The 143792-nt window shown below is 45.9% G+C and overlaps 1 protein-coding gene and 1 long non-coding RNA gene across 8 annotated transcripts; one reads left to right on the top strand and one right to left on the bottom strand.

Moving 5' to 3' along the window:
- Positions 1-83947: 83947 nt before the first annotated feature.
- SMCO4 (single-pass membrane protein with coiled-coil domains 4) lies at positions 83948-143369 on the top strand. 7 transcript variants are annotated; one of them, XM_041730437.1, is made up of 3 exons: positions 83948-84019; positions 121606-121678; positions 142585-143369. In XM_041730437.1, exons 1-3 carry the CDS (start codon positions 83963-83965, stop codon positions 142977-142979), a joined length of 525 nt encoding a protein of 174 aa, XP_041586371.1. In that variant the 5' UTR covers positions 83948-83962; the 3' UTR covers positions 142980-143369. The 7 variants fall into 7 exon arrangements, 1 of the variants encoding a protein (XP_041586371.1); XR_005983942.1 differs by lacking the exon at positions 83948-84019 and adding an exon at positions 93139-93268; XR_005983945.1 differs by lacking the exon at positions 83948-84019 and adding an exon at positions 93498-93518.
- On the bottom strand, positions 100015-107110 carry LOC121476425. Its single transcript, XR_005983946.1, has 3 exons — positions 106991-107110; positions 103556-103695; positions 100015-100497 (listed from the first exon to the last, which is right to left on the bottom strand). It is a non-coding gene; the product is annotated as an uncharacterized LOC121476425 (long non-coding RNA).
- Positions 143370-143792: the final 423 nt, after the last annotated feature.

Raw genomic sequence — 143792 nt, 5'->3', positions numbered from 1 at the left:
AACTTCTTGCAAGATACATCTACAAAGGCAAAAGAAACAAAAGCAAAAAATGAACTATTGGGACTTCATCAAGATAAGAAGCTTTTGCACAGCAAAGGATACAGTCAACAAAACTAAAAGACAACCTACAGAATGGGAGAAGATATTTGCAAATGACGTATCAGATAAAGGGCCAGTTTCCAAGATCTATAAAGAACATATTCAACTCAACAGCAAAGAAACAAACAATCCAATCATGAAATGGGCAAAAGACATGAAGAGAAATCTCACAGAGGAAGACATAGACATGGCCAACATGCACATGAGAAAATGCTCTGCATCACTGGCCATCAGGGAAATACAAATCAAAACCACAATGAGATACCACCTCACACCAGTGAGAATGGGGAAAATTAACAAGGCAGGAAGACACCTAGAATTCTTGAGAGAGCTGTTTATACTTGCCAGCCTCACTTTCTATTCCCTCTATTTTCTCCTGAATCCTCTCCAATCAGATTTTCCTCCATAAAATGTTCTTGTCAAGGTCATCACCAGTTGGTGAGGCAGTGGTTGGTCCTCTATCTTTATCTTTCTTGCAACATGTGACATACTGACCGTTCCTTTCTTTCTCAGAATTCTTCACTGGCCTTCTAGTAAACCACTTTCTTGGGTTTTCTCCTATTTCACTGGTCACTGACCTTAATTGGCCACTGTCACCTTTGCCTGTTTCCCCTTGCCCTCTTGACCTCCAAATTTTGGAGCAACCCAGTGTTCACATCTCAGACCTCTTATCTGTCTATATTCATTCCTCAGGTGATCTCTTCTGGTCTCAGGACCAAATACTGTCTGTATGCTTAGACCTCTCTCTGAATTCCAGATTTCTAGTCCAACTGCCTACCTGATGTCTAATAGACATCTCAAACTTGATGAATTGAAAGTCCTTCATTTCTCTGACTTAATTTCATCCAATCTCTCCTTCTACAGGTTTTCCATCCCAATAAATATTATACTTTTGAGCCAAAAACCTGAGACATGCTCGACTCCTTTATTTCCCTTACATCTCATATCTGTTAGGAAAGCCTCATGGCCCTACCTCCAAAATATCTAAAATTCAACCACCTTCAACCACCTCCACCGTCCCCTCCATCATCATATTTCAGCTGGATTATTATAATTACAACCTAAGTCTTCGAGCTTATGCCCTTGCTCACTTCCACCCAGCAGCTGGAGAGAATCTTTGCAAGCTTATATCATTGACCCATCACTGCTCTGCTCAAATTCTAATTCTGATTCTGCCTGTTTCATCGATAGTAAAACCCCAATGGCCTTACCATGGCTGACAAGGCCCTGAGTGGTCTCAGAGCTCTGTCCTATCGGTTTTTAGGTCTTTACTCCTCCCCCACTCTGCTCCAGTCTCACTGGCCTCCTCACTGTCCTGCCTTTGCTCTTACTGTTTGCTCTGTCTGGAATCATCTTTTGCAGATATCTCTACTGCAAAAGATGATTCTCTACTTCCTTCAAGTCTTTGTTCAGTGTCTCCATGTCAGAGAGACCTTTATAATCACCCTGTGAGGAGCAGTACATTCCATTGACTATTGCCCATATTATTATTATTTTTTTTTTGGTCATGCTTTACTTTTCTTTACCATTATCACCACCATCACCACCACCACCACCACCACACACACACACACACACACACACACACACAACAAAACACACATAATTTATTTATTTGTCATTTGTCTCCCATAAGTATAATGTATGCTCCTTGAAGGCAGGCATTTTGCCTGTTTTTTTTTTTGCTATACTCCTAATTCCTAACCTAATGCTTGACACATATAAGGGCTCAATACATATCTGTTGAACAGATGAATAAATATTCATCTTCTGGTGGAATAATCTCCATAGGGTAGATTTCTGGGAGTGAGATTACTGACTCAAAGCGTATGAATATTAAAGACACATTTGACACATTCGACCAATTTATATTCCCATCAACAGAGGACCTGACAGTGCCATTGACTCAATGACCATTAAAAAGGGATTTGTCAATACTTTTAATCTTTTATAATCTCATAGGGAAAATATTTTCTTTTCACTTGTATTTTGGGATTATTTGCATCTTTTAGGCATAGATTTATTGACTATATATACATGCATTGTTTGTCTGAAATCATAGATTGTTCTTTTTCTACATTTCTATTATGAGTATTTTCCTTACTGATTTGTTTTTGTGTGTGTGTGTGTTAAATCTCTTTGGAATTACCAACATTTTTTCCAGGTTTTTGTTTGTCTTTCATCTTTATTTTAGATGTTTTTGACAAAAAGAAGTTAACAATATATTATGCAGTCAAATTTATTCATTTTCCCTGGTGGTTTTTTATTTCTCCAATAAGAATAAAGTTATGTGATGAATATTTGAATATTGAACTTGCTCAGGCTTTCTTGTCGATGTTTACTAAGGACACTCTTTTCTTGTAGATAAATTTCTTGCCAAAGTATTATGAATCCAGGTAGAAGGAGGTGGTATAGCACTACCTGGCCCATTAAACATACAGTTCCAGGTCTGGGGAGTAGGAATTCTGTACCAAGGCAAAGTGCCATGAAACCAATTCCCTGGGGAGTTCATGGAAGTGTGAGCTGACACAGCTGTTCAATATCTATGCATAAAGCCTCTGCCAGAGAGAACTTTGTGCAGCTCCCGGAAGCTGTGCACTCATTGTTTTGCTCCAAGGAGATACATGCAAATGAACATTAAGTACACAGTTCTGGAGAATGGGAATGATTTACCTTGACAGGTTTCCCAGATTTCAGGAGCATCAGCTGATGTATATCTCACTACATAGTGGTGCTATACTTATGCACTGGACAGGTGTCTTCCCATCCACCCTCACCCCATGTGCATTAGGCACTAAAGAGGTCACCAGGAGCCAGAACAACATTTTCTAGTCCCAATATAAATTATGAGTTAACTCAAACTAATGTGAGTGGAGATAGAGCTTCCCATCCATTGTACCATGGATGTGTTACTGTGTACAGAGATATTTCTTCCTCCCTGGTCCTCGGGGCTGCCAATATGGGGCCTAGGTGGCCTGAATTCCCAAACCTTACTCCCTGTAGGTCCTGTCCATGTGCTGGCCTCATGGACATCCTCTGGGCACTTGTTCCAAATGCAGCAATTTGAGCCTCACCTCAGAATCTGCATTTTCACAAGCTGCCCTGATGATTGCCCATTGCTCAAGATAATTGATCTGGGCTTGAACAATCCCATCCTTGAATAATTTCATGCAATGTATAACTACTATCATTATCTGCTCCTCCATCATGAAAACATTTGGAGAGCACTGACTATTATAATCAGAGCTGGAGAGAATTTCAGCTAATGGTGCTGTTGCTGCTGTTGCTTTCTGGAAAAGTATGGACAATACTTAGCACTTGATTTTGTTGGCTTTGTCCTCATCTCTCATTGTTCACATATAATATAAGGCTTGTTCCTTTCCAACGAGACTATAGGACTATTTCATCTTATGACATCCCTCCAATATTTTAGTCCCATAAAGCAGGGTTATTGCAAACTTTGCACTGAAATCACTGGGTGGGTGGAGATGTCTTGTTACAATGCAGATTCTTATTCAGTAGCTCAGAGATTCTGCACTTTGAGCAAGCTTCCAGGTGATGCTGATACTGCTGGTCCATGAACCACACTTTGAGTAGCAAGGTTATAGAATATTCATTTGACCCCCATATCAAGCGTATGAGGTAGATGGGCCAGATGTGATCCTCATTGTTAAGGTATTTGAGAAGCATGGAGCTGAAGTACCATGTCTAGGATCCCATAGCTATTAAGTGATGGAGTTGGATCCCCTGTGATGTTTGCTTTTGTGACTTTTCCTTTACACATTAAGGAGCTGGCCCTATAACCAATTGCTAGAGCAGTCTAGGGGCTATGACTAATATTTTCTCTTTTCTTTATTAATGGCCATGACAGGCACTATACTTCAGACTGGTATCATAGTGTCTTAGCCTCTTTGGGCTGTTATAACAAAATACCATAGACAGAGTGGCCTATACACAACAGAAACTTATTTCTCACAGTTCTAGAGGCTGGGAAGTCCAGACAAAGGTACCAGCAGTTTTGGTGACTGGTAAGGGCCTTCTTCCTGGTTCATAGATAGTTGCCTTCTTGCTGTATCCCCACATGGTGGAAGGGGCCTAGGAGCTCTCTGGGATCTTTTGTTGTAAGAGGCACTAATCCCATTGATGGGGGCTCCACCCTTATGACCTAATCACCTTCCAAAGGCCAAATTCCAAATACAATCCCCTTGGGAATTAGAATTTTAATGTATAAATTTTGGGGAAGACACATTCAATATATAGCTATCATGAATAAGAGTTTTGTCCTAGATGGCATTTTGACATTGTCTCAGTGGACACAACATAAATTTCACCAAAGATACTTATAACTTAAAAAAAAATTTTTTTAAAAGAGAGTACAAGCACTCATGAGCTGGGGGGAAGGGTAAAGGGAGAGAAAGAATCCTGAGCAGGCTCTGCACTCAGCACAGAGCTCTATGTAGGACTTAATCTCATGACCCTGAGATCATGACCCAAGCCAAAATAAAAAATCAAGAGTCAGGCACTCAACCAACTGAGCCATCCTGGCACCCCAAAGATACTTATAACTTCAGATCCATTGCTTCTCAATCCTGGCTTACTTGCCATACTTTAAAAACATAGATTTGTAGGCTTCACCATAAAGATAGTGAATCTAAGTCTTTGGAGGTGGGAGCCCAGGCATCTGCATTTTCAAAATCACCACAGGTAATTATAATGGCTGATCAAGATTTAAAAAATAAAAACAAAAACAAAAACAAACCCATTGTTTTAAGGCACCTGAGTCTCTCAGTTGGTTAAGTAACTGCCTTTGGCTCAGGTCATGATACCAGGGTACTGGGATCAAGCCCTGTGTCGGGCTCCCTGCTCAGCAGCAAGTTTGCCTCTCCCTCTCCTCCCTGCTTGTGCTGTTTCTATCTCTGTCTCTGTCTCTCTCTCAAATAAATAAATAAATGAATCTTAAAAACCATTGCTTTATCTTTTCATCCTTTCCCAGTAAATTCTTGTACAGTTGCCCCTGCCTCTCTTATCCACAGGGGATATGTTTCAAGTCCCCTAGCAGGTACCTAAAGCCACAGATAGTACTGAACCCTGTATATGCTATGTTTTTTCCTATACATACATACCTCTGAGAAAGTTTAATATATAAATTGGGCACAGAAAGAGGTTAATGACAGTAAGTAATCGAAACAAAATGATTATACTATGCTGTAATAAAAGATGTGGTCTCTCTCTCAATGTATCGTGCTATATAGTACTCAACCTTCTCATGATGATGTTCAGTGATAACAAGCCTATAGGGCGAGATGAAGTGAAGTGAATGGCAAGGCACTGGTATGTAGTGTTAGGCCAATGTTGACTTCCTGAGGATAGGTCAGAAGGAGGGTCACCTAGTTTCAGACTGCGGTTGACTACACATAGCTGAAACCCTGGAAGGTGAAACAATGAATGGGGGGATGACTGTCATGGAATAGTTAACGCTTAGTTGGGATTTACTCTGTCTGGCCATTACTCAAAGTGTGAATGGGGGACCAGCCATACTGGCTTTGCCAGGGAGCTTGCTAGAAAAAGTCAGAATCTTAGGCTCCAACCCACATTCACTGAATCAGAATTTGCATTTTAAAAAGATCCTGGGTGATTCCTAGGCACGTGGAGCTGGGGAAGTCCTGCTTTGCATGCACAATCTCCTTGTATTTTATCTTACAACACAGTGTGGAGTTGTTTTTCCAACGTATGGGCATTGGGGTCTAAGGAGGGTAAGGAGCTTGCCTAAAGTCACATAGCTAGTATGAATTCAAACTAGGTCCCATCTGACTCCAGAACCTGGGCTCTTAACAGATACACTAGTGAGTTTCACAGTTTTATGCTCCAAAGATTTTCCTAGGACACTTATTAAAAATATTGATCCCTATACTTCCTTCTCAGAGATTCTGATCCAGCTCATCTAGGGTAGGGCCCAAACATCAGCATTTAAATCCACCCAGCCTAGGACTTCGAGGCACCTGGTTACAGAGAACACAATTTGCAAAGCACTGCACTTTACTTTCTGAATATGCTTTTGGGTCGAGAACTACCTTGTATTCCCAAAGCACTTCAAAATCAGGGCTTGGCTGATGATAATAAACATATTTCCCACCTAGATGGACCCAGATTCCCTGGAAGCCTCTGGAACCCATGCCAAGCTTTGGGAGAGAGCGTGGAGGAGTCCCACTGCAGCCGAACAGAGGTACCAAGGCAGGGGTTTGCTTGGATACCAGACAGAATCCCAGGGAAGATCTGGGATCTATTTAAGAACAAAACCAAAAGCTTGTGATTTTTCACAATCTACAAAATTGAATGCAGGCAGGGACGTTGGTTACCTTTTTAAATTTTTATTATGGTTTCATGTATAATTTAGATCCCTGGATGACGGTAACTCCTGCTAATAAATTGTGTACACTCTGAACACAATAAAAATCAGCCAGCACAGCAGAATCAGTCTGCTCAACTGCCGAACCCTTGGGGCATGGTTAAAGAACGACGGACAAGAACTAGCCACAAAGATGCAGAAGCTCTCTCCCCTCCAATTTTAACAGAATATAGTTTCTAACATACATTTTTTTGGACACAACACTCTTCTTCCAAAGAGCTCAGAGTGTAACACACATTCGCATTCCCTTCCTTTGATGATTGCCTCAAAAGTGAGCACAGGCATTGACATGAACAGAACTAAGGGGTAGAACTGGCTGGGACTTGGGAAAGCTGGCTGGTTTAAAGTTCACAAACATGCAGGCTTGGAGGTCAGAAGCCATTAGGGTCCATCAGGGAACTGTGAACTATTAATTTTGTGTTTTGCTTGGATCAGAGCTGTCCTTTCCTTCTCTCCTCTTTAGTTCTCCAGACACTGATCACCCTGGGGAAACTGAGGCAGCATGGTACACCAGTAAATGGTTCTAGAACACTTCCCATGCCTATAGCCTTAGAGGATCTTTTTTAGAACCCTGAATGCCTTTTTAAAAAAGGTAACTTATATTAGAAGCTTTCTAACTCACTTTAAAGGACTTTTGATAGAGATGGTACAGTTAGACAAGGCTTGCCAATAATGACTGGTCTGTGATAAATAATGATTTACGATGAACAACAGTTAGGATTGTTAAATTACCTTTGTCTTCCCATTATCTGAAGCAATATAAAGCTAAACTCCACTATGAAGAGGAAAAAGGCAAATAATTGGCCCAAGAAGGCGATCAAATCAAGCAAAGGAACACAGGATCCAATTCTCCTTTTAGACATTGAGAAAAAATGTGGAGTGAATTCAGTTCAGCACTCTCCATGTACTTTTATTTAGTGTTCACCTCACTAGTGTGGGACTTTTCCCTCCTGGGAGGCACCCAGCACCCTCTTGCACCCCACTACTTAGGTTTACCTCTCAAGGCAGGGTGTCAGAATTCAAAATTCTCTCTACTATCGAAATTACCATTCAATTCCCTTGGTTGAGAAACTTAAGAGCATTAGCTGAGGAATCCATGGATAAACTAATTCAAACTAAAGTACAAGAGACTAGTGAATATATTAACCCTTTCTAGGAAAATTTGCATTTCAAACTTCCCAAATACAATGCTTCCAGCTACACAAACACTGCCATAGTAGTGGAATATGAGGCAATGTGGCTCGCCAGCAGGGTGCCTTTTTGGTAGGGGGACTTTTCTAGATTATTCTCAGTCCCTTCTAAACACCTAGTGTTTATTATGCCCTCTAGTATTTGTTAACACCTAGCTTGAAAGCCAATTCCAGCAGCCCAGAAGCCAATGGCTTCTGCATAACACAGGGCCATTTGCAGCAAGATATTGTGAATTCCAAGTGTCTGTGCCTGTATGGCCAAGAAAAAACTAGTAATTATAATGCCCCGCATATTATCAGGCTCCATGATGATGAAATCATGAACTTTCTCATGGATTAACATAGCTAATACTCAAAAAGTCTATGATGGACAGGGCAGGTTTGTTATCTCCCATTTTAAGGATGTGGAAACAGATGTGGAGACATTGAGTGACTTATCTGAGGTCACACAGCTGGTTCACCTTCCCATACCTTTCCCAGTGCTTTTTTTTTTCTGAGTACTGCTCCTCCTTCGGCCTCTAGCTCTGCCTGGACTGTGGGTGCTCGGAGTTTGGGGCAGGCAGGGCAAAAAATGGCTAGATGGTGGGGATGATGTCACCAGTCAAAGCCCCATCTGACCCCAGCTAGGACCAGGCCAGCATTTTGCTGCAGGGCATCCCCTAAGCCGGCCTGTGTGAGGGGGGCGGGACTGTTTTCCACAATAGTATTCTGCACCTGTGTGCACATTGATTTCTTTCTCAAAGGTTCCATCTGCCTTCCATCTAATTATATTACTAATCTTCAACCCAGTCCTTTGAGGACTTTTATCCTTGTTCTATAGAGGTGCAGGTTTCCAGGGTGACCAGAAATCCATAGATTGAAGCCTTTCTCCGGCTTTCTTGTGAAGGTCCTTATCAGTGAAAACTTATTTTTTGTTATCTTTACTTTCTGGATGCTGTGTCTCCCATAACTTTTCTTTTTTACTTCTACTTGCAGTTTATCTGTGAAGAACAATCCCTGAGAAGAAGCTGCTTTGTGCAAAAGAGGATGCAAAATAAATTACAGGCACCACGTCCTCGATGACAGTTCAAACAAACAACAGGACCAATGTCACCACATGCAAGTGCTCTGCTGTTGGAATCAGCAGCTCTGGGATAGTCTCGGTTTGTCAATCAGTAACTATGTGGTCCTAAGGCCTGTAATTAATTGCTCCCATCTGAGTCTCAGTTATTTCATCTGTGAGTTGGTGAAATAACTGCCACATTCGTTTGTGAGGATTTAATGAGACAATTTTGCCAGGCAGGGCTTCTCAGACTTCATGTCATAGGAATCACCTGTGGGAAATGTAGGTTGAAATGTAGATTCTAAGTCTGAGGTTTTGGGCCTGAGTATCTGATTTCTGCCAAATTCCCAAGTGATGGGAATTGAGTACCACTGTCTAAAGAAATTTTGGAACAGCGCGCGGTGACAACTCCTCGATTCATCTTTCTTGATATTGAAGACCCTCCAAAAAGTTCTGTTTAGATGGAACATGTATTGTTTTTTTCCTTTACAGAAGTAATGGGTGGTATTTGTGGACACAAGGCTGACTCACATCTCTTTTCTTGGCTGACAGTCAGACTGATTTGCAGTGCCACGGGCTAAAGATTTGAAAATATCCCAGCATCCTACTGCACAGGCAGCTAAATTAAACTCAATACCCAGGACCTGCGTGATTAGAATAGTGAACTGTTCCAATCCACCTCGAAGATCTGTTGGTGGGGGAGTATAGAAGGAGCTGGAGGAAGCCAAATTTGGGAAGCAGAAACTGTATGGCAAAAAAGAAAAATCCCACCAACTGTTTATATATCAGATAAATTGTTGTTTGGGGTGGTGAGGAATTTGCTGCTTTTTGCCTTGAAGTATGATGGATTTTTGACCCAATGAAAAACTTTCTCTTTTCTCATTTGCAGAAAGTGGGCAAAGTCTTGTTACAGTCATTACCATGTCCCTCTGTATTCCTGTATCCAAACTCTCCATCCCTCCCCAGGGACTGGACCACCTTGGGAAAGGTTGTAGACCAACCATACTGCTAACCCAAGACTTTGTTGTCTTCAGAATGATGAATTAAAATTACACAGTGCTTTCTGATTTCAAAAGCACTTTCACCTATGTTATCTTTTTTGATTTGTATGACTACCCTTTAAGCGAAATAGTATTATCTCCATTTTCAGTTTGGAGAATTTATATGACGTGTCATACTGAAAGTGGAAGAGCTGGAAGGCAAAACCATCTTCTGACCACTTATTTATTGGTCTTTCCACAAAAATATATCTGTCCTTGTTCTAGAATAAGACCAGTGCCCTGCTGGTCACTTACTGCCCTATACCCCAGTGAGATTGGTATCACTACATCATTTTCCAGGCACTAAATAAAATATACCAACATTAAGTGATTTATTCGAAATCATGCCACTTGTAAGTATCATGGCTAGGATTTGAACCTCTACCTGCCACTGCCAAAGCCCTAATGTGTTCCATCCTTCTAGTAGTTCTAAACCCTGGCCAAGAGTCTGATTGCCTGGGCTGGAGTAAGGGCAAGATATGACAGTGGTATGTTTCAGAAGCATCCCAGATAATCCTAATCTGTAGCAAAGTTTGAGAGTCACTGCCCCTTATGACTGTAACTTTCCAGAATGCTTACAATATGGTAATTGAACTTGAAAGTTCTTGGGGAAGGCATGTAGACACATATGTGTCCATACATTGACATACACCTCTTCCCACTCCTCCACCTAAATTACAAGGGATGAAGACTTCGATTCCACAGTGAACACTTTTTGGAATAGGAAATCCAGTCACTTGAACTCAGGAGTCATGCCTTATCTGAGAACTTGTGCCTGAGGGCCTACTTAAATGTGACTGGGCAGAGGGAGGGAATGTGAGAGGGCTAGGAAGTTGAGTCCGAGAGGAGACACAAAGACAAACTTGGACATCTTTGCAGTTTTACCTGAAGTCAGTGTGCCCCAGGAAGCAGCCAAGTCTTGGCAAGCAGCAGTGATCACTTAGACTAGAATCAGACCTTAATCAACCCAGCTTGCTGTAGCTCCTAAACATTTAGAGGTTTTAAATGCAGTACTTTTGGGACCTCTTCAAGATAGTTCAAGGTAGACAATGTTTGTTGATTTCCTCTGTGTCATTAGTTCATTCAATAACTAGGCAGAGGCTCACTCTGATGTGGCGACTCCTTGGTTAATGTCTTAAAGCCACAGAGACCTTCTTCTGGATCCCAAATCTTAAGGGGATTGGTTGGGTAATTTCACCTAAACAGGAATAACACATCATAGCACATTGCCCCCTTTTGCCATTATTATAATATAACTCACCTAACTGGAGCAAAAATGTTGGATCTTGACATTCCACCCAACAAGTCATAAACTAGGACTTCATCAGGCCAAAGAGAGGGTCAAGTGGGAAGTGTTTGAAGTCTGGGTATTAGCTAGGGTATTAGGTGGGAGGTGAGCCAAAAACCTACAAGAGTGGGATATCAGTGGGCAGAGACCATCAGAAGTCAGACGTTCCCAAAGTCCAGGCATGGGCCAAGGAATGAATGGGTAACTCTGGTTAGAAATGGGCTACAAGTAAAAAGGCTGGGGAACCACAGGAGACCAAGGGGCTCCCAGCTGCTAGGGTCAGAGACAGGCTAGAGTTCTCAGAGGTGAGGAATCTTTGCAGCTGTCTTGGCAGAAGGGATGTCAGCATTTGGGTGGGCGACTGCCCAGAGATAGGATCTCAGAGGTGAGAAGGGAATGCACTGCTTAGGACAGAAGAAAGTGCATGCTAAAGATGGTTAGGAAGCTGTTTCTACTTATTGAAGCAGAATGAATTCTTCCATCTACATTAACCTTACTGCTGCATTTATATTTGTGTGTGTGTGTGTGTGTGTGTGTGCGTGTGTATTCTTTTAAATGTATATGTATTTTAGCATGCTACCTCCCCAGCAGGTGTTGAAGCTTCCAGGGCAAGGGACTACAAGCTTGCTCACATAGATTTGGCACTCAGTAGGTGTTCGCTTTACCTGATTTCTAATCCAGTATTCTTGACTGTCCTTCCCTGGAGGTTTCCACATGGATGCTCAAACCCATAGGAATGACATTGCTAAAAATTATTCGGGTTCTTTTGTTCACCATGGTCTCTGACACAAGGGTCACACTGGCATGCAAATCCATGGCATAATGTTAGAGACCTTGTGTATATGTTCTGCCCAAATATCCTAACAAAATAGTATTGAGAACTGGTACAAGCTTGGCCATGTGCTTATGGTGCTAACCTGAGTTAATGTACTCAAATATGTTACCATCAGCCCAGCTGATTAAGCAAAACCATCCCCAAGGATACAGCCCTTTTCATCTCAGTGATTGTAAATGGCTCTCTGATAGCTCCTGGTATTCTGCTTCTAGGTTTCTTATTTGGATACCCCCCCCTCCTCGCCAACCCCAGCCTGACAGTCTTCTAATGAGATATGGCATTTCTTTTTTCTGATTCCCACACACTGGTAGAGCGAAAGCAATGCTGTTGGCTGCTCTGTCTTACAAGTTTTGTGAAAAAAAAGGAAAAAAGAGAGGAAGAATTGAAGAAAGAAAAGAGAAGGAAGTGCATAGAGAGAGAAGAAAGAAAAAAAGATATATGGAAAGAAGGATGAAGGAAAGTAAGAAGGACAAATAATGTGAATCTTCTGGACAATTTGCATTTTGCCTTGTTCAGAAAGGTGTTTGAATCCTTCAGAGTTTCTCTTTCAAGCCAGTTCCCTGTCAGAACTTGAATCAGGAGCGTCTGAGTGGTTCCGTAGGCTAAGCATCTTCCTTAGGCTCAGCTTATGATCTTGGGGTCCTGGGATCCAGCCCCGTGTCAGGCTCTCTGCTCAGTGGGGGGCCTGCTTCTTCCTCTCCCTCTGTCTACTGCTCCCCTTGCCTGTGTACTCCCTTTCTGTCAAATAAACTCTTTTGAAAAATAAAAGAACTTCAAACACCTTCTCTGCCTACATACAAGCTATAGGAAACTTAAATGATACACAGATACCTCTCTTGAGGTTTCTATTTAAGTTCTCTGTGGTGTGTATGTTCCTCAGTAGGGCTATGGAGACCACTTCAGAGTTTGAAACCAAAGATGAACTCTGTAATTTTTTTCTCAGACATAGCCCCTGCTCATGGTTTTGCTTTACTGTGTGATGGCTTAGTTGGACAGCTAAGAGGACAGTAATTCAGTTATTCATTTTCAGTTCATTGATTCAGGGGGCAAAGGGAAGAAGATGATTAACTTTTTTGATGTCTTTTGTTTTTTAAGATTTTATTTATTTAACAAAGGAAGAGAGCACAAGCGGGGGGCGGGGGGGCGGTGGCGGTGGGAGAGGGAGAAGCAGGCTCCCTCGTGAGCAGGAAGCCCGACCTGGGGCTTGATCCCAGAACCCTGAGATCGTGACCCAGGCTAAAGGCAGACACTTAAACAACTGAGCCACCCAGGCACCCCAACTTCCTTATGTCTTGATTGCTTTGTACATTTTGAAGACAGAAAAAAAAAAATCCTTTCCTCCTCCTACATAGCTTCCCAGATGCCAGTTCTTTTCTTTCCTCTCCTCAGCTTTTGCTGATCAGCCTTTGTTTCCAATTTGCTGCCCTCTTCTATTCTGGACTGTGCCTACTCTTAACCACATATGAGAAGGGCTTCTTTTTGAGGAAGAAGAGAAGCAAAATTTCCAACAGTGGAATCTGCAGTTGTCAGGACTTTAGCATGTGTGTTTTTGTGTGTGTATGGTGGAAGGGAGGAGTGTTGGGGGAAGATGTGATGATAGACAATGAGGAAGAGGCAGTGTTTGGATATTCCCAGTGATTATTTTTCCCTGATTATTTTAATTCTGCTTCCCTCCATCCAGAGTGGCCCTCCAACCTTCCCTACCTGCTCTTCCATGCTCCCGTCCCTCCCTCAAGGATAAAGATGAGCTTGGCAGAGGATACAAATGCCATGTTATCTGGAAAACTCTTCAGTGAATGTGGAGACAACAGGAGGTGGTGTAGTAAGCAATCCAGAGAGGAAAAGAAGGTGCATTTTTTTTTTTTTTAGGATTTTTATTATTTATTCATGAGAGACACAGAGAGAGGCAGAGACACAGGCAGAGGGAGAAGCAGGCTCCATGCAGGGAGCCCAACACAGGACTTGATACTAGGACCCCGGGATCACATCCTGAGCCAAAGGCAGACACATAACCGCTGAGCCACCCAGACATCCCAAGGGTGCATTATAATGGAATTAGATGTGTAGGCTTTAGACACTCCTGTATTGAACCCCAGTATTGCACATGGTAGCCAGGTAGTCACTTAGCTTTGCTCATTTCAGCTTTCACATCTATAAACAAGAATAAATTAGATTATTTAGAGCATTTAGAATGCTATACATTTAGTAAAATCTCAATAAATGTCAATATTATTAGCATGAAATACCTGGAGTGCAAGAGCTTTGAAGGAGCAGTTTTCATTTAAAGATACACAAGCAATGACTTAGCAGCAACATGAAGAACACTAGTCTCAATGCCCCCCAGTCTTGGGCCAATTGTGAACACAAATGTGGGGCATGGGCAAATGCACTACCTCCATGCGAGAGGACTTCAGGGCGGTCTAGGGAGAGGCAGGTGAACAATTAGTTGTTAAGGTTTCCCTTTTTAAAAAAATCATGCCAGCAGAGTGGGGGTGGGGGGTGGGGTGGGGTGGGGTGGGTGGAGGGGGCACTTAGGTGGTTCAGTGGGTTAAGTGTCTGCCTTCAGCTCAGGTCATGATCCTGAGGTCCTGGTCCTGGAATTGAGAGCCCTGTGTGGGCTCCCTGCTCAGAGGGGAGTCTGCTTCCCCCTCTCCCACTGCCCCTCTCCTCTATGCTTCTCTCTCTCTCTCTCTCTCTCTCTCTCGATCTCTCTCAAATAAATAAATAAAATCTTTTAAAAAATCGTGCTTCATATCTTAGCTTCAACTGGGTGGCCCTCAAAGTCCTTTAAAATCTATTTAGAAGAAAAAACCCCACATGACATAAAATCTAAACTATATAAGAGGATTTAAGGACAGTGAGAAACCAGTCCTCCCCAATACCTCCCCTGCCCACTGTTTCCCAATTCCTTTCCCCAGAGACAACCACTACAACCACTTTCTTATATATTCACATGCATTCTAAATGTTCTAGTCTGTGAGACCCCTTTTCAGAATATCCCATTCTCCTTTAAGCCTGCTTGAAAAACAAACTCACATCTTCTCTTTTATACCTTTTTTTTTTTTTTTTTTTTGAGAACTTCCCTAGTGTCATAGCTGGTCCATTATGACCCAGCCTGCTGCTCACAAATACAGTGCACTGTGCTTTAGGGAGTGTCCAACATGAGAAGGTAAAGTTGGGAGGAAGGTACTGGAGCTGCAAGCAGGGCCTGGGCTGCAGAGTGCGCCAGAATGGCCTGCCCATCTGCTCTCCCATGGGGGACATTTGCTTCCAGCTCTCTGATCTGTTCCCTCCCTATGGCCCAGACCTCAGCGAATAAGGTCATGCTAAGTTCTGCCAATACTGTGTGGTGAGCAGAAGAGAGGGAGAAGAGCATGCACGCTCAGGAGCGGATGGGCAGAGAAATGCAGGGGTGTTTCCTTCTGTTTAAGAGCCTGGAAAAGAGCTCTGTAGGGCCAGGAGAAGGAAAGGCTCAACTGGAAAGTGAAAGGGAATGAAGAGCAGAGTGTCGCTCACGTTGGTGAGAGCAAAGCTTAAAACATAAACGCTTTTGCTTCTGTTGCTCCAAAACTACCTAATCTGATATTCTTGCCAAAGACAACTTCACTTTTTCTGCCACTTCACATGACACTATCCTCATTCAATGATATGACATTTCCCCACTATTGATGTAGTAGAGAAGCCCTCACAGGGCTGCTCAGCCCATTTTTACAGCATGGTCTGATTTCACTGATAGTATAAGGTTGACTCATGACAGACAAGTTGGAGAGCCCCAGAAGAGATAAATGAATAGTCTGCTAAGCCATCCATTTAAAATGACAATAATAAAAATGTTAATAAACATCAATATTTGCACCATGGTTTGTGATTGCTTTTAACAAGCAATTCTGCTGTGATCTTTGAATGATTTCCCTTAGTAGATGACTTCCCTGTTGTCAGATTAGATCTTGACTCAATATGATTATACTTCCCCACCATGTGTGTGCTGAAGTTAAAAAGCCTTTTGGCTTATTTCCACAACTGAACTCAAGAGTCAGACTCCTTATGGATTTTTATAAGCGGTTTTCACCTCTGCATGATTTGGGGTGGAGGTTGTTGCTGATTTAAATTAAAGCCCACTTAGAGGAATGACTAATTCAGGCCCTCCAAAAACCCATTTCCGGGCCAGAATTATCTGGGTGGGATCTCTGGACAACTACTGAGTAAATTACCTAGTTTACTTTCAATTTTATTTTCTGCTTCTTAGACATTGACTTAGTAGGCCACAAAAAGTTCTTAAAAACATATTGGGTTGGGTAATCAAAAGGTTTTATTTGTTCTTTGATACCCAGTTTTCTCATCTATAAAATGGGAGTGATAATAACCCTTACTTCTCAGAATTATATATAAGATCTACATATGTGTGTGTGTGTGTATACACATACACATATCTTATTTACATAAGGTATTATATACTAATTGCCTAGCATCATAGTACCTGGTATATTAACCATCATTGTAATTACAATGCAGTGGTCCCCTGTAAGATTTTCCCAAAGTTCCTCAGTCAGATGCATGAAAACAGTAGGTTCAGTTTGGTGTTTACCTATTTTGAGATAACATAGTTTAACAGGTACCTGTACATCATGCAGGCAGCAATTAATCAGATCACGTATGCCACCAAATGATCTGCCTCCATGGGGTTTTTTTCTGTTGTTCTTTTTTGCTTATCTACTTTCACTGATGTCGATCTTTTACATTAGGGGCTTAGATGGGGGAGTGGGATGTTCTGTTTATTAAAAGGTTAACTTAAAATTAGTTATGAAGCCTCTTTTGTCCACATTTGTTGAAAATTATTTCCAACTGGATAAATTCATTTTCCCACCCTCAAACAGTTCTATGGACATAGAAATTTATCTTTCCTGGTGGTAGAGCTCTTTGTGTGCCTGGGTCATCACTCTGAATGCTGGTTTTTATCATATGGGTCTGAGAATATAAAAGCTGAAGAATATAAAAGTTCAGTAGCGCTGTTGGCAACCTTTGACTTGTGCCAGAGTTGACACCAAGACTAAATTTTCACTGGGTTTACTAGAACTATTTCTTATCCCATTTTGTAGTGTAGACCCTCAAAAAACATTTGTTAAATAAGCAGTAATTGTATGTTTTTTCCCCAACATTCTTGGCCTCTCTTACCACCTCTCTCTCCTATCTTTTCCTAAAAGTGTTTAAGACAGGTTATAAGGACTTCTAAAATATAAAGAGACATCACTCTGTAAGAGATGTTACTCAAGGATAAACCAGTCTGAAGCACCTCTTCCCTTCTCTCTGCTGTGTGGTCAACTGTGGTGGGGCCCGGTTCTGCAGCCACTGCTGATTAAATCAGGCAGCAGGGTGGGCAAAGTGTTGGCTGCACAGAGCTAATTGAATTCTCTCTTCCAGGAGAGAGATGATTCTCATTGTTAGTAGGATATATCCTTGTAGAAACGTCCCTTCTTAGTTTGTTACCTTGGGTGGATTCTGCTCTTCACAACAAAATAATCCCTGATAAAATCTGAACATCAGATTTCGTTATAAGCTTTCTATAGGATGTTCAAAGTCCAGAAATGCAGAGTAAGCTGATTTTCCTATAGTATATCAGCTACATTTTCAAATAACATGTTCAACCTCTGTGGGTACCTTTGTGAATGAAATACTTCTAAATTTTAAACAGTGGGTCCAATTCTAAACTTGAAAAAAATACAATAAATATAGAACAGAGTGGCAAAATAAGTCTCAAAACACCAGGAAAATAGTGTATTCATTATAATTTTCTTCAGATTAACAATCTGATATTCTATGGTGCATTTAATTTGAACACAAAGCCGTATTAGTCAATTTATTGTCTAAAAATGTAACTAACATAGTGTTTAAAAATAAGTTTATCTTATAATTTTAGATATTTCAGACACCCTTTGGCACCCAATGCAAACATGAAAACTTCCTTGTTACACGTTAACAAGAATGTCATGGGATAAAGCAGAATATTACCACTCAAGTAGTTATAGTCTACAAAAGAAATTTATTCTGAACATCTTCGTAAAATCTCAGTTTAACACAGTGAACAACATCTTCAACTATATCCTTACAGTAGCGCTACCACAAATTTTCCTTGTTTCTGGTAATATCTTCTAATACAGGCAGATGGTGATATCTCCAAGTGTAATTCAGGAAAAATGCTTAAGGGTACAAGAGGTAGTGGGTACCGATCTCCTTTTATTGGCCTTGCTTCAGGACAGCTTGCCTATTCCTTATTCAGTTCATCTCAAGAAATATTTATTGAGCACCTACTATGTATACTATGCTAATCGTTAGAGATGCATATGTAAATAAGGTAGAGTCCCTGCCTTCATAGAGTTTACAGTCTGCCAGGGATTAGAGACAACCAAGAGAATGCAATGGTGACAGATAAAAAGCGCCTACTAGGTGCTAGGCCTTCACATCCATTGTCTCTGTTAAGTAGATTTTTAAAAATATTTTATTTATTTATTTATTTATTTATTTATTTATTTATTGAGAGAGAGAGAGAGAGAGAGAGAGAGCAGAGTGAGAGAGCACAAGCAGGGAGGAGAGGCAGGGAAGGAGGGAGAAGCGGACTTCCTGCTGAGCAGAGAGCCTGATGTGGGGCTGAGATCATGACCTGAGCTCAAGGGAGATGTTTAACCATTTGAGCCTCCCAGGTGCCCCAGATCTTTTTTTTGAAGTTTGTTTAAGTAATCTCTACACCTATTGTAGGGCTCCAACTCATGTCCCCAAGATCAAGAGTTACATGCTCTTCCTTCTGAGCCAGCCAGGTGCCCCAAGTACATCTTATTATGCCCATTTTAGGATACTGGTGTTCAGAGAAGTTAGGTCAGGCAGGTATGGAATTTGAATTCAAGTTTGCCTGGTTTGATAAACTAGAATCCTGTGCCATCCAATATGGCAGCCATTAGTCACGTGTAGTCATTTAAATGTAAAGCAATATACACTAAAAAAAAAAAAATCTAAAATTTTGTTGTTTTGTTACACTAGGCACATTTCATTTCACATTGACAGCCACATGTGGTTGGTGGCTAATGTATTGGACAGTGTAGACTTAGGATCTTTCAATTATCACTGAAAGTTCTATTGGCCAGCACTGGTCTAGACAAAGTGAGGGATTGACTCCATGTCATCTTCAATATCCTGAGCCCAGAAGAGATTTCCAAAACCTAGGAATCACTATAATCAGCATTGTTCCTTTTCCCTGAACCATCAGAAGAGAAGCTTCTGGATGAGGACCTATCCTGGCACACTCTTCAAATGTTGCTTACCTTGCATGTAGACATTTGGAGGTGAGTTGGAGATTTTTTTCACCACAGGAATTGCGGAGAATTAAATGAGACAATAAATCACATTCCTCAGTGTGAAGCCTGGCATATAGTAGAAGCTCAAGAAATGCCAATATGATATTAAAGAGTGTGGAATGTGGAGTCACAGGGCTGGTTTGAGGTCCAATTACCACTTTCTAGCCATATGGCCTGGACAAATCAATTTCTCCAAATCCCACTCCCCTTAATTTTAATTGGAGGTAATATCTGACCTTCCTATCTCAGAGGATTGTAATGAAGACCTTGAGCTAATAGATACAAAAGCACTCTCTTAAGTAAAGCCTTTGTAAAGTGAGGTCTTATTTCTGTCCTCCTTTGTGCCCTGAAAAAATCGATTAAAAATTCCTGATCTTAACTTGTTTACCAGGGACTTACCTCTTTTTTACTGAAAATAGAGGACCAAAAAAATATAATTATGGAGGGGCAGAATTACATGAGAGTACTCAGGTTTTGCTGCAGTAGAAAGAGGAAAGAAAATTGGACAGTGTGAGCCAGAAGAAATCTTTGTGAATTCCCTAGCAGTCAGGGCCAGGGCTGTGGAGATTGCCCAGGTGCGTATGGAGTAGTTGCTCTCCTTGTATCTCATGGTAGCAAGTCTAGATTGGCTTCATTAGGAGGGCTTCGATGGACCCCACTGACCACCTATGACTGCCCATGGCTACCCACACGAGTCCTAGAGAGCAAACATGCCTCGAGGGTCTCTGTTCCCTCCTAAATAGAGCTGTCTCCTGACAGCTCCAGGCTGCAGACTGCCAGGCTTATAGGAGAAACCATCCACGTTAAATCCAGCTCTTTCCATTCAAGACGAAAAGCAATATTCATATAAAAGTAATTCAGGCTAATTATCACTTTATGAGGACTTTTAAGCCCACTTCTGAAAAAGCTTGTTAGAACAACTCCTTTTTCCCACATCTACAACTCACACTAGTAACCCCAAAGCCAGGTTCGTCCCCTGAAGTCCACTTCCTTCCACTCATGCCCCCGAGTCACCCAGATCATCACATCCATGTCACCCAGGCTTCCTCACTGCTTCCCAGCCCTGGTGTGGGTCACCTCTCACTGGGCTGTCTGCCTGTCCCCCTGAGGTACAGTCCTCCCAATAGCTTGCTGCCCCTTTGTGTGGGCATCCACAGAGGGGTACTAGTGGGCAGCATGCACAACCCCTCTACTGTCCAACTCTTTCCTACCCACAGCACCATCACCCAAGGGTCAACGAGTGGGTGTGTCAGACATTACCAAAGAGCTAGTATAACTACAGGGAATTATAATAAATAGGGCATGAAAGAAAAAGATCTTGGGGCACCTGAGTGGTTCAGTGGTTGAGCATCTGCCTTCGGCTCAGGTCATGATCCTGGGGTCCCGGGATCGAGTCCCACATCAAGCTCCTGGTCGGGAACCTGCTTCTCCCTCTGCCTGTGTCTCTGCCTCTCTCTCTGTCTCTCATGAATAAATAAATAAAATATTTTTTAAAAAGGAAATAAAGGAAGAAATCTTAAAGAAAAACTGCTAAGTGACCATCCTGAAAGGCAATGGAAAAGTATGAACGAAGTCCACTACTTCACACTGGACCGTTCAGGAGCATATCCCAATTCCCAGCTGTGATCTCTATCCCTAAGGGAAATACATTCCTCCTGGGGAGCACATTTTTCTTCAAAGCTCCCAAGTCACAAAACCATCACCTTTTGCATAATCCTGCTCTTTCCCCAAAAAATGAGTGAGAAATATCAGAAAGGGAGACAGAACATGACTCTGGGACTCTTTCCTAACTCTGGGAAATGAACTAGGGGTGGGGGAAGGGGAGGTGGGCAGGAGGTGGGGACGACTGTGTGACGGGCACTGAGGGGGGCACTTGATGGGAAGAGCACTGGGTGTTATTCTATATGTTGGCAAATTGAACACCAATAAAAAATAAATTTACAAAAAAAAAAATCCTGCTCTATCCCCTTAGAACTTTTCTGGCTCTAAGATCAGTGCCCTGACCCTTGAGAAAGTTGGAAGTCAGAAACCCCTTTGGTACACTTCACAAAGTCTGAGTTGCACAATCTGGTCTCAAATTCAACAGAATAGCTTGGGATGGACTTGAACTGCTCCCATCAAGTTCTCTTAGCCGAAATGAGGTGCACACGGGCTTCTTCAGTCTCCTGAGTGATGCTAGGTGTAGCTATTAGGACTTGCACACTATACACACACACATACACACACACCCCAATCTAACTCCATATTGGAGAAAGAGAACATTGCTAATTGCAACATGGACCACTGAAATGCTCTTGCCCCCAATGAAGATAGAATATTATATCATCATGCAGAGGTTTGTCAGTCTCTCCAAGTTCCTTTTCTTGTGCTTTCCCAGTACAGAGGAAACCAGACTCATCCAGGTGGCCATCTACCACCTGAAGGCCATCATTTGCTTACTTGGAATACCTGGCCAGATTTGGAAAATTCAAGTTTTTCAGTTTTTACTTCTGCTAGATGCTATCTAGTAGACCTTTGCTATCGGAAAGAACCACAGACTTTTAAATAGCAGCAATGTATTTTCTCACAGTTCTAGAGGCTGGGATTCAAGGAGGAATTTTTTTCCTGAGGCCTCTCTCCATGGCTTGTAGATGGCTGGCTTCTCCCTGTGTCCTCACATGCTCTTCCCTCTGTATCTGTGTCCCAATTTCTTCTTACAAGGACACCAGTCATATTGGATCTGGGCCTTCCCCAATGACTTCACTTTAACTTAATTACCTCTTTTTTTTTTTAAGATTTTATTTATTTATTCATGAAAGACACAGAAAGAGGCGGGGACATAGAGGGAGAAGCAGGATACATGCAGGGAGCCCCATGTGGGACTCGATCCTGGAACCCTGGGATCAAGCCCTGAGCTGAAGGCAGATGCTCAGCCACTGAGCCACCCGATGCCCCTTAATTACCTCTTTAAAGAACTCATCTCCAGATACATTCTGAGGTTCTGGGGGTTAGGACTTCAACATATAAATTCTGGGGTTGGGGCAGGTAGACACAGTTTTGTTCGTATTTTCTGGGTGCTTCTGAAAGCAGCAGCAGGAGGTGCTGTCATCCCTCTGTCCTAGTGACCCTAGGGGCACCGAAGGATTAGAAAGGGGGCAGAATTGCTCTGGTATCTTCACAAACAGCCAATTCATCCTACACAGCTCCGATGAATGACTAATCCTTGTTCTCACAAGCAACGAATCACTGAATGCCCATTCTCCAAGAATGCCAGAAGATTCCCCATGACCTCTAACATCAATCTAAACTTGGATAATGAGTTTTCCTCTCCCTCTTTTCTTTCTTTCTTTCTTTTTGTGTGTGTGTGTGTGTGTGTGTGTGTGTGTGTGTGTGTGTGCTGGAATAGTGCTCTGCATACTATGATTCCTTAATGGAAAGCCCTGAGTAGAGCATATGGTGACGAGGCTTTGGAATCAAGGGGACCTGAACTGGAGTGGAAGACCCACCCCTTACAAACTCTGTACCTGCGGGCCATTCACTCCGGTCGGTTCCATAAACATCTAGCAAGCACAAGACCACATGCCAGGCATTGTGCTAAATCTGAGAGATGCAAAGATGAATAAGATCAAATTCCTCTCTCCAGGAGTCTAGAAGAGGCTTACAGAAAAGTAAACAAGTAATTACTACTGAGAGTATAATAAGGGCTTTAATAGTGTTAAATGCAGGCTGCTGTAGCTAGAGTTCCGAGACACAGGGAAGGGGAGGTGGTGGAGGAGGTGGTTAATGCCTCAGCCAGTCCTAAAGGAGGAATGTAACCAGATGAAGGGAGCTAGGCAGGTGCAGGAGGATGTTCGTAGTAGAAGGGAGGTCACCACTCCTAGCATGGGGCTAGGAACACCCAGCTCCCGGGCCTGTTGCAAAAATTCTTGGTGAAGGGTATATGCGTAATGTGCCTAGCACAGTCCGTAATAGGTGCTGCCAAACGTAGTAGAGGAGGCCCTTCCCACCCTCCTGTCCCTGCTATTCTCTCTTACTCTCCTCTCTGTGGTAATTCTGAGCTGGGGATTTAGCAAGCCTCCCCATGGTCCCTGTGAGTTCAGGGTCTGGCAAAGATCCTACTTCCTCCACTATGTCAAAACTGCTCATATTCCATGCATCTCAATTCAGAGGTTGCAAGGGGGATCTGGCCACCTTCTCAACTTCTCCCCACAGCACATAAATTATAAGTAAGTCCAGAAATGCAAACAGAATCACAATGGAAAGGTTTGAGTGTGCTGGTGCATGCACCAAATTGTTCTCTGCATGATAATTTCTAACACTGTAATTAGACTCTGTAATTAAAAATCACTAATGTTTCATGACAGCCCGCAGTTGGATTTGGGACACAAAGGAAAAGGTTGGGGTGTGCTGACATGGGTAGGGACTCCACACACAGAGTTGCCTGGGCTGGGAAACAGTGTCACTCTTTAGGGCCATTCACTAATAAAAGGAGCTCTCATTTATATATGGAAATAATGAGGCAAAGGAGCAGGTTGTTTAAAAAAGAAATCAGAAATCAGAAAGCAAAAAAACCCTACTGATCACTCAGAAAGCCATAGTAATTTACCTGCCTGTTTTCCTTTTCTGAGGAGATTTTTATCTCTGGTGGCATCGTCGTAAATTATTGAGTATAGCTGAAGTCAAAATTGGTTTTCAGCATGGCCCATGTCCATTTGACCCCTGTGTAAACAAGAAGCCACACTGGATTTGTTCATACTTTGGGCTGTGTAACAGCTCCCAAGAAACCAGGATTTCTGTTTCCAATTGACCATGACTCCAGGGCTCACTGATCAGTGATGGAAGAGAATCAAAGTAGGCTCCTAGCCCCTTTGTGGTCGTGGTAGTTGGGAGGCACTCCTCCTGCTTCCAGCACGTGGGCCACCTGCTGGGGGTGACCAGGGCCTGTCCTCAGGATCCCTGACACCTGCAGCAGAGGGGACAAAAGGAAGGGAAACTTGGAAGAAATCTAGTTCCATTCTCACCCTTGTTGGCATAAAGGGATTTTTTCCTCTGGCTTCTGAGAAGGTCTTCATCCTGTGAAAGTAAATTAGGTAGAAAATTACTTTTTGACAAACTTGACTGAAGCTGTGAAAGTCATTCTGCCTAAGTTTGAAAAGTGATTGGAACTGAAGGGTTCTTTTCTTTTCTTTTTTTTTTCTTTCTTTCTTTTTCTTTCTTTTTTTAAAGATTCTCTCTTCTTTTTAAAAAGCCAATGGCCCTAGGGGAATGAATAGGAATTAGTGTAGATGATGAATACTTTTCTGGTTTGTCTGATGGTGCTGGGAAGCCCTGGTCTTCATTAGCATGCCAATATAAAGGGCCCTCTTGAATTTTCTAGCCATCCTGGATCAGTAGGTAGAATTTTCTACTCTTTCTCATTGTAAATGTGTTCAGTTTAGGGATTAACCAGGCTTTTAGGCTAGTTTTGGGGAATACAACTGTCATATTTAAGTGGTAGTGCCTATGATTGTTATCTTCTGCTGGGTAACAAAAGCCCCCCAAATTAGTGTTTTAAGACAACGATTCCTTATTTTCCAGCTGGTGGATGGACAGGGCCAGAAAGTCTGCGAAGGCCCCCCTCACCTGTCTAGGGGGTTGGTGCCTCTGTTCTCCATGTCAGCTGTGTCTCCACAGGGGGCTCATCCCTCAGGCCCTCCCCACCTCCAGAGTCCTTCTCACAGGGCTGCTGGGGTCCGAGAGTGTAAACTCAGAGTGCTAGGCCTCTCGCACCCTTAAGACTAGGCCCAGGAGTATCACAGCCACCACATGCTGTTGGTCAAAGCAAGAGACAAAGCCACCCAAGGATTTGGGGGAAATCAAAAGGAAAGGGAAACTGACCCCATGTCTTGGTGAGAGCAGTGGTTTGCACAGTTAGGGTGGGAAGGAGGCGGTGGTAGCCATCTATGGGGACATCTGCCATGATGGTAAAATGCATCCTGAACTGATGCTTAAAAACGTATTCCCAAAAATTGAAGAATGTCAGTATTACCAAGTGGACTCTGAGTAGAGCTGATGAGAAGTAAGGATGACGAGTATAGTTATTATGCCCTCCCACACCTCCTTAATGTGTGCTAGGCATGCTGTAACATGCATTGCCTCCATAGTCTAGAAAACAGCTCTGAAAGGGTGGTTTTGTTAAACCTACCTTACATATTGGGAAACGGAGGTTTGGAGACTTCGCAGCAAGGGGTCTTCGCAGCAAGTTATGCAGGATGCTGAAGGGGGGCTTGCTGCCTCTCTTTGCACCTCTGCTCCTACCGCATGTCCCAGCTCACTGCAGTGCCCTCACCCAGCTCTGCATCTGCTTCTGCCATGCCAGTCACACCCCTGTTCCCTATCTGAAGGCCTCTCATGCTGAGACTCTTTCTAAGCCTGCCTTTTGCTCAGTGACCAGATGTATTAACGGCTTTTCAGTTAAACTTATTCCATCAAATATGTTATTCTTTGAAGTTGTCAGACTTGGCTCAACCAGTTAAAATTTTTCTTAAGAAGACATTTGGTGGGGTGTCAGGGTGGCTCAGTCAGTTACGTGTCTGTCTCCTGATTTTGGCTCAGGTCGTGATCTCAGGGGCATGAGATTGAGCTCCACATCAGGCTCCTTGCTGAGTAGAGAGCCTGCTTAAGATTCTCTCTCTTCCTCTGCCCTTCCTTCCCCACCCCCTACTTGCATGCACACGTGCTCTTTCTCCCTCTCTCTCCCTCTCAAAAAAAAAAAAAAAAAAAAAAAAAAAAAAAAAAAAAAAAAAAGAAAAGAAAAGAAAAAAGAAAAAGAAAAAGAAAAAAAGAAGAAGGCACTTAACCTAGAAAAGTCAAGAGAACTTTGAAGAATTTAGAATGGAACTTGTTATGTAGTTATTAAGACTTATTATAAAGCTACATTAATTTTAAAATGTGGTATTAATGCCAGAGAAGACAATTGGAACAGAATAAGGAGCTCAGGGTGAGCACCACCCATACAAAAGAATGATTATGCCACAGGATAAAGTACAAACCACTGGATAAAGAATGGATGCTGACAAGAATGGCTGTGGACAACCAGTCACTTATATGGAAAAGCACAAAATTAGATCTTGACTTCGCATCCAACACAAAAATAAATTTCAGGTAGACTAAAGGCCTAAATGCAAACTGGTAAAAAAAAATATGTGACCATTTCTAGGACTGTAAGTTTTGAGAAGAATTTCTTAAATAAGACACTAAAGTTCAAACCTTCTTGAAGAAAATGATTAATTCAAGTGACATTAACAGTCAGCATCTGTAAGGTTAAAAATGCATATACCTATAACCCAGCAATTTGGGTTATGGGTAGATCTAGAGAAACTCATACATAGGCATGAGGAGGAATGCGAAAAGTTGTTCACTGACGCATTGGTTATGATATAAAAGATTAGAAACAGCCTAATTGTTCCTTAGTAGGGGAGTAGGAAAAATAAACTGTGGTTTATTCGTATAATGCAATAATATTTAGCAGTTGAAATGAGTAAACCAAATTTCTATGTAGCAACATGGATAAATCTCAAAATCATGGTGAGTGAAAACAAGTGCAGGAGGGTGTGTACAGAATGATCCTTTCTATGAACTTTTAAATGTAGGAAATGACATCGAACATCTCTAAAGATTTCACTTTAAGTAATCTCTATACTCAATGTGAGGCTGGAACACACAACCCAGAGACAAAGAGGCACATTCTCGGGGTGTCTGTGTGGCTCAGTTGGTAAGCGGCTGACTCTTGATTTTGGCTCAGGTCATGATCTCAGGATCCTAAGATCGAACCCTATGTCACACTCTGCACTGGGCATGGAGCCTTCTTAAGATTCCCTCTCTCTCCTTCTGCCCTTCCCCACTCTCTGCTCTCATACCCACGTGTGCACCCACTCTCTCATAAATAAATAAATAAATAAATAAATAAATAAATAAATAGAGTTGCATCCTCTACCAAATAAGCCAACAAAGCATGCTGACATTGAACATGTTTTAATATAGCTATCTACATTTGGAGAAAAGCTTCAAAACATGCAAGGAGGATACACACAATGTTCAAAATAATGGAAAAGAGAAAGGAAATGGGATTTTATATGTAGGGGGCTTCAGTTCTATTTTTATGCTTTATTTCTAAAAAAGAATCTAGATTAAAGACGGCAAAATATTAACCTGTGTTAAATATGGGTAGGGGCAACATGTGCTTTTATTAAATTGCTATATGTTTCTCTCTCTCTCTCTCTCTCTCTCTCTCTTTAGAGGGAGGGGGAAGGGACAGAAAGAGACAGGAGAGAATCTTAAATGGGCTTCATGCCCAGTGCGGAGTCTGATGTGGGGCTCAATCTCATGACCTTAATTGAGATCATGACCTGAGCTGAAATCAAGAGTCAGATATTTAACTCACTGAGCCACCCAGGTGCTCCAATTTGTTTCTTATATTTTTAAAAAGATATACTTTCAGAACCTCTAAAGAATGGTGACAAGGCTGTGAGATCCAGGTCAGTATGGGAGATATAGTTTGGAGAATGCAGATTGTCTTTGCGGTCACAGCCATCAGCCTTCCAACCCAGGACCTTTTCCTTCAGACTCAACCCTGGTCCAGCCACTCTCTCTGTTTCTCTTTACTTGCTCTTCCCATGATCTGCTCTGCTTTTGGGGACAGCTCCAAGCAGAAAATTTGTTAAGCCCCTGCTTGCCTCAATTTACTAATTCAACCTACCCAAACTCATTCCTATTTTCCTTTTAATCCTTAGACATTGGAAAGCCAGAGATGAATGATGATGATGCTGTTGAAGGAGAAGTCCAGGAGGCCTTACTCCTTGAAAATCTTTGTTTTTCAAGGTTGTCTTATCTATATTATCTCAGTGAATTTTCTTATCAAGCTTGTGGACAGAGCAGATGTTTTACAGAGCAGGTGTTTGTGATAAAGAACTCGAGTCACTGAAGAGCTAAATCACTTCGAAGGGCATTAATATGATTAGTGAGATGCCTGAAATTAGAACCTGGTCCAAAGTCCCAGTTTAAGGCTCTCTCTAAAATAATAGGTTGAGGGAACCCCGGGTGGCGCAGCGGTTTAGCGCCTGCCTTTGGCCCAGGGCGCGATCCTGGAGACCTGGAATCGAATCCCACGTGGGCTCCCGGTGCATGGAGCCTGCTTCTCCCTCTGCCTGTGTCTCTGCCTCTCTCTCTCTCTCTCTCTGTGACTATCATAAATAAATTAAAAAATTTTAAATAAAATAATAGGTCGAGTGCCATATGTGCTAATGTAATATTATAGGTCCCAAAGGGAGTAATAGGAGGGAGTCCAGGGGCACCTGGGTGGCTCAGTGGGTGAGCATCTGCCTTCGGCTCAGGACATGATCCCGGGATCCTGGATCAAGTCCCACATCAGGCTCCGGGCAAGAAGCCTACTTCTCCCTCTGCCTGTGCCTCTGCCTCTCTCTGTCTCTCATGAATAAATAAATAAAATCTTAAAAAAAAAAAAAAAAAGGAGGGAGTCCACCACAGTAGTAGGTAGAACTGTGTCCCCACCAAAAGGGGTTCAAATCCTCACCTCCAGTACCTATGAATATAATCCTATTTGGAAGTAGAGTCTTTGCAGATATAAAGGGTGGGCCCCCTATCCAATGGCTGGTGTCCTTTTAAGAAGAGAAGAGACAGAGATGCACACACAGGAAAGAAGGGCATGTGAGCACAGGCAGAGATTGGAGTGAACCAGCTATAGCTAAGGAACACCCAGGATTGCTGGAAGTAGCTGGAAGTTAGGAGAAGTGCACAAGGGATAGTTTCTCCTTCAGAGCCTTTTGAAAAATCAATGGAGAATCAATCAACTCTACTGACATTTTGATTGTGGACTTCAGGCCTCTTGAACTGTGAAAGAATAAGTTTGTGTTGTTTTAAGTCAGTTTGTGGCAATGTGTTTTGGCTGCCTCGAGGAAACAAAAATATTCACCAGGCTTGGGGTGATTCCAATGGAGGTGTTACCTTAACTGAGGACCAAAGGGTTGGGTAGAGACATGCTGGCAACGTGTTCAGCAACAAATAACAGAAAACTGGCTTAAAAAAATAAGGTTCATTTATTTTTACATAACAAAAAAATGCAGAAATAAGCAGTCCAGGGCTTGTGTAGTTGCTCAATGCCATAGACGAACCAGGCCCTTCCCATATTTCTACTCTGCCATTTCTAGCTTGTTGGCATCTGTTGTTCTCATGCTTGTTGCCTTATGATCACCAGATGGCTACTGAGCCAGTCAGTCACAGGTCTGCATTCCAGGTAAAAAGAGGAAGAAAAAGGGAGTCTTTTCCAAAAATCACCAGCAGGCTTCTTTGATTTTAATGGTCAGAACTGGCTTATATTTCATATGGTTTTCCTAACTGCAAGGAAGGGAAGTAGGTATTTATATATTTAGGTTTCAAGCCTTTACAATAGAAGGACACAAATAAGAAGTTGATCACTGGTGTCAAGTAAGCCACTCTACAATACTTCTAAAATAGGGGTACCAGGTGGCTCAGTGGTTAAATGCCTGCCTTTGGCTCAGGTCGTGATCCCGGGGTCCTGGGATCAAGTCCCACATCGGGCTCCCCGTAGGGAACCTGCTTCTTCTGCTGCCTATGTCTCTGGCTCATTCTCTGTGTCTCTCATGAATAAATAAATAGAATCTTTAAAAAAAAAAAAAACCTCTAAAGTACCATCATTTTAGATCAAGATCATCATTTTAGATCAGCATGTAACAAGAAAACCAAAATAACAGTAGTTTAAACATACAAGATTCTGAATGTAGACAATCTAAGGTTAAGGTTGATATGGAACATCTACAATCATCAAGAGAGCAGATTCCTTCTTTCTCTTCCTTCATCCTTAGTGTTAGCTTCTATTCTCATTGGGGACTCATAAGCCAAAGTGGCTGCTGAAGTCCCAGACATCACAGTGTCATTCCAGAAAGCAGGAAGGATGAAGGAGGGAGGCAAAGTAGTGCACCCTAGCCAACTGTCCTTCTTCTGAGAAGTCTTCCAATCACTATCTCCCATTATATTTCATTGAGAAGTATTGGTGGAGGTGAAAAATAATTGCTTTATTGAATAAAAACATGGCTGTCCCAGTATGTAAGACAGTTTGATATTGGGTGGATAATAAACAGCTTCTTCCACACAGGGTAAGTAAATTTCATCTCAGGTGGCAATTTTGACCTATTTGGAGTGATTTCCTGGAGGACTACATTTAAAAAAGATCCTGAGGCAGTTAATCTGGGCTCATTAGGATGGTTGATGATGAATCTTGGTCATAGTCATGAGAGCTGGGGTGTAATGACATGTATACACATGTCTTGAATTTGCTATTCCTGGATAGGTGGGGGATCAAGAAAAAAGAATACACTCTTATATCACTTACCCTTGGAGCTCCCATGCCTGCGCACAATGGCTGATGCTTACTGGTTACTGTGCAAGAACTGCCTATTGCGTGGGTTCTTCTTCCCTTAGAAAGGGTGAAAGAAGGTCATTTGCTGGTGAGAGGGGTGACTATGTAGAGATGTACCTGTTTGCTAGTGCTGCCATAATAAAATACCACACATGGTTTAATAGGAGAAATTTATTTTCTCTTGGTTCTGGAAACTTGGAGTCTGAGATCAAAGTGGCAGCAAGGTTGGTTCCTACTGAGGGCCATGAGGGAAGGATCTGTTCCAGGCTTTTCCCCATGGCCTGTGCCCAAATCCTCCTCTTCTTATAAGAACACCAGTCAGATTAGATTTAGGCCTATACTAGTGAACTTATTTTAACTTAATGACCTCTTCAAAGGCCCTATCTCCTAATATAGACACATTCTTAGGTCCTGGGGGTGAGGACTTCAACATATGAATTCTGAGGGGGGCGTTGTCCAAGAAGATGCTTTTTCCCCTCTGACTGAACCCTGTTCTGTCTGATGTCAAAGACCACTGCAATGTAGGGATATCTGTTTGGGGTGGCCACTGTGTGCATGTGTGTGTGCACGTATGCACAGGAAATGCAGCGAGTACAAACTGGGCGGGGGGGATGTGGGGGATGGTACTCACCTCACAACAATTTCCTTAGTGTTTGAAGCTATGGCTGTAGCTATACTATCCACCCTCATTATTACTTATTTATTTACTTATGTTTAAATAAACAGACCTTGCCCTACTAATCATGGGAATATTATAAGCACATGGCTTAGGCAGGAGCAGTTATAATCTATCATTCCCCTGTTTGTGTAGATTGATCCATGCATAGTCATGTAGCTCAGGCTAAGCCCTTTCCTGAAAGTTTTCAATGACGTCTGGGAGAGAGAAGTTCTCCTTTAGGATCATTAAGCTAGAAGGCTGTAAGTCCAGAGCAGCCTGTGTCATGTGCCTTGCCATGTGGAGAAATTTCACTTGCAATAAGGTGGATAAAGCCAAAATACAGAAAGGAGCAGAGACAGAGAGTCCCTAGAGCATCTGAGTCCCTGAATATGGGTATCCCTAAGACCAGCTCCATCTTTACCCTTTCATTGGCTATAGAATCCAATATATCCCCTAGCTTTGGATGGTGGAGTTGGGTAGCCATCACTGGCAATGAGAGAATCCAGATAATTCCCTAATAGATGTAATATGAACACTTTCAGCAAACTTTCTATCTAATTAGTGGGATCATGAACCACGGACCAAAAGTTTGAATTTCTAGGTTTGTTTCTCGGGAACCCTTTTAAATTTGTGGTTTCCTAATTTTTAGTGAGCCTGTTTAGAGCAATAGCTAGCTTATAGCTGTGGGCAGGTGGTTTCAGAGGAAAATATTGTACTTTTCATTGAAAAGATGTTTTGGGGAACAGAAAATAGGATGGTATCAATATTTTTTTATTGTTTTTAAGGGTGGTATCAATATTAATTCACACAGGAAAATTATTGTGTAAGGGCCATTTAAATATTTCCCTTTAAACTAACCTTATAGCTTTGAACCTTTTTTCTTTGCAGATGTGGAATTTCTTTAATGGGCTTCCAATGGTGTCCAATTCATGACTTCCTTTTTTTGCTGCCAACTCTATAATATGCAATACAATTAAAAAAGCATTTACATCTGAGTGCTGATTATTAGATATGATGGCCAAATTATATTTTAGATGAAGCATCCCATCTAAATTAGCACACTTATCTCTCTGCTCCCGAAAATATTTATAAGAAACCTTCATATTGTGACAAAATATGCAAATTCCATTCTGAGGAGGAGTGACATTGCTAATAGCAGAGAACAGTGGCCTGACAAGTCTCTTTTCTCACAGGAGCTATGTAGAAACACTTGCCATTGAAGTTTCGTTTGCCCTTTAAAGTTAATGAATTGCATGATCTAATAATAACTAACTGTACTTTCCTGCTGTCATAAAGCCCTTAAAGCATTTCACAATCAATTAGCAGCTCAGGGACATCATTATTATTGGCCATTTTGCAATATGACTGTATTCAGAGTTAATACAGAGTAGATCTTACTGCTAAGCAGTTCACAGCAAAGCTAGGTTACAAGTGAAACAGGCAGGCTTTCAAGTTTATAGGTAAAGTTTTCAAAGTCTCACCAGCTTCCTGGCCAGGTTTTTTGGTTCCTTGTTTTTATTGTTCACATATTGCCTTTCTCATTACTCACGCCCTCCCATTAAATCCAATGCTGGAGCCGAGCTCTGGTGTTTCTTCTTTTCCAAGTTGCTTTGCTGCATTGCTGCTCTTGATTAAATAAGCTAAATATGTGTACCCAACCGAAGCAAAGGCCAACACTGCATCATTATCCAGGAGATTTGGTTGGCATGGGCCAGCCAGCAAGCAGGGTGAGTTAGGTCAGAATGGATTTTAGGTTAAGGTCATGCTACACACCGTTTAAGACTGACTCACAGGCCCAATCTAAACATTAAAATGGGGTGCCTGGGTGGCTTAGTGGTTGAGCGTCTGCCTTCAGCTTAGGGCGTGATCCCAGGATCTGCGATCGAGTTCTGCATCAGGCTCCCGAGGGGGGTCTCTGGTTCTCCCTCTGCCTATGTCTCTCCTTCTCTCTCTGTGTCTCTCATGAATAAATAAATAAAATCTTTAAAAAAATAAAAATAAACATTAAAATGCCACCAGCTTTGGAGCCAGCCCCTTGAAAGGCTATTGAATCCCAATACAACTAACAATTTGCTCACAACAACAGGTTACCTGAGAGATGATGAAAGGATGCGGTACACTTTCCCTAGAATCTTCGGATGTGGACGATGCCTGGGACTTTTTGAGTTTGGCTGGTTGGTTTGAATCAAACACAGGCCAAATTTAAATAGCTCTTTATGGATCCACCTAAGAAGAGTTTTAAGGTAGCCTGAAAAACTTTCTTTTTTTTTTTTTAAGATTTTATTTATTTATTCATAGACAGACAGAGAGAGAGAGAGAGGCAGAGAGAGAAGCAGGCTCCATGCAGGGAGCCCGACATGGGATTTGATCCTGGGTCTCCAGGATCACACCCCAGGTGTGATGGCACTAAACTGCCGCGCCACCGGGGCTGCCCTTGAAAAACTTTCTATACTTTACTTCTATTATTTGGAAGCTCTCAACCTGACTAGAAACTAGAAATTGAGTATCTTGTCTTACTGGCTAGTTTAAACCAGAAAGAGCCCAGGAGCCTGAGGTGCTCTCTATGAAGTGTCCCAAGCTGGGATATACTACTCAGCTTTCTTCTCTTGGCCAATCTCTGCCTTTAAGTGATAGAAGTCATGTTTTAGCAATCAGCAACAGTGTGGTAGGCTGAGTAATGGCCCCCCCAAAGATACTATTGTCTCAGTAGTAGACTTTATGAATGTTACCTATATGGTAAAAAAAAAAAAATTGTTTTAAATTAAAACTTGCAGATAGGATTAGATTAAGAAGCCTGAGATGGGGAGATCCTGGATTATCTGCATTAAATGCAATAATTTGCATCCTTTTAAGAGGGAGACAGAGGGAGATATGACACAGATAAGGAGAAGGCAAGGTAAAGAAGAAGAAGAAGAAGAAGAAGAAGAAGAAGAAGAAGGAGGAGGAGGAGGAGGAGGAGGAGGAGGAGGAGGAGGAGGAGGAGAGAAGGCAAGGTCTTCACAGAGCCAGAGCTTACAGTGATGCAGAAGACACAGCCAAGGAATGTCAGTAGCCACTAGAAGCTGGAGAAGCAAGGAATTTGCTTCCTGAGCCTCTGGAGGGAGCATGGCCCCGCCAACACCTTGATTTTGGACATCGGGCCTCCAGAACTATGAGTGAATGAATTTCTGCTGTTTGAAACCACCCTTTTGTGGTGATTTGGGGTAGCAGTAGCAGCCCTAGGCAAATAATACAAACGGGCTGGTGAAGGAATATGAGGAGGGGACGGAGGGGATCCACAGTTGGGCCGGGATCTGACTCACTTGAGGAACGCACTGTGGTCTGAAACTGGTTCTGAAGGACAGTCTCAGGCTAAGTGTTTGGTTAATTGCTAAAGAAATTAAGGTAAGTCTGAGACTGAGAAGTTTTGGGACTCCCCAAAACTTTGATTATGCTCACACCACAGACTGTATCATCTCTTACCTCTGCTGTTGTGAGTTTGCAGAAATGTCAGATGCTAACGGTCTGTGGAGGCATGTATTTATTAGACTTTCTTTTGTCTCAGCTTTGCCTTTAAATAATGGAACTTCAATCTGAGTGTTGTTTCCTCTATTTTCCTTAAATTCATTTTTGGTGGGAGACTCTATATGGGCTGACTCCTCGCATCATACAGGTGAATCAGGAAAGCCTCTGTTGCAACCCAGCATCGTGGTGGCCCTTTTGGGCAAAAAGTCTGGCATCCTGAGGCCTTTGCCTGCTGGGAGTGGAGAGTTTCCCCCCACATCAGACCAAGAGGTGTCAGCACCTGTGAGGCAGCTAGAAGGGCTGAGTCTAGGGCTGCGTGAAGAGGAACTGCTTGGCCATCCCCAGGCTGCATGAGTTTGGATAGGAAATAACACATCTATGGCGCAGGGGCTCTCACCACTGATGAGAAGCCCCTCCTGGAAAGCATTGGTTGTGCGCTCACTCTTAGGGGCTGGAGGAAATTCAGCTGAACAGAACAAAGTGATTCTAAGGACAAAATGGCTCAATCAAGTGAAAAACGATTTCAGAACTGACATCAGCCTGACATTAGCAGCCAGGTTCTTCTTATTATCTGCTTTTGAACCTCAGTAGGAGAACTTGTCTACCTTTGATACTATAAGCGCGATGCTTCATGTTTAAAGATTAAAGCAGCTTTCTGGCTTGTTAGAAAGAAATCACATGGGAATGGGTTTCACAGCCAGAAGCCGGGCTTCCTCAAAAGGATGTCACTCTGAAGTGGGAACATCCCCCCTCCATGAATATCAATAAAGCCCATGATTAATTCTTTCCATTAGGACCCCTGTCTCCCACTACTGTTATGTATAGGATTGAAACAATATACTCTGATTACCATTGTGTCCTGTGTGCAGTTTAGACTGTAAGTGCAAAATGTGAAATGTAAGGGGTGTTGTTGTTTTTTTTTCTTACATCTTGTCACTCCAGATGAGGATATGCTTTGGAAGTAGAATTAGAAACAATGCACCAGTAATTAAAGACTGGTGTCTTCCCTGAGACTAAAACACAGCCCACGGTGCCAAGATTTTGATTGGCAGTAGGTAATTAAAAGTTGCTTTAAATGGTTACCAAACATCATCAGCTACAAAAGGGTGGGAGAGAGGAACCATTTTAATATAGGAATTTTTAAAAACCTAGACACATGTGGAATATGTGTAAAACATCTGATTAAACATTTAAAGTTAAATCTCTAGGGTGCACTGAAAGGGTTATACTCCACAGTGTCTGCTTTTTTGTTTACATAAAGCAATAATTTACTGTACACTGTATTTACCAAAAGTTACTGGATAATATGTATAAATTTTGAGGGAATAGGGGGTCTTGAGATGACTAAATGATGGTATTTTAGAAGATAAAATCCAATATGCCTGGATTTATCCTTTTTGTTGTATTTATTTAATATAATTAAAACAATTTAAAAATATTAATTGTTGATTTTACTAAATATGAATTTTACCTCAAGTAAAATTTTTAATTGTTGGTCAATTTGAGTACAATATTTTGGTGGGGAAGTGGAAGCAGCTAAGAGTGCAAAATGCTTCTCCTGCTCCCTGAGCAACATTTTTTTTTTTTTTACAAATTTTTTTTAAAATTTTTTTTATTTATTTATGATAGTCACAGAGAGAGAGAGAGAGGCAGAGACACAGGCAGAGGGAAAAGCAGGCTCCATGCAGGGAGCCCGACGTGGGATTTGATCCCGGGTCTCCAGGATCGTGCCCTGGGCCAAAGGCAGGCGCCAAACTGCTGTGCCACCCAAGGATCCCTCCAATACTTTTTAAAGGCAGGCACCAAACCGCTGCGCCACCCAGGGATCCCTCCCTGAGCAACATTTATGTGAAGGCCCATTTATTTACAAAAGCATCTCAGTTGCAATGTCACTAGGGAGTTGCCAAAATGTGGAGAAAAGCATTTTAAAGATTGAAAAAAAGTAAGTTGATTTAATATATGTATTTATGAGTTTAGAATAGTTCACATACTATGCTAGCGGGAGTCTGTTTTTGCTAGAAATACTACCCTTAATAGTCAAGCCCAAGGCCCGCTGGTTGTCCACATCCAGCCCACAGGCTGGGAAAAGGCGCTGCTGGCATTGGAGGCCACCAGGCCCTGCTCCATCCCTGCAGGAGATAGGTGGTGTTCCTATAACTGCACTTACAGGGTAGCCGACTCTGAGCTTTCTTCTTTGGTACTTTTAGAACTCACCATAGAGATGGAAGTTGACTGGCATCAAGTGAACAGGCATAGAAACTCCTGATTGGCATTGTTACTCTTCACTAAAGAGAAACACGACAGGGCCCTGTAAGATGTCAGGTTGAGAGCATTTGGCAAATCTGAGCAGCTCAAGAGAAAAATGTTGCTAAATGAGTTCACAGCCAGCCCCTTGCATCCCACCTTCTATTATAAATTGCTTTATGACTAAGGAAGAGGTGAAGATCTTTATTCCCATTGGAACAACGGAGGCTCCCTGTCAGGGCCTGATTCCATCCCGACTCTCAGATCAGCTATGGTGATGGTTCAGATTATTGTCTGAGAGGGACACGCTGTCTTTTTCAGCATTAGCAGTACCTGCTGTTGTCTCATCAAGCAACCTGCTCACCCATGGAAAAGGCTGGTGCTGCCGGTAAGTGTAATAGGAGGCAAAAGAAGCCTAAGCCATGGTCCCTACCTCAGGGAGCACTGAATCTGCTTGAGAAGACCTCACCTACACACGGTGCTTGTTTGCTGCTCAAGAAAGGAAGGAAGAAAGGAAAAAGGGGTAGTTCTGAAATAAAAACCATTGCTCACCATGTGATCCCTGTTCATTAGTTTTTACATTTAGGATTGATTTACGAGAGGTTCAGTGCTTAATTTTCTACCCAAATGAATTCTTAGCACTAAAAAAACTATTTTATTTATTTGAGAGAGAGAACACAAGGGGTAAGGGACAGAGGGAGAAGCAGGATCCCAGCTGAGCAAGGAGCCCGGTGAGGGACTCGATCCCAGGACCCTAAGCCAAAGGTGGATGCTTAACTGACTGAGCCACCCAGGTGCCCCTGAATTCTTAGCATTTTGAGAAACATTTAATACCTAGTAGTGAGGGTTCAGAACATTATACTACCAATATATATATCCAATACCTATTTTGCTTGCAACCAACCAAAGTATTTCCCATAAAAAGCTCTTCTTATAATTACATTCTCATCCTGATTGTAACAGCTGTAAAGTAATAGTCTTCCCACATCCACAAATTCTCAAATTTCTGAAGAGAGAACTGAAAAAGCTTCACCAGTTCTCTGCAGGTGCAGGAAGAAGGAGCAGAGCCCGGCAGAGATTGCCTTTAGTCACACAGCATCACGAGTGAAAGTGTGTTAACCTCGCTTTTCCCCTTTCATGTTTCTCTGACCTTGCTGAATGTGAAAGGGGCTGAGCCCCCAGCCGACCCAGGACAAAGGAGGGGTTTGACTTAACGGTTTGACTTAACAGCATTTGATTAAAATACAATTCCTTAAGAAGTTTCCTGGAAATAAATTCAAATTTACAGAAGGGTGGCAAGAATAGTACAAAGAACTCCCAAAGAGCCTTTACCCAATTCCCTAATCCCCTGACATGGTATTTGACCATATTTGCCCTGACATTCTTTCTTTCCATATATATTTGTACGTAGAGGCTTTTTTGAACCTTTGAGAGTAAGTTGCAGATAGGCTGTTTCCTTATTCCCCCATACTTGAATGTATATAAGGACATTCTCCTGTATAACTATAGTATACTCATCAAAATCAGGAAATAAACTCTGATACAGTACTTCCATCTAATTCCCAAGGCTTGTTCCAATTTCTCCAATAGCCCCAATCATGTCCTTTATAGTTGGGATCAAACCCAGGATCACATGTTGCATTTGTGGCCACATCTCATTAGTCAATGCGGTAAGGTTCCAGCGATATGCTGCTGCGCTGGCTCACTGGGAGAAAAAAGGAGCCCTGATTTGTAGTGGCTGCCAGTTTTTATGGCATCAATATTTCCATCCTGGCCAATTTCAAGTTACCAACTTCATGTCACTATCGCTGAAATGCCGAGTTGGGGAGAGGTGTACACAAATGATTCTCTAGAGGGGATCTGAGCCATTTCGGCTGGCTCTAACCCACCACTGACTTCCTCTGTCTTTCCTTGTATTTTGTGACTGTGATGGGATGTGTTTTAAGAGCACAGGCCAGTTACTCTGTCCTTCATTTGGGGTTCATCTGATACTTCCTCGTGGCTTTCATTCAGTTTATGAACTTTGTGGCGGGACTACCACAAAAGCGATGCTCTATTCTTTCCAATGCATCATGTCAATGTGGATTAGTCCCATTACTAGAGATGATAAAAAAGATACTTTCATTCTTTTAGCACGTGGTGAGAGAACATCTGACCAGGTTTCTCCACTGTAAAGATAAATAGTATTTTATACTTACTTGATAAGCAATAAGCATTTTAGGGAGAGATACTTTTTTACTTATTTATTTATTTATTTTTATTTTTTTTAAAGACAATGCTTCTTTTTTTTTTAATTTTTATTTATTTATGATAGTCACAGAGAGAGAGAGAGAGGCAGAGACATAGGCAGAGGGAGAAGCAGGCTCCATGCACCGGGAGCCCAATGTGGGATTCGATCCCGGGTCTCCAGGATCGCGCCCCGGGCCAAAGGCAGGCGCCAAACCGCTGCGCCACCCAGGGATCCCGGAGAGATACTTTTTTAAATTGAAGTACAGTTGACTGTAGGGAGATGTTTTGACACTGCCTAAATACCTCGTTCCTCCTTAAAGTTTTACTTGCTAGTTTTAGCATCCATTGATGATCCTTGCCTTAATCATTCCTGTTATGACTGCCAAATAGTGTTTCTTTAATTTTATCAATCCTTCATAATTATTGTTAGTGGTCATTCTACTTTAAGGCAGATCCTTCCATTTCCCTCAATTTCTTTATTTATATTAGCATGGACTCATGGATCTCTATTTCGTTCAGTGGGTTATAATTTGGTGCTGTCATTATTTATTTTGTTGCTGAAATACTGCATATTTGGCCATGTTGAGCCTCTTCAAGATGGTGCCTGTGTTTTGTTGACAGATCTTCATCATTCTTGAGTTAGTCTTTACTTTCTGGTACAAATTGCCCAGGTGCATCTTGTGCCTTTTCAGCCTCAGCTCTGGAACTAGCCATTTTCCAGGGAACCTTGGTTCCCTGGAGCAGAGAATGGTATTTAGTGGCCAAGAGCTAGGTATTAGATGTTCTCATTCTCCTGGAGTTTTTAATTACTTCTAGGCCTTTTCAGACACATGTAGGAGACATATATATAGACACACACACACACACACACACACACACACACACACACACACACATGCAATGTGATGGACATGAAAACGTTATCACTCAGGTCCTCCTTCAAGGAAAGACTTGTTGCTAAGAACTGTCTTGCCTAATGTTCCACCTTTCTGGGGGGTAGCCATCCCACATGTAGTGACTGATAAATGGAAGGGTGTAAAGCCTGGTGATTTTGGTGCAGTGAGGAGCTCTGACAGACCAAATGCGCTCCAGAGTGACTTGGGCTTGCTCTGCAGTTCAATGATTCCTCCCTCTGCCCAATTTGTTTCCTTCTACATGTTTTGATCCCTAATAAATGTCCTACACTCAAAACTTCATCTCAGTGTTTGCCTCCAGAGAAGCTAATCTATAGTGCCCGTGTGCATATGCACAGACATTCGCACCTATACCTATAAAGGTGTGAATTCCCACTGTCACTCCCAATGCCATCTAATCACCATGGGTTGATTCCAGTCTTCCCCTCTCCATCAGCACTAATATAGTTTCTTATTTGCTCCATTCCTCCATATGTAAGCAGTTTCCTGACCAAGAAATACGTCTTCCCACTCCCAGCCCCATCACCTGACCATTTAGTCTAATCCTTGGCCTTAGCCCTGCCGACATCAGCGGCGGTGTTAGTCGATTCCTCAGCTCCGAACAAGAGGAAGGGAATCCAATTAATTTTGCAAGATGGAGGTTATAAAACTTCATATAAGTAATATTTTTTTATTTGGTTTGAGTATAAATTTCAATAGTGTGTGATGCTTGTTTCCTTTTACTAAGGTCTATGAAATTCACATCATAGTTTCATCTTGTGTCAAATAGAGAAAGAGTTTTTAGAATCCGTATTCTGGTACATATGATAGAAGATGAATGTCCAGAGAAGGCTCTAATTGCTTTAGGATGTTGCCCTATAAAAATAGCAATTGTTTCCAGCTGAGACAGAGGTCTTTGCAGAGAACTGCCTTCCCCAGAATGTGTTAGATTTGAATAAATGGATCAGAAGTGGATCAGGGAAACAGAAAGATGGGATATAGAGTCAAGGAGTAGCTAGAGTGGGTGAGAACAAGGAAAATCAGGGTAAAGTGCGTAGCTTAATCTGGCAGAGAAAGATTCACGTAGGGGGAATGAGGAACATCAAAGCCTAGGAAGTTATCTTGTGGAGGATCCTGTCCATACTTCAGAATTTTATCATGCAGGCAATGGAGAGTTACTCTTCCTCCTTTGAGTGATAAAGATCAGTCTAGCAGCAATGGTCAAGATGTGTTGCTGGGAGAGAGAGCAGTTAGGCCCTTATTTCAGTGGTTTGCGTGTTGATGATAAAGGCACTGGTGGAGTTGGTGCATCAGTTAGGATCCAATTAGGGAGGCAGACTCACTCTGAGTATGTGGAATAAGGATTCAGACAGAGAAGATATTGTGAGAGAAGCTACTGGAAGGGGGAGTTGGAAGGTCAGAGAAAAGTCAGTAACTAGTCCTCCTGAAGCTGCTGAGTAGAAAAGTTGGAGCTTCTTGTGGAATCAGAGAGGTATGTCTGGCTTCCAGAGTGGGACCACGAAGGGAAGATGGTAGAAAAGTCTATGGAAAGTTGTCACCTCTGTGTAGCTCCTGCTTTTGTAGGTCTGCAGCCAAGCATCTGGTAGTGGGCTTGGGTTATGTTTAGGCATCTGGGCCAGTAGTTGGCAAGGAGAGCTAAAAGTCAAGTAAGGGAGAACAGGGACAACCTGGAACCCACCTGACCTCAGCCTCTGTCTGTCACCACTTCAAATCATGACCTTCAGAGAGTAATGCTAATTCACACTATCTTCCAAAACTTTCATAAATTCCTTGTGTTGCTCTTCCTTGTGTTTCCTTGTGTTTTAAGGAAAACATCCGTGAAGGAAAATGGAGAGAGAGCCAGGGCAGTAGGGACACTGAAAGAGCCATCAGACCACAGTGCAGGTCTGATCCTAGATGAAGGGGAGAGAGAAGAAAGGAAGGTTAGATAGATCAATTCAGCTCTAAGAGAGTTTTCCAAAGCTACTGGGGAGTCCTCAAGCCAAAGATGCCATCTGAGGAATGTCCCATCCCCTGGGTATGAGCCTTTCTCAGTATTCTTGCCAGGCTCAGGCATTGGTTCAGTGGTTCACAGAAATGGTGGCCAGGTGCCTACATGGTGATGGATATTAGAGAGGAGCTGTTGGCACTGGTCAATTCACTCCCTCCATTTGGAAGTGGGAGTATATCAGATATTTGGAAATCATTCTCATAGCTATCATATTCTTCTCTTCATCAACTCTTACCTGGACCATATGGGAGAATGGATTAAGTTCTGGCTTAACCAAAGGAGCACAGTATGTACTAAGCTGCCAGCAGCATCAGGGATGAGCAGAGGATTCGCGAAGTGCCTCACAAAGGCACAAAGTGGCAGGAGTTGGTGACTAGAAGGATGAAGGGGCAAAGAGTAGAATGAGGTCAAACTGTGTCTCATCTAGTCTCTGAGGTACACTCAAGAGGAAGAGAGAAGGAAGTTAGAACAAGAGCTGCTCTGGAGGACAGCTGACAAATCCAGTTCTAGACATGCTGAATCCGAGGTCCTGGAGGGAGATCCAAGTGGAACATTCTGACAAGCATCTGGGAACACTATGTAGACTCTTTGGGAGAAAGATTGGATGGCCACACAGGAGGAAGGATCAGTGGGAACCACGAGAGTAGGCAGGTTCTGAGAGACTGTAGGACAAGATGATTTAATCCAGGATCATGCCCACACTTGGGGAACTTGAAGAGGAAAGAAAGATCTCTCAGAGATAGAAGGAGCGCGAAGGACAGTGATCGCAGGGTGCCACCCACACTTCGAGGGAGGAAATAGAGTTTCAAAGAGGGAAACACCAGCAATATCAATGCTCCAGAGAGGCTAAGACATGGTCATTACATTTGGGATCACAAGGTCATTTGTACATAATGTAATTTCCAATGAGAGGTAGAGGTTGAAGGTGGGTCTCTGGACTGTACGAAAGGAGTGGCGAGGTAAAAAAAAAAAAGTGAGGGGTGCATGTGTTGGCTAGTGGAGCAATTTGCCCAGCATTGAGAGCAAGTGAAAGGTTTTCAAGCAGAGGTAGACTTGAATGAAATTATATGCCCATAAGGAGAAGCCAGTGGAAAGAGGAGAGATTTGACATTATAATCAAAAAGAATAAAATCCAGAAAGAGACTAAAAGAAGTAGAATCACGAACTCGAGAGAAGGAGTGGTTAGTGTTAGAAAAAAGTCCTGTGTATTCTTTTCACAGATACACATCCCCCTTTCCTGCACCCAGCAGAGGAAATCCTGGACCTTTCACAGAGGGCCTACATATTATCTTTAAACTGATTAGCACCACGCATTTTTTATTACTGACAATACCTCATATGCCAATCATGTATTTGCAAACTACAAGAAGCTTTTGACACAGTTTTGCTTATTAAAACTAACTACATGAAGCAATTAATAGAAATATCTTGCAACTCACTGGAGAAGAATCATCCATAGATGTCAGGATTCTGGTTTTTTAGCCCTCCATTAAATTTAAGGCACAGGGGCTTGTTAAACTGGCTCTTTATTTGGGGATTTGTGGAGTTAGCATATTCTGAATGTCTTCAGCAAGATAATTTAAGTAAGAAAGTTTGTGCCTATCTTTCTGTGCAGGTGACAACATTCCAATGAAGTATTTTACAGAGCGCAGAACACAGTCATTAATAACCCAACATCCTCAACAGTCATGCATATTTCTTTTTTACAACCAGCATCTTCTTTGGTAATGGCAGGACAGCAGTGTGAATATCCTGCCACATTGAAATTCATGAAGTACAATCCATTTTATGAAATGCACATAGAAAGACTTTCTGCTCTACTCTTTCTAAATTGCTGTCTCTATCCTTATAACTTAGGGATTTGGGAAATTCTCTCCTGGTAATAATACTTTAAAATGCATCTCCCCTGCTGTAAACCCATTATGTCGATTGAACTACATAAAAAATTCTTAAAATATAGCCTGCCTTATCTATGGAAGGATAATTATCTGTGGAGGTTGCCATGTTTAGAAGGAGCAGGGGGAAAGGACTAATGGCTTGAACGGAGGACCGTCCTGGGACTCAGCATCTTTGTAAGAGCAGCTAGGAGTACATGCTGTCAAAATACATCAGGCAAATCAAAAGATTAGAATCCCTCTTCTTTTGTAAAATGAAAGGGGAAAATGAATAAATGCATACTTGGCATTGCTCTGGTTCAGTTCCTTTCTCTAGGCTGCTCTGCCAAACCTTGTTTATTGAGACGAACTAGGGAGAAGAAATGTCTGATTTAGGGAATGTTTCCAAGGAAATGCACTTTTGGTACTTCGAAACGTAAATAGTAGCTCAGACCAGGTGTAGATATTGCCAGGTGGGTGTTTTGGAAGGGCCAGTTTTGTGACTAGAGATGACCATGATTTGTAATTAGCTTAGTGACTACATGTACAGTAAGTTGATGCTTCTAAATTGTGGTCTTTCAGCAACACCTGGGTGGCTCAGTAGCTTGAGTCTGACTCTTGGTTTTGGCTCAGGTCCTGATCTCAGGGTTGTGATATCAAGCTCTGCATCATGCTCTGCACTCAGAATGGAGTCTCCTTGAGATTGTCCTCTCCCCTTTCCCCCTCTGCCCATCCCCCCCACATGCACACGCTTTCTCTCTCTCTCTCTCTCATAAATAGATAGATAACTAAATATCTTTAAAGTGTAGTCTTTTAGCACATTTTTTACTTTTCAATCTTCAATATTCTTCTTGTGACTTTGTTTAACCCTAGTAAGTAATCTTCCAGAAATAAAGTTGAGTCATGTCCTTGTTTCATGAATCCAAATTTAGTGGGACCACAATTATGTAGGATTTATTTATATGTGTGTGTATTTGTACGTATGTTTTAAGCCATTTTTATTTTTAACCCAGGAGGGAAAAAACAAACATTCAGTGATAAGCCACAGTGTCATAGAAGTTCCAAGGGTGGTTTCAAGAGAAGTGAATTTTACCATTAAAAAAAAAGTATATATATATATATACCATGTTCCAGACACTGAATTAGGTAATTTCGTATTAGAATCCAGGATTTCTAAATCCCAGTCCAGGAACTGTTGTAGTCTGATCTAAAATAATCTTATTCTTATACTAAGAAAATATGCTTCCTTGAAAGACACAGAGAGGCTGGGGCTAGCCCTCGGGGTAGAAGAGGAATCAGGGTCACTTAGGTGGCAACCTCAGCTAGCTGAAACAAAGTAGATGACCCCAAATCAAAGCAAAAAAATTCACCCCCTTCACAACAAAGACCGCAAAAAACTCCGGAGGAGAATCAAATACTGAGCATGAAAACAGATGGCTTCAAATCAGCAAACTTAAGCTCATATACTTTTCTTATGATAGAGTTTCATGACTCCACTCAGAATCGATTTACTCTTATATTGGACACAATTTTAACTTGCTTGAATGACTGGTTTCTTAGCCAGGCAGAGATTAGAAGCAACCTGTTCCATTAGGGTGCTGCTAGTGGCAGCTGTAATTGCTCATAGAAGGGGGAGATAGTCTACTACGTCTAGCAGACGTCCAGACTCAATGCCTGCATGCAGATGATAAAGTGCTCCAATAATCCCCGAGTGTATTTCCACATTGTAGCACAGAGAAATATGCATCTGACTAGTCAAGCAAAGATTAATTTATGTCCGATAGATTCATGTTAAGGTGGGGGAAAATATCTAAAACTTCAAAATGTTTGGGAGTAGAGTTTCCACTACATTTAGGTTTTATTAATAAGGGCCACTTTATTTAAGGCAGAGCCACAAAAAATGCTCTTTTCTCTTCTTTTATTTCATTCTTTTCCTCAATCGTCTCTTCATTATTTTTATCCATCCAACAAAATTCTATGTGGCTGAGGTGTTACAATATTAAGACATCAAGGAAATACGACCATTTTAGATGGCCTGATTTCTCATTGATGTTAAATCACAGGTCTAGCAACTCTGAAGACCCAACTGAAATCTGGGGAAATGTTTCTGAAACATTGATGAAAGAGAAATGAAGGACTTCAGAGCGTCCATGAGGAACCACAACCCAAGGCAGTTCTTTTGAGAAACGTTGAAATGTAAGCAAATGAATGTTTCTTGTCATGAATGCAGTGCTTGCGCATATAAACAGGTGGCAATGTTACGATTCAAAAGAATAAGAGGGAAAGGGAATGGGGAGGAAACAGAAAAATGACAAGAAAGGACATAGATTAGAAGGATGAGGCAAGGTAAGTATTTATCAATGACCCCTTAGCTCAGGATACAGTAAATAAACTCTTCAACTACACCAAAATAGTTTAGTTTGACAACATACACAGTTCCGTTCAGCTACTTTACCAGATATTTTTTGAGCCCTACAATAGGGAAAGGCTGCTCAAGCTATGGGATCTATGAGAACTAATTAGTTCCAAAAATCTTTGGACATGCACACACATTCATTGTTTTTAGATAACATAACTCAAGTATACCATTTCCTTCTGATCACTCTCTTTTCTTTCCCTACCCAGTTGGAAACCAGAGAAATGAAGTCTTACCCAAACAGCCAAGAGCAATTAAAACAAAACTGGTTCAACAAAACTGAAATCGGCTAACCTGATCTTCTTTGCCTTCACGAGGGGCCCTTCCTACAACAGCATCATTTAATTTCCACATTTATTAAGCACTTACTCTCTTTCAGACACTAGAAAACCTGCTTTCAGGCAGTATTTTGGCATCATTTATTCATTAATTTACAAATTTATATATATATGTATGTGTATATATATATATTCTTTTTAAGCACCAGGCTAGGTGCTGGTATATGACCAATAAACTAGTTATATATATTTATAGCCCAAAAGTATACAGTCTGTAAGTCAATGTGCTACCTTCCCCAGGGTATTTGCTTTTAAATTTTCTCCATTTCCAGAATAAAAGCCTTCGAATTGGAGGAGAGGAAAAAAAAATCTATTCATCTACTTTCTTAAGTTCTGTAACGGGGGCCTGTAAATTAAACTGACGTAAGAGAAATTAACAGGAGAAAAGGTATACACATTTTATTTAAAGTTAATATTTTAATTTGTAAAAAAAGTATTTTAATTTGTATGCATGAAGAAGCTGTCATAGAAAAGATAAAGACCCAGAGAGACATTAAAGACCTGGGGGCTTATATGCCATCTTAACAAGGAGAATACATTTGAAGAGACATAACAAGACAAAGGAAAAGAACTACTGGGGGCAATAAATTGATGAGGGTGTGTGTCTAAATATAAGGTTAAATATAATGGAAGATAAGGATTTTTCTATTAAGGTCTGTGCAGACTCATCTTGATGCCCACTATCTGCCTCCAGGCATAAGAATTGCTCTCCTCCTGGTATGGGAGATAGGAGGGGGAATGCCTTCACAAAGGGAAATGTTTATCTGTGTTTAGGTGGACAGGGGGAGAGCAAATAGCTCTTTAGGTGTTTGCTGGTTCTTAATTGTCTGTAATTCAAAATACTCTTATGCTACAGTGGCATTATTTTGGGGTGGCATATTCAGATCCCCTTCGGAACTTTATTGAAGGAGTGTAGGACAGCAGTTACTAAAGAGGGGGTGGGAGGGATTTGGGGCATGGAGACTAGATCTATGTGGATACTTTCCCAGCAGGATGAGGGAGTTAGGAAGGCAGGGGCGTTGGAGGGCTTCTTCCTGGAACAAGTCACTGATCATCTGCCCAGCATACACTCCAGGTGACCCTTTTATGATGGCTTCATGTGGGCCAGTGAACGTGCCTTCTTCTTTTGGGCTTTCCTTTGGCCTCTTACTCACAGAACTCTGTGGTGTTTCGGGGCCAGGGTTGAGCACCTCCCTGTTCCCACTCCCCTTTCCATCTTCTCTGTCTCCTCCAGCCCTCCACCCAGTGGGGCTGGTTTCCTGGGTCTGCAGGCTTCTTTCTCCAAGGCTGCACACCTCCATTTAAACCTCAGTGCCTGTGGCCAAATGGCTTCATTTTGTAAACCTCAGCTGTCAAATGGGCCCTGGCCTATTTGCTGCAAATCTCGGAGAATTGTATGTATGTGAAACTTCGACATAATAATAACAACTAATGTTAATTGAACACTTGGGGAAGGCCAAGTGCTTTTTGTAACCCCTGCCCCAGTTATCTCAGTCAATTGTTAAGAACAACGGTACAGAGTAGGAGCCATTATTACCAGCCTCTTTATGGAGAGGAGGGGAAGGGAAGGAGAGGAGACAGAGATGCCGGAGGTCCATGGTGGTTTAGGTGCCAGAGCTGGGTTGGGGATGCAGTGTGCCAGTCTACAGAGCTCTGGTTTGTAAACCACTGTCCTAGGGGCAGCCAGCACAGGCTCATGGTCTCTTTCCTTGGAGTGTTCTCCAGTGACACCTCCTGGCGGCTGCCTCAGGCCTGCAACCCCCACTGGACACTAACATGATGGCACCAGCCGTCCTTGGTCAGAGTGGGGCTCGCTGTGATTAAAGCTTGGGGCTCACCATTTGCTTCAACGTGGTTGGAACTGGAGGGTATTATGCTGAGTGAAGTAAGTCAATCGGAGAAGGACAAACAGTGTATGTTCTCATTCATTTGGGGAATATAAATAATAGTGAAAGGGAATATAAGGGAAGGGAGAAGAAATGTTGGGAAATATCAGGAAGGGAGACAGAACATAAAGACTCCTAACTCGGGGAAATGAACTAGGGGTGGTGGAAGGGGAGGAGGGCGGGTGTTGGAGGGGAATGGGTGACGGGCAGAGGTGGACACTTGACGGGATGAGCACTGGGTGTTTTTCTGTATGTTGGTAAATTGAACACCAATAAAAATTAATTAAAAAAAATAAAGCTTGGGGCTCTGGCACAAGAAAGGCCACAGGAGCCATGTCCTCAGGGGTACCCCTGGCTCTGCCCCCATCGCACCCCAGCAAGAGTTGCCAGTCCTGCTGCAGGTGTAACCATCTGAAGAGGGGCCCTGGAGTCTCTTCAAAACAAAAACTCAAGGACACAGAGGCCTGGCACTCAAACACTCCTCTTCCAGTCTGACCCAACCCCATGGATTAGTCACCTTGTTGTATACACTGGGGAAACTGGTCTGGGGAGTGATTTTCAGGCTCCAGGTTTGTTATCTCTCCTGAGAGCTGCTGGCAGGTATCTGATGACACTTTCTCCATGTAGCCCAAAGAGGAGAAACCACCTGACACAAACTTCAGCTCAATATAAAGAAGACTTTTTTTTTTTTTTTTTTTAATATAGCTTGTTTCTACCTATAGAATGGGCCACTCTCAGAAGGATGAATCCTGCCTGGAAAAGTGTGCAGGGCCCCACGAGGCCTCTTGTCAAGGGCACTGGAATGTCAAGGCTAACAGTAGGAGCAACGTGGATTTTGAAATGAAACTGAGTTTGGGGACACCTGGGTGGCTCAGTGGTTGGGCATCTGCCTTCAGCTCAGGGCGTGATCCTTGGGTCCTGGGATCAAGTCCCTCAGCGGGCTCCCTCCAGGGAGCCTGCTTCTCCCTCTGCCTGTGTCAGTGCCTCTCTCTTTGTCTCTCATGAATAAATAAAATAAAAATCTTAAAAAAAAAAAAAAGAAAAGAAATCAAACTGAGTTTGGATCCCAGCAACACCACATGCTACCAGTATGTACTGGACAAGTCATTTCCTCTTGCTGAGCTTCCTCCTATATGAAGTGGAATAAGGATCCAGGAGAGGGTGAAATGTTGACAAGTATGTGCAACCCCTTGATTGGTGCCCACACTCCACAAATGGTGTTTCTTTATTCAATGGACACTCATGGGGGCCTTTTTATGTGTCAGACACTATTCCAAGTGTCCAGACACTATTGCAAGTGCTTTGCAAATATTAACTCATGGATTCCCACCACAATCTTGTGAGGTAGTGCTGTTATCGTACCTGGGTGGAATATCAGATGTGGTGATTTCCGGAGCCCTTTCCAACTCTGTGATTTGAGGCCAGGCTCCTGTGATGGCAATGCTAGTAACAGATCTAGCCAGATGGCTCTCGGTGAACAGGACTGATGCTTGACAGACTGTCTGTTTATATTAACTACTACCTTTTCTGATCCTAAGGGTATAACACTTAGGTGGTGTGCTCCTCAAGTCTCATGCAGCTTAGAGCCTCTGAAAATACCCCTAATCAAGCATTTTCTCTCATATAGACATGTCCATTAACAAATTCTTCCATTATCCTTGAAAGCATGCTCTGGCTGCCTGGAAAATTCTCTCCTGCCCACTCCCAACCTCCCTCTCCTTCTTCTCATATTTAATTGCTAGCGTGTATTTCATACTTTTCCATGCCAAGATCCATGTTAAACTATGCATGTCTGTGTGTGTGTGTTTGAGCAGGGGAGTGACAAGATCCAGTTGGTTTTCGTAAAACATTAAATATAGCCCCAGCCTGACCTCATTCAGGCCCTTGCTTATCTGCATAGCGACTTGAATGTGCCTGGGATCTCTTCTGGTCCCTGAAGAGTCCTTTCCTGCCTGTCTCTGAGCCCCTGCTGTACCTAGGTAAATAGCAGAACTGAGGTTTTCCATGACAACAATTTCTATCTATCTATCTATCTATTTATTTATTTATTTATTTATTTATTTATTTATCAATTTCCCATTATTTAAAAGAGAAAAGAAAGTGCTTTATAATGAGAGATGATAAAGACAAGATTGAGGTAACAGACAAAGCAATCAGAAGATAGAAATGAACGGTATCTAAAGACACGAAGAGGGCCATGTGACACCAGGTCAGGTGTTAGGACTGACACACGGATCTGCATGTCTCAAAAGCTAACATTCTGCATGACAGATTTTCCGTGAGTAAACACTTGAGTCCTTTTTTTTTGTTCTTACAGGTTATTCTTTCTGGCAGTGGAAACTCATAACCAGCACAGAAGGAGGGAATAAAGGAGAATCATTCTTTTACTTATTTATAGACTTACTTAATAACTGTATATTAAATTTTTATTGTGGCTAGTTTGGGGCCCCCACACTCTAGGAAGCATTTGGAAAACTATAAAAACAAACACATTGATGAAAGGTAAAGAAATGGGCCTTGCCTAAGGACCCCACAAAGTTGGTTGTTTGCTCAAGGAAAAAAACTGGAAATGTATTGGTTATACCTTTAATTAAATGGGGGTTGTTATACACAATGGTTTTTCTTTGCCAGGTGGAAAAAATAAGAACTAATTTTCACCTGTAGCAGGAAGGATTTATTTATTTATTTATTTATTTATTTATTTATTTATGTTCATATTTATTCATTTAAAAATATTTTTATTTATTTCTTCATGAGAGACACACAGAGAGAAGCAGAGACACAGGCAGAGGGAGAAGCAGGATTCCTGTGGGGAGCCCGATGTGGGACTTGATTCCGGGACCCCAGATCACACTTTGAGCTGAAGGCAGATACTCAACCTCTGAGCCACCAGGTGTCCCCAGGAGGAAAGGTCGAGGGACTGGAATGGCACCTAACTGCAGAATAATTAAGAGTCCACTTGGTGGGGCTGTTTTAGCAAAGGGCATGGCCTGGGCAAGGCTAAGAGATAGGGAGCTCGTGGCCCTCCTTCACACCATGCCCACACCTGCTCACACACTCACACACACTCAGATTACTGGAGTCCAGTCAGCACTGCTGGAACATCTGTGCTTTGGGTCCAGATTTGGCTTCCAACAGCACATTTTCAGGGCCCCCACTGGGGCAGTGGACAAGGCAGCAAGCTCAGGATGAGGAGACGTGGCTAGCAGGTCCTGCTCCACATGCTGCTTCTCTTCTTTGGACTCCAGTTTTCTCATCTATAAAATGAGCAAGTTGTCTGCATGTGAAAACTTCAGTGTGGATGAGAACCTTTCCTACTTATTATTTTTTATTATCATCATGAGAGGTGCTTGTTTAAAATCCAGTTTTCTATTCCCTTCCCTACATAAGTTTTTATTTAGTTAGTCTGAAGTGGAGCACAGGGCCCAAGATTTTGTTTATTAATGTCTGATATGAGTGATCTTAGGCTAATCCATCTGTCAGCTTGGGCTGCCGTGACAAAATATCACAGGCAGGATGGCTTAAACAAGCGAATCATCCTGTGGGGAGCCTGATGTGGGACTCTATCCCAGGACTCCCAGATCACCACCTAAGTCAAAGGCAGACGCTCAACCACTGAGCCACCCAGGTGCCCCAAGCAGTTACTCTTTTTAACTTATTCTTTTAGGTTAATGGAAAGATGCTGGAATGTGTTCTTTAAAAGCCAAACAGTAATAATGCAATAAAACTAATAATAACAAATGAAAAAAATTAAAATATCAATGATAATTCAAACAGAGTCTGAGGCACACAGGCGAACAATTATTTCTGATTGGGTTGGATCTACCTATGTGAAATCTTAAGGCTACAGAAGGCAATAATTTTAGATAGCTCTCATGTGCTTCCTTATTGAAGTTCTCAACCCCAGGCTGAATTGATTGCTTTTTTCATCTATTTATTGAATTTGAGAGCAAATATTTGTTTCTATGTCTGTTTCCTCTTCTATAACGTGGTTCATTGAGAGCAATGATCACATCTTATTTATTTCTGCATCTCCTGCACCTGCTACATGGCCCTCGAAAATTGTTTACTGAATGAATGACTAACAAGGAGATTTAAATATTATTGACTAGTAGATCTTGCTGAAATATTTTATGGCAAATTAGACCGAGACTCATTAATTCTGCCATGATTGTTCTGATGTGTCTTGCTCTTGGTGATTGTTTATACAATTTTTAAAAATTGGTTTTTAGTCTTAGACTTTTAGTCTAAGATCAAAATATCTTAGGATGGGGGTGGTGGGGTGCCTGGGAGGCTCAGTAGGTTATGTGTCCGACTCTTGATTTTGGCTTTGCCATAATCTTGGGGTCCCGAGATCCAGCTCCTCGGTGGGCTCCATGCTCAGCAGGGAGTCTGCTTCTCCCTCTCCCTCTGCCTCTGCCCCTTCCCCTGCTCGTGCTCTCTCTCTCAAATAAATAAATAAATCGTAAAAAAAAAAAAAAAAGAAAGAAAGAAAAAGAAAAGAATGGGGAGTGCCAAGCATGTTTGGGGAAAGAAAGTAGCCAGGAGAGGCTGCCTTTGTGGCCCATTTTTAGGAATGCAAAATGATTTTTAAATGAGCTCAGGTCAGACATAATCAAGAAAGTAAATATATTGAAGGAGAGTCAAATACCTGTAACACAATGCAAAGCATTTAAAAAACCATCTTGTGCTTCAGATTATATATACATTGTTGTTCCACTCACTAGTGTACATAATAGCAAATTGACTCTGATTATTAATACCAATAGTCCCATTCACTGAAAAATCAGTTTATGATAAAGAGTTATTTCGCTTCCAAGCTCCTGGGGCCATAGCCAAGCACCTGCCAGAGAGGCAGTCAGGGGGATTATTATTATTAATTATCTCTCCAATTATTCCTCTCTCCCTTAGGAGAGCAGCAGTAATATAGGCTCCATGTCTAATGAGGGCAGGAAGGATCCCTCATGCCTACCTCACCCCCTAAGGGTCCTTCTGACAGAAAGATTGTCCTGGTGGCATCAAAGGCTGCTCAGCGAGTAGCACAGGTCCTTAAGAAGTCTTCAAAGCTGCACAGAAATTTGTGCCACTGGGGGAGATGGGCAGAAGTTTTCTGCACTGGGGAAATTATTTCCCTTTACCCCAATCACTTTCTCCTTTCCTGGCCTTCCTCTTCCGCCCACATCACACCCCCTACTCCCAAAACCTTCTTTCAGCATTACCATCTTCTTGAACTAATCCTTCTATTGTGCTCCAAACCAAACTTTTTTTTGGCGGGGGGCAGGAAATATAACTTGAGGAGATGGCAAAAGGGCTGTGAGCTTCTTTAAGTTGTACAAGGCTTTTTTAAAAAATTTATTTATTCATTTGAGAGGGGGGGCAGAGAGACTCTCAAGCAGACTCCCCATCTCACAGTCAGGACCCCATCTCACAGCCCTGAGATCATGACCTGAGCCCAAATCAAGAGTCTGGTGCTTACCAACAGAGGCACCAAGGCACACTCCATTTTTCTAATTATGGTAAAATATACATAACACTTATCATTTTAAAGTGTACAATTTAAAGTTTTGGCATTTTGTACATTCACAATGTTGTGCAGCTACCACTACTGTCTAGTTCCAGAACATTTTTATCACCCCAAGAGGAAACCCTACATCCATGAAGTAGTCACACCCTATTCCCTCTTCCCCCGAGACCCTGGCCACCACTAAATCTATATGTTGCCTCAATGGATTTGTTCATTCTGAGTACTTCCCATTCAGTCTGTGGACTTGTGTGACTAGCTTCTTTCACTTAGCTAGCTTCATCCAGTTCATATCAGCATTCCCATTCTTTTTATGGCTGAATAATATTCCATTGTGTGGGTTTACCATATTTGGTTCATTAGTTAATAAATATTTGGGTGTTTTTTTTTTTTAATTTTTTATTTATTTATTTATTTATGATAGTCACAGAGAGAGAGAGAGAGGCAGAGACACAGGCAGAGGGAGAAGCAGGCTCCGTGCACCGGGAGCCCGACGTGGGATTCGATCCCGGGTCTCCAGGATCGCGCCCTGGGCCAAAGGCAGGCGCCAAACCGCTGCGCCACCCAGGGATCCCCTGGGTGTTTTTTTTTCAACCACATTTGTTTTTAAAAATTTTATGTATTTATTTGAGAGAGAGAGAGAGAGACAGAGAGCACAGTGAGGGGAGGGAGAGGGTCAAAGCAGATTCCATGCTGAGCATGGAGTCCAACGTGGGGCTCGATCACAGGATCCTGAGATCATGCATGACCTGAGCTGAAATCAAGAGTCAGAGGCCTAACCAACTGAGCACCCAGGTGCTCTTCAACCAAGCTTTTTAAGGTTAATCTGCATGCATTATTTCCATTTCTTTTTTCTAAAAAAGATTTTATTTATTTATTTGAGAGAGAGAGCAAGAGCATGAGCAGGGGGAGGGGCAGAGGGGAAGAGAAGGGGAGAGGCAGGTTCAACCCTGAGCAGGGAACCCAACGCGATGCTTGATCCCAGGACCCTGGGATCATGACCTGAGCCAAAGGCAGACACTTAACCAACTGAGCCAGCCAAGCGCCCCTCCATTTCCTTAATTTAATGGGGGACCTGGCTTCTTCTCAAGAATAACAACTACTAATGACAGCAAACTATGGTTGTAAAGAGCTTGCCTGTTCCTGGCATTGTGCACAGTAGTTTACAAGCATAAGCCTTTTAATCCTCATGGGGCAAAAGCCTGTGCATGTTGGTCTTACACCGGGCAGCCCAGCAGAGGGGCCCAGGGCTAAAATCCAGCCAGGCTATACTGCCTGCTTCCGTTTTGAGGGAGAGGGTGCGGGGCTCCCCTGTGCACAAAAGCAGCCCCGTCCACAGCACATTAGGGTAAATATAATGATTATTCCCAATCTAATTTAAGGAAAATGAGAATTAAAAATTTCCAGATTATCCATCTAATGAGGAGGAGACCAGATGAACCCTGATATGACTAGGTCCACATCCTTGGCCACCACCATATACTAGGATAACATTGGAAGGACACTTGTGGCTTCTTTTCTTCTAAGATTTTCTTTTGCCATAATCCAAAGTGAAAGATATATTTTCCACTCTACCCCAATACGTAAGGCACACGTATAACAAAACAGTTTCATGAAAGTACACTTAACCTTAGTACCTGCAAGGAACTTTTCCATTCTATCTCATTTTTTTAAAAAATGCTGGTAAAGTTCCACTAAACTGATTTCTAACAGATTGTCACCCACAGTTAAAACAAACAAACAAACAAACAAACAAAAAAACCCAAAAACCTCTGCTGAAATATGAACATCTACTTTTTTTCAGCCATTACTCAACCTTTTCATGATATTTGCCACTGTCAGATGGGACTCTACTTCTCGAAACTCAACATGTTTTTGGATTGCTCTCTCTTAGGCTTCAGAATGCCATTTTTGGCTTTCTTCCTGCATTTCAACCTAAATATCTTACCTGTGCTTTAACCATAGGGGCTCAAAGCTGAGCTTGTTGTTTCTGTCTCCCTCTCCATTATTTCAAAACTTTTTTCCCCCACTGCTTCCTATCTCAGCAAATGCTTGTTCTATCTTCCTGGTCTCTCAAGATACATAAAGAACTCATAACCAAAAGGTTCAAATACAGAAAAGGGTACGTACAAGTGGACAAGCACATGAAAAGATGTGTAACATCACCAGGTATCGGATAAATGAAGACTAATATCACCAGATCCCTTGATATACCCACAAAAAATGTCTAAAATAAAAAAGGCTGACAATGCAAGTGTTAGCGTGGATATGGAACAACATTTGTTGCTAGTGTGAATATAAAATGATACACCCACTTGGAGAAATGTTTGGCAGTTTCTTATAAAGTTAAGTTTACATATGCCACATTGTCTAGCAATTCAACCCCTAGCTATTTCCCCCAGGAGAAATAAAAACATCACATCATCAGCACAAAGACATGCCCGTTAATGTTCATAACAGTTTTCTTTGTAATAGCCCCAACTTGAAGCCAGCTCAAACATCCATCAGTAGGTGGCTAAATAAATAAAATGTGGTACATCCACACAATTGCATAGTACTCAGCACAAAGGCACAGACTACTAACAAAGACAACATCCTGTATGCATTTCAAAAATATTATGCTGAATGAAAGCCACCAGACCAAAAAAGAATGCATATTGTATGATTCTATTTATGCAAAATTCTAGAAAAAGCAAAGCTAATTTATTGGGATAGAAACCATGTAAGTGGTTACTCCCGGTTGGGGAGGGTGGGGGAGTTGTTTCCTGACTGTAGAAGGCATAAGACAACTTTCTGGATGATGGAAATACCTTGTCTTGTTTGCTGTGACATTTGGTTGTGGGTGTGTACATTTGTCAAAACGTATCCAACTATATACTTCAAATAGACACATTTTTATCTCATGAAAAGTGTATCTTTAGGGAGTCAATCTAACCAGCCAATGGGAATTTTAAAAAAGGGGGAAGGTGTTCCACCTATTTCTTTGGGTTATCTCCTACCACTAATAAATTATTCAGTTCTCCTGACTCTGACTTTAAACATTTCTCTCAAATGAGACTCTTGTCTCTCGTTCCCTATTATTCAGGTCACAGGAGCCCCCCCCCGCACCAGGGTGACAGCTTCCTGTCTTTTCCCACCCCTGCGCCTCTCAACCCCAGCCAACATTTCCCTTCATGCCATTCCTAGTCACATCCTGCCACTCTCCTGATAGAATGCTGCCATGGGCTGCTCTTTGGCTGTAGGTTGAGATAGAGATTTTTTCCACCTTCCTGCAAATATTTATTAGGAGGAGGCAGGCATTCAGCACCCTGTGCAAAGCCATTCATAAACTGGTCCCTCTCAAGGCTCATTTTTAGTCATGTTGAGTTTTTTATGGCTTTCCACCTTTATATATTCTGTACCTGCCACCTCTCTTGCCCTTCCCCTTCTCTCTTCCTATGTATTTCTGTTTCTTGGAGATTCTGCTTTTCCCCTCATATCCAGGCAGATGTAGGGATCTCAGAACCTTTTGTTCAACCCTAACACAGCACTCACTGGCTATCACTTCGTTGTGTCTGTGAAGTCTGTTCCCTTTCTAGACCATGTAAGCTTTGATGTTACAGACCATGCACAGTCACACTTGTGCTTCTAAGAGCTAACGTGATGGTGCTTAGATGTTTATTGAGTTCAAAGTACCAGGCACATATATTGCCCACATTTCTATTGATGAGAAAGCTAGCAGTGTAAATTCTCCTGCTAGAATCAATTTTTTCCTTTCCAGCCCTCCCATAATATTTTATCAATGTCTCTCTTGTAACAATTATTATTTCCCCACTAGACTGTGAGCCTTAAAAAATTTGAAATATTTTAGGCACCTAGAAATCTTCTCTTTAATTTTAAGCAACCTTGTCAAACTTTAGCATGCTTGCTCTGCTTGCATCAGATGTTTTAAAAAAAATAAGTAGGACATTTATGGGTACAGTTGAAGGCTCCCGAGCACCCCTTCCCAAAGCCATTCCCCTTCCTCCCTCTCAGGGGCAATCATTCTCTTAAATTTGGTGTTTATCATTTATTTGCATATTCTTAAACCATGGATATATGAATTCATAAATAATTCATAGTATTGTTTTACATATTTTAAAACTTTATACAAATAGTATAATACTACACACATGCTGCAAGTTGTTTTTCGTTCTGCTCAACATTATATTTTTACATTGATCCATGCTGATACATGTAACTCTAATTGAAATGGATGACTTAAAGAATACGCCTGCATAAAAGTTCAACAAGACGTAGGCCAACTCTGTGTGAACAAGAACACATTCCAAAAGTATATATGTATCTTCTGTATCAATTTTTTTCTCTCCAAACTTCACTGTGGAAGCTAGGTCAGGCACCCTCCTTAAAACCTCCTTCTCTCTCATGCTTATGTCCAGCCACATTTACCTGAGGTATCTTTTTCCCCCTCTCCCCCCATGGTTGCTTACCCCAGGCAGCGGTACCAACAGGACCACCATGAGAGGACTGCCATGATAATCTCCTAGTTGGCCTTCCTACTTACTAGCAACCTCCCACCCCGCTCTTCTTTACAGAGCTGTTGGGGCAGCTTTGCCAGAGGCATGTCTGACCACATCAGATATGACCCCGACCTTAGAACCCTTTGGAAGCCCTCATTATTCTTAGGACAAGGCTCACACTTGACCCTGCAGGCCTTACCTGGCCTGACTCTGCTCAGCTCTGGGTGCCTCACCATGTTGCCCCTGCTCCCCAGTTTCTCTGCTTTTGCCTCAGATCTCCTCCTCACCCTCCTCACACGTAACTCCTCAATCTAGGTCAGCTTCTTTTATTATTCATTCTTAAACAGCTTGCTTTTCCTCCCGAGTCTATTAATTCCTATTTGGTATTACACATTCACTAGTGGGATTGATTTGATTGATTGTCTGGCTTTCAACTAGACCCTAAGCTTCATGCAAGATTGAACCACATAGGTCTATGTTTGCTCTTCTGGGTGTCTGGACCTTTCTTACACAAAGTCCTTCAATAAATATTTGTTAAAGAGTGAAAATTGGGAAATTGATTTAAAAAACAAAAAAACAAAAAAATGAGACCTATAGGATGATGCAAGCCCAGCCTCTGTGTGTTGGGCTAGACAATCATTTACTTGGAATGAACCAGTTTCAAGGACACTGTAAACTACAGAGACATGTGCCCTGGTAGGCCAGGAAACGTATCCCTCTCCAAAGGTTGAGACTTGGCAATTCCCAATACCCTATGACAGAAGCCAGCTGGCTGCCCACACCTTTAAAAACACGGTGATGTGTTAACCCTCAAAGGTGAAGTCCAAGGGCAAGACTTGGCTGGAAGGCTGCTTGCATGACTGCAGCCTGAAGAGCCTGTTCCCCAAATGTGCACTGACGTCAGTGGGAGTTTCTTGTGCTCAGCCTGTCTGACTCAGCCTCCACAGCACAGCTCCCAGGAAGAATTTGGCCTGAGGACATTTCACCTGCTACCTCTTTGGGGATTAAAGAAGAATTCATATTTTATACCTTTTTTCTTTGTTTTTGTTTTTGGCTGTGATGTAATTTAACCTTCAGCTGCTATTAGTATTTCCTCCCATCTTACTATTTATAAACCCTTAGATAGAAACCTGAATGTGTGGGGGCACTTGGGTGGCTCAGTGTGTCAAGTGTCTGCCTTTGGCTTGGGTCATGATTCCAGGGTCCTGGGATTGAGCCCTGTGTCTGGCTTCCTGCTCAGGGGGGAGTCTGCTTCTCCCTCTCCCACTGCTCATGTTCTCAGTCTCTCGCTACTGCTCTCTCTCTCTCAAATAAATAAATAAAACCTTTTTTAAAAAAAAACTCTGAATGTAGCGGTGAGGAGAGAGGGAGGAGTGTACAATCAAGTTCTCCGTCTCTTGCCAAAGTGCCGACCTAGCACAGTTAATGGCACAAGGAGAAATGTCCTGGCACTTACGGGTAAAATAGAGCTTTCAGAATTCAAAGTGTTTCATTTCATGTCTTTTGTATTATTAAAAATGGTTTTCAATCTTTAAACTGTGTTAGCTTCTAGGATGTCAGAAGATCCTCACCAAATGACTATTCAGAGCATCATGTTATATATAATACAAGAAATATGCTCTTAATGGAAAAGATATCCTGCCAAGTGTTCACAAGACATAAAAACCCTAAGTTTCATATAAGGTTCGTTAAAATACAATATGGTAAGATACGGCAATATTGTCAGAAACATCTGTCAAAATAAACTTCTCCCTCCCTAGTGCTCTCAAAGTACCTTAGACACTCCTCAGTACAGGCCTTATCAGAAAGCATCATAACTTGAATGTCTCCTTGCGCAGACCATGAACTCCTTGAGGCCAGAGAACATTTTTTTATGTTTCTTTCTTTTTTAATTTTTAAAAAGATTTTATTTATTTATTCATGAGAGACATACAGAGAGAGGCAGAGACACAGGCAGAGAGAGAAGCAGACTCCCTGTGGGGAACCTGATGTGGGACTCGATCCCAGGACCCTGGGATCATGACCTGAGAAAAAGGCAGATACTCAAACACTGAGTCACCCAGGTGCCCCTGCGCTATTTCTGATAGTCTTAGCTTCCATCAGGGTATCTGGCACATGGTAGGTGCAAAAGGAAAATGAATTGGAATCCGAGAAGTATGCTCCAATGCTGTGTTTATATTTTCAGATTCTAGGGCCTTGGCAAATACCTAACCACCTCAAGTTCCGTTATTCTGTAAAATGGGGGCTCACACCAACTCCCAGGGCAGGTGTGAGAATGAAGTGAGGTGGGTGTCCTGCATGTAGTGGGTATTCATTCCATGAATGAATCAATGTTATCATCAAGAACTTAAGAGCTAGGATGCTGGGCTCTCCTTTTGTAGCTGTGTGACCTTGGGCAAGTCCCATAACCTCTCTGAGTCTTGGCTTCTCATTTGTAAAATGAGAATCACAGTATCTACCTATCAGATTTGGGATGAAGAACAGATTTACAGATTTCAGACTGTTGGATTTAGTGGACCCAAACCAAAGTCTAGTGACCAACACAGGGCTACCAGTCTTTTATTTTTCCAAGTAGGAATGTTCAAGAAAAGAAACTATCATCTACCCTCACCATAAAAGGAGGAGTCTTTTAAGACCAAAAAAAAAAAAAAAAAAAAAAAAAAGCAGGAAGAATTAATTTCTTCAAATGAACATATCTTTGAGGAAAAATGCTTTCTGATGTTTTGACTTTAGACTGTTGACAAGTATAGTCTTGTGCCAATATGAGCCCATGTCCAGTCTTTGGAAACTGGTAATTATACAGATTAGATGACTAGGTAAATATTAACTGCTGCTATTTCATAATATTTCTATCATCACCATAAATTAAAATACTTAACAATTCCATTAAAAAGTCTGACGAATGAACTAAATGCCTGCTAGGTTTGTAATGAATGGAGCTAAGAAAGGGACAAGGTAATGACATGAGTAACTGACCAGAGGCTCGGGGAATACGGAGATTACCAACGGGGGGAGGGCCTCCTGCGTTTCAGGCGCTCCTTCAAGTATTTTGCATGCGTGATCTCATTTGTGCTTCACAGAAACCCCATTTTTCCACATCAGGCAACTGAGGCACAGAGAGGTTATGGTCACCCGCTAGTAGGTGGGGAGGCTGGCGTTCCAACCCTGGCAGCCAGACTCCATTGCTGTGATCTTTTGCCTCCCTACACTAAAGATAAAATACATGATAAATTCCAATATAAATGAATATACTGTATAAATAGAAGAAGCGAAAGATAATGGAGAGGAAGAGCAACAGACTGTGTCATTGAACTAGATCCGGGGCAGCAAAGAGAAGCTTTAGAAGATGGGCAGATAGTCCCATAATCGCATCCAGTCTTATGTAAAAATGTCATGCTCTAGAAATGTGTCAGATACCATTTTAAGTGCAGTTGAAGAATCTGATGTGTCAGGGGCTTGGCACATCACCTTTATTTTCGGCTGGGCTCCTCCAGTTGGGTTTTCTGAAGTGTGGCTTGCCTTGGATAGTGATGGTCGGGAGGGGTGAGGCTGAGCGAGCGGGGGAGGGGCGGGGGAAGGAGAGCAGTTTGGCTCGAGTCCTGTTCCTCGCGTTTTCAATCCCTGGTACTGCCAGGGCGCCAGGGGAAGGGGCCGGAGGCCACGGCGTTCCAGCTGGAGAGGGGTGCGCGGCCAGGTGGGCTTGCCACTCGGCCCCGTGCGGAACCCGGGCCGATGAATCCATCTCCCTTCCCGGCCGAGCGGCCCCCGCTTCACTGCTCTGCTCCGGCTGGTGGCGGGGCGCCAGGAGCCAGCTCTGGAAGGCGGCCTGCGCCCAATAGAATAAACCGAGAGGTCACATTTCCCCGGAGCCTCCGTGCCAGCACCGTGGCCAGCGCTCAGCTGAGCTCGGCAGGCGGCAGGCGTGGGCTCCGCCTCCCTCCAGCCCCATGCGGCCCAGCGGGCTTCTTGGAGGCGCTCCCGCCCGCAGCCTGCCCTGGACCCTTCCCCAGCTGACCCTCCCCAGCCCCACTGAGGAGCACCCAGCCAAGGTCCCAGAGGCGGGGAAGGGGCTGCCAGCGAGAGTTGCTCTTTGGAAGACCCAAGACCTTTCTGCTGGGTTGAGGTTGAGCCTCCGCTGTTCACAGGATGCCAGAGCCCACAGGCTTTCCGTCATCTCATTATTAATCTTGTTTCTTATGAGCCCAAACAGACACTTTTAGCCTTAGCCCGGTGCTACTCCGCACAAAAATGATATCCTCTTTGGGGTTCAGATTGATGGCATTTGCTGCATTCCAGGCTCTGCTCTAAGCACTTTATGTGGATTATGTACTTCTCATGACTGCCCTTTGCAGAAAATGATGGGAAAGTGGAGGAGACAGTGATGCACCGAGGGACACACGGTGAGACTGTTTGGAGCCCAACTTAACTCCAGCCACACACCAGCACCTTATCCCATGAGGATTGTGAAAATAATTATTTAAGTGTTCGCGCCTCTGTTTTCTCCCCAGATGGATTACAAGCCACTGAAGGGAAGGGTCCATTTGATGCTAAGGTGCAGTCAGCTCAATTGCTATAATACCATAGACTGGGGGGTATAAACAGCAGACTTTTGTTTCTCCCAGTTTTGGAGGCTGGATGTTTGGGGTCAGGGTGCAGCAGGGTTGGGTTCTCGGTGAGGTCCTTCTTCTTAGTTATGTATTCACATGGCCTTCCTTGGTGGCTGCCTGCAGAGAGAGAAAGAGAAATCTCTTCTTATAATGGCACTATTCCCATCCATGAGGACTCCATCCTCATGACCTACTCACATCCCCAAATCCTCACATCCTTTTTTTTTTTTTAAAGATTTTATTTATTTATTAATGAAAGACACACAGAGAGAGGCAGAAACACAGACAGAGGGATAAGCAGGCTCCGGCAGGGAGCCTGATGTGGGACTCGATGCCAGGACCCTGGGATCATGACCTGAGCCAAAAACAGATGCTCAACCACTGAGCCACCCGGGTGCCCCAAATCCCTACATCCTAAAACTGTCACATTGAGGGTTAGGATTTCAACAGGTGAATTCGGGAAGGGATACAAATATTCAGTCCATAACACAGAGTATTCATTCACGTATTTGGGAAACATTTATTGAACACTCATTCAGTGCTGTAGACTGAGCTAAATATTTGCCTCTACAAACACACACCAAAATCACCAAGCCTGTTCTTTGGGAACTAATGGGGTTCTGAGGGTAATGCACAGGGAAGTCAATAGGCTATTACAAAATGACAAGGTTTACCTGGCATGACATATGCCACTCAGGAAGATTTTTGCTGTACTTATATTTATGCTGCTCTCTCAAAGAATGCATATTGGGATGGATATTGGAAGTTAACTTATTTTATTTATTTATCCATATATTTTATTTTAGATGCAATAAACAAGAGTGTTCTCCTCAGATAAAATACTTAAATTAGTCCAATGGTAGGTGGGGCATCATAAAAAATACATATATTTGGCCTTTGTCCTTGGTTCCTGACACAGAGATCCTAAATTCCTTTGAATTTCTTGAGTGTTAGGGATGCTAGGAATATCTTTTGACATAAAGAGGTGACTCTGGGTGGGCCCCCAGATAGCTTCAGAATGGTGGCATGTGTCCAGAAAGACCAAACCTTGATTAGTAAGCCTGTAACTTTCAGCCTCTCCCCCCCTCAACCTCTGGGGAGCTAGGAGCAGCAGAGATTGCGTGGATCATGCCAACATGATGACACTTCCATAAGCCCTCTAAATGACAGGGTTTGGAGAGCTTCCAGGTTGGTGAACACATTGAGGTTCTGGGAGATGTCCAAGTAAAGTTCAGAAGCCCCATGCACTGTCCCCCACTTCCTTACCCTGTGCATCTCTTGCATTTGGCTGTTCCAGAACTGTATCCTTCATGAAAATCTGATAATAGTAAGTAATATGTGCTCCAGAGTTCTGTGAGCCAGTCTAGCAAATTATTGAACCTGAGGAGGGGGTGATGGAACTTGGGATTTATAGCCAGGTGGTCAGAGGTAAGGTGCCCTGGGACTGGTGGCTGATGTCTAGAGTGAGGGCAGTCTTGTGGAACAGAGCAGTTTAAATTGTGGGATCTGACACTAACGCCAGGTGGTTAGTGTCAGAATTGAACTGAACTGTGGGGCACGCAGGTAGTATCCAGAGAATCAGAGAACTGATGGTTGGCGTTGGAAGCAGCCAGCGGCATTCTTGAGAGAGCAGCATAAATCACCCATCCTCAAACATGGACATCAGAAGATACAAATATCTTGTGTCAAAAGTCTATAGCTGACTCAAAAAGCACAATTTCATTTTTATGAATTATATGAAGACAAAATAAAAGTGTTTAAAAATTTCCTATGAAGTTCTTGTCCCAATTAGTATTATTACTTAAATATAATTTTTTTTTAGTTAACACAAAGTGTGATATTGGCTTCTGGAGAAGAATTCAGTGATTTATCACTTACGTACAACACCCAGCGCTCATCATGACAAATGTGCTCCTTAATCCCCATCACCAACTAGCCCATCCCCCACCCACCTCCCTCATCAGCCCTCAGTTTGTTCTCTGTCATTAAGAGTCACTTATGACTTGTTTCTCTTTCTCCTCTTTTTCTTTTCCCCATTCCCATATGTTCACCTGCTTTTTTTTTCTTAAATTCCACATATGAGTGAGATTATATGGTTTTTGTCTTTCTCTGACTGACTTATTTCGCTTAGCATAATACCCTCTAGCTCCATCCACGTTGCTGCAAATGGCAAGACTTCCTTCTTTTTGATGGCTGAGTAATATTCCATTATATATATGTGGTATATAAACATACACAAATATATATATGTGGTTTACAAATATATAAATATATATTATGTATATGATATATATGTGACATATACATGTTATATATATATATACACACACACAGACACATACATCACATCTTTACATCTTCTTTATTCATCAGCTGATGGACCCTTGGGCTCTCTCCATAGTTTGGCTATTGTTGATCAAGCTGCTGTAAACAACGGGGTGCAACCCCTTCAAATCTGTATTTTTGTATCATTTGGGTAAATACCTAGTACTGCAATTGCTGGTTTGTAAGGTAGGTCTATTTTTAACTTTTTGAGGGACCTCCATACTGTTCTTCAGAGTGGCTACACCCATGTGTATTCCCACCAATAATGCAAGAGGGTTCCACTTTCTCTGCATCCTCACCAACACCTATTGTTTCTTGTGTTGTTAATTTTAGCCATTCTTATTCCTGTCTCAACTATTGCAAAGGCCTCCTAGTTACTTCCCCTGCTTCTGTTCCTGTCCTGTTCTAATCTAACCCCTAACCCCACCCCCGACACCCTCACCAGCAGCCAGAGGAAAAATGCTGAGAGCCCACTGATGACTTGCAATTGTCCTTAGGTTAAAACCCATATTTCTTACCACGGGCTGCAGTGACCTGCGTGATTTATCTTCTATCTTTCCAGACTCATGTGATGACAATGACGATTGATTCACTGCTAGCATTTACTGAGCATCCACTAACACTCCACATGCTTTCTCTCTCACTCTTAGGACATCCCTAGCTCTTTCCATCTCGAACTTTTCCAGTATCCACACTCTGTTCCTTTCCCTTCCAATTACTCCAGAGCCCTTTCCCACTATGGACCTTTGCATTTGCTGTATCCTTGGCTCAGGATGCTGTTGCCTCAGCTCTTCTCATGGCTGACCTGTGTTCCTTCATCAAGTGTCAATGCAAACATTGCCTCTTTGGAGAGGCTATCCTTGACCACTCCATCCAGGTAGCTCCCTGCAATGATGACATTCTTTCCTGCTGATGAATCCTTGCTGATGAGGACTTACTGGAGCCTGTCAGGGCCATGTTTATTCTTTTCTTACCATCTATTTTCCCATCTAGAATGTTCTGTAAGCTCCTTGGTAGCGGTTTGCTAACCACTGCCTTGCTCAACTGCTCTATCACCAGTGTCTAGTCTGTGCACAGAACAGAGGAGGTGCTCAATATATATTTAGTGAATGAGTTGATGAATTTATCTTAAGAATATTAAGAAAATACTTAAAAACGTCCCTACACATTTCTTTGTAAGTAGTGACCACTTAACCGTGACAATATTTATAGATTGAACAGGCCAGCTTTTCATATGGTCACTAAAGGTGTGTACATTTGTCAGCTGAGTGATCACATGAAAAGCAAGCCAGGTGAGGCTTGAGGAAACATCTAAGTGTTTCAGATAGAGCTGGGTGATGGGGAGCATACTGCCATTCAGTTAAGAGCAAAGAGCTGCAGAGGAAGGAGTGACCGGCTCTGGGCTGTCAGAGAAACTGCAGGTGCACACTCTTTGGATGAGGAGTGGTTTAGTGTCACCTGGAAGTTGGTAGATGGGGTGACTGTGGAGGGGTGACAACTGTGGGAGATAGTGTTGAAGGCCAAACCACAAAGGATGAAGAAAGGTGCTGAATGCCATGCCAAAGAGGACAGGCTTTATGCAGTAGCTGGTCACAGAACCCAGGAAATCAGAGTGATTCGATTAATGCCCCACAGAAGGCAGGACACAGACTGAAGAAAGCAGAGACTGCAGGCAAGACATGAGGCTCTCCCTCCCCTATGGTGGTCCAGTCAAAATGGAGAGGAGGCTGTACAGTGATTTCATGCTCAACACGTTTGCTCAGTAAATATCAGATGTTCTGATATGCACATTGAAATACACCACACACTAGGTAAGCTGGTTCAAGGGAATTCAGGTGTTAGGTTAGAGAGGTAGATGCTTTCTTAAACCCCGGTGATTGCTAATGTAGACATCCACATTGCATGTCCTTAAATGAAGGACTGTAGATACAATGTGTAGCAAGTCAGAGGACTAAGGGCTGGAAGGGCCTGCAGGGTAGACCTGTGTCCTTAATCTTCACTCTCACCGTATGGTCTTGATCTTTTAACCGGGGGCTTCTTCACACCCCTGACAATGCCACACACTCAGCCACCTCAAGTTCTTGCTCTCAGTTCTCTGCTTCTCTCTTCTATTCCTGCCAGGTGAGATCCTACTCATTCTCTTTGGACAAGGGACAGTCAGGTCTGATGCCTTCCATAACTTCGTTCAGGTAAAATCAATTGCTCAGCTCTATGCTTCTGGATCATTTACATCGAGGCCAGTCATGTAAATATATATGGGGGCATGGTTGTGTGGGGATTAACAGGGCAGGCTCTAAAGTCAGGCTGCCTGGTTTGCTTTTGACAAGCCATGTAAATTGCCACACTGCTCTAAGCTACAGTGTTCTGTGGAATGAAGATAGGAACCGTATCTCTAGAGGTGCCTGGGTGGTGCAGTGGATTAAGCATCTGCCTTCAGCTCAGGTCATGATCTCAGGGTCCTGGGATGAAGCCCCACATTGAGCCCCACATTGGACTCCCTGCTTGGCAGGGAGACTGCTCTCCCTCTCCCTCTGTCCCTCCCCAGAGCTTGTGCTCTCTCTTGCTCACTTTTTCTCTCTCAAATAAATAAAATCTTAGAAAAAAAAAAAGAATGGTATCTCTAATAACAGTATCCATCTCATCGGGGTTTTAGGAGGATCTGATGGGTTAATACATATGAAATGCAAGAACAGTCAATCCCTGGCTCATGGTAAGGAGTTAAGCTATTTTCCTGCTTGACTGTGGGTTTCTGGGAGTAAGGAGTGTAGGTCGTATTCATCTCTGTAACCCCAGAGCCTGGCACAGTGCCTGGCCTCCAGTCGTCCTCGGGGAGTGCTGCTGAATGAATGGAATCCACAAACGAGGAAACTGAGGCACAGAGCAGTTAAGGAACATATCCGTGGCCTCACTAGGACATGTACCCTGAGCCTCATGAGCCCCAGGCCAGTTGCCCTTGTGTTGGACATTGAATTGGCCACTCCTGAACGTAGAATAAGTTATTCTGTCTATGTGCCTTTAGCAAGGAAGACTCAGTGCATTTAAATTCGCTTTTCAGGTTGCCTTTTATGACATCTTTGAGAGTGACATTCACAGTTACAGAACATAAAAAAGAAAAAAAAACGAATATAAGTGTAAACTTAGGAAATTACTGTGATTTAGGGAATGATAGGTGTTATTTTCTCACAAGTTTTATATAATGTGAGTGCGTGCTATGGAATAATCTGAACAAAAGTTGTAAATAAACCTGAAGAGTGCTTATTTTTAAGATCAGGCACGATGGCAGTGTGTGCATTCCCTTTCAGACCTTCGCAAAATGTGTGGTATTCAAACAAGTTAAATGTGAGATATTTCCTCACAATATTTACTGGCCGAAGACACTGTGAAACAGAGGTATACTCATGTTTTGGGGCCCTGATTTAGAATGGCATTCCTTAAGTGTGTGTACTAGGGAGGGGGGGAGGGCAAGGAAGGGTCTAGTTTCCGGCCCCCAGAACTAAGACCTCTTGTGCTCCACCTGCCCCAGCTCTGGGCCTGTTTCTGATTTGAGGGGAGAATTTGAAGATCCCAAATCCACCACGAGATAGTTCTGCTGTCAGCCCTACTTTGATCTGGGATCCCTTTTCAGTTAAGGAAACAAAACTATTGCTTTTCCTTTCTGTGTGGGGCTTTTATGTGCTTCATCTCACTTAATCCTTGTAAGAATTTCACATGTGATATAAGAGATGCCCAGAGAGATTCAATGACTTGACTTTTTTTTTTTTTAGGATTTTATTTATTTATTCATGAGAGACACACAAGAGAGGCAGAGACACAGGCAGAGGGAGAATCAAGCTCCATACAGGGAGCCTGATGTGGGACTCCATCCCGGGACTCCAGGATCATGCCCTGAGCTGAAGACAGACGCTTAACCACTGAGCCACCCAGGCATTCCTCAATAACTTGACTTAATCAGGATTCAAAACTTGGTGAAAACAACCCAAATGCCCATCAATGGGCAAATGGATAAACAGAAATGCAGGATATCTGTACAATGGAGTATTACTCAGCCACTAAAAGGAATGAAGTGCTGGTGCATGTTATGTATTAGGATTCAGGATTCTGTATCAGGATTCTCCAGAAAAACAGGACCAATAGAAGATATATACATATATACCTCATATAGTAATGTTATCTATTAATAGATATAAATATACTATATATTAACACATGTCATACATTAATATTACATCATATATAATAAGGAATTATACCATGTGATTATGGAGGCTGACAAGTCCCAAGACCTGCAGTCCCCAAGACCTCAGGAGAGCTGACAATGTAGGCTCCAGTCTAAATCTGAGTCCAAAGGAAGGAGAGGATTGATGCCCCAGCTAGAAAACAGTCAGGCAGGGAGAGAGAACAAATGCTCTTTTGCTCAGCATTTTCTTTCTACTCAGCCCTTCAGTGCATTGAGTGAGGCCCACCCACAGGGGGCCTTGGGGGTGGCGGGGAGAGCCATCTCCTTTTCTCAGTCTATCCACTCAAATGTTCATCTCAACCAGGAACACCCCTACAAACGCACCCAGAATGTTTATCCAAATACCTAGGCACCCTATGGCTCAGTTAAGCTGACACAGAAAATTAACCATCACATGCTATATAACATGGATATGCCTCAAAAACATCATGCTAAAATGAAAGAAGGCGGGCAGCCCGGGTGGCTCAGCGGTTTAGCATCACCTTCGGCTGAGGGCGTGATCCTGGAGACCTGGGATCGAGTCCCACATCAGGCTCCCTGCATGGAGCCTGCTTCTCCCTCTGCCTGTGTCTCTGTCTCTCTCTGTCTCTCTCTGTCTCTCTCTCTCTGTGTCTCTCATGAATAAATAAAATCTTAAAAAAAATAAAAAATAAAATGAAAGAAGGCAAATGCAGGTTACAGGTTGTACAATTCCATTTACATGAAACACCCAGAACAGGCAACCCTGGAAATAGACAGTGATTATGGTTGCCACGGGCTGGTGGGGAGTGGGGAATGGGGAGCTTAATGGGTATGGGGTTTCCATTTGGGGTGATGAATGTGAAAATGGGGTGAAAATGGTCTGGAACCAGGTGGTAGTGACGGTCGCACAGCACTGTGAATGGACTTAATGCTGCTGAATTGCACACTTGAAATTGGTTAAAATGGTACGTTTTATGTGGTGGTTTTTTTTTTGCCACAAAAATAATAATTTTTAAAGCCCTGGTGCCTCTGTCTTTGAAGACCTTGTTCTCACACAGCTCGATGTGCCTCTGCCTCATTCCTGGTTCTCAGGCCCTACCTTGCAGCTGGGTCTCCCAGGAAGAAACCGCTCAGCCCATCAGTCTCTCTGCTGCAGGGGTGCTGGGTTTTCCAGGCCACCCCTCACTTCTAATCCCTTCCCACAAGTGCTGGACCTGGGCTCTGCCCTCCAGTAGGCACCTATGCCGTCACTCATTCCAACTTCCCTCCTGCTTGTGGCTCTTGGCTGATTGCTCCTTCACCTCTCTGAGGCTCCACCTGGTCCCAGCTCCTTGTCTAAGGCTCATCTTCAGCCTGTCGCTGTGGGGGCTGCAGTTCCACGGGCTGCTGCCCTGCCAGCCTGGGCCCGACCGCACCGGAGAATGGGTCAGGCTGACCTGCGTCGAGGGCTTTCAGTGTCCTCCCCAATCACCATCCGTCCTCTCCTCCTGGAGACTCTTCCTTCCTCCTCTGCTCTCCTATTCTCGACTCCTTGTCCTGCTTTCCTGACTCCCTGGACCTGTCAACACATTCCTAAAGTGACAATTGCAGTGTCCTCTGCAGAAATTGAGTGAAGGCTACTCGTTCTGGCCCTCTTTGCCCTTCTCCAGCTGGGCCTGTGTTCCCAGAAAACATGTGGGTGTTCCCCCACCTACCTAATTAATCTTCCCAACCGGCAGGTACATCTAGGAAAGTTGGTGCAACAGGGAAAGAGCCACATAATCGAAACAGAAGAACTGAAGCGCTAGGCATTTTGAACACAAAAGGAAAGAAGAAACCATCACAAGCTCAAAGGAACATGGCTGGGGACCCTCGGGGCCTTACAGCAGCACTGCAATCCCATGATGCTGGCAGCGAGGCCTTCCATCCATGTCCACCCCAAGGCCTCTGTCTTGTCCCGCAGGTGCTAATTCCATTGCACCCCATCTTCCTGCCAGGGCGAACCACATCTCAGCACCTCGGTGGCCTTCAGACCCCCAGAGACAGGGGACACAGCCTGCTCATTCTCTGAAGAAGTGACTTCACTTTCATTTGCTATGAGTTTCCCAAAGTCCCTGCCTGAAAGGGATAAAGTCATTAGACATGTAAGGAGGGAAAAGAGTCCTTTTCCTCTTCTCACTACTGGGGAGGGGGGGCAGGCTGTGTCTAGAAGAGATGGTGTAGCAGGAAAGGGCCTGACTGAGGCCTGGCTTGCCTGTGCAAGTCGGGGAGGCTAGGAGGACTCGGGGACCCCCCAGACTTCCAGGGGGGCAGAGGGATGAGAAGTATAGGAGTGGGGAGACAGGTGTAGGGCTTGGAAAGAAAAACAATCTCATGCTGATGGAGAGAATGAAGCAGTTTCCTCCTACTGGGTCCTGCAGTCCCTGCCCTCAGGGGGGTTTTGCCTCCTAGGGGAGGCAGGGGAGGCGAGGCATAGACTCCAGGCCAGGGGACACCTGTGTGCTCTCAAAAAGCAGTAAGTCTGAAACAAGGATTCCGAGGAAGGCAGGAGCACTAGCACGTTTTGGAGAAGGGTCAGCTTGATCCAAATCTCTAGCAATGAGTGGGAACTGGGACATTCTGGGGAGAACATTCTAGGTGCAGGCCCCTGTGACACAGTCAGGAGGCAGTGAGTAGAGGAGCCCGGCCAAATAGAGTCTGAAAAGGCCAAGGAGAAAAGGTTGGAAAGAAAAGTGCAGGCCTGCCCAGCGGGACTTCGGGTGATCAGGAAGAGATGGTGATGCTCTCCCTAAAATGAAATGAGATACTTGAGGCGAAGCCCTAACCCAGCCCTGTCTGCACCTCCAAAAATGTCAGTTCTGGTTTTTCCCTTCTGGGCTGAGCCGCCTGTGCCTTCTCCTGCAGGCTATGGCAGCTATAGGGGTTGGTGAGCAGGAAAGGAAATTTTTTTGTATATTTTTTTTATTGGAGTTCGATTTGCCAACATATAGTATAACCCCCAGTGCTCATCCCGTCCAGTGGCCCCCTCAGTGCCCGTCACCCAGTCACCCCATCCCCCTGCCCACCTCCCTTTCCACCACCCCTTGTTCTTTAAAATCCTGGCAGAGGGAGTGAGGAAGGTGGGAGAGGGGCTTGAGGAAAGTGAACCCAAGCCTGTTCTGACCGAGGTCTGGCAAAGACCACAAGCTCTAAAGGGATGTACTGAGGTCCCAGTGCTGGGAAAGTTCCTGGAATGGGAAGCTTTGCAGTGATCCCCCTCACGCCCTGCCCAAGGCAATAAGATCATGCCTGAAGTCTTTTCCGGAAAGCTCTCTAGAGCTCTCAAGCAGTGGGGGCTGCCAGGCCCTTGTCCCTCAAGCAGAAGCAGAATGTGTGAGATAGAAAGGGAGAAACTCTACCCTCCCTTATCAATCATCTTTGCCAGCCATTTTTCACTCCAGCTAAAATTTAAGAGGTATTTTAAAATGCATCCAGGCACAATAAAACCTTGTTTGAAGTTTAAAATATAGCTTGTCAGATGAGTATTTAGTGGTTTGTTTTAATATGCATAAGTGCAAACCAGAGTTTAATGTGTAGGCTAAAGTACACATTAGCAATTTCATAAGTGATCTAAATTGCAGTGTACATGAGCAACTTGGTGGGGAGGGAGGGGCGGGGGAGAGAGGGAATCAAACTATCATAACACCCTGGGATCTCTTTTCTATTTTCTTTATTCCCCGAAGTAGGACCTTGAATTCCCAGGTGAATTTATAATGGAGTTTCCTCTTAAGTATTTATTACTTTATGTTATGTTTTATTGAGATGGAACTCACATGACATAAAATTAACCCTCTTACACATATAATTCAATGGCATTTAGCACTCGCAGTGCTGTGCTGTATAATGTCACCTCCATGTACTTCCAACACCGACCTATCACCCCCAAGGAAACCCTGCATCCATCAGGAAACCCTGATGCATCCATCAGGCAGTCATGCTCCCCATTAAGCAATCATTCCTGATTTCCCCTCCCTCTAGCCCCTGGCCACGACTAATCAGCTTTCCATCTCTATGGATTTACCTATTCTGGATCTCTCTCTTTCTCCTCATTTAAAAAATATATTTATTTATTTTGCTTTTGTTTCTTTCCTATGACACAGAGGAGCTTGTGTGTTTCTCTGGGCCACCAGCAACGAACGCCTGTTGCTTTGGAAGAATTCAGAGCTTGCAATGCTGGGAGCCATTATGTCAATTGTAGAAAGGAGGGGAACTGCAGGATAGATCCTAGCTTTCTAGGATCAATATAGGTAAGGCTTGGAGACCAGCCTACTAGGTTTTTTCCTAAGGGGGCTATTAAACTTCTTGTATCACCCACCCCTTGGCAGTCTGATGAAGCTCTTGGGTCTTCTCTCAGAACAATGATCTGAATAAAATAAAACATACAGGATTACAAAGGAAACCAATTATATTGAGATGCAGTTATAAAATACTGAAGTATTTGGTGGTCAAATATATGCTTCTTTATTAACACATCCAGTAACATCTAGCTGTGGCTTTAATAACATACTTTTAAAATAGTGAGAGGTGTAAATTATATTTTGAAATATCTGTAACACTATAATATGATATGAAAATATCTGATTTCTACTGGTGGCAAAGTCATAGATACTGCTAATAATACCATAACTTGTTGCTTATGATCATAACTAAAGGGAACATGAATGTAAGTTTGTGAAGACAAAGATATAATTTAAACTCATCTAAGGTCACCCACAGATCTTAGTTAAGGACCCTTGCTCCGGGATCGATGGATGGTTTCTAATCAGTTTTCAGCCAGGGAATCCCTCTGAGAATCTAACAAAAACTGTCTGCAGATCTTCTCATTTAAAAAAAAAAAAGCATTTACCTACAGATAACAAAAATTATAAAAAAAAAAAAAAAAAAAAAAAAAAAAGATAACAAAAATTATATCGTGTCTGTGGGCCCCTTTGTGCCCATCCATGGACCATTTCCAAGCCAGCAGACCTCAGGTTAAAGACTCCAGGTCTAGATGTACCAACCGCCAAGGGCATTGTGTCATTTAACAATTTTTTTTTTTTTTTTGGCTGTAAATAACAAACTAACTCTGGAACCAGGCAGTTTTCGAGAGTCTTTGTGGGAGAAGCTTCTGGACAGTCTTATCTGTATCACACACCTGGGATGAGTAAGCTCCATCCACGGCCAGGCTTTCAACTCTCTGATCATCATTCCGTGTTCTGTTCATGTCAGAGTGGCCTCACCTGGGTCAGGTGCCCTTCTCTTCACTAAAGGAAGCTAGGCACCTGGATGAAATATGTCAGCAGACTGTATCTAATGAGGAAGAATAATTGTCAGAAGGAATCCGAGGCACTATTACCCAAAAAATTGGTTTTCAAAGAAAAAGAAAAGAAAAAATAATGGTGTGGACATGAGGCAGGCAAAAGAGAGAGTTTACTTTACATTCCATGAAAAGAAGTGGTAAGTACTGAGATTGTTTTAAAGATTTTATTTATTTACTTGAGAGAGAGCAAGCCAGCATGAGTGGAGGGAGGAGCAGAAGGAGAAGGAGAAACAGGCTCCCCTCTGAGCAAGGAGCTCCATGCAGGGCTCCATCCCAGGACCATGAGACCAGAACCTGAGCCCAAGGCAGATGCTTAATCAACTGAGCCACCTAGGTGCCCTCACTTTTTTTTTTTTAATTTAATTTTAATTTAATGTTCTGGGAACATTCTGATGTTTCTGAAATCGTAACAGGGCTCTTAATACGTGTATATGCTGAAAGCAGCCCTCTCCTCCTCCCCACTCTCAGGAAGTATATCAGTGTTGCATCCTACCATGGAGGAGTCTTGGAACTGAGGAAGAGTGGCCTTACAGAGTGAAAGCCGTTCAAGGTGACTCCTTGAAGGATTAGGAAGCACATTCGCACCTGTGCACTGTATGCTAGCTTCTTTTAATCTTTTCTAACGCACACTTTACCTAATTTGGCTGTTATTTCACATCAGATGTTTGTCGCACTCCTGAATGCAGGGATAAAATTCAATTCCATTGAATGGATGTTCACTGAACAGTAGCTACTAGCCAAGTTCTCTTCCAGGCACTGTGAGTATTACAGTAGGAGAATACCACAGAGCCATCTGCTCTCTAAGAGCTTACAGCTTGGAAGTAGAGACTGCACACACAGAGGATCAGGGTAAAATACTCGCCGGCACTGCTAACCTAAGTGATATTCTCTTGGAATGCTGCAAAGGGGAGTCAGGAGTTCAGAGAACAGAGGGTGGGCTAAGGAGAGGAGAACCTGGGGTGTCCCTGCCCTGTGCCTGTGTGGAAACAGGGCTTCCAGGGCCCCTCTCTGGAAGGAACGAGGCGCTGAGAAGCTGCACACCTCATCATGGTCATTATCTAAGAGATATAAAAACTGTGGGTAAGGAGGGCCATGGACCTGATGGGCTTCTCACTGGGCCAATACCCATTCATCTCTCAAGTCTCTGCTTCACGGTCACTTCCAGAAAGATCTTCCCAGAACTCTGAATTTAAACTTCGGTCGCTCTATTAAACTCTCTGAGAGTACCTTGTTCTTCTCCTTCAAAACACTTAGCATGATTTGTAATAATGTTTATTTTTCTCTCCACTGGTCTGTGAGCTTCTCTCGGGAGGGAAAGGACTGTGTCTTTTTGCTTGCCTCCGTATCCACAAAGTTCAATATATTGCCGGCACATACAAGGTGCTCAGTAAATGTGTGTGGAGTGATTGAAAAGTTAAGTGCTGGCCAGAAACCATACCAGCGCTTTCTGATAATGATGAAGCTCAACTGGGAACAAGGACACAGTTTTTAAGAAACACCTTTTGATGTTAGAAATGTGCCAGACCGAAAGGGACAGCTGGTAGGCAAGTCATTGATGAGGATCTTGAGATTACAGATCTGAGAGTTAAGAAGCACCGCTTTTTGGTTTGGAATTTAAAACCCGAAACGGACTATTTACAACCTATGGAATGAAGGGGGAGTGCCCATTCTCCCCTCGTGGACTGTCCTGCCCTTAACAGGCCTCTGGGAGGGAGAGGGGGTGTGGAGTTAGTGGTCTTATTTTCCCAATCAAAAACCAAACTCAGAACAAAACTAAAAATATATATATATATATATATATATATATATATATATATATATAGAGAGAGAGAGAGAGAGAGAGAGAGAGAGAGAGAGAGAGGGAGAGAGAGAAAGCAAGCTTAAAGGAGTTAGAGGTTAGAGAAGCACGAAGACAAGCAAGTTAATGAAGCTCTTATTTCTCCTGAAATAGAAACTTAACATTTGCCAGCAGGGAGAAAGTCATGAAGAAACTAAATTGACAGAATCCAGTGGTGTTCCTGGCCTAGTGGTGTTCTTGCCAGGGCTGCCGCAGCGGGCTTGCAGGAGGGACGCCTTCCCATCCTTCAGCTGAGGACTTAAATTTCACGGGACCAGAGGCAGGGAGCGTGAAGCTCTTGGTTGAACTTTTCGTCCGTACTCCGGTGCCTCTGTACACGTGAAGGCAGAGATCTTGAGGCTTTTCCTTCTATGGGACTTTACAGCTTTCTGGAAGTGGGCAAGGATACCTTTCCAATAGAACTGAAGAAGTATGATTTTGTTCAAAGTCTTTGATTTAAAAAAATATATTTAAAATTACTACCGGTAAGAAAAAGACACGTTTATTGTAATACTTGATACTTATGCAGTGGTTCTCTCGGAGGAATTCAAATTCTAGCTAATTGGATGGAACGGGTAGTCTCGCTTCTGGTGGAAATGCAGATGTCTGGGGCTTAATGCTATACGACTCCTCAAGTATATGAGGTTTGGTATTTTTCCCTTTTGGATTTGGGAATATGAATTTCACCCCTTGCCTAGTTCTAAAAAAGTCTTTCCATAAGGTCAGGCTTCTGGGAATTCATATCAGATTGAAGTTCAACTGACACCTAGAGGGGTTCATTGTTTGACCTCTGGGTTCAGCTAGGCCTTACTTAAATGTTTGAGGTCTGTTTTCCCCGTAGTTAACGAGTACTAAAACCATCTCTCTTCTTAGCATTAAGTAGCTTTCCTTTGGTAGAACAGACTCGCCCTGCCACAAGCACGAATGCATTTGCATGCGAGTGTAAGGACACACACACACATACACACACACACTCGTAACTGACCAGACCTCCAACTCAGGGCTTCGTTCCCAGCGAGACATTTCCAGAGCCACAGTCACAGATGAAGTCCTGGGAGTGAAACCTCCTTAGCCCCACGTCCTAACCAGTGGAGCTGTATGGCTGCCCAGTAGACTTGAGAAAGGGAAACAGAGGCAGGGTGTGCATGACTAAACCAATAGCCATAAGTACAGGATGAGTGACAGGCCACTGAGTCTGCTGAGACCCTGTAGGGCTTACCCAGGTGCCTGAGATCGAAAAGCGGTCATTTCTGAGATTTTCAAGTTGCATGGACCAGTACTGTTACGAAAACAGTTAGGGGTTGTGGGGGTGGGCAACTAAGGTTGCCAACTTTTGATTTTGGCAAAAAAAAATCTTGCTCTTATGACTCTCGTGTTGCCCCTGAATGGCCAAAACCTCTCCATAGGCCTGCTGCCCTCCGTGGATGAGACTGAAATTCCACTGGAGACCACTCAGCAGGCTGAAGGAGGAGGTTTAGGAAGCTCTGCTGCTGACCTCTACTCCTGGCAGCTGCAGCCAGACTGCGAACCCAATTTCAGTTCTGAGAGCTCCTACTTCTGTAGACGCACAGAGGCACTGAGACTTCACCATCGGGGACCTCCCCCTCCTGCTGCACTGCTTCTGTGATTTATCCCTGGTGCAGCACAGCACCGCACATCGCTGATGCACAAGGTAGTGTTTCCCGATTTAGCCTCGAGTGTGGGTCCTTGTCCCCTTCACAGGGTCACATGGGGCCCCAGTGCAGCATGTCTTCCAGAAAACCTATCCTCTCCATGTTCTCTGTCTTTACTTTTTTCCCAGCATCCCAGGAGAGCAAAGAATGAGGCACAAGTGCTCATCAATCAACTCTGCTTGGGCCCTGTTTGCTTATGTCCCGTGGCCAAAGCAGGTCCTATGACCTAGCCTAGGGTCAGCGTGGGAGAGAGGGCAGCACAAGGCCACGGATACCTGGGTGTGATTCGTTAGAGGTCATTCGTGCAACGATGTGTGAAGTTCCCTTCTTAAACACGCGTTGTGAGATACAGAACTTTAACTTATAAATTATGAAGCTTTCACAAAGATACAATATAGACTTTATTACCAGTATAAGGAAGCATTTGGAGTCACATTAAGGGACTGAATCCTACATCAAATGGCTCTGCTTGCCTCATAAAATTATTCATTAATTTTTAGCAGTGGCCTTGGGAAGTTATGTACATAATATTTAGAGGAAAGTGGCATTTACAATTATAATGAATTCAAGCAAGCCACACAGTAATACCGCTGCCCCAGATTGGAACTTGAGGCTTCCGAATTTCATATTTAATGGCATGCACGTCCCCCCATCGCTCTGCCCTCCAACGTGTGGTGGTCCGTATGCGCCTGTCTCATCTACCAGAACTCAAACTCCTCTGAAGGCTGCCGTCTCACCTCACCCATGTTCATCTTCCTCCATCTTCCAGCACCTACACCACTGACACTCAGTTGATGCTCCCTAAATGCTTGTTAAATTAATTATTCACTAGTCGCCTTTTATTAAACACCTATATGTTCCAGGGACTTTTCTCAGAGACAAGGTCACCAATTCTCTGTCAGAGCCACAGATGAGTGTTATTCTCTACAGTTTACCCCTTTGGGGACTGACTGGGGCGTGCAAGGCCCAAGGTGTGTGGGCTGGCATTCCAGCCCAGTCCCATCCGAGGTCAGGACACTTTCCTCACTGCTACTTTAAGTGAGCAGCAGGAAACAGATGGCCAAAAGTGAAAAGGTGGCATCCATGTGCGGAGAGAGAGGCAAAGGGGAGAGGAAGAGGTAATAGATCCGGGGGGGAGCGGGGGGTCTGCACTCACACTGTTCAGTGCCTTTGCAATAAAATAAACACTTGTTAATTAAGAGATTGGCCACCACAAGGCTGGTTGAAAACCCTGCAGGAGAGCCAGCTCTACAGCTCTTAAAAAGATCAACAGTAGTGAATTCTTGGTGGTGGGCAGAGGAGGGGCTGGGGAGGCCTGCTGCCAGGGCCCGCCCTCTTGGGCAGGTGACAGTTCCGCAGGTACAGGGCATTACGGCTGTCCTCAGGTGAAAGGTGGCCATTTTTTTGCCCATGGTTTTTGTTACCTCCTAGATCAGCAATACTAAAAACAGCGACCGTTTAGATAGGACAGTATCCGAGGCAGGTGTGTGTGTCTGCGGCGGGGCAGCTGTGCAAAGTGCTTTACGCACCGCGCATGATCTCATCTGCTCCTGAGCAACGCGTTTGACGGAGATTCGATCATTGATTCACAGCCAGGGAGGTTCGCTTTCCGGAGATTTCCCAGCTTTTAAGCGGTCGATCCAAAACCGAATTCTATTCGACTGAAAGCCCCGCACGCTGAGCTGTGGCTTTGCGCGGCTTCGGGGCAGGTGGGAGGTGGGAGGCGGCGAGTCCCACGCACCCAGGCTAAGCCGCGCACGTGTCCGTGTAGTTCACAAATCCAGGTCCGGGACGGAGACGCGGCCGCCTGGGGTCTGGAGGCCTCCGGGGCGCGGGCTGCACAGCTCCGTGCCGCCGCCTTGCTCCGCCGCTCCCGCCCCGGGTGTCGACCGCGCATTCGCGTATCCCAGGCAGGGCGCGGGGCCCGGGCGACGGCGTCGGGGAGCGGGAGGCGTGTCCGCGGGGGGCGGGGGGTGCCGCGGCGGCCGAGCGGCTGGGCGGTCGCGGCGGGCTCCCCGGAGGCGGCGGCCTGCGGAGGCGGCTGGGAGGCGGGCGCGGGGCGGGGGCGGGGGCGGCCGGGGGCCGGGGCGGGGGCGGGGGCGGGGGCGGGGGCGGCCGGGGCCGGGCGGGGGCGGGGGCGGGGGCGGGGGCGGCCGGCCGGTTAGGGTTAGGGCGCGAGGATTCGGCTTCCCGGCGGCAGAGGGCGCCTGGCGCTGCGGTCCGGCGCGTCGGAGCCGCCCGCGCGGGCGCCGAGAGGAGAGGCGAGGAGAGGCGAGGCGAGGCGGGGAGCGGAGCGCGGGCGGCGGCGGCCACTGCCACGTACTCCCGGCGGCGGCGGCGGGAGGTGAGCGCGGGCGGGCGGGGGCGGGGGCGCGGGCGCCGGGACCGGGCGGGGCGGGGCGGGGCGGGGGCGCGGGCTTCGGGACAGCCGGTTCCCGGTTCCCGCCACGCCGGCCCCGCTCGCTCCGCCGCGCCGCGCTGCCGGCCGAGGCCCGGGCGCCGAGCGGGTCCCGAGCGCAACTCGTGCGGGCGGGGCGGGGCGGGGCGGCCGGGGGCGCTCGGGACGGGAATCCCCGCCGCTGCGGGGCCCGGGCGCGGCCGGAAAAGTTGGGGCCGACGGCTCGCCCGCGCGGGCCGGGCGGGAAGTGCGGGTGCGGGGCGGCCCCGGGGCGCGGCGAGGGGTCCCGGCCGGGGGGCGGCGCGGAGCCGCGGAGGGGGTGCGCCCCGGCCTGGGGCTGCGGGGGGAGGGGAGGGGACGGGGAGGGGGAGGGGCCCTCCGGGGCCAGCCCGGGGCGGGCGGTGGGGCGGAGCGATGGGCCGTGCGCGCTGCCCACCCCCGCCCGCGTGGGGCAGACCCCGGGACCCGGTGGGGCTCGGCGAGTCGGGGCCTCGGCGCCTGCGGGGCGGAGGGGAGCTCCCGCCCGCGCTCCCCCGCCGCGGGGTCAGGCGCCCCCCCCCCCCCGTCGGGTTGGTCTCCCGCACCGCAGTGCTTCGGGCCTGGGGAAGTTGAGGGGCTCCCCGAGGGGCTGGATACTTAGGGGCTCCAGGGTGAGCGGCGTTGGGCTGCCGCGGGGCCCCCTGACCTCCTCCCCTCCCCCACCCCCTCTGCGGACGAACGTCGGGCTCCCGGGGCTGGGGCTGGGCTCCCCGGGCTGGGGCTGGGGCTCCCGGGGCTGGGGCTGGGGCTCCCCGGCTGGGGCTGGGCTCCCGGGCTGGGGCTGGGGCTCCCCGGGCTGGGGCTGGGGCTCCCGGGGCTGGGGCTGGGGCTCCCCGGCTGGGGCTGGGGCTCCCGGGGCTGGGGCTGGGCTCCCGGGGCTGGGGCTGGGCTCCCCGGGCTGGGGCTGGGGCTCCCGGGGCTGGGGCTGGGCTCCCCGGCTGGGCCCCCCCGGCTGGGCTCGCAGGTGGGCTCGCGGGGTCCTGGGTATCCCGGAGCGGGTAAGACGCGGCCCTGTGTTCCCGGCTCAGGCTGGTTATTTCAGAAACAAGTGGTTCTGGGGATGCTGGATGCCTTATTAGAATAGCCTGTGCGGTGCCCCTTGACGACAGCGATGACTCATGTTCTCATGTTGGCTTTTTTTTTTTTCTTTTCTTTTTTCAAATAAACTTTGTATTCAGGGCACAAGTATGCCAGGTCGTTTCCGACATCGATGAAGCTGGGGACTCACACAGTGGGTCTCTTGAACCCTAGTTCTAGTCCTGGGTATATTAGCAAGGAGTATGACCTTGGGTGGGCCCTCTCTGGACCTCAGCTTCCTTTTCTCTGAAATGGGGTATAGAAACAGCTAGACAGTCTGGTGGAGGCGGGAGTCAGCTTCTGAGGGAGACTAGATCCTTGTGAGCCTAGATCAGTCACATGAGGTCAACATCAGTCGATTATAAAGAAATTAGGACAGCCTTACAACAGGTAAGATGCAAGAAAGATCGCAAAAAGCAAAACAAAACCTATCATTAAGTAGTTGGTGCTAGATTTATAGTATGAGTCTTGTTATGCGGTCAATGTGTATGTGGCTGTTTAGTTGTCTTTCATACAAAGTTAACTGTGCTTTAAAGAAATTACATGTATCCTTCCTGCGGACCTGAATTTTTTTCTTTCATTTCAACCTTCAAGCCGTGAGTGGATGCTCAGTTGGGTTGGTCTTGGTGTAGCCTTACTCAAAGAATATCCCCAGGACCTGTCATTGCCATTATACTAAAGGTTTCCTCTGGCTGACTGATACTGAGATCTTGTATCACCACTTTGTCATCTTTTTTCATTGTGGTTCCAGAAGTCCTGAGCTGATTCCTGTTGAATCTGGCGCTTCTGAACTTCCCTGGTCTCTTTTCAAGTGAGCATAATTCACAGGCAAACTTCCTTAGATGCAGCACATTAAAAATAACTTGAAGTCATAATGTGGCCACCCCACCTTGAGGTCTGTTGCGCAGACCTCAGGCCCCCTTGGGATAGCCTCTCACTAGAACTTCTGGGTCTCTGCAGGCTCTCCTGTTTGGATGCCCAGGGTCACCGCAGAGGTGAAATGACATGACCGGGCCAGACAGCACATAATGATTAAGCCATGATGCTGGAAGGAGAGGGTGGTTTTTTTTTTTTTTTTTTGTATTTTATCATAACTTGACTGCTCCTATCCTTTTGTTCTCTTCCATTAGCTTTCAAAATCCATATTGGGTTTGACCGCATCATTTTCAGTAATCCTTTTTTTGTCAGTTTCTTGGAAGCTGTAGTAAGTGGTTATCTCTGACTTTGAAGTGGTTAAACAAGGAGAGGCCCAGCTAATTAGATCGGATCTTTAAAATATATGTATAGTGCATATATATGTGTGCTTGTCTGTGTGTGTAAATTTCACTTTCACTGAAGGCTATTAAATTAGTGAAAATTACGATGCTAATAGTAGTTACTATTTGAGTCCCTACCACTTATCAGACACAGAAAACTCAGCAAGTGTTACAGCTGGCTTGCGTAAGTTACTGATGATCTTTAAACCAAATAGCCCTTTTGTAATAGTGGAAAAGGAATTCTTTGTTATCCTACAGGGTTGTGCCGGTAAAGGAGATAGTGTTTGCAAAAAGCAATGTGTAAACGGTAAGGGACCCTCTAGCCCATGATAATATTTAATGTAAGCACTTGGGGACCCTGGAAGCTTGAACCCATGAGTCTTGGTATCTGGTAGGCCTTGGTGTCAGGATCAATGCCTTATATATTAAATGAGATACACGGCGGGTGCCCGGTGGAGGTTGGCATTTACCCCTCTCTCTCCCCTTGCCCACAGGCACACAGGATAATGGGATTGGTTAAATCTTCCAGTGAGAATTGTCCTCAAGGGAAAAAGGCTTTTCTGGTACGTTTTTGTACTTAGGAATAATTCTAACAGCTTTTGCCTTCCTGCCCCAATGCCCAGTGCACATGGTGAATATTCCAAGCCCTGCCACCACCTAAAAGGAGGAAGAGCAAATCCAGAAGCTGGAAAGGATGGTCTTTGATGGAAAGTTGAAGATGGGTGAGGCTAGCTAGCCTCACCCTTTGCCCATTTCATGCCATCTCCTTTTTATTCATTTTGGCAGGGAGGAAGATCCTGATTTTGGGGGGCATTTCTTTTTTTTTTTAATATAAATTTATTTTTTATTGGTGTTCAATTTGTCAACATATAGAATAAGCATTTCTAGGTGGAAGGAGGCATTGGAAGTGCTACAGTGTAAGGTGGGAGGGCAGGGCTGGTTAAGGGCTGGGCAGGAGATGGAAGAGTTGGATCTGACAAGCCAGAAAGTTTGGTGTGGGGAAATCTCTGTCAGGTGTAGGATGTGGCCAAGCATGGGCATCATGTCCATTACCTCATCCTAAAAGACTCTCTTGTGGGGCTTTGAAGTTCTTGAGCTCCAGGCTGATTTTGACTGGTTGTGGTGGCATCTTAAATGAGTTTCCATAGTAAGTTGTATGCTGGAAAGGAAATTAAATTCCAAGAGGGTGTTTGTTGTGACTGATGCCAGAATTTCTCTGAGAATTTTATTAAGATTCAGTCAGCCTATAAAAGTACTTCTTACTTCTCTGAGGATATTAATTAAGAAAGAACTTCCAAAAAAAAAAAAAAGAAGTGTCGCCTTTGTTAGCTTTTGAAATGTAATCTTCCTAATCTTTGGAACAAATGAAGTCCAAAAAATCATACGGCGATGTATTTTTAAAACATTTCCTCCCCAAAGTAATGTTTTCCTTCTTTTCCCCCTGTTGCTTCCCTTGCATTATTTTGATAAGGAGTTAATTTGGGTTTCTTTCACATTTCTGTAAGCCTCATTTTTATATTGATGACCTTTCGAGTCTAGATCTCTAATGCGCCTTCTTTGCCCCTGAGTTCATGGGTAGCCATTCATTCTGAAGAGATGGGGAAGCAGACTCCAGTCTCCCAAGCCAGGTGGGGGACAGGTGGAGTCCTCAGCATCATGGTTCTCGGGGAGCAAGGCTGTCCACAACTTGGATGTAATCCTCCCAGCAGCTCTGGAGGTTGGTCATGCTATCCTCGACGCACAGATGAGGACATGGGCATAGGAACATGTGTGTGTGCCCCCGCATAACCAGCGAGATGTCAGACTGAGTGTCTGCTGTGACCTGTATGATTCCAGTACCCTTGCAGGTAGAGGCCTTGCACGCTCCTCCAGGGTCAGACTCTGTCCTGTAGGCTGGGGTTTTCACTAAGGCAGAGGGGGTTGGGTCTGTGTCTTAGACTGGGCTGTGTGACATAGGAAGTTGGGACTGGGGAAACGAGTCCGCTAGAGTGCCTGGCACTGTTGGAGGGTGATAAGGGCTTGGACGTTATGACAGTGGCAGTGGTGATGGTGAACAGGGACATGTCGGGATGGATCGTGCTTTGTTCCTTTGGATGTGGGAGCTGAGAGCCGGAGGCACCAAATCCAACCTGTTCTTGTGTCTTCTCACTCCTCCTATTGCCACTCTGATGCCCATGCTACTCTCAGAAGACTGAAGGCAGCCTCAGCAGAAACCCAGATCACCCCTTTGGTCTTTTGAGGACTTGAGAAAGGCGCCCAAGTAAAACCTGAAGGCGCCTTCCCCTCTCTTTGCCTGTCACCTGGCCTTACCATTTCTACTTTTCCAGAAGCATCTCAGACGATAGAATTCAAGTTCCTCTAACACTGTTCAGGGAAATGCACATGTGAGCATTCAAAGCAAGTGAAAAGTATCAAAGGGAAAGGCCCTCAAAGAAGGGAACCTCCTCAGGGTGGAGTCTGTACCCCACTGTTTGCTGGTAGACTCAGTGGGCCCACCGGGGGGCATAGTCTCCAGTTCTGGCTCTTCCCGAGAGGTGACCTGCCTCTAGGTCGGGGTGACTTGTGGTGCCCAAGCATGGGATGGGGTGGGGAGCTGGCCAGGAGATGGGAGTGGTGGTGGGTGAGTTCACAGAGGCAGCTGGCCCTGGGAGGAGATGGCACTCCCCCAAAGTGGGGGTGTGTGTGTAGACTCAGCGGGGGGCCACACCAAACTCAGGCAAACCAGAGTCAGAGCAAGGGGAGATGGTCCTGGTGGCTAGGGCCATGTGTTCCCATCATAGGGTGCATGCACCGCTGCTGCCTCAGAACTGTGCTGGTCTCATGCCCTGTCCCATGATAAACTTGCTTGGGGTTCTGGCTTCCATCTTCCCGAATGGGTAATCCCCATGCACTTTATTTATTTATTTAAAATGTTTAAAAACAAATTTTTTTTTCTGGAGTTCGATTTGCCCTTTAGATGGTTTCCTCTCGCTCACCTGAGCCTGCTGATCAGGTTCTGCCTTTGTTTGGGCTTCATCCTCATCGCCAGGGGGTCAGGGGGCCAGGGGTTACCTTTATTGGGCTGTCGGCTTCCTGGCGTCCGCAGTCACAGCCGTCTTAGAGAAGTCACTGCAGGAGACTCAGCTCCCCTGCTTTCTGCTTGATGCTCACCCCTCTCCCTCCAGGACAGAACCTCTTTTACTTGCCCTCAGGGCACCTTTCGGTCGCGGCCTGGCAGTGGGAGGTTGGAGTGCCAGGCGAGCCTGTCTGCTGCGCCGACGGGGTACCTGTTTAGTGGGACGGCGTTTCTGCCTGGGGATGTTAGCTGTCACGCCTGCTTCGTGAACCTGGTGCCCTAAGCGAGGCCCCTTTGTCGGTTTTCTTTTGGCTTCGCGTTTAGCTGTGCCCGTGTGTTTGGGGTGTGTGTTTGTTTTAATTATTACCGGGAAGCAAAAAAAAAGACATTTATCAAATATTTGAATCTACAGAAATGCGACTGCTGGCAAGCAGAAAGAATAAATATATATTTAGCCAGGCTACCATTGATTTAGCTCCTCTTTTCCCACATTTTTGCTGTTCTGTTGGCAGGACCATCTGATTTGTGTACTGGTTCCATTTGGATTTCAGCAGTGAGTGTGAAAAGATGCTTGGGCTGGTTGCCTAAGTGGAGGGACTCCAGGGAGTGGGCCTGGGGTTTTGGGGTTGCTGGTCTTGCCCTTGCTGTGCTCCCAGGAGCCTGGCATGGTGCCTTCGTGGGGAGGGTGGAGTCTGACCGGCCACTTCTTTGGGCTCCCTGGGAGCAGCTCTGCTGGCCTCTCCTCTGCTGTTGGAAGAAGGAAATCCTCTCAAATTTTGGTTTTCTCATCTTTTCTCATCCTACAGGGGTGATGGGGAGGAAAGTGTTAGAACAGTGAGTTCTGGAGGCCAGTAGGTGCAGGGTGGGTTCAGCTGATGGGCAGCTTCCACAGAGCTTTTACAAAAGTTTTTCTTACCGTCTCTGCCCCCAACATTTCCCTTTTTCCCTGTTGCTCCCAATCCAGTCTGTCCTCGGTGGCTTAGAAACTGAACTTGAGGGCTCCTGGATGGCTCATTCAGCCCAGGGTGCGATCCTGGAGTCCTGGGATCAAGTGCCACATTGGGCCTCCTTGGGGAGTCTGCTTCTCCCTCTGCCTGTGTCTCTGCCTCTCTCTCTCTCTCTCTCTCTGTGTGTCTCTCATGAATAAATAAATAAAATCTTTAAAAAAAAAACAAAACAAAACCTGAACTTGAACCCTATCAGTCACTCTTGGATAGACCTTGGAGTGTGACGTCAAAATTGGCACAGGGGGTGGGGTGGGGCAGTTTCACTCCAGAACAAAAGCCTGTTGTTGTTCGCATCATCATTTTATCAGTTCAGTTGCTTTTCTCTGGAATAGTATAGGTAATACATGAGTATATGATGCTCCCGCACCCCACCCTCCATTCAAGCAGCGGAAAATAGAAGATCCTCCCCTACCTGCTGCCTCTCTGCTGGGGGCTCAGAAGGAACCAGTGCAAGCAGTTTGTTGCCTATCCTGCAGCTTTCCATCAGCCCATATAGAACATGGATATACATAGTTTTGTTCCTTCTGTAAGCATAAACTGAGTCCGCCCTCTATACTGGTTCACTATTTTGCCTTTTCACCTGCTATGTCTTATAGATCTTTTCATGCATGTAGTTCTCCTCTCTTAATTTGTCTCTTACTTCTTTACAAAATATTTTATGGAATAGATATATCATAATTTACGAGTTTGCCCGCTTTTCATAGATGTGTAAACCAACTCCTTGGTTTTGCTGTTATATCTTCATGCATACATATTGTTATGCACACATGCATGTGGTTCTCTGGGAGTGGGATTGGTGTATCAGGGGTCCTCCACATTTATTTTTTTACTTATTTATTTACTAGAGAGAGAGAGAGGGCACATGAGCCGGGAGGGGCAGAGGGAGAGAGTAAGACAAAGAATCTTCAGCAGGCTTCACTCCAAGCGCAGAGCCTGACTGGGGCTCCATCTCGCAACCAGAGATCATGACCTGTGCCGAAATCAAGGTGGTTAGGGCACCTAGGTGGCTAATTTGGTTGAATGTCTGCCTTCAGCTCGGGTGATGGTCTCAGGGTCCTGGGATCGAGCCCCACATCAGGCTCCCTGCTCAGCGGGGAGTCTGCTTGTCCCTCTCCCTCTGCCTGCCACTCCCCACCACTTGTGGGGAGCCTGTGCTCCCACAAGCACCACTTGTGCTCTCTTTTGCTCTCTGTCTCTCAAATAAATAAAGTCTAAAAAAAAAGTCAGATGCTTAACTGACTGAGCCACCCAGGCGCCCCAGGTCCTACACATTTAAACTGTTACAGGGGTATCCCCCACCATGTGCTCTCAAGGACTGCACTGGTTTGAATTTTACCAGTGGTGTGTGAGGCTGCCCATTTCTCCATGGGCTAGCATTCTTCTGAGGGAAAGAAGTGAATAATGCTAGTAGGCGTTTCACTGATTATTGGTGAGGCTGTGCGCCTCATCATTTGGTGCCTGGATCTCAGTGGCCAAGTTCTTAGTAACCTTGGAGGGTGAGGGAGCCAAGCTCTCAAGGACCAGCACTCTGAGCAGGGTGGTGTGAGTGTCCTGCCACCAGGGGTGTCAGCATGGCCCTGGAAGCATACGCTTGTGGTTTCACACTCTCCCTGCTTTTCCCAGAGGCTTGGCACTGTCCTAGAACACTTGGATTTTGATGTAAGCTGCCAGAGTATTTCTGTGAACCTCTTCCTAAGGAGGCAAGTCTGTGTAAGCAGCACCTGGAGACCCATCTGTCCTTATTGTCAAGGCAGGGATTCGAGGCTGGAGACCTCAACTGGAAGAACATTTAAAGATTGCATGCTGGAAAATCAGACGTTCTTGTTTCTGGAGTAGCGTCTGTGAATATGGTGCAGCAAGATTCTATGTGGAGCAGGTCTTTTCTTCTAGCAGTGTAGTGGTTTCCCTCTCTCCTGGCTTGTGGGACTATGATGATTTGCCTCTTAGCAGGGTGCTTTGAGGCAGAGCCATGGTTTCTTAGAAGATGTTCCAGGGGCCTGACCTTGTAGAGGAGGTGTCTCGAGGCTTCCACGATTGGGCTCACTTGGGCCATCCCTGCAGGCTGAACCCTCCGGTGGGCTTTGGGGAGCTCTGGATTACTGGCCAACAGTGTTCTTTACCTGCCATTCAGAGAGGCCCAGAGATGAGGAGTGATAGAGGAGTCAGCCTGGGGTGGTGCAGAAGTTCTTAGGATCAGGCCAAGCTGGGTTCCAGCTTCCACTTAGCATTTATGGCTGTGTGACTTAAGCGAAGTTCGGTTTTCTCCTTGGGCCTCAGTTTCCTCATTTGTAAACCAGGAATAATATTAGTACCTACCTCAAAGGGTTGTTGTGAGGATATAGAGAGTTATGTTTGTAAAGCTCTCAGCATATAACCTAATAAGTGCTCAGTGAGTAATTATGTTGTGTATCCTTTTTCCTTGATAAATGTTTATAGTTCCATGAATGTGCATTACATTTGCTAATATCAAAATGCGAAGAGTGTAGTGATTACAAGGAGAGGCATCAGGGGATCAGCAAGTGACTAGAGCCAGCTTGAGATCCATTAGGGTTGTGGGAATAAGGAAGGGGTGAGAGTAGGAGGGTTGGCTGGGAACCTTCTGGGGCAGGAGAGCAGGTGTGATGTTCTCTGCTTACACCAGAGCTCCTGCTGTGAAACCCCAAAGCCCCAATGCAGAGGCCTTTTTCTTTTTATTTCTTTTTTTTGGTGGTGGGGGGGCGGGTAGACTGAGTGTTGGGAGATCCTTAGTACAGCTTTCCCCATTGGTTTGTGAGGAGGCTGAGTGAGGGCCCAAAAGGTGAAGTGCCTTCCCTATGCCAAACTGCTGGCTGTTTCAGACTGGAGGTGGGGTCCAGGTCTCCTCCTCTGTGGGGTTGAGGCTCTTAATTTGTCCACTTCCCCCACTGCCACATGCTGCCTGTTCCCAGATGGGGGAAGAGAGAGCTTCAGGGTGTTAGGTGCTTTGTGCAGGGCTACCGCTGGCTCCTCCTGAGGCCCTCATGAGATGAGTTCGCTAAGTACAGAGAGAGAAAGTCAAGCAGGGTCCAAGGTGAGACAGGGCTGGGACTCAGACTCAGGTCTGCCTGGCTCCAAAGCTCAGGCTTTGACCTTCTCTACCCGGTTACATTGCTAATGGTGTCAACCCCCGGTTGATGTCTGTGCTGGTTTGTACCCCTGATCACTTATAGTTAGTTGCGCTGTTCAGGGAGTGATGTCCACACGTGTGTGTGCATGCGTCTGTGTGTGATGCCAGGTTCATTTGAAGTCTCTAGGTGGTTGGTTCACGCAAATAGGTGGTCTGAGACCTGCAGGTTGAGCATGGAGAAGGCTGTACCTAAGGCCTCCAAAGTCCAGAGGGGGAAAAGGATAGTTCACTCTTGAGAGCCAAACTTAGCATGTGAGCTTGTTATCTGTAGGCCTGGGAGGAATAGAGCCGCCCCGTAGGGATGTGGATGGGACCTGGGCAGAACGCATGGCTTGCAGAGTGCAGGATCCAGACAAGGTGACGAGGATCTTAAATAGTGCGTGTGAAAGTTAACTCTGCAAATGAGATGTGGCCTGTGGTGTGAGAGATTTCCTAGCAGAGTATGGTAGGTGCCAAATGTGCTGCCCTAAATATAGGGCAGCGGGACAGAGACTTCATCTCGACTCCACAGACCTGAGAAGTAGCACAAGTGACGCAAGGGCTTGCCTGTCCCTTAGAGAGCAGGTAGGCATGGTGGCGGCTGCTGCTGCTTCTCCTGCTGCTGCTGCTTCTTCTTCTTCTTCTTCTTCAAGATTTTATTTATTTATGAGAGACAGATTGAGAGAGAGGCAGAGACACAGGCAGAGGGATAAGCAGGCTCCCCATGGGGAGCCCGATGTGGAACTCGATCCCAGGACCCTGGGATCACAACCTGAGCTGAAGGCAGACAAACGCTCAACCACTGAGCCATCTGGTGCCCATAAGCATGCCTTCTAATCCGCCTTTCAGTTTTGCAGAGGAGGACACCGAGACCCAGGGTCCCGGTCCTCGCTGAGGGACACGTGAGCTTGGGGCCCACCCTTCCAGCCCCTCCATCCACACGTGCAGGTAGTGATCGCTGCCTGTGGGTTAGCTTGACACTTGGCGCGTGGAGGAGCTCAATATTATTTATCGAATGAACAAACAAGGTCCCCGTTCCATTCTGATCCTGGCTCCTCTGTCTCTGAGCAAAGTTGGATCATCTGTCCCTCAGTTTTGCCCTCTGTAGGATGAGTACAGCATCCCTGCTTCTCTTTCTTAGCTTTCTCATCCCTGCTTCTCTTCATTGAGTCAGAATTCATCCAGAAGTATTTATTGGGTGGGTGCCCACTGAGTGCTGGATATGCTTCTGTGTGCTAGGCGTCTTGCACTGAACAAAAGAAACTAAAATCCTGTTCTTCTGGGGCTTATTTTCCACTAAGTGGGGACAGATTATAGATGGTTACAATTCATGGTTCGTGTAGGAGTTTTCTGGGGCTGCTGTGACAAAGCACCACAACCTGGATGGCTTACAGTTCTGGAGGCTCTGAGGGGCGATCCTAGCTTCTGGTGGTTGCAGGCAGGCCTTGGTGTTATGGCAGCATAGCTCTGCTCTCTGCCTCTGTCCCCGTGTGGCCTCCCTGAGTCTGTGTCTTTACCAGTCATTGCGTGAGGACCTGCTGTACTCCGCTGTGTCCTTGTCTGAGCTATTACTTCTGCAAAGACCCATTTCCAATTGAGGTCATGTTCTGAGGTTCCCAGTGGATGTGGATGGGGTGAGGGCACTGTTGAGCCCTGAACAGTATGAGAGGTGGTGATCACTGCTGAAAAGTGGGACATACCGAGCACAAAGGATGGGGGGTGAGGTGTTGATCAGGCGGGCCTTGGGGAGAGGGTGTGTTTGAACTTCCATGTGGAGAAGTGGGGGATGGGGAGGGCCGTGATGCGGAGGGCGCAGAGGCCTGCGACGGTGTGTGCACCTGCTGGGATGGTATGAGGCCCGTGTGGCCTGAGTCCTGTGCACACGCGTGTGTGAGATCAGGCGAGTGTGTGGGCTGGGTGGTAACATGAGGGCATCCTGGATCGCCCTGCAGTTCTTTGCCAGTCTTTGTGAGGGCCTTGGCCTTTTGCGGTCTTGGGCTGTGAGCACGAACTGAAGCAGGATGGGCACTGACCAGCTCATCTAGGGACATTTCCAGGCTCAAGAGGGCCATCACGGAACCGTGTGTGCCTGGCCTCCTCCCCCTCCTCCCACCTCCCTCCTCCTCCCACCTCCCTCCTCCCCCTCTTCTTCTTCTTCTTCATTTATTAATTCATGAGAGACACACACACACAGAGGCAGAGACACAGGCAGAGGGAGCAGCAGGCTCCTCACAGGGAGCCCCATGTGGGACTCGATCCCGGAACCCTAGCCCAGGATCACATCCTGGGCCGAAGGCAGACGCTCAACCACTGAGCCACCCAGGAGTCCCTCTCTGGTTTCTTCTTTAAGTGTTGGTGTTCTGCTGACCCTTGATCCACTGCCCTTTCCTGTCCTCTGTCCTTCTAGATGTCTTTGACCCGCCCACTTCCCCACATGGAAACCACAGGCACATAGAAGAGAAAGTAGCCAGGCAGGGCTGAGGGGTAGCAGGGAGTGCCCGGAGACGCCGGGCATGTGTGTGTCCGCCCCGCTCGGAGCCGCCCGTGCTCCGCAAGCCCGAGGCCTGCCTGGTGAACGCCAGGCCCATGTGGAGGTAGCGCCCTGGCAGATTTAGAAAATGCTGAGGTCAGTGTGTGAGCTCAGTGTGCTTAGCTCCCGGATCCTTCTGTGGATAAAGTCACTACGCTGTGAAAAGCGTCGAGTCAGCTCCCCTGGGCAGCAGGCCGCACTTGGCCTTGAAAACGCAGGGCCAGGCGGCCTGCCCCCGAGGTACCTGTGGAGAGCGCGGTGAGCTCGTACGTACGTCCGCGCAGTCCTCGCCCTGCGGCTGGCCGGCTCTCCTGCCGCTCGGGAGCTCTGGACCGGGCCTCCAAAGGTTAACCCGCCGTTCTTGTTTGCCGTGAGAACATGAGGCCTGCCCTCTGAATATCACTGAAGAGGAACCCCTGGCGGTGGCCTGGCTTCAACACGTTTGGCCTGAGGGCCTGAGGCCTGTGCCGGTTCGGTTTGTGGGGTGGCTGGGGGAATCATACTCTGGATTCTTGGCATCAGAGCTGAAGGGAAATCTCCTTATCTGGCTGACATTTAATTTCCTCTTTGGGCCTCGGAAGGAAAGGGCCTGGCAGGGTTGTGATGAGGGCTCCAGAGAAGTGGGCCGTGGGTGGGCCTGATTTCAGGGCCTCTTCCCGGCCTCTACCTGCTAGGGTAGCTAGGAGGCCTCCGGCGGAGGCACCCCTCTGGGAAAGCACCACTTGAGAAGATAATTCTGTGTGAGCAGAGATGGAAATCGAATTCCCCAGGGCCGGGAGCAGCTGCTCTTCTGTAGGATTCCAGGAGCCGCCATTGGGCATCACTCACAGATTTCCCCCATCACCCCCCAGGGCCCTCCCCCAAACAAAATGTACACCCATACACAATGAAAGTTGGGAGAACTGTTCTTGGCTAGAAAATGAGCATAAATGTATTTTGTGAGATTGTAATTCTTCCCCCAGAATTATTTCTGGGGGTGCTTGCTTCCCCTAGCACGTCAAAAGGACTTCCTGAAAAAAAAAAAAAAAAAAAAAAAAAAAAAGGACTTCCTGAGAGGAGCTGCCTTTGAAATCGTGTGGCCTTCTCTGCCAGACACTATGGGAAGGTTTGACTCAGGTAGCACCCCCAGGAAGTCTGGAGTCTGGCTTGTGAGAAGCAGAAGCCTTGCCTAAGAGTGGGAGCCAGACAGGCTGTTCCCATGAAACCGCTTCCTTGTCCTGTGCCCTGGGGAAGAGTGGGGGTGGTGGGGCTTTACCTCTGTGCTGACAGGCCCCAAGCACGCAGTAAATAAATACTTGTTGGTGGGCAGGATCTGCTGGCTGCAGGCCCTGACCTCTTTTGCTGGACTGGGAGCAGGCTTGCGGCCCTCAGAGCTCAGTCTGCTGGGCCTGGGCTCCTTGCTTTGGCCTTGGGAACATCACTTGCTTCCTTGGGCCTTACTGGCCTCATCTTTGACCTGGGAGTTGGTTGGAATGGTGGGGATGAGTGTCTCCCTTCTCAGCTCTCGTCCCCTGATGCCGTCCTGCCTCCACCCTGCCCTTGCCCTGGGATGCAGAGGTCCTGGGGTGATTTGTCTGCACCATCTCCCCTCGGGGGCCAGCAGGAACATGAACTCATTGTCCCTCAGAGCCTGACACATGCAGAGCTTCCACAGGGCAACCGCATGGCCTTTGGCCTGCTTGGTCAGACCCCTGGAGTGATTACTTTCTGGGTGAACTTTGATGGGGAAAAGAACAGGTGGCAGGGGATTGGGCATAAATTTCTACCCTGGCTCTGGAAGCAGGTGTCTCCAGTAGTCCAACATGAGTTCCTGTTCCCATCTCAAGTTTCATGCAACTTTTCATCCTTGCCTTGAACAAAGCCCTTTTATTTCTGGGTGGTGTTGTGAAAATTGTTTTTGCAGTTACCAGTAAGGCAGAAAAGAATGGATCACCACTATAGAATTATGTAAATTTTACATTCCCAATTTAGAAATGTCCATGCATGGGAGAAATACTGGGAAGAACTTCTTTTCAGAAATTATCCCCGGATTGTGGAATAACAGGAAATTTTTAAGTGTATTGTCTTCATAATAAAAACTATTAAAATGACTATAATAAATTAGGATTTAATATGTGATAAAAACTGTAAGAAGTTGCCACTATATCTTATTTCTCACTAGAAATCTAGAAGATCCTTTTTTAAAAGATATAAATGTTAACCTATTTTTAAAATTGTGGTAGAATATATATAACATGAAATTTGCCTTTCTGACCACTTTTAAATGTATAGTTCTGTGGCATTAAGTACATTCACTGTGGGATCTCTCTCTCTCTTTTTTAAGTTCATCAATTTTATAAACAAGGAAGCTAAAACTAGGAAAACAAAGTTGCTTGCCTCGGGTCACAGAGATTAAGTAGTTCCAGAGATAGGATTTGAACCCAGGACCCTGAGACTCAGAGCTCTGGGATTTCTGGTTAGTGGTTGTTGGGGACCTATGGTTACTTACCCTGCCCCACACTCACTGCATATTTGCAGAAAACCAGCCTGCTCATGTGCGTCTCTCCTCTGGAAGTCCTAGGGTTAGGTCTCTATTTGTCATGGAGGTGGCTGATGAGCCTGGCTCGGTGTACATGTGGCTGACGCAGGGGGCCATCTGTTGATGGACATGAGGGCTGATGAAGGTTGAAGCGTGTGGGCTACTGTGTTGGGAAGGGTTGGGTGTTAGACTTTTCCAGAAGGTGCTCAGAGAGGGGTGCCCTGAAAGAGCAGTGGCTTGGAGCTCAGATACCTGGCTTCATCTAGTCTGCGCTTGGAGTTCAAAGGTCTGTGCTTTTGTGCTTATGTCACCGTGTGGTCAACATGCTTTGTCCTCAGTGTCCTCATTTCTAAGTGGGTGGTAAAAGGGCTTGTTCTGCTTGCCTTCCACAATTGTAGATGTTGACATGTTCAAGATGTGGGGGAAAGTGCTAGGTGAACTAGGGGTTGTCAGGCAGTTTCTAGGATGGGAATTTTTTTTGAAGGTTTTATTTATTAACGAGAGACACAGAGAGAGGTAGAGACCTAGCAGAGAGAGAAGCAGGCTCCCCACGGGGAGCCAATGCAAGCCTCGATCCCAGGACCCCGGGGTCACAACCTGAGCTGAAGGCAGATGCTCAGTCACTGAGCCACCCAGGTGCCCCTAGGAGGGGAATTTTGAATATGCCATGGCAGAGGGGAGTGTCTAGGGCTGACCCAGAAGGTCTGACGGGGATGGATTTGAAGGTGAAGAGTAGCAGGGTTGCTTCGCTTTGTTGTCTTTTGCTTTGGCCATCAGCTTGTCTCCTCCACCATGGCTTAGTTGGTGAAGAACAGCGTTCCACTGTTTGCCTACTACCATAGGTTGGGATGCTCTGAGATTTTCTAGAACGGGTCTCTTTCAAGGTCCTTGGATTTACCCTCCCTGAGACTCACATCTCAGGTGAAATGAACTGTCATGTCAGAGATCATTTTTTAGCCATGTTTCTGGGCTTGTCTGTCTTCCCTGTCTTTACAGCAGACACCAGTCTGTCTTTCTGTCATCTGATCTTGAGCGGCCAAGCATAGGAGCAGGCTGGGATCTGGAGGTCGTGCAGGTCGGGGTGGGGGCAGGAGCTCACCTTCTCATGGTAGATGCCATGCTTGTTCTCCCCACACTAAGACACTGCTCTGTGCAGGACCCTGGGTGCAATCTCAGGATAAAGGTGGGGCCTCACTCTCAAAAAAGCCACTATTTATAGGGGAAGATGCACATCCTCAGGATACAGTATGAGGGCGAGGACAGGTAGCTTGACAAGTGACTGTCTCTAGAGGTGCAGCATCTAGTGCAAATGAATGAAAATGCATTGTTGGGGCAGGCCAGAGGTGAGCAGCTGCTAGCAGGACTTCTGTGTCCAGGGTTTCTGTCTGGCCACCCCCAAGACAGTCTTTTGAGTCATTATTGTATCAGTGCATGTTTCATGCAACCAGAAATCTAGGGGTGCAGGATCTGCTGAAGTCAGTGGCCCTGTCTCAGCAGCCACTTGCTTCTGGCTTTGAGCACGGTGCTCAAAGACGAAGTAGGTCACGGGTATCTATTTTGAAGCATACGTGGCTGGGCTGCATGGCCATTTAATTTCCGGATCAGATCCTGTCCGACTTGTTTGTTGGGGAGGTTGGCAGGAAGCACTCTCTGGTTGGTTGTGCAGTGTATCTATAAAGTGTGAAGAGTCTGGAGGTAATGAGATGCTCCCCTCCTGTATTCCTGTAGGAGAGCCGTCGGTGGAGAGGTTTCAGAAACCTTCAGGAAGCCACGGGTGTACGGTTGGTTTCCACCCTGCTTCTTTGAATTTTCTGAAAACTGTTGATCCTTGCTAACTTCATGAAACCTTTTTTCTTTTAAGAAATCCAATTTAATTGAGGGCGCCTGGGTGGCTCAGCTGGGTAAGCATCTGCCTTTGGCTCAGGTCGTGAGTCCCAGGTCCAGGTCCTGGGATCGAGTCCTACATCGGGCTCCCTGCTCAGTGGGAAGTCAGCTTCTCCCTCTCCCTCTGCCACTCTTCCTGCTTGTATTGTCTCAGTCTCTCTTGCTCTCAAATAAGTAAATAAAATCTTTAAAACAAAAATCTGATTTAATTTTTACCCAGTATGAATTGGCTTCAGCTTATTTTAGTAATGGCAGTGGGTTGCCAGTTTACTGTGTGCAGAGCCTTTTGCATACATTACATCACTTAATCCTCACTACAACCTTGGGAAATGGACATTATTGAGTCCGTTTTATTGGTGAGGAAACAGAATCAAAGTGGTGCAGTAATTTGCTCATAGTCCAAGTGTGTAAGTAGCAAGGCCAGAGACTTGTACCCATTGTTGTCTTTTTTTTTAAAAGATTTTATTTATTTATTCATGAGAGACACACAAGAGACAGAGACACAGGCAGAGGGAGAGGCAGGCTCCCTGCAGGGAGCCCGATGTGGGACCCCGGGATCACAACCTGAGCCAAAGGCAGATGCTCAACCACTGATCCATCCAGGTGCCCCATACCCAGTGTCTTCTAAGCAGAGTCTGGCCTTTTGTCCCACACCACACTGGTTTCAGGAGCCCTGGGGATGGAAGACATCCTGGCTGGGAGCAGGGGAGCGTGGGAGCAGCTCCCCAGTCTCTTCCCAGGCGAGATGTGACTTCCCAGCTGTGGGTGTTGGGGATGGGTCCCCCAACTCAAAGCAGCTCTGGGCAGAACTGGAGTTATGTCTTTAGCTGTCACTCAGATGTCACTGGAGCTCGGGATTCTCAGTTTTTACTCTTCATTGGATTTTCCTGTATTTCCCTCTTTATCTCTAGGTGTTCTTACCCGAGGCCTTGGGTGAGTGCAGGGAGATGGTGAGCTCCACCAGATAGTGCAGGTGGTAATGGAGTCTTTTAGCCACCTCACCTGTACGTACCAGCTGTTGACTGGAATATTCCATGCTCTCTCTGTTTTTGAGGAGTAAACACAGGTTTAGGTGTGTGTTTGCTGTGTCCTTCTCTACAGTGCCTTCCCCCTAGGCTACTCACAGAGTCCTGGCAGTAATGCTGCTGCCTATGGTCATTTATATTTGCTGGCATGTTGGAATGTTTGGGTGCTTGGCAGAGGCATTGCCTCATTGAGTACCCCCAGCAGGCCATTGTCACCACATTTTACACATACGGATTCTCAAGGGATGCCACAGACCTGAGACTTTTAGGTAGCACACCCCATAGCTTCCTCTGGAAGTTTAGTAGGAAACACCAGAGAAGGTGTTTATTTAAAATCCATTGTATTCTGAAAGCGAGAGAACCTCCTCCTCAGATACTGTCCCTGCTGGCTGGTTTATGGTGCGGTTCCCTGCCAGGAGTGCCTGGGCCCATCCTGATTTCTCTCCAGCCTTTTTACTTAATCTGCCTGAGTTTGTATCCTAGAAATTGGAGTATACTAATATCTGAAAGATATAAATGAGACAATGTACATAAAATCACTCAGGACTCAATGAATGGTTTATTATGTTCTGTCTTTAACCCACTGTGACTTGCAGTTGCCACAGACCTCTGCTTCTGCAGCCCCATCAGGGAGATAGACCTGGAGTCCTGGCAGACCTCATTGAGGTGGGTGCCCACAGGATGCTTTTCTTCAAGGTCTTGGCATGGTGGTGGTAGTGGTGGTTTCTCAATCTGAATGCATTATAAATGAGAAATTTGCAAGCTGTGGTTTTTCTTACTAAAAGAATTGCAAGTAGGATTAAGCACAGGACTGTCCAGCATGAACCGCTCCCTGCTTGGGCGTCCAGGCTTCAGCCACAGCATTTGGTACAGTGGGTGACAGTTACCTATTTGTCCATCTGCTCAGCTCAATGGGAAGCTCTGCAGGGGCAGGGACTTGGTCCATGCCTTGTGATAGCCTAGGCATCTTATGTGTCGTACTCTGTGAGGAGCACGGTGGATATGGGCGCCTGTGTGGCTCAGTGGTTGAGCGTCTGCCTTTGGCTCAGGTTGTGATCCCGGGGTCCTGGGACCAAGTTTTCATCGGGCTCCCTGTGGGGAGCCTGCTTCTCCCTCTGCCTGTGTCTTGCCTCTCTCTCTGAGTCTCTCATGAATAAATAAAAAATTAAAAAAGAAAAAAAAAAGAAAGATTTGGGGGAACTGGGATCACTTACTTGATGCTGTAGAAAGAAGGCTGCGGGCAGCAGCAGCCATTGGTTTTGCAGAGTTGGCTCTGAACCGCCAGGGGGTGTAGGGAGCTGCGAGGGGCCCAGAAGGCTGGAGTCCTGCCCGGGGCGGGGCGGGGCGGGGGGGGGGGGTGTCCCACAGACCAGGCTGGCCTCCTGTCCACGCTGCCTCTGTTGAGAGACCCCAAAACCAGCACCAGGTAGGTGCTTTGTAATGAGCCCAAGGCGTGAGTGGTGTTCTCCCTATTTTACAGGTCAAGATCTGGAAAAGTCGCCTCACTAACAGGTCGGCCAGTCCGTCCAGGTTCCTGGCCCCTAACTAATCTGATACACTGCACCTCTCTCCTGAGGTCGTATCCAGCCTTACAAATTTAATTAACCTGACAGCCCTAGAAACCTAAATTAGATCCAAGGAAGAACTTTCTAACTTTTTTTTTTTTTTTTTTTTTTTTTAATTAGAGTGAAAATGGGGCATTTCCAGAACAGGGCTTTTCAAGCTATCAGCCATGATCCATAGTCATAGAATCAATTTAGTGGGTTGACACATAAAGAAATGAAAAGGAAAAGGACAGAGTAAAAACTATCAGGACATCACAGATGGTAAGGCTGATGTGTGAGCCCCCGATCACGATGGAAATCCATTTCTGCCTGGGGGTCATGGTCAAACATGTCCTAGAGAGATAGGGATTATAGTTTAGATCATTACAGGTTAGACTGTAAGGTGCTTGGGGGCAGGGGTCTGTTTTCTCTTTTTCTGTTTCCCGCATCCTTAACCCAGTGTCGACCGAGTATGTGGTTGGCCTATCCCTCCATCTGGGAGAACTTACTGCGTTTCTCCTTTCTTCCTTGAGACTGGAAGGGGTCAGGCCGCGTCCTGTGCTGTCCTCACAGGAGACGAGGGCCGTGCTATTTCCCGTGCTTTGCGTGTGAGGAGAAAAGCTGAGACACCAAGCACGTGATAGCGAAGCGCTGGGCTCTGATGTTGAGGAGCTGGGTTTGCATCCTGGGCGTGCCGTGGCCAAGTGCATAGCTTTGGGCCACTTCTTTAACCCTACTTAGCTTCCCCGTCCCCATCTTTAAGCTTGGCTAATCAGGGTGCCTGCCTCGGGTATGGTGAGGATCAGAAGAGAGAAGTCGAGCTCAGGGCCTCTGGCCCAGGGCTTGGCACCTGAGAAGCATCTGCTGAGCGGTTAAGAAGCATTGTGCGCTGCCCTTGTTTTTATGGTGACTAGTAAGAGAGACTTCGTGCCTCACGTCAGGTGCATTGCAGGAAGCCCCTGCTGGAGCTCCATCCGTGATGGCTGGAGAAGCCCGAGCCTGTGGTTGGTCGTGCAGGGACAGGAAGGGGCTGTTGCAGTGGAGCTGATGTCTGTGCATGCAGGGAGGTGCTCTGGTTTTGTTGTTTAGAGAAAACAGAGTATCTCCCGTGTGCAGTGAGCTAGGACTATCATCGTGGAATCTGATAATATAAACGACATTTCTTAGAAAAGCTAGGTGTCTTATTTAATCAAAAAGCAAGAGTTTTTTTTTTTATGTTATAGGTTTTGTTGTTTTCAACTATGCGTGCTCTACACACACAGAGAGAGGCAACTGATTATTTACTGAAATGGAACATAGCCACGTATGTGATGAAATAGGTGCTTATGGGTCCAGTAGTCGTGACGTGTTCAGGGAAAGTTCCAAGATCAGGTAAATCCTGGTTTACCTGAAATTGCCAACTGGGCCCAGCAGCACCACGGCCCAGTTAGAATGAGCTGTAGGAAAGTAAATACATGACGTTCTCAAGGTATAGGACACTGGGCAAAAGCCCAGAGAGACTTGGTTTTGTCATTAGTCCTGCTTTTCAAGGCCAAGTCTGTTTACTTCTGTCGTGTAGCTGTCTTTCTACCCCAAAGTTAAAACATTTTTGTCCTTTATATCCATCCCTTAGTGCTGATTTTGTATCTTGAGAGGGGAGGGTGAAAGACACTAAAAATTATTCGGTGATTGAAAGTTTCAGGTGTATATTTTAGTTGGAATTGTGACTTTCTCCCTTGTTTGGAGGGTCAGGTGCCATAGTGGAGAGCGCAGACTTCAGCTAGACCTACATTTCCAGCCAGCCTATATAAAATTGTATATATCTAAGGAACACAACTGATGATTTCATATACATCTCCACTGTGAAGTGATGAGCACAGCCAATTAAGTAACACATCCATTGGCTCATACAGTTACCACTTTTTTGTTTGTGTGGTGAGAACACTTAAGATCTACTCTTGGCGGATTTCAAGTATACAATACAGTGTTACCAGCTGTGGTCACTGAGCAGTACGTTAGACCCCTAGAACTTAGACTTATAACTTAGCTTGTTCTCTTTGACCATCGTCTCCCTGTTCACCCCACCCCTCGGCCCCTGGCAAGGGCCATTCTATCCTCTGCTCCTACGAGCTTGACTTTTTGTTCCATCCCACACATAAGTGAGACCATACAGGATTTATTTTTCTGTGTCTGGCTTCTTTCACTTGGTATAATACCCTCCAGCTTCATCCATGTTGTCATAAATCTGCCTGTGCTGTGTGACTTTGGGCAAGTACCTTCACCTCTCTGCATTGCATCTGTGAAATGGGCTAATAAGAGTACCACCACCTGTGAGTTTGTGGAGGATTAATTGGATGATAAATGTAAAGCCCTCTTGGTCATTTTTGCGTATGAACTCTTCAGCTCACATCATCATCGTGGTCCTCATCATCGTGAGCACTGATGTTATCAGTGGAAGGGCTTTCAGGAGACTGGGATTATAGACCTGACTCTGCCATTGCTAATAGCTGGGCTTGGATATGTTGCCAAACCTCAGTATTATTTTCTCTAAAACAAGGGAGAGGCCCAGATGCTTCAGACTCCGAGCTCGACTGCTCTGCTTTGTGTGCTGCATGTTCTATTTCTTCTGAGGCCTCAGGATGTGATGCTGGCTGCCAGCGGGGGTGGGGTGAGACCCCACTTTCTGTTAAGGACCTGTAGCCCTCTGCCTGGTGGATGTTTGTCCTCATGACCTTTGTTTTTCTTCCCTTGACTTTATATTCTCAGCCAGTCTTCCTTTCCCTAGCCTCTGCCTAACAACTCTAGGCTCTTCTATGCTTTTCCTAGTGGACTCAGACCACGGGTATGCCTGGTGGGCTGGAAGTAAGCCTCATCTGGGCACAGCCTCCCACCTGGGGGAGGCTGCAGGTAAGGGGGATCCTTTCCCTTTGCCATTGTTTTTTTAATTCTGTTTGTCCTTTCCACCTTCCCCAACCCAAGCAACGGGGCTGCCTGTGCCTGCGGTTGACCAGGGAAAGCTGCTCGTGAGCAAGGGATGACTTTTTTGCTTTGTAATAAACCACTTTCTCACTTTGTTTTCCTTTCTGGCCTTTGGCGCTAGCCGAAATTTTCAAGAGCTTGCCAGAGCTCATCTCGCTGTAATTTTATATTTTGCATGTGCATCTCTGCTCGCCCCGACCTTTGCAAAAAGTGGAGCTGTGGAGTTCATCTCTGGCCTGCCACTGGCGTTTGAGGTTTATCTCCTTGTTCCCGGGGACAAGCATGCACAATGAATTAATTGAGCTGTTTTCGGCTCACTTCCTGCCTAATTGAACACCTGCCCAGCAAATGCTGCCAGCGCGCGGGCCCTGCACCTGATTCGCCAGCCGTCCCTGTCATGTTGGTGCCTTGCTTGTATCAGAAGATGAGGTTTTGTCATTTGCAGTTGGCTTACCGTGTCCTTCAGAGAGCTGCTTGCTTCTTCACTTAATTTAAAGGTGCCAACGTGTCCTCTTTAGGTATAGTCCCTCTGTGTTCCCGTCTTGCCACTGTCCTCCCAGTTAAGATCATTGCTGATTGTCCGCCTGGCGAAAGCTGCTCAGAGACCAGATACGGAGAGAGGGTGTGTGTCCTGGGTTGATTCTTATGCTCGCCTTACTCTCCCTTGGCCCCCAGACTAAGATTCCAGTGTGACATTCTTTTTTCTTTTTTGAAAGATTTTATTTATTTATTTGAGAGATAGAAAAGGAGCCGGAGGAGGGGCAGAGGCATAGGCAGAGGGAGAGGTTTAGACTCCCTTCTCTGCAGGGAGCCGAGTGTGGGGCCCGATCCTGGGACTCCAGCCTCATGACCTGAGCCGAAGGCAGACGCCTAATTGACTGAGCCACCCAGGTGCCCCCCTCTAGCAGGTCATTCATAAAGTAGTACTCATGGTTTAGAGCTGATGAGAAATATTCTTTTATAGGATGGGACATAGTTTCTTTTTAAATTAAGATGTTGCTTGTTCAGAGCAGTGTCAGGATCACAGCAGTATTGCCCGAAGGTACAGAGATTTCCCACATACCCCCGCCTGCCTCCCCCCTACGTGGCCTCCCTCATTATCAGCACCCCCTCCAGAGCAGTACTCTTGTTATGACTGATGAACCTACACACTGGCATGTCATCTCCCAGAATCCATAGTTTACCTTAATATTCACTCTTGGTGTTGTACATTCTAAGGATTTGGACAGAGTACACAAGGACATATATTCAACCAATGCCCTATATCTAGTATTTTCACTGCCCTAAAAATCCTCTGTTCCCAACCTATTCATCTTGCCCTTCCTCCCAACCCATGGCAACCACTGATCTTTTTACTATTTCCATAGTTTTGCCTTTTCCACAGTGTCATAGAGTTGGAATTGCAGTATGAGGCCTCCTCAGAGTGGCTTCTTTCATGCAGTAATATACATTTTAAATTTCTCCATGTGTTTTCATAGCTCGATAGATCACTTCTTTTTTAGTGCTGAATATTATTCCATTGTTTGGATATACCACTGTTTCTTTATCCATTCACCTGCTGAAGGACATCTTGGTTGCTTCTAAGTTTTGGCAGTTTTGAATAAAGCTGCTGTAAATATCCATGTGCAGGCTTTTGTGTGAACATAAGTTTTCATATCTTTTGGGTAAATACCAAGGAGTGTGATTGCCGTATCATATGGTAAAAGTATGTTCAGTTTTGTAAGAAACTGTCAAACTGTCTTCTGTCTTCCAGTGCCAAACTATTTTGGATTCCCACTACCAATGAGTATGAATTCTGGTTACTCCACATCCTTGCCAGCATTTGGTATTGTCAGTGTTCTGGATTTTGGCTGTTTTAATATAATAAGTGTGTAGTAATGTCTGGTTGTTTTGATTTACATTGCCCCAAAGACGTATGATTTGACAAGACTGTTTTATAAAGAGTGCTGACTTTTTGTCATTAGGGTCTTATATCTTTCCAAAGTAAAGTAGTAGTTTTACTAAAAATGAGAGCCAGAGCGGAGAATCCAGTCTTCCCTGATAACAGAGAGCCTTCCTGGTTAATGGCCTATGTTGGGTCTTCTGAGCTGTTTTCTTTGGTTTAAAAATCTCATAGCTGACAACATGGGTTTTTCAGTGGAGGCCCGGTTTAGGTGTGATTTTGTTGTTAAACATATTGTGGAGACAGGCAATCCGTGTTAATTGCTTGGTAGAATTGTGTATCTTAATTATCTCTTCTTGATGTTCAAACGGAAGTATGCTGTTTGGGTTCCTTTTGTCCAGATTTGAACTTATTCAAAAGTGGGGTGAGACTAGAAGAACATCTATCTTTAAAATTCTTTGATCTCACTATGGTTTTGTATTTGCTTTCAGTTTTTTTTTTACGAATGTTCATAGTAGCACTGTTCATAGGACTTAAGTGAAGACAACCCAAATGTTCATCCACAGATGAATGGCTAAAGTGTGGTATATCCATGCAATGGAATATTACTCAGCCAGAGAAAGGAATGAATTACAGATCTGTTACATTGTGAAGAGACCTCAAAAACATTATGCTATAGGAGAAAGAAGCCAAACACGAAGGGCCAAATATTGTATGAGTCCATATATGTGAAATATCCAGAGTAGGCAAATCCAAATCACCACTGGGTGGTTGCCAGGGGCTGGGGGAGGGGGAACATGGGGTTTGACCCCCAAACGGTATGAGTTTTCTTTTGGGGTGATGGAAATATTCTGGGCCTAGGTAGAGGCAGTGGTTGTACAACATTATAAATGTCCTAGATGCCCCTGAGTTGAACACTTTACCATAAATGGTTAATTAATGTTATGTAAATTTTGCCTCAAGTTAAAAAAAAAAAAACTTTGGGGGCCCCCTGGGTGGCTCAGTCAGTTGAGTGCCTGCCTTCAGCTTGAGTTGTGATCCTGGGGTTCTGGGATCGAGTCCTGCATCAGGCTCCCTGCTCTGTGGGGAGCAGCTTCTCCTTCTCCCTCTTCCTGCCACTCCCCCTGCTTATGCTGTCTTGTTCTCGCTCTCTCTCTTAAATAAATAAATAAAATAAAATATTAAAAAAAATTTTTTGGAGAGGCAGCCCACATGTGTTCTTCTCAAGGGTAGATTTTCTAGCGACACAATAGTGGTGCTCCACTGAGGCCTTTAGTATGGACCCAAGTAGGGATGCACAGTCCATCATCGCTGCCCCTCCCCCATCGCAGCTGCCAGTTTAGTGGCCTGTTGGGATGGTGGCCCAGAGGGTTGCCTCCCCTCCCTTGGCCTGTTCCCACTTCTGTAAAGTGGGCTGAAAGGCAGGCGTCACCTTATAGGAACGTGACAAGAGTTAGGCAAGATAAGGTATAGAAAGTGTTTAGTACCCAGTAAGTGCTTAATAGATAGATATTAGCTTTTCATTAATTTAATTAACTTTAGATTTGGAGTCTGAAGAGCAGTTTCTGGTCTGTTTTCATTTCTGTGGAAGGAGAGAATGAGGTGGACTCAGGGAGAGACGCAAGATGCTGGAGGTGGAGAAATGAGAATTGATATAAGCCCTCTAGGTTTTGCTTAGACTTTTGAGAAAAGGAGGGGAAAAATCCTGTAACCTGGGTCCTTTTAGGAGTCTGTAACCCCTTCCCTTGCAGCTGGTGAAGCTGGTGAAAGTTCACCTCCACACCCACTAAAACAAGGAATGTTTGTGAAATACTTGGAGAAGTGCCTGGCAATTAGTGAAAGCTACAGCAGTACTTGATTAAGTTCAAGAAGAAGGAGAAAAAGAACCCTGAGTGAATTGTAGCAGTTTAAGGAGGCAGTGCTGGAGAAGTACCCCCTGCCCACTTCCCTTCCTCGCCTCTGCTTCCTGAGATGTGAGCAAGCTTCCTCTGAGGGCTGAGCACTCACCCTGCCGTGCCTGCCTCCAGTCTCTGCAGAGTGTTGGGCAACTGGGTGCATCTTCGTGGGCTTGGTTTGCGTTTCTGAGTCCTGCTTCTTTCCTCAGAAGAAGGGACCTTTAGTCATCAGCTGGGCCCAGGTGAACCTTCCAGCAGCGCAGAGGAACAAGTATACCCGGACCTAAGGAGAGGCTGTGATCACTCAGCTGTAAGGGCAGAGGGGAGGTGTGGGGGTGGAGGGGAGTTGGTGACTTTCACCAATGAAGAAATACAGTTTTCAGCTCTTCTAGCATGAGATGGTGGAATGGAGATCTCAAATTTTAGGACATTACTCAATGGAAATGGGCACATTGATCTCTCTCTCTGATGTTTTTGTGCTAAACCTCTTTACTATGCAGTTAGCACCTTGTTATGTAGTGTTCTTTTCTGTTGTCACTTCACAGTTTATGGCCAGATAATGTCAGCCCTGGTGTAGAAAGAGGATCACTGGACTTGGGTCTGAAGAGCAGTGGCTTAGTCATGTGTGTGTAGGACTTCCACTTAGTTTTGATATTTAATCTGTTTAATTCCCTTACTTCTTTTGGAATTGGCACCCCCCACTCCCTGCCACTCCTGGAGAACTGCTTCTCCTTCCTCCACTCTTGGGCCTGCCTAAATGTCCTTCCTGATTGGCCCCCTGTGCCATTGGTGGACCATTGGTGGACCTGGCTAGGCCAGTCAGGGCTCTCTCTGAGGGGTTTGTTTGTTTTGGTGAAAGAGCAATTTATTGTGAGGCCCAGGGGTCTCAGAGACTCCAAGACAGTAATTGCAGCCATGGAATTGGATGTTAACGTGGGGCTTTCCATAGTACAGGAACATCCTATACCCAAGTGAATGGAAGGCAGCCTTCTACATGGAAAATACAAAAGAAAAGCATGGAACTGGTTTTGCTACTTGTGGACTTCTCAGTCAGATCAAAGATATTGGGTGTTGGAGAAGGGAGACAATTTAATGGAGAGATGTCTTTGGAGAAGCTGCCATCTATCCCCTTGTACCTACTACCCAGTGTAGGTCAGAGGGGAGCAGAAAGGCCTAGTAGACATCATTTCAAGCCCATGTCTTGGACGTTTTGAACTGGAGGCCCAAGAGCTTTTCCCTCGGACGTGGTGAAATGGGAATGGGGGTCTTGAACTCTGGTGGCCCTGGTTTCCGGTCTGGAGGAGAGAGCTGGCCTGTTGGGGGGTAGGAGGAAGCCGCAGGCAGAGAAGCAGAGAGAGGAATGTGTTCATCTGGGAACCCCCAGCTGCCACCTGCCCTTCCTGTGGTAAAGTTGCTCATTTGCCTCAGCTCACTGGAGGTGCTTTGTTTAGTTGCTTATAACCAAGGGTCCCAAAAAATAGGTGTTGTGATCTTCAGCAGTCACTGAGCTTCTCTTAGCTCACCTTTTTTCTCATGAGTACAATGGTAACAATAGTTGGCTCACACGTACTGGAATGTTCAGATGAAAGAACACGTGTGTGAAAACTTTGGGGAGGATGGTAACATTGGAGGCAGGGAGGCTGTGACAAGCTGTGTGATTATTTTATTAACTATTTGACACTGATGAGCTGATTGTTCTGAATGCTGTTTGTTTCTTCGTTTAACTTAAAATGTTCTTTTTTAAAAAAAATTTTTTTTAAAGATTTGATTTATTCATGACAGACATAGAGGCATTGACATAGGCAGAGGGAGAAGCAGGCCTGATGCAGGACTCAATCCTAGGACCCTGAGATCACGACCTGAGCCAAAGGCAGAGACACTCCAACCACTGAGCCACCCAGGCGTCCCTTAAATGTTCTTTTAGAAACAAATGATGCTGTTAGCATATTCCTTTTTTTTTTTTTTTTTTTTTTTTAAATCACAGAATTAAAACAAGCTTGGCCCGATTTAGGTATTCATAGGCAGTGAATGAATGGGTGTTGATCAGTTAGGGCCCTTTCAGATCTAAAAAAAGCTTTCTCTGAGGTGAGCTCTAATCATGTCTTGGTGAGCACTGAGGATGGACTCCATATCAGATGGGCTGTTCCCTACAATTCCATGCTAGAGAAACTAGTGCTGAAATTCTAGAGTGTGCATTTATTTGACTTTGAAGTTAGGTCGCCTTGGGTTTGAATCCTGGTGTTGCTACTTGCTAACCTGTATTGTCTTTGAGCTTCAATCTTGCCGCTTGTAAAATGGGAATAATAATCCCAACCCTGCAGATTGAGAGTTACCGGAGAAGATGTATTTACAGTCCTTAGCCATGTCTTATATGTGGTAGGTGCTGGATAAATGTGGCTGCTACTATTAAAAATCCTAGTGTTAGTAACAGTTGCCACTAAAGGGGGTAAGACTAGAAAATATGTGTCTGGATTTGGCATTTAATGACAAAATTAAATCATCAGGGTAAAAATCAATTTATCAACCACCATGGGGTGCCTCGTCTGTGCCAGAGGTGAGGTGCAGTGGATCAGAATGTGAGGAACCACTGTTCCTGTCTCCTGGGGAAACAAGTTATGTATTTAGAGAAAGAAACATGTAACGCAACAGGTGTTGGGCTGTCAAGGATGGTAGAGGATTGGAAACAGAGAGGCATCACCGGAAGGCCTAGAGCTGATGGGGGGAAGAGGCAAGAGAAGAGAGGCCAAGAACTGAACATTCAGGGTGCTCTCTGGAAGAGGCCAAATGATATATACCTATTATGCTTCATTTTCCCTGTTTTATATTCCTTGGTCTTCCTGACTCCATCACAGACCTGCTTTGTGTTTCTGGTCATGGTGATGAAGATCCATACCCGTCGCACATTACAGAGTTTAACATTTTCTTGAAAATTCATTTTCTCTGTGAACAGTTGGCTTTTTGTTGGCACGCACCCTTCAATGATCAGAATTCTCCCAGTAAATTCTGTCCCCTCCCCCCCCATTTGCTGTGCCTTATCTTAGTTTCCTGCAACATAAGTGGCCTTTTTGGGAATTTTACTGTGTGGAATCACCAGCATTCATTCGGTGGATGTTTGTTGAACACCTATACTATAGGCAGCAGGCAGGGCAGCATGCTAGGGAGGCCTGGGGAGGAAAAAGATTGAGGCAGGGTGGTCCCTGCCTCGAAGTGGCTCGCCTAGTGGAGGAAACAGATGGGCACATGGCCTCTAATTAAATGTGATTAGTGCTTCATGTTGATCAGATAAGGAAAGGCATTGGCAGGAGTTCCAAGTCCCCACGTTCCTCCATCAATGACTTGGTGCTGTGCTTGGTTCACGAAAGCTGTCCACCTCCCCGAGCACAGTCTGTAAGAATGCCTTCTTTATTAGGATCTGCAGTCCTGATGTGAAATTTCTCTGCATGGGTCCCTGCTTGGTGAAGTGTTTCAGGGAAGGTTCCTTCCGTCACCCCCACCCAAATCCTCCTCCAGGCGGAAAGTCTAGACGGAAAGAGAGTATCTAGACTCACAAGTCTGATCTCTGTCCTCCCACAGATTTACACTTGCACCTCCCCAGGCTTCCCTGTCTGAGAAATGGCACCATCATCAGAGCCTGAGAGCCCTTGTGCCACTTCCCTCTCTCTCACCCCTGTATCTGATTGTCATGGAGTCCTGTTAGCTCTGTCCCCTCCTGCTTCTCCACTGCCACCACTCCAGCCCAAGCCACCAATTCCAACTGTAGCTAATGATTCCGGTTACTGGTTACTGGGTTCTGGAAGTAATTTAGGGGTATTTACAAGCCTTAAAAAAAGAGAGATGGGCACGTGGGTGGTTCCATTGTTGAACATCTGCCTTTGGTTCAGGTTGTGATCCCAGGGTCCTGGGATCAAGTCTCACATCAGATTCCCTGCCAGAGCCTTCTCCCTCTGCCCCTCTCTCTCTGGGTGTGTGTCTCTCATGAAGAAATAAATAAAATCATAAAAAAAAAAAAAGGGAGACGGAAAAAGGAAGGAAAGGAGAATGGGAAACCATTAGAGTGCAGTGCATGTAGTAAGGTGGAATTTTATTTTGTGAAACATGTATTTGTGTATAATAATAGTCATATAGAAAAAGATTACTAAAGTTGCTAAGGGTTTTACATATATTGGCTAATTTATGCCCCACAACAACCTATGCAGGAGGCATTATTATTATTCCTGTTTTCAGATGAGGAAACAGGAAACTGGCTTAGAGTCACAGAGAATGTCAGGGTTCCAGCCGAGGGCTGGCCTGCCTCGCATAGGCTCTGTGTGTGCGTGTGTATGTGCAGATGTACTGGGTTGCAGAGTAAAATGTCTTTCTCGTTCTATAAGTTATAAAAAGTTGGAAAGTTTCTGTTTGACAGACATCTATGCTTTCACTCTGAGCTGTGGCCACAAGAAATAACTTTTTACAATGCAAATTGGATGCTGCTTTTCTAAAGCAGGGTCACATGCTCTGGGGAGAAATACAGTCTGGGCGCTCACAAGGCTTGTGCAGCCTGGTTCCTGCTGGCCGCTTAAGCCTTATAGCTCTTTCTGTCTCGTGGGATTGAGACCCCCTTGGGGCCTCTGCATGTGCTCCCCTCACCTCTCGGACTCAGCCAGGCCCTTCATGACCTGCCGCATGGTAACCTGGCCTGCAAGTTCACAGCACTTACTACATCCATAAAGAAACGGCTCCTTGTTCGCTAGATGTCTCTCTGGAGCAGGGTCACGTAGAACTGGCTCACAAGCCCAGGCCCCGGGGATTCTGTTAACCAGGGATGATAGAGAAAGGCAGGAGTCTCATTTTTGACTGCATTGACTATATCTATCAAAATCTTCTTTACTCTCCTTTTCCTATCTGACCTTTCTAGAAAGCATTTCTTTGATTGACCATGTTTACTTCTATAGATGGTTCAGAATCTTTTGAGTGTTTTTTTTTTTTTTAAGATTCTCTTTATTTATTTAACACAGAGCATAAGCAGGGAGAGCAGCAGGCAGACAGAGGGAGAAGCAGACTCCCTGTGAAGCAGGGAGCCCAATAAAGGGCTCAATCCCAGGACCCTGATATCATGACCTGAGCTGAAGGCAGATGCTTTACCCACTGAGCCACCCAGGTGCCCCTTGAGTGAGTTTATTTGTTTGTTTGAGATTATCTTTTAAACCAGTGGATTCCCAGTGTTCTGTTCTAACTGGGTGAAGAGCTGCTGGCCCACATCTGTGGGGAGGGCCCTCCAGTTCCTGTGGGGATGGGCATTGTGGTCTTGTGAAAGAGTTCTAGATCCCCAGGTCTACAGATAGAGGCCTTGGCTACCCTACTTCTCTGCGATTCAGCCGTGGGACTGCTTCTGGTTCCTAAAATAGGAGTGATGACCACATACCCCACTCCATCAGGGCTGATCATGGTGGTCAGGAGATGTAGCAGTGTTGGCTGTTCAGGAAGGTGGTTTGGTTTTTTCCCTCCCTTCCTACTTGGATCTTTTTGTGCTTGACAGTGTTCCTTTGTTAGTAGAGGGACCCTGCAGGCCCCGTGATACCAGGCCCAACCAAGGTCAAGGGCAGTTCTCTCCTCTGTTGAGTGAACGTAGCCTCGGGCAAAGCCATTCAGATTCTTTCTCTGTGCTTATATACTGGTGATTTTTAAAACCTTGATGTTTGACGTGGGGGGCTTCATGGCCAGTTTTAGTGAATGGCGATTCTACATTCTGCTTTGGCCCTGATATCATAACTACAGTGATGATAATTATAGCTTTTGTTCAATGAGTATCTGCCATATGCCAGATGTGTGCTCAGAGTGTCTGCGATGTGTTATTCTCCCCACCCCCAACTTTGGGAAGTCCATAGTAGACTCCTCATGTTGCAGAAGAGAAAATCAAGGTCCAGTGAATTCAAGCACCTTCCCAAGATCTTCTAGCTGGAGTTCTCTCTAGGACACCATTCTCATTTCAGTTACAACTACCTTCCTACTACTACTACTACTGCTACTTCTACTACTTCTTCTCTTCTTCCTCTTCTCTCCTTTCTTCTTTCTTCTTAACTTAGTAATGACTGTAAGCTCCTTGTGAGCAACTTTCAGTAGTTGTGTTTTGTCTGTTTTACACAGTCTGTGTTCTGGGTTGGTATAATCCAGGTCTCCCTGGGTGAGCCGCTTGCTCAAGCGGCCTGGCTGTCTAGGCCGGCCTTCCCATTCCTCTGGGGGGCGCTGCGGGACTCTCATGGGCTTCTGCAGTGCTTCCTGCCCCATCTGCTCCTGCCCATGTGGTGGTGGAGCGCACACTCTGGAAACGGGAGCTGGTTTCCCTTCTTCCCTACTCTTTTTATTTCTAAACACTTCTGTTTGTCTTCTCCAGGCTATATTCATTCCCCACTTTACTGCTGCAGTTTATTGCTCTTTGCTCCTTTATTTTTATTTTATTTTCCAAACTTGCCTGAAATGCATCTTGACTGTGGCATCCTTAGATGTTAAGAGCCTTGCTCTTTGTTACTGAATCCTTCCCTCGTTTTGGTTGCCAGTCTGTTCTGCAAGGCTCCACTTCTTTCCTTTCTGTCATTAAATGGTGATACTTTTCTGTTCCTGCTCTCTTACAGAAACTGGTCTTTCATTTTTTCCCTATTGTTACAATGGACCTCCAGAGTGCTACAGTTTGACTTCCTAGCACACAGACTTGTTTTTGGAATTGTATGCTCCTGGAGTAACGGGCCCCTTTGTGGTGTCCCTACTCTTTCTCAAAGCAGATCTGTCCATACCCGGTCGGTTTCTACCCCGTTCCCTGGCTCTTGTAAGATCAGATCAGAACACCTCATCATTGTGTGGGAGACCAGGGGTGTCCTTCCCTGCTGCCTCTTCCCCACACACCACCTGCTGCGCCTCCCTGCTCCCTGGCCACGAGACCAGCCGTTCTCAAACTTTTTGTTTCAGAACGCCTTTCAAAATTCTTAAAAATTAATGATTTCCCCAAAGAACTTTCAAATACATGGACCATATCTAGCAATCTCACAGCCTATATTAGAAATTGAAATTGAAAAGGTTTAAAATACTTATTCAATTAGCTTAAATATAGCAGTAATAAACCCATTACATGGTGACGTAAGTAATATTTTTAATGGAAGTTAACGATTTCTAAGATAAAAAACATTTAATGGAAGAGTGACTTTGTTTCACATTTGTCCAGATCTCTTTGAAGCCTGCTTTCTCAGAAGACAGATGGATTCTCACTAAAGCTTCTACAGCCATTCTATTGCAATATGTTGTGTTGGTTGAACTGTGTGAAGACAATACAGCCTTACACAGAAACTTTGTTGGAGAAGGGAGGAGTGTTTTAATGACCTTTTCAGTAAATTGTGGATAGTCTTTGAACAGAGCTTGACAAGTGATTGTTGCAGTGGAGAATCTGATATCCCATCAATGGACTTTTCATACTTTGAAAAAATTAAAATCTGTTGGTCCACCTTGCAGTTTGGAAGGATCTTTTATGCATTTTGAAACATCACACCTTAGCTATTTGGAAAATAGTATTTTTGTTAATATTACTACCACACTCATCTGAAAAGTCTATATGTATTGGGATGCTCCAAAGCTCACAGTGGCTGATACAAGTTTTTCAAATTTTTAGTTTCTGCTCAAAAGCTCATTTTTTTTTTTAGCAGCAAACATCATCAGTTTTTCTTGAAATAACCAGCTTATGTTATTCATTTTTGAGAAAATTTCTACAAATACCCAAGTCTGAATAACCACAGTTTTTCTGTTAATTCTTTTGAATAAAAATGGTGTTTCATGAAAAAGAGTGGCTGATCCATCTTGCAGCTCTGTCACATGAGTGCTTTTCCTTCCTGACAACCATCACACTTTGGCTGGCATCAGAAGTGCTTTATGAGTGCTTACCATCTTGTCAGATGGGATATTAAAAAGATGTGTACTTAATGGTCGATATTTAATACAATTAATACTTTTTTACTGCTTCATCAAGGACATTCTTAGATGAAATTGACTTTTTTTTTTTAATGGTGAGTGCATGGTGGTGGGGAATACGGTGACTACTAATATGGTCTGATGCCACTCCTCAATTTTTGCAAAGGCACCAGCAGGTTTACCTGTCGTTGCTTTTGTACCATCATTGCAAATGTCAACACAGTTGAAGATAGTTTTGGCCTTGCAGTAACCCTCGAGAGGGTCTTGGACCATACTTTGAAAACCAAATTGTCTTCATTCATCCACACACAGCGGACTCTCTTGCTTCCCATCTGCCAGGAACACTTGTCCTCACCAGCTCTCCATCCTTGTGTGCAAGTATGTGTACACACATATACATGGTTTTTTATATATACTGGTTTTACTGATCATGTGTTCTCAGGGCTCTTCCAGTAGACTGTACACTGTGAGCCAGGTTTCATATATTTATCTTGGTGGCAGTAATGCCAAGGATTGTACCTATTAATGCTAACTCGTTCCATTTTGGCTCTTTCATCATCATCATATCATTATTGCAAGGGCTTAATAAATGTTTTTTGAACCAGTGAAGTGTTTGGGATAGTGTTTTTCCAGAATTTCCTTAGAACATTGGTTCTCTGTGATGTCAGTAAGTGTTAAGCGTGAGGGGCATCTGTGCTTGACTAGATTTGGGGATAGTAAGCAGGCTTTGAATTGAAGGATTTCCCAGATCCTTCACTGTGTGTAATGTGCACTGTGACTCCTGAAGGGGGGTGGGAGGCCACAGAGTGTGGTATTTCCCAAGATGAATGGCATGTGAGCCTCCTTTTCTTGGCATATCTCAAAGAATTAGGGTTCTCAGAATTTTCCTTGGGAAATCATGGTATAGCCTGGCTTTTCTACTTTTATAGATGAAACTGATTACTTGTGTCCATTTGTGCATTAGTTATATCTCAGATATTTTATGAGTACCTCCTAAGGTTAAGTGCTAGTAGATTTAAGCATGCAATGCGAGCAAAAAAAAAAAAAAAAAAAAGATTTGGAGAAAAGGAAGATACACAGTGCTAAGCCATTTGCTTTCTGTTTTTTCCCATTTTCAAGACTCTGCGCGATCTGTTTAGGTATTCCTTGCAATACTTGGCCACGGCTGGTATCCCTGTGATCCAAACAACTGATGAAGATCATTAAGATGTGGGCTATTTGCCCACTCGTTTCACCTGAGAGGATAGTGTGTCAGAAATATCTTTTAGAATGTGAGCCAACCACCACTCAGTGCCTCGCACATAGTAGGTGTGTGTATACGTTGATTGGCTGAACTTACAAATGAGTAAGTATGCTCTGAAGAATCTGCCACTAAAGAATGAGCTCCACACTGTGGTCTCATCAGCCCAGGGCCCAGACTCGCTGTACCGTACAGCACAGGGTGGGCTGAATAAAACCTAATAATGTGCTTTTCACGCTCCACTGCTCTGACCTGGCGCATTGTGGAGGGGACCAGCGATCTTCCCTTCCCTTCCACTCAAAACAAAACACACAACACATCCTACTTTCTATTTTGATCCAGTATCACCCATAAAAGGGGGGTTGGGGATGTTAATACACTCTTTCCATGAATCTATTTAATCAAGGGATGTGATGTCGATACGGTAAAATTGGTCTTTGGTCTTCTGATGCCTGTGCAGATGCCAGTGGGAGGGTTTTGTGTCAGAATAGCCTTGGAGTCAGGACTTCGGTAAGAAGATTAACCTAGTGTTTAATTTGATGTTTCATTCTGTGAAGTCACCTACAGAGAAATCAAACATTTACATGTTTATTAACCAGTGCTTTTGGTTCTTGGCACATGGCCCACGCTGCTTTGGGCTGGATGAGCTCTGGGAATGCATAAAAAATCTCCCTTTGCTCCTTTCCCCACACCCCATCATATGGATCCATAGACAGGAAAACATTTACCAGCTCCAATTATCCTTTTGTTTCAAAGCCTGAAACTTTTTCAGCCACGTCGTGTTCCTGCCGGAGTCTGAAAATTAATAGGCTTTAAAGAGGCCGACGGTTGAGTGGAGTGACTTTGAGAACGGCATGCATCTGGATTCCTGATTTTACAGGTGTTGCTCTGAGACTGAAGAAATCATCTTCTCAGGGAGTTTGGCCCCTCCTGTTCTCTAATTTTTGTGGTTGAGTTAGAGTTATAGGAATATCATGAGTTGCTAATTTTTAAAAAAATAATGTCTTCCCTTTATAAAAGTAATTCACACTAATTGTAAAAACTTGGAAAAATATCAAAAGGCATAATGCTGAAAATTACCCATAATTCTAGTACTCAGAGATAATCACTACAAACCATTTGTTGTATTTGCATGCATTTTTGTACGCATAATTAAGAGCATTGTGTATAAATTTCTATTTCTACTTTTCCTATTTCACATAAGAATATTTTTCTCTTGCATTGAGAGCAGAGCAGCATAGGAACTTATGCTAGCTTCCTGGGGCTGCTGTAACAAATTTCCATAAATGGAGAGGCTTACAACAACAGAAACTGATTCTCTTTCAGTTCTGGAGGCCAGAAGTTCCGGGCAAGGTATAGGCAAGGCTGTGCTCCCTCTGGAGGCTCTAGGGAGAAGCCACTCCTTGTCCTACCCTTGGCATTCCTTGGCATGTGGCCTCATCTCTCCCATATCTGCCTCATGTGCTTTGTGTGTGTGTGTGTGTATAATCTCTGCCTCTCTTGTGAGGACACTGGTGGTGGCCTGTAGGGTCCACTTGGATAATTGAGGGTATCTCCTCATTGTAAGATTCGTATCTTATTTTTTAAGTTTTGTTTTAAGGTTTATTTATTTGAGAGAATGCATGTGGCAGGGGGAGGGCAGAGAGAGTCTTAAGCAGACTCCACGATGAGTGTGGAGCCCCACGCAGGCTGGATTTCACCATCCTGAGATCACGACCTGAGCTGAAACCAAGAATCAGATGCTTAACTCACTGTGCCACCCAGGGGCCTCTGCGATTCTTCTCTTAATCACATCTGCAGAGACCCTTTTTCTGTATAAGGTGACATGTACAGGTTCCGGGTTTAGGTCATGATATCTTTGGGGCCAGTTTTTAGCCTGCCACAGGGCTTAAGAGCATGGACTTTGGAGCCAGACTGGGTGGGCTTAAACCCCAGTGCTATCTCCTGCTGGCAGGATGACTTTAGGCAAGTGTCTTAATTCTTGCTGCCTCCATTTTCTGATCTGTAAAGTGGGAATAATAAGCTTAAGTTATGCCTGGCCCATGTAAGGATTAGCTGTTATCATTGTGATTGTTATTTTCATTAAAAATTCTTTGTAAAGTGTCATTTAAATTTAAAATATATTTTTTAATTTTTTAAAAGATTTTTATTTATTTGAGAGAGAGAGAGAGAGAGAGAGAGAGAGAGAGAGAATGAGTGGGATGAGAGGGAGAAGCAGACTCCCCACTTATTAGGGAGCTAGATGCAGGGCTCGACCCCAGGACCCGGGGATCATGACCTGAGCTGAAGGTAGATGCTTAACTGACTGAGCCACCCAGGCACTCCCATGTAAAATGTCATTTTAATAGCTGCATAAACCGTATTTGTGAACACAAATAATTTATCACATCATTTCTGTTTGTTGGCTAGTAAGTTTATTTCCAGTTTTTTATCTCATGTCTAACGCTGTCATGGGTACCTTTGAGCATTGAGGTTTGTCCTCATTTCTGCTTCATTCTCTAACGTAGTGTTCTGAAAATGAAATTACGATTTAAGCTATTTAATAAGAATTTGCCAAATTGCTTTCCAGAAAAATTATGCCTGTTACATAACTCCCCGTAGTAGCTGAATGAACAGAGTGCCTCTTTTACTGTGGCCATACCTGAATCGAGTGTTATCATTTTAGACATTCTCAGCCATTTTTTTACATCGTCTGCCCTTTAAAGCTGATGTGTAACATAGCAGAGGGTTTCAACATAGTGGTTCATTTAGCAAGAACTATTCTTGCAAAGCAAGAAAACTTCTAGTGAAATTCTGTCCCTGCCTTGTCAAGTCTTCCAGTGCTTTCTCCATTTTGTTAGGAAACCTGAGTGTTTTTGAGGCTACAGGGAAGGGTGTTGGGGAGAGGACATGTTAGTGGCAGGACAGTGCTAGGTATACAAAGATTTTAGTAAAACGGTTTTATTTGTGTTCTCAAACTTGGACATTGAAAGCTCTGAAAACACTGGAACAGAAAACAGATCAATTTAATTACTTTACAACTAAAGCTCAAGCAGCTTTAGTTGGACAGGACAATGGGGTAAGGAAGGGGCAGCTTGTCCGCTACCTGCTAAAGAAGGTGGGAGACCAGCTTGGGAAGGCCTGAGGGAAAGTTTGTACCTGTGTTTTGTACCCCTACCACCTGTTAACCTCCTTTCCTTTCCCAGGGGGTGCCCATTGCAATATGACTGCCCCAGGGGAGCAGAGGAAGAGCAGGGATCCTAGCTGAGTGAAAGACAGGGTGGTGGTCTTTCTCCCCCAGTGGTGCTCTGATATGAGTGTGCAGTGCATACCAGGTGCAGCTGGTCACACACATATTGGGCAATATCCAGATCAGTTATTGTGGGCTAAATGGTAGCCCCAGAGATGTGCCCAAATAATGTTACCTTATTTAGAGAAAAGGTCTTTGTAGATGTGATTAAGATAAGGATTTTTGAGATGAAATAACCTTGGATTATCCAGGTAGGCCCTCAATGCCATCACAAGGCCCTTATAAGAGAGGGGAAGAAGGAGATGTCACACAGAGAAGGCAGTGAAGTGGAGGAGAGGTGTGGCCACAAGCCAAGGAATGCCAATAGCCACCAGAATCTGGAAAAGGTGTGAACCAGCAGTGAAGAGTTGTTGGATGACCACCAACTCTTTGAGTATCAGTGGTCTAGTCTCCCTCCCTCTTTTTATGGTCGAGGAGATAGAGGCCCAGAGAGGAGGTGGTAGGATGGAGATTAGAGCACAGGTGCCTCTGCTGCTTATAATAGAGAGACAGAATGTGGTGCCAGCCTCCCGGGACCCGGGCCTGGGGTGAGCAGCCTGGAGTGCAGCCCTTCAGCCTGTTCTGCTGGTCAGCTGGTATCCCTGGTGCTTTTCTGTGACCTGCTGAGTGAAAGTGGATGCTCCAGGGAACCCCTGGGGCACTGAGCTGCTTAGAAGGCCCAGAAGCAGGGGAACCTTGTAAAGTCTTTGCTGCTGATGGCCAACAGCAGCAGGCAAGGGATCCTGTCAGAGGTAAAGGTCACGGCTTGCTGTTGACTTCATTGCTTCAGTCTCTGTGGTTTGGGTCGTATTTTCCCTCTGCAGCCCAATTTTAATTTTCTACATTATCTGAGTGGTAATTATCTCTTGGAGAATATGTGATTAGACGACTGTCATCTGGACTCTCATGCTGCTGGAATAAAGTTCGTCCAACTTAACTCAGCATTCAGGGCTCCTGAAGAACCTTTCCCCCCTTTCCATCTCTGCCTTTCACCCCTCCCTTTCACTCACCAAGATCATCGCTCCTTGGTAGAGGGGCCTAGAAGAGGTTAGATTTGTGAAGCCCTGCAGTGGGTGAGTTCATAGTTGACCAACTCAAGAACCAATGGAAAAATATGGCAAGGGGATAGTAGGCATACATCTTTGAAGCTCTCAAGGGGGAAAAGAAACTTACATTTACTAAAACAGACCATAAAAACAGCACAGACAGCCTGTATCAGTTGCTAGTGTGTGAGCTAAGTCTTCTGGTCTACCACCCAGCCCAGTTGAGCTGACTGTAGCTCCATATGTGAACCAGGCAAGACCAGACAAAAAATACCTGGCCGAGCCCAGCACTAATTGTTGACCTACCAAACCTTGAATAAATAAAACCAAACCCACCAGGCCATGGATAAATAAAATGTTTGTTGTTTTAGACCAAAAAAAAAAAAAAAAAAACTCCACAGTAAGTCAATCTTCAAATTATTACACTTCTTATTTTATTAGAGATGGATGTTATATAGTTAATTATTCCTCGTTTGCTATAGGTGCTTTTCAGAATTCTTTGGAAGAATTGCTTTAATTTGTTATGGATAATGCCAATATTAAGAGCCCCCTTTCACCAATATCTAGGCCTCTATCTTAATGTTTAATACTGCTGGGATTTTAGGAATTCTCTGTCGAGTCTACTCTCTGGGTCTCACACATCCCTCCCATCCTTCCCTCTCAGCTGTTATGGGACAGGGTTGAGAGGTCCAGGACACTTTCTTCCATCTTCTTTTATTTTTCTCAAGGCTTTGTCCCAGATGCCTCTATTTCTTCACCCTCTCCTTCTGTTCTTTTTCTGGTCCCAACCCCAGACCTCTTATTCTTAAGTCATTGGTTTTGGGTTGCAAGGAACAGCGATGCTCTCCAGCCAGCTTACCTTGGCAGAGGGTTTGTTATAGGAATCTCAGGAATGCAGGGAGCAAAGCTCCACCAGCCTGCTGGAAACTGCATTGGGAAGGCTCCTTAATTCAGGGGCAGCATCAGTGCACGTTCCTGCTCATCTCCTGTATGCATGTGTGTCTCTTTCTCGGGGTGAGATCTCATTGCTGCTTGCCTAAGTTGGCACATCTTCATCCTCAAATGAGGCAAGGTGAGAGGGAGGCAGTGTAGCAGGCAGGGGCAAGTGTCCATGTCATCATTTTGGGGAGGGGTGCCATGGGACTGCCCTCTCCTCATGGACTTGGGGGGACGATCCCACAAAAAGGGGTCTGTGGACAGGTAGCTCCCCCAAACCTCTTATGCCTCTTATTCTGATTTCTCAACAGGAACAACTCGAGTCACCTTTACTGGAAATCATTTTGCTGGAAGTCCTGAAACTGCAGTTCTTGAAGTTAAAAGGTAAGCAGGAAGTAAATTTGTACCTACTGAAATTCTCTTCTAAAGGAAGCCAGTGTTTGGGGAGAGATGACTGTTGGCGGCATTCCTCAAACATGCCCAGTCCTGTATGTACTCTTTTCTCTTCTCTGCCTGGCCAGGTTCTTGTTGATCCCTGAAGGTCTTAACCAGTGCTACTTCCCTGGCAATCAAGCCTTTTATTTGTTTGTTTGTATGTTTTTAAGATTTATTTATGTTAGAGAGAGCCCATATAGGGTGGGGGGAGAGCAAGACTAAAGCTGATTCCCTGCTGAGTGTAGAGCCAGACCCAGGGCTCAGCTTGATCTCATGACCCTGAGACTGTTGCTGGGTTGCAGGGTTCTTGTCTCCCAGAGTTGAAAGATGAATCTCATGGGCAAAAGGGTGAAGTGAAATGAAAGTTTATTAAATGAAGGTAGGAACAGAAAGGAAAGCGAAGGTGTGCCCTAGAGGGAGAGTGGCCCTGATAGGGTCACCGTCAAGGGCTTTTATGGTGGGTCTTTTATAGAAAACTGACCAGGGAACTTAGTAAATATCTTGTCTATAACATTTAAGATGAACAACATGGATTTGTAAATGTTATGAAAATATCTCGTCTATATTTAGAACCAACAGGTGGATTTGTTATGTCCCCTTCCCTCTGGTTAATATCTTGTCCACAGCATTTCTCCACATCTGGGATTTCTCTGAGCCTGAGCGCATAGTGCCCTACCTCTCTCTCCCTAACTGGCCTCAATTGTCCCTTTCTCAAGACCACGACCTGGGTCAAAATCAAGAGGCAGACGCTTACCTGATGGAGCCACCCAGGCGCCCTGAAGTCCATCCTTTTTATTCCCTCCTGGTCGATAGTGACTTCTCCAGGCTTGGAACCCCTGTAGTACCATCCCCTTCTCAGTGACATGCATCCTAATGAGCCCGGCTCAGTCATTGTGGGCCCCTCCCCGGGCTGCCCTTCTTCCACGGCTCCTTCCCTGTGAACCTCCCTCCACCCCACCCTGGTGTTTCCACACTTGATTGTAGTCGCCTCTTTGCAAGTCTTCCCGTAAAAAGTCCCCTGAGTGCATATCTGAATTGTGCCTGGATGCTCCGTGAACATTTACTGGACGAACCTCGCCTCCCCACTAGCCAAGCAGCTCCACCCTGTCATTCTCAAGTCCGTTCTGTTCTTTGGGTGTTCATCAGAAATTGCTAATCTCTTGAAGCTAAGCTTTTGTGTCTGACATTTATCTTTTATGGGCAACATGGGCCCAGGGTTAGAGCAATAACCCAGAAACTGAGAGGGAAGGGAGGTGACAGGCAAGTCAGAACAGCAGTGACCTTGGGGGCCTGGGTCCCCAGGTGGCCTTCGCCTGCCCCTGGCTGGTGTTGAATGGGGGTTGCGTGAGGTGGCCTTTTGGTCATGCTGTGGTTGGGGTCCCTCCTGTTTGCTGGATGGCAGACCCCCTCCTCCATCCACCTGTAAGATCTGAGCACCATCTTGGTCCTTCCCCTTGGAAGCCACTGCTGCCATCACAAAACCGGGGGCCCTGTCGCTTACCTGTCCTACCCAGCCCCGCATTCCCTCCAGAGAAGAGGGCCCTTGACCTCCTGCTAGGAGATGCAGCCTGACCCTGGTGTTTCTCCCCACCCACCCAGGCCACTTCCTTGAAGAAGTAGTTCTCTTTCTTCTAGGACCTCCCAGTCAGTCTTAGAAGTTTTATTTTTGTTGGGGCTTATTTAAATGCAGGAAATTTAATTAGCTTACATTAATACCATGCTGTCCTACTCTATGAGTAAACTGAAAGACACTAACAGGGGTTTAATCTAGCCACTTCTTTTTTTTTTCTTTTTAATCTAGCACTTCTAATGCTGGTTTTTCTCTCCCTTCTCCTTTAAATAATTGCAAATGCTTCTGTTAATCAAGGCGGCAGAGCACAGTGCTTTATTGCCATGTGGAATTGTGTAGTTAAATGCGATTTTTAAAAAAACGGCTCAAATTTTAATTAGAAAGCAGATTGTTAAATGACATTTTGATTTGTCCTTCAATGGGGAATTGGGAAATAGACCCATCATGGTAGGAAACCAGGTTCTAGTCCAGAAGGAGGCATATTAACTTAGGAGCAGGATGTGATTTCAGTGAGTCATTGTTTTCCTGAAATAGGCTGTCTTCTCTGGTTTTCTGTTCAGAGGGAGACCTTCCTCTGCAGCTGATAGCACCTTAGGTTAGCATTTCCCCAGGAGAGAGTTCAGCTTGGAGTCAGTCCCCCATGCAGGACACAGGATCAGGTACCAAGGCCCTTTTGCTGGGACTCCTGGAAACATCAGTATCGAGAAATCAGCAAACCTATTACAGTGCCTGTAATGAAACAAAATATTGGGCTACGTACTTTAATTCCCATTGTGGTGTGATGAGAATAGCATTTTCCTGTTAAAGTGACTGCTTTCTTGTCTCAAAAGCTGGTCTGTGCATCCCTCCTGAAGGGCATCATAGAAGCAGCCTGCATGTGGCCCAGGTTGGCCCCATATGCTCCTTATGTGATATCCCCCACCTTGAGCTTGCCATGGTGGCAGGATATCTAGGCACCCCAGGAGGAAGGTGGGGGGGGGTCACCAATGAGAAGACCCCTGGCCTTTGTCATTCCACATGACTCCTCTGTGCCTTGTAGGACATTTTATACTGTTACAGCAGCTCACAAACTTGAATGTCTTGAGGGTACTTCAGACTCACTGGGTGCAACGTTTGCCTCTTGGTGTCTTTCTACCACAGCCCCTTCGCACACCTCCCCTCCTCTGTCTCGTGAGGGCACACAGCCAGAAACTGGGGAGTCGTCTGTTAACACTCACCTTTCTCTTCCTCCAGATCCCCAAGTCCTTGCAATGCTTCTAATATAGACCTTGAATTCATCTGCAGCCCTCCCATGTCCAGTCCCCAAGACCAATGACACCAGTTAGTTGCCTAGGTCCCTGCAAAGGCTTTTGAGCTACTTGTCCCGCTTCCACTTTCCCTCCATTCTGCTCATCACTTTGGACTCAGGGTGATGTTTAAAACGCTTGTCACACCATTTCACTCCTTGCTCACACCTGTCAGCAACCTCCTCCTGCATGTGGATGAATCCCATATGCCCAGCATGGCCCACAGAGGACTGCACGGTCTGGGGCCCCAGACCTGGCAGGAGGCCTCGCAGCACTGGTGACATCATGTTCAAGTGGTTTGTGAGACTCCTTAACCTTTCACTCTTGGCTTCCTCGGCAGAGTGTCATGAATTTGATTTTCCAAGGGCAATAAAATAACTGTCAGCCTGGCAAAGGAGTCCTTAGAATGGATGTCGTGTTCTGGGAGTGATTTGTTCCTCCAAACCCAAGAATATCAACTCTTAGAACACAGAGGTGGACTACTATTTCATCTGGAACTTTTTTTTTTTTTTTTTAAGATTTTTTATTGATTCATGAGCGACACAGAGAGAGAGAGGCAGAGACATAGGCAGAGGGAGAAGCAGGCTCCATGCAGGGAGCCTGATGCAGGACTCAATCCCAGGACCCTGGAATCACATGACCTGAGCCAAGGCAGACAAGGCGCTCAAGCACTGAGCCACCAGGGGCCCCTTCATCTGGAACTTTAATAAGCAAATAACTAATATGTAATCTGCTAAAATGTTAATAGCTTTGCTACTCACCAAGTAGCCTCCCTTCCAGATAGTTCAGTGTCAGACGTGCAAACCCTTTAGCTCCAGAAAGGACTGGAAGTTGGTTCCAGGTCAGTAGAAGATATTGAAGACTGACATTCTACATGGAAAAAAAAGAAGCACACTACATATTAGCACTCAGCTTTCCTTTTTAAAAAGTTTTTCCTATCCTGAAGCCCACTCATGTTTCTTACCTTAACCTTGAGCTTAACTTTTGTGTGGTTTGTGGCACTGTGCACACACAAGCACTTGAATCAGTGAAACCTATCTCTGCTGAGTGACACTCTCTGTTCTCCTCGGGCCTTCCATTCAAGGTAATTGATGGGAAAACTGAAATTCCAGCTGTCATTTTGGCATACTATGACCTCAAATCAAGACAATTTTGCTCTGATCTTGAACTTGGGATTTTTTGTGATTTTTTGTGATAAAGTGGTTCACTTTGATGAGTTACAAACACAGATTATAATGAGAAGACCAGGCAAAGTGATCCTAATACAGGTGCCATGGGAGCATAGAGATGAGCCCCTTCTTTACCCACCTCAGGGCCTGGAAAGTCATGAAATGATTGCAAGAGTATGTGACCCATGGGATGGGTCTTTTTTTTTTTTTAAGATTTTATTTATGTATTTGAGAGAGAGAGTGCGCACAAGCAGGGGGTGGGACAGAGGGTGAAGCAGGCTCCCCGCTGAGCAGGGAGCTCACCGTGGGGCTTGATCCCAGGATCCTGGGATGATAATCTGAACCAAAGGCAGATGCTCATGGGACTGAGCCTCCCAGGCACCCCCAAGAGATGGGCCTTGAAGGAGGAGTTTGCCATAGGGAGGAGTGGCTGGGAGAAAGGAGGTGGGAAAGGGTATTTGAGACCACTGCCTGGATGGGGGCCTGGGAGGTCAGCAGGGGCATGGCCCGCCCCGAGAACTGTCCAAGGGTGGTTGTGGCTGCTGCAAGTGAAGGCGTGGGCTGGGGACTGACCACAGGCCAGGGCCCCCTTCGTGCAGGGGAACACTGCCATGACATTTTATGCTGGGGGTTCCCGGATCAGATTTGTCTGATCTGATCCAGGGATTCTGTAGGCCTGGTCTTTACTTTCAAGGCTGCCTCTCGATGGCACTGACCCAATTCAGATATGCAAGGCCTTTTTACCAGGTTTTGTATGGGACTCAAGATACCCTAGACTTCCAAGTTTCAGGTATGTCTATAGGCTCTCTACCAGAAATCACAAAGACATTTTTAGAAGTTACTGAGATGTGATTGGTGTTAAATTACTGCCGTGCTGGGGTTTATGAATGACTCCACTTCCTGTTCCTTTGGGGTCTGGCTGCCCGACCATGCTTAGAAGTGGTATGTTTTAGGCTCCTATGAAGCACAGACCTACAGGCCTTTGGACTTCCTATGGATGTTGGAAATGGCACTGTAACTGTGCAACATCAAAACCATCTTGAGTTAGTGATAATTTGTAATTGCTAGGAATCTAGATGTGAATTTAGCAATTACTGTTAGCTTGGCTTTCTCACTGTCAGTTTAGCATGATTCGGTTGGTGGTTAATCTTGACATATAAAGTAATGCATATTTATGCCAGGGATATTTTTTGGCTCAAGAGTTCCCAACAACTAGACTTTAAAACCTATGTGAGGTTTAAATGAAAATCCTTTGTATGCCTTTGCTAAAGAAGATGCATGCATCTCCTTCATTTGCTTGTGGGGATGGACACATTGTAGCATCCTTTGCCCTGCCTCCACAGGCAGTGATTTAGAAGAATTTAGAAATATTTACACTTTGTAGAGCTTGAGCAAACAGGAAGGTCAGGCAGGAAAATGCAGGTAAGGAAGCTGTTGCAGAAATCCTCATAAACAAAGTTGAGGGCCTGACCTACTGGTAGTGGGGACGGAGTAGAGAGGATATGTTTGAGAGATGTCTACGATAGGGACTGGTAATACTTAGGGAAGAATTAGATATGAGGAATAGAGGCAGGGGAGGTGTCCAGGAAAACCTCCAACTTCTGGGCAACATTATTAGTAAGGCTTCTACCATTCAGCAAATACTGAACCCTTGATAGGAGAGGGAGGTAGACAAAGAATGATTAACTCTTTGAAAAGGCAGAGCAAGAGAGGGGCCATTTTATTTATTTTTTTAAAGATGTATTTATTTTGGTGAGAGAGAGAGCTCATGTGTGTGCACGCAAAGGGTGGAGGAGCAGAGGGAGAGGGAGAAAGATCTCAAGCAGACTCCTTGCTGAGTACAGAGTTCCACATGGGGCTTGATCCCATGACCTGACATCAGACCTGAGCTGAAACCAAGAGTCAGATGCTTAACTGACTGTGCCACCCGGGTGCCCCACGAAGGGCCATTTTAAAGGCATAAAAATAGGCAAAAGGGTAACTGATGTTGACTAAGAGGATCAGGAACGTTTTCTCAGCAGCGAGGGTGTGTAAAGCAGGCCAAGTTGGAGAGCCCTGGGACTGGGCACAGGTTGGCCTGTTCAGCCGCCACCTTCTGAGGGGACAGGGCTGTGACTGCTCGATGTGATGTTGGAGACAGGGTTGGGCTTGGCACTCAGAGCCTTGAAGGCCAGGCTGAATCCGCACCGTGTTTTGTTGGCCCTGAGAGCCTCGGAAGGCCTGCTGGCTGGAGGACTGAGATTGGACCTCGGGTTAAGTGATACCATTCTGTCTGGAGATTGAGGAACCAGGAGGTGGAGGCAGGAAGATGTGTGGGTGGGTGGCAGTGAGGACCTCGTGGTGGAGGGGAGAACATGCCTGTGCCTGCGTCTGCCTTGGTTGCCAGCAGCCTCACAGTGGTCACTGTGTGATGGGGTCATCCTCCTTCCCCCACCCCCACATCAACCCTCCCAAGAATGCCGACACGCCACTGCATAAATATTTGATCACTGCTTGGTTTACGGCTGCCTTTTGCAGAGGATTTGAATTTGGGCAGCTGACAAGGCCTACAGGGGAGCTCAAATTATAGGCTTCGAGACATTGGCTGGTGGGTTTGTAGAGTCCTTTTGGGATTGATCTCACCCCTGGGTGCTCCCTCCAGCTCCCTCCCACCAGCTGAGAGCTCTGGTGGGGATGCACCAGGTGCAGTGCTGCACACCTTTCAGGTGAGCTCCTGCCTCCGGGTTCCCTGCCTGTCCCTTGTAACACCCTCTGAGTTACAGCCTGTCCCTGACTCTCAGTCCTCTTGCGCTTTCTCCTTCACAGCTCTTCACTCCTTGACATATTCCATCTTCGCCTCTCCTCTGCCTCCCACCGCTAGCATGCACGTCCTATCAGAGCAGGAGCTTTGTTTTGTTCATCGCTCCATCCCTACTGCCGAGATGGTGCCTGGTGCGTGGAGGTGGTCCCGGGTCTGGGGAAGCAGTGACTGAGCAGATGCACCAGTCTGCCTCTTCCCCACTGACAGCCAGTCGGTGCCTGGCCTGCGGGAGGTGCTCAGTAAGTGAATGAATGGGTTGGTGGGAGAGTGACCCTGGTGTGATGAGCTCGTCCCCAGTGCCCAGCTGCGCAGCAAGCGTATATGGAGTCCATGAATGGCTGAGAGAGTTTGCCTGCCTCTGAGACTAATGCTTTTGATGGGGTGAGCCCTCCTCTGTTTTCTCTCTTTGAGGAAGGCCCAGATGTGCAGGCTTGAGTGCATGTGGTTGTGGTTGCTATTCACACTTGAAAATTCAGTCAATACCTCACTCTCTCCCAGTTTGTCTGCCATCAGCCAGGCTCTGTAATTAACTTGCTGTAATTTAGCTCAGAGATGAATTTTTCATCTTAAAGATGCCATAAACAACCAGTGCTTAGGATATCTTGGTTGTTAACGAAGTCCCTGCCTACCAGAACATGAAGACTGTGTGGCATGCTGAGGACTGTTAGTTAGCTGACACCTGGCCATGGGGGTGAGAGGACAGGTGGATGAGTTATGGCAGGGCTGTGGTCCTGTATTCCTGGGTGCTCCCCAGCAGGCCCACGTGCAGTCAGAGCCCTGGGTTGGGGGGGCGTGTGGTGCATCTTCCTTGGTCACGTTTTCCCCAAAGATTTAGGGAAAACAACATTTAAAGAATATTGAGGGGCGCCTGGGTGGTGCAGTTGGTTAAGGGTCCAACTCTTGGTTTCTGCTCAGGTCCTGATCTCATGGGTCATGAAATTGAGCCTTGTGTTGGGCTCTGTGCTCAGTGTGAACCTTCTTGAATATTTTCTCCCTCTTTCTCTTCCCCTGCGCTCTTGCTCTCTCTCTCTCTCTCTCTCTCAAGTAAATAAATCTTTGAAGAAACAAAAAGGGTAATGAAGCGAATATGGATATCTGTTTGAGGAGAATTCAACATCCCTTAGTGGGTAAGAGCAGGGCTCTGGAACCAGACTGTCTGGGTTTGAATCTGTCCCACCACTTACTCGCCTTGTGGTCCTGGGCAAGTGATCTCACCTCCCCAGACCTCCGTTCTCGCCTCTCAGGTGGGAGCCTGTGACCGAGTAGAGCCCCCCGCACAGGGACATGGTCAGCCTTCAGTGACAGCCACAGCAGGCTTTTATCGCGGTGCCATGAACATCGGCCAGTGTTATAAACGACTGCTTGACATTTTTAGATAAAAGAGCAGACAAATGAAATTGTATTCTTGCAGTGGCTCTGCCCCAGACCTGGCCTCCAGGGATGAATGTTCACTCACATCTGCCACATTTGAGATGGACAAGTTAGCAAAGCACGGCCTCCAAAAACAAAACAAAAAGAACCAACGCATATAATTGGCAGGTGTGCATGTTTTCATGAATTTCCCCCAAACCTTGCCTTAGTTTTGAGCTGTCACAGAGTCGAGCTGTCATTAACAAAGTGATAGATGAGCGATGCTTACGTTTAGTGCCTGTGTCTTATCTTACCTAATTGAGTAGCGGATGAATTGAGGGAACCTACAGGCTTCGATACAGCTGCAGCCTTTCTGAGCGCTCGCACAGCCGTGACTGGTTCTTGCCTTCCATTCCCAGCAGCCTGTTACTCATCAAGGCACAGAAGACTGTCCCAGTGGAACCCGGGTCCATCTCTTCCCTCTGGTTTCTGAACCCCATGCCATTCGTCTCTTGGTTTCCCCTGGAGCTAGAGAGCTCCCTCCTCCAAAAGTAGTCGTCTTCCGCCATCCGTTCAGCTCTGCCTTCCCGGGCACGGCTGACCCAGGAGGCCTGCAGCCCACGGCTCCGTTCTCCGGTTAGGGACCTCCGGCCCCCATGCGGGCTCTCCTCCACCGGAACGTGGCTTCCCTCCGAGCGGCCCTCGCTGCGGGGAGGTCTTCTCAACCCAGTGGATATCAGCTGTGGGTCACAGCCTACGAACAGACTGTGAAATTAGGGGATGGCATGGGCAATTTTCCTAATCACGTGGAACAGAATACTACGTTTTCGGAGTGGTTGCTCGGAGTAAGTTTCCATGTTCCCTCGCAGAACTTCGGTTTCAGGCGGTGTGGTGTGCGCCGCTGGTTAACTGTGCTGCTTTCTGAGCATCTGAGCGTCTCAAAAGCCATTGTTCCCAACCCTCTTGCAGGAATGTCGTCACTTTATTTCTCTTTGGTTGTCTCTTTTGTCCTTTCTGTGGTTGGATTTGCTTCAGGTCAGCGGGTTTTAAACAGAGTTGCTGTGCTGGAATGAAGTTGCTGGGCGCCAGGAATTTCTCTCTGACTCCTCATTAAAAGAAGCACATTTAAATAACAAGATCCATCCGAGGCCCTGCTTCCCCTCTGTCCTCTCCTGGGTGCTGGAGAGGAGCTGGTGGTTGAGCACTTTGAGAGCTTCGTGTCACTGCAGGGCAAGTCCTGGCAGGACACTATTTCTTCAGGGCTAGAAGAGCCTCCTCTGTTGCGGGTTCTTGGGAGGCGCGGGTGCAGGCTGGCCTGCATTCACGCGGGCTTCTTTCTTTCCTAAAGTCAAGCAGGAGAGGTGTCATCTTGTCACAAGTTGTCCTGAGAAATGTGACTGTAAGTTGAACAAAAAGAGGGAGGTGGCTCCAGAGGCGGAGCAGAATTGAGAATCAGGGTGCTCAGGACCTGAGCTCTGTGTGTACTGGGGGTGCAGGGGAGGGGGACACCCCGGACGGGGCACACAGGCCCCTTGAGCAACAGCAGGTGTTTGGGGTGCCAGGGCCTATCCCCAGCACTGTGCTTTTGTAATCCCATGCGGTCCTCACATCTTTCTGTCACTGGTCATACTGCCCTGACAACCCCCTGCCCTGCTTCCGTTTAAAGTCCTCCACCTGGCCACCTGCACTTGGCCAGTGGGTGCCATCTGACTCTCCTCGTTTGAAGATCTGCGACCGGTGACTGCAGGTGGACTGGATGCTGCTGTGGTCACACAACAGTACTGCCAGCACCACACTGCTAGCCCAGAACCCACTCTGCCTTCCCCAGGGGTGTGTCTATCAGTTCTTTTTCCTTCCTTGTCCTGGTGCACTTCCCCCTGTGATGTGAGCATTCTAGAACTGCCTTAACTACCTAACAAACAGAACAAAACTCTTGTCCCCACAGCCCATAATCCTGATCCTTTTTTTATAATAGGAGGAGGAGGATGTTAGCTAACCTGACCTATTACTTAGTATGTACCAGGCATTTTTCTCATCAGTTCATTAGACATGATCTTTATCCCCATTTCTCAGATGACAAGTATGAGGCCTGGAAGGATGAAGCACCTTGCCCGAGCTCACAGGGCTGGCAAACGGCAGAACTGGGATTTCAGCGCAGACACTTAACCTCCAGGCCCTGTCCTGGGCTGAGCAGTTGCTGACTGGTGGTCTCCACTCTCTCTGCCCCTTTCCTCTCCGGGACCTACTTGTATCACTGCCCCCTCTTTGCCTCCCCTGGACCAGGCTCTTGCATCCCACTGTGCACTTGCCGTCTCCGCTGAGATCTCCAACTCCGTGCGTCCCAGCTTCCCCACCCCCACTCAATCTGTCTTGCCTCTTCTCCACGAGCCTGAACGGCCCCTCCATTCTTCCACTTGCTCAGGTTCTAGTCCATTTCTTTTTTCACCCTCCAGTTCTAGTCTGCTAGTGAATCATGTTGAGTCCGCCTTCAAAGGACACTCAGGATCTGAGCACTCTTCACCACATCTGCCCCTTCCCTGGCCCACGCCACCACGTCACACCTGAATGATGCCCAGGCGTCTTCACCAGTCTCCTTGCCTCAGCCCCGTCCCCCTGCAGCCAGTAGTCCAACGGTGCTCTTTTTAAATACGGGCAGCACCTTCCAGTGGTGCTCATCCCGCCCTCACCTCTGCATGCTCCCTTCTGCCCTCTCCAGTCATGCTGGCCATGGCACTGCCTCTCATTCCCACTGGTGGTGGGGTGGAGGCCACCCTCGGGCCTTTGCACATGCTCTGCCCTGCCTGGAGGGTCTTGCCAAGAATCTGCACAGGTCACTTCCTCACTTTCCAGAGTCTCTGGTCCAAAGTCACCTTCTCATGAAGCCTTCCTTGATTACTCTAAATGAGCCACCTCTGTACCACCCCCCTTGACATTCTCTGTGGCACATAGCATCATGAGACACACATTCTGTTCATTTGTGGGTTGTCTGTCCCCCATGTCCTCATAGGCGACCCAGAGGCAGCATTCCGCCTGTCTTGTTCGTAGCTGTAACCCCGTTATATCCCCCGACATACAGTAGGTGCTCAAAACAGATTTGAGCGATAGGTACTTTTATCTCTGGCTTATAGATAGACCAACTGGAAGTCTGAGAGTTACTTGCCCAGGGCCACAGACCCTAAAAGTGCCAGGACAAGGAGGGAAACCCCGACATGAACTTAACTGCTCTGTATGCTCATTTTCTTGTTAAATATGTAACCTGCACAGTGACTGTGGGGGGAAACGCATAATGTGCAGGAAGGCTCTCGTAGACCCCAGAGTGCCAGAGGAATGCTACCTAGCTAATTTACTAAGAACCGTAGCTTTTCATGTCTGTGTTGTTCCACAACCTGCCTGAAGGCTCTTTTGTGTTCTTGGATTTTTATTCAGGAGTAGCTGACACTGGCTTCGCCAAATTACCTACTTTCTTCTTCCTTCTGCCCTTGGTGAGAGAACTCTGTGCCTCCATGTTGGTGTCTGGTGGCTCCTGTCTGTCGGGGGCTCTGATCCCCCCGCTGGCCATCAGGTGGAGAGCCCCCCGGACCTCAGGGCCTGTGAGCAGCGGGGAGGGGCAGGAAGGGGGGTGGCTGGCTGGAGCTGGCGTGCACGCGGTTGTCACTGTGTGCTCATGTCTGCGTTCCTGGGAAAGGCGCTGATGTTATCAGCAGGTGCTTAGCGGGTGTCAGGAGTCCCGTCTTGCACAAGTCTCCTGGCAGCCTGCCCCCCCCCCGCCCCCACGTTCTGCGGCAGACTGGAGCTAAGTGATCACAGGTCCATTATGGCTAAATACCAGGGATGGAGAACGAAGTGGGCACACTTGATGAACCACAGAGCTGCTGCTCTCTAGCACGCAGTTTGTTTCCCTGAATGCAGGGCAGCTTCCCCAGCCTCCTAGCATGGGGCACAGAACAGCTCAGGCCTTCTAGTGCTTCCTGTTAGGGTAATGATGCAGCCCCCTCGCACATACCCTTCATCCCCTGTGTTCATTCATTTGCATGCCTGCTTTCCAGGGAGGAAAAAAATGCAGCCATTATCTCGGTGGGCACCTTAAACTGCCTTTTCCAAATTACAGGAGAGGCATGGCACTTGAGAAGAGGTGGCCAGTGAGGAGAGATGGAAAGAAGGCAGGCAGTCTTCTGAGGTGGCTGTCTTCCCTGGGGAGTCACCACCTGGGCCTGGCTCCTGTACTCGCATCGGTTGTGCCGGGATGTGAGGGTGCAGTTGACACAGGTCGCACCTGATTGGGGATGTGGGGGTGCGCTTGACACAGGTCTCAGCTGCTTACCTCTGTCACTCGGCCAGGCCGTGCTGTTCCCCACTAGCATCCTTCCAGCAACCTGTGATATCGGGTAAAAACAGACAGCAGTGAAGTCAGGTGACATCAGAGCAGCCTGGCCCAGGGTGAAAATTCAGGCAGGATATGGTGCATCTCAACCAAGGTGTGCCGCCCAGCCTGGGGTGGGTGTGCAGTGATATTTTTCAGGACTTAGGGCAAGTCTGGCCATAGGCAACAGGCTTTATCCGCTGCCAAGTGAGACAAGCCCAGGAGGGCCCAGGCTCCCTCTTGCATACCCTTCCTGAGGCTGATGGGCAGGAGCTAGGCATGGACTTCTGAGTTGGCATCCCATCACCCCATGTGCTTCTAGGGCATGCCCAGCCACCAGAGGCAGCTAGGTGCGGCAGGAGGAGCAGGGTTCCCAGGCCAGCTAGAGCTAGGGAAATTTCAGCTGGACTATTGACCTTCTATAGGGCCTTCCCTAAGCCCCAGCTCTCTTGTCTGCAAAAAGTGGTCACACACAGCCCCAGCTCCCTTCTCCTTGTCAAGGTGAGCTTTGTGTGTTCATAGATGGCCATAGTGTGGGAGCTTGACAGTCCACAGGAAGTGATAGCTGCCACGCGGCAGTGGGGTACCTGGAAGGTGTAGTGGGGCCCCACAGAGAGGACTGGAGGACTTTGGAATTAGGTCTGAGTTCAGATCCTAATTCTGTTCATTCCTAAAATACTTAGCAAGTGCTTATTAGGGATTTTACGGTGGGGTTGAGACTGCTGGCTCCCTAATCATATTTGATCTTGAGCAAATCCCCATGTTCCTCTGAAGCTCAGTTTCTTCGTGTAAAAGGGGTAAAGAATACCAATCTTTCAAGACTGTGTGGAGAATGACCTTTAGAAGTGGCAGCTAGCTACTTTATTATTCTCTACTGCAACTTTTTCTGCTGCATTGTAGAATTTTCTACTGTAACTGTGGTTAGTACGAAAGATGAATTGCCTGTGAGACTATTCTCGCTTTGATATTTAAATCCTAGCACGAGGGGATCCCTGGGTGGCGCAGCGGTTTGGCGCCTGCCTTTGGCCCAGGGCGCGATCCTGGGGACCCGGGATTGAATCCCACTTCGGGCTCCCGGTGCATGGAGCCTGCTTCTCCCTCTGCCTGTGTCTCTGCCTCTCTCTCTCTCTCTGTGTGACTATCATAAATAAATAAAAAAAAAAATTAAAAAAATGATATTTAATCCGGCAGGTGTTTGCTGAGCACCTGTTATGTGAGGGGCACCATGCCAACCCAGCAAGACACATTTGCCATCCCCCGGGAGCACACAGTCCAGCGGGGGCCTCAGAGTCCCGGCCACTTACTAGCCACTGGCCAGTGCTGCAGTGGAGGCATAAACTGAGCCCTGAGACAGCACTGAGGAAGAGAGCCACTGCTTCAGCCTGGGGGAGTTGACCAACGATGAGAGAGACCGCATCAGGCAGGTGACAGTGCAGGGGGAGAGGGTCTCCAGCAGAGCGGGGCTGGAAAGGGGTTGTAAAGTCTGTGGGCTCCTCCCTGCTGTGAGTTGAGGCTGAGCTGTGGAAAGCTTCTCAGAGGGCAGGACGTGGCACTCCTTACTGCCCAGGCGAGGCCCAGCACTGTCCTGTAAAAGTGTCATGTGAACCATTCATGGAATTAAAACTTTCTGGTAGCCACACTAAACAGGACATAGAATACAGGGGAAACTTAACAATATTGTCATTTCAACAGGGGATACTAACAATATTGTCATTTCAACATGAATGAGACTTCAGCATCAAAATAGTATATTTCAATATACTATCAAAGTGTTATTGCAGCAGGAATCAGTATAAAAATTAAAATGACAAATTTTACATGATTTCTTTTGGTATGAAGTCTTTGAAATCTGTGTATTTTGCAGTCCAGCACAGTCCAGTTTGGACCACATTTCTGATACTGGAGCCACATGTGGCTAGTGGCGACTACTTGTTACCTTGAGCAGTGAAGGGGTTAGCAGTTCTGGAATATGAGAATTGGCCGTGATTTGTGTAATCCTGAATCTTCCCTCCACCTGAACCAGCCTTCTCCTATCAGGCCTTTGAACCAGCCTGCCCACCCCCCAGATTGGTAACTGGTAGTTTTCAGGGGGCAAGAGAGAAAAAACTGGGGGAACCCCATCATCCATGGGTTATATGGTACAAAACCAAAACCAAAATGCAAGAATTCCCTGGTGGCGCCTCCCTTTATATGAATCTCCACCAGATACCTCCCTGGAAAGCAAGTTCCTCTGTGCCATTTATTGATCACCTGTATGACCTATTGATGTACTAGATATTTCAGATAATATATCCTAATTTTTTCAACAGCTCTCTAAAGCAGGTTTTCTTATCTCATTTTACAGAGGAGGAAAGTCAGGGCATGAGAGATTAAGTACTTTGCCAAAGGTTGTGTGACTGGACACACAGTCCACAGCTGTGGACTCAGCTGAGCTGAGGCTCAGACCTGGTGTCACACCCTGCTTCTTACCTCTGCTCCTGGCTGTTTCCCTATTAGAGTTCAACACTGTATGTGCATTAGGAGCTCTAAACTGGAAAAAAATACACGTGAAGACCTTAATAAGCACGTATATACACAAGTATATGTAAGTGTATGTTTACGTAAAAAACACTGGAAGATGATAATCAGAGAAAAGTCATAAACTTAAAACAATTCTGTATAAAAGGATGTGTTCCCACCCCTTGCTCTCTGCCTCCCTGCCTCCTGCCCACGCACACTGGGGACCAGTTGGAATGTTGCAGTGCTGACCAGTTGCCATGGACTGGCATTGGTGGGGGAGGGGCAGAGCAGCTGGAGTTTCATTGGAATCGGGTGGGACTCTGGTGTTTGTGAAGTCTTCTGTTTCCCGGGTTAGGGGAGCTAGAGGCAGGGGTGGGGACCAGGTGCCAGTCCCAGCTGTAAAGCAGAAGTTGTGTTAGTGGCTTCTCTGTCTTGCTGGGGCTGCTTGCTGGGAAGGAGCCAGACTGCAGTGTCCTCTCCCTCAGGGGCTGGTAAGCAGTGATGTGGCCCCGAGGCGGGGAGTGGGTCAGGGAGATGGGGGGCAGGTGGGTAGGCACCGGTGGGCCATGACCATTGGGCTTCGGAGTCAGACTCGAGATTGACCTTTGACTCTGCCTCTCCCTGACTTTGTGACTGAGGCAGGGCTTTGGATTGATTGCTCATGGGTGGAACTGGAGCAGTTACTGTGGCCAGGGCTCTTTTCACTGGAAGCTAGAGAGCCAGTGGAGCCACCTCCAGGGAAAGAGGTATCGGTCATCGGAAGATACAGAAACCCGTCAGTGTACCGTCAGGACAGAGCCTCGCAGAGCCGGCTCGGACGGAAACTCCACTACAAAGACAGGAGTGCAGTCCCCTCGGCTCCTGTCTCCTCTCCCCCAACCAGCTGTCCCGCTTTCTTCTGCACATGGCATCAGATGGCTCCCCAGTGGCTGCAGCTGTGTGATCGTCCAACTCCAGCATCCCTTACTGTTTCTTAGCATAGATTTCTGAAATACAGGCTGATTGACCCAGCTTGCTTTCTCGAGGCAAGCACACATTTCGGAGGGCCTGGCCGAGCCTGAATGAGCCAGCCCTGTGGTCCAGCAAGCCGAGGCTGGAGCGTGTGGCGAGGTGGTCCTCAGATGGCTCCAGGAGGCGGGGCCCGGGTATTTAAGCATATACGAACTTGAGCCATAAGGGCTGACGTTTCCCTGCAAAGTTTGCTGTTCCACCCTCCAGGACGGTTCTTTCATGCCTGCTTTCCTCAGGCCTACCTCCCCACTCCGCAGACTTGAAGCCGAGCCCTTTCCTGTTTCATTGAGAAAGTCCAAGCCTCTCATTCCTACCACACAGTACAGACCTGCCTTCTCCTGTCCCCGTCCTCTTTGCCTGCCTCCTGTTGGATTCAGCGTTGTGCCTTTGCTTCTCTCAAGGGCAGAACGCTCCCGGCACGCTCCCACAGATCTCCACCTTGTCAGCACCAGGTTTCTCCCATTCTGCTGGATACCCTGCCCCCGACCCCCCAGGTTCTGTACCAGCTGCATGTGCTTTTCCTGCAAGAGCTCAGACCAGTTGTCTGGGCAAGTGCCCGTCACAGTGCCAGCACGTGAACCATTTGTCACAAGCTGTGCCAGGACTGGGAAGTTTGCACAGAATGTAAGTCAGCAGTGCCCTCTGCCTCACTGAGTCCAGCTGACTCTTTTTCGTGGCAAAAGTTTGTGAATGAAGGAAGCAGCGTGTTCCTTTGCTTTCTGGCACAAGCTTCTCTCCTCTGATGAGCAACAGTTTGCAGACTCGCTTGTAGTCGCCCTGGTCTGAGCCTCCCCTCATGCTCCCGGAGCCACTTGTGTCAGAGCTTCACATTGCTGAAGCCAGTAGAGGCTGCTTCATGGGCTCTCAGGAGTGTTTTGAGGCAGTGCCCTTGATTCTCCTGGTCTCTAAGACTTTACATCCTGGTTCTCCCCTTCATTTGCCTCGTCTCCCCTGGCTTCTTTGCCCACCGCTCCCCTGCCTGCCCTTTGACTGCAGGTGCTTTAGGGTCCAGGCCCGGCCCTATCTCCATCTGCCCAGCCTTTAGCGAGCTCACCTTGTCCACTAGCTGATGACTTCCCAATATAGATCTGCCGCCCAGACCGGGCTCCTGAGTCATTGCTCCAGCTGCCTGCTTGATATTTCCATGGTGATGCCCAATAGGCGTCCTCACACGTGGATAGGTATGAGCGGAGCACTGACTGTTCTTTCTCAAGTCTCTCCCTTCCCCCACCCCTTCTCCCTCAGCTCGTGAGGCAGGACTACCACCCAGCCTGTTCACCTGTGGTCCGCCCCCCTTACCTTGCAGGCCACATCTGCTCTGAAGTAGGGCCTACCGGTTGTGCCCCAAGAGACAGCCCAATGCCATCCTCCTCCCTCCCCTGGTCTGAACCATCCCCCTCTTTGTGCCTCCCTGTCTGAAGCTCTCCAGTGCCTTATGCTGCTCTTGGGATGAAAACGTGCCTCTTTACCACAGCCTGGGAGCCTCCGGATACCTTGGCCTCTGCTGCCCTTTCCAGGTCCAGCTGCCTCCCTTCTCCTGTTCCTGCCACTTCTGCTGTTCTACCCCACTTTTTTTTTTTTTTTTTTAAGATTTTACTTACTCATGAAAGACACACAAAGGCATAGACACAGGCAGAGGGAGAAGTGGGAGCCCGATACGGGACTCGATCCCAAGACCCCGAGATCACGACCTGAGCTGAAGGCAGATGCTCCACTTTTGAGCCACCCAGATACCCCATGTTCTACCCCACATTTGTCCCAGCTGGTCCCCTTCCCTCTTCTCCAGTGTCCTCCCAGAGATGCTTTCCCTGATTCGGGGGCCCCAGGGAGAACATGGGACTGTGCTTTGAGGGCCTCAGCATAGGTGAGCAGAAGCACGGAGACCACCTGCTGTGACCTACTGGAGAGCCCAGAACTCAGACCTGTGCATTTGGCCTTGAACTCCCGACCAGACCTGTGCTGTCCCCAGCAATGTGAGGCTTTTCTCTAAGCCTCCAGGAACTTCTGGAGGCATCTCACAGATGTCAGGGGCTGGGCAGCCTCCGTGGTGCTAATGCAGGAGGGCGCAGATGGCAGCTAACTGAGCTGGACCAGAGGCAGGGCCCGCGCTGTCAGCAGAGCCCCTGGGGCCCTTGCAAACCCTGGGCTTCCGGAGCCACCCACCCATGGCCAGTCCCATGAGGGGTCATGTGGGCAGCCAGGGCAGGTCCTCTGTTTTTCATAGACCCACAGGCCATTAACTCCACGGGGAGCGCTGCAACCAGAGGGCTGCTCATGGCTCGTCTCTCCTCACGATCCTGAGGCTGTGTCAGGGAGAGTGGGAGGGCGGGCTGTGGTTTCAGAGTCCACAAGGGATGATGCTCTGCTGTCCATTGCTCTCTTAGAAGCCCCTGTTGGTGCTGTTTACAAACCAGGTGACCAGTAGGTGATCAGTGGCAGGACGTTTTTTTTCTCTTGCTCCCTGGTTTCCTCCCTTCCCCATCCAACTCACAGGCTGTTGGGGTGAGTCCCAGGAGCATCAGCTAATGGACAGTGGGTGCCTCCTGCTTGCTGTGCACCATGTCACGGGTTCTCGTCTTGTCCTCACCAAGGCCCTGCAAGGGGCACACTGCCACTCTCAGCCCCTCCCAGGTGAGCAGCTCAGTAAGAGGTGAAAAAGCTCAGGGAGGCCACTTGGGCTACAGGCAGAAGAGTTGTGGAGAGAGGGAACCAGCTCCCTCTGGCTCCACACCTGTACTGTGCCCCTGTGGGTATGCCCCATGGACAAGCACCTTTTCCAACTGCCATGGTCAGCCTGTGTGAGAGAAGCCCTTCTGATGGTTCAGCTGATGACGGTGAGGCCTGGTGAGGCTGAGGGACTCGGCCACAGCCATTCATCCAGTCAGAGGTACGTCCAGGTCGTTCTGAGCAGCCTGTGGAAGATTTGTAAAGAATTGGTGAAGCCAGGGATTTCTATACCTGTCAGGTGTTAAGAAAGTGCTAGTGGGTTATTTTTAAAAGCTTAATGGAAATTGCATACAGCCAAAATCGGGCTGCCCTAACTTTAAGATCAGCTTTGGGCTGGCCTTATCCCATCCCAGTGCACGAAAACCAGTCATCTTGCATTATAAGAAACTCTGCCTGGTGTGGGCAATACAGAAAAAAAGTCCTGAGCTCCGTATGCAATGAGAGCACTGCTAAGAGATTAGGTCTCGTATAAGACCTCCTCTGTCTCAGAATCCACATTCCAGACTCTGCCATTTAACATTGTCACTCAGGTGTAAATGCCATCTTCCTCCTCAGTGGTGACAGGCCACCCACGGCCCTGGGAAAATAGTACACACACAGAATCGGGTCACAAAAGTGTCTTTGTCAGGGGGCCCCTGGACAGCTCAGTGGTTGAGCGTCTGCCTTCAGCTCAGGGCATGATCCCAGGGTCCTGGGATCGAGTCCCACATCGGGGTCCCCACAGGGAGCCTGCTTCTCCCTCTGCCTGTGTCTCTGCCTCTCTCTCTGTGTCTCTCATGAATAAAGATTTTAAAGAAAAAAGTGTCTTTGTCAGATGAACATTGGCATGTACTGCCCTTCTGCCTCCGAGAGCATCTAACTCCACGCTAGTCCCAGGATGCCGTAAGGGACAGATGTCTTTTTTGTCTGGTATCCAGCCTCCCGCTCTTTGCTGTGTTTAGAAAACACTCCACCTACTATAGAGGCTCAGCGGCTGGGCTCTGGGTAGATTGGGCCTCGGTTTGACTAGTCCAATACCCACGGGAGCCGGCGGTTTATCCTGGACAGTGACAGCAGCTACACCTAGTCTCTAGGGACAGCAGCCGTAGCCGCAGGGGCTCCTGCTCCAGTGATAGAGCCCAGGTGCTGACGTGGTGTGAGTTGGGCTCTGCTTATGGCCACCTGGCTCCCTTGTCCTGCTCACTTCCTGAGCCTGGTCCTCTGGCTTTTCTGGGGATCCTGAGAGGTGCCAGACACTCCTCCGTCTCATCAGCAGCCAAAGGATTGCTATTGCTTAAAGCTAAGAAGCAGACTTGTCTGGAACTGTTGTTCTAAAGTTGTCCACGGGTTTGTAATTCATCCTTAGGCCCCTGACAGCTCGGCTTCACCACCTGAGCACCCCCTCGGGGCTCGGAATGTGCCAGGATCCTAGTTTGAGTGGGCGGCAGGACCACGGGCCCAGCCAGTCTCTGTTGTCTGATCTAGGTCTCCACTCTGCCTGCCACCCCCCGTGCACCCCCAGACCGTGGGTGCTGTGACAGTGAGACAGTCCTGCACCTCTTAGTATCTTGGGCAGTGCCCGGCACGCAGTAGGTGCTCAGGAAGGTGTGACGGAGGGGTGAACTGGTGCCAGGGGAGAAGTCCGTGCCTCTGGGCTCTCCAGCCCCGGGGAGGCCGGCCCGGCCTGCGATCGGGCCCAAGGCTTGGGCAGGACGGAGCCACGTGCCTGAAGAGCACAGGTTGCTGGCCGCTCGCCCCTCCAGATGGCTGGGGAGGTTGTGGCACCGAGAACAGTGAGGAAAGCCTCCCTGGAGAGGAGGAGCCTCAGCGGTGGAGAGACGGGTGCCCCCCTCTCCTCTACGCGGAGACAGCGCGCACAGAGGCCCTATGTGAGCAGGCCGGAGACCCGTTCCCCGTGTGCCCCCGGGCCCGGCAGCGCAGGGTCCCTCCAGCTCACCCCCACACCACTATGCAGAGTCTGTCTCCAGAGCCCTGCTGTCCCTACGCCCTTGCCTTCAGAGTTGCTGGGTTCACAATTGCCTTTCACTCGACGGTTCCTTTTCCCTTTCCCTCTGTTCATGTTTGATCATCGTTCTTTCCGCAGGAGGTTCGGTGCCTCAGCCGGAGAAGTGTGGCCCTTCCTTCCAGACCCTCCGACGCACCCTCCTAGCATCACTCAGGCAAGATGCGGCAGCTCAAAGGCAAGCCCAAGAAGGAAACGTCCAAGGACAAGAAGGAGCGGAAGCAGGCCATGCAGGAGGCCCGGCAGCAGATCACCACGGTGGTGCTGCCCACGCTGGCCGTGGTCGTGCTCCTGATCGTGGTGTTCGTGTACGTGGCCACGCGCCCCGCCATCACCGAATGAGCGCTGGGGGCGGACTTCCCCAGCAGGCAGCAGAGGCCCGGAGGGGGAAGGCAAAAGAAAGATGGCCTTCGTGTTCAGAGATTTTCCTAATGCTGAGTTCTGAGCAAGAGCACCCTGTCTTCTCTGGTCTTTGACTTGATTAAAGTTTCTCCAATTTCCCTGGGAGGGAATAGGGAACGTTTTATCAGTGAACGTGCCATACACCTTATGGTCCACTCCATGTGCCTTTCAGACTTCAAAGCAGTGTGCGTGTGCGTGTGTGTGTGCGCGCGTGCGCGTGTGTTTCTTTTTCTGCTCCTAAGATCAATATGTAGCTCCACCCGGTGAGAGGAGGCATCTCTGGGTCATGAATCAGTTGGAATCAGTGCTTACCCCATCCCCATTGTTTAGAACATGACTCTCCCTACATGTGTTCACAATTTCCAAAGGGACTGTATTTCTTCTCTGTGCTTAATGTGATTTGAAATATGTTGACTCAAAAGTGAAATATTTATTTTTTGAATAAAGGAGATAATAGCCTTAAACTGGATGTTTATCTTGCTTTGCCAGGAAGTGGCCTTGCTCTCGGAGGCAGGCGTAAGGAGGTGCTGTGTGTCTGTGGGGAACCCTCTCCAGGTGGCCGGTGGCCGTCTTCAGTCCTCCCCCCCACCCCCAGCTCCCTCTCCACTCCCTCTCCCTCCCCGCCTGAATCCTCAATATGGTTTGTGCTATTTGACTGTTGAAGATGGAGAGACTCTTAAGAGGGGCAGAGAGGGTGCACTAATTGGTCTGTGTGAGCAAAGTAAGAGTTCTAATTGGAATAGGACTACAAGTGCTTTTTATACCAGTTAGAAGCAGCAGTAGCAGAGTGGTCCTGAGGTAAAGGTCAGACTTCGTTCTGTTCCTGCTGAAAGGATGCAAATTGTTTGCAGTCCAGCTGAGTTTTTGATGCAATTTGGCCCTGCTAG

The sequence above is a fragment of the Vulpes lagopus genome, chromosome 15 (genome assembly GCF_018345385.1).
Source record: "Vulpes lagopus strain Blue_001 chromosome 15, ASM1834538v1, whole genome shotgun sequence".
Lineage (NCBI taxonomy): Eukaryota > Metazoa > Chordata > Mammalia > Carnivora > Canidae > Vulpes > Vulpes lagopus.
This window is presented reverse-complemented; position numbering and strand designations above follow the sequence as displayed.

What these genes read in the sequence shown, in the direction of transcription:
- SMCO4 (XM_041730437.1), top strand. Translation starts at nt 83,963, where the DNA reads ATGGGATTGGTTAAATCTTCCAGTGAGAATTGTCCTCAAGGGAAAAAG. An exon ending in AAGGGAAAAAGGCTTTTCTG is followed by an intron (nt 84,020 to 121,605) that starts GTACGTTTTTGT and finishes ATTTCTCAACAG; the next exon opens with GAACAACTCGAGTCACCTTT. An exon ending in GCAGTTCTTGAAGTTAAAAG is followed by an intron (nt 121,679 to 142,584) that starts GTAAGCAGGAAG and finishes TTCTTTCCGCAG; the next exon opens with GAGGTTCGGTGCCTCAGCCG.